Raw genomic sequence first — 141,602 nt, forward strand, 5'->3', positions numbered from 1 at the left:
TGGGGCCTCAAGACCAGCTGTTGTGGGAAATGTGGCTTATCCCATGAACGATCGGCTTCCTGCAGAAAAATCAAGCTGCTCCCAAAACGTATACAAAGAAGTGGATCTGAGTAGTAAACAGAAGGAATAGCGGACACCATGATATGCCATTGCAGGTCCACCTTCATGACTGAAGAGCTTCTTGTTCCTAGGTGCTTTGAGTGTTGTTGGCTGACAGCCCTCAGTTATCAGTCCTCTAGGAATTGCCCTCACGTGATGGAGCTTCCTCGCCCGAGGTAACACCTTCCTCTCTGGGGCATGCATCCAGTGACTTGCTGAAGCCAGCATATAAAGGCCTGGTCCCCCCACCTCAATTCAGGACAACTCAAAAGGCCATCATCCCAGCTTCAGAACTCTGTGGGGTCAGGCCTTTGTGGAGATGACTTTGCACCCCACTTTCTCCCTCTGACCAGGACTGCTTCCTTCCCTTCCTCCATAGGTGTTGAACCAGAGAACACCCCCAGTACCACATCACATGCTAATCTTTATCTCACAGTCTGCTGCCCAGGGAACCCAACTCTGTCCTCAAGATCAATAAAGTCTGTCTGTCCAGAGAACTGGTATTGGGAGTCAGCTCATGGACTCTCTTTGCCTAGAAAGTGCTAGGGGCCCTGAATACTCCCCTCTCCAGATGTCTTTCTCTGGTATCCCTTAGCAGATGCCCTTGCCCTCTGACCCATCCTTCCTCGTGGCAGGTTCCTCATGCAGGCTCCAGGTCCTAGACTAGACATAATCTCTCCCAGTTTGGGGATCTGGCAGTTAGGAAGCACCAATTTATAGGTTTAGCAGCATTTGTAAAAATCACTTCTCAGGCATTCCCCAGAGAGTTAAATGGGCCCACTCTAAATTAATTAGGATTTGATGCCCATGCCTTGGTCCCTTTTCCCCAGTACTTGGAAAGTAAGTTGTCTAAGACTGATGCAAACCCTGGGTTCCAACGGTCAGGCTAAGAGGCAGCAGTAATTGCCTTCTCCTTGCTTCAAAATGGTATGTAACCCAAAGCTCTATTCATCTATTATTTAGAACGGAAAGTATTTACAACATTTATCCACTTATTCATCCATCCGTATGTGAGATCTTTTCATAGCAGGCAGTTTCCCCTAATTCACAACCTAAAAACAATTCAGGAAAACATGTGTTCTTGTCATCAAGGATACAGCTTGAGCTGCCAGGCTAAAGCACTTCAGGTCAAGTCTTCCAGAACCAGATCAAAATCCCTTCGACAAAAGAGACATCCCGGTCCTTAAACAAGAGATTAGTAACAGCCTAGGGCTGCTTTGACCATCTTCACCACCTTTGGGGAGAAATTACCTGAGCCCATGAGAAGAACGGAGAGAGAGAAATAGTGTCTTGACATCATCATTTGAATACTTGGATCCCGCCAAGTCACTGTTTCAGTTATGCAAACCAATAAATTCCATTTAATTAAGATAGTTCTGTGTTAAGAGTTCTGTATCTTGGAGCTGTAAGTATTCTGACAAAACCTTTGCTTTCCAGGCCCTCACGGGCTGGGTCCCTCCACCTTATTACTCTCCTCCTGTGGGTTATCACCACTTCAAAACACTGACTCATTGCTCCCCCCCCCCCAAAAGCCTGTCCCTTTCTTACCGTCACACCATTGATTACATTATTCTCATGAGAACCTGCCCATTCTTCAATGCCTGTATTAAGTCTCTCCTTCATGAAGCCTTCTGAGACCATTAGTCTCAAGGGGCATCAAACTGCTTTTGTCAGGTCTCTGCAGGTCTTGTAGATTTCCTCTTTCCTGACAGCTGGACTAGAAGGTCCTCAAGAACGAGGATTGTATGAATTCATATATTTGCATCTTTCACAAAGCACACTATGTTCATTTGGTGAGTGAACATTGCATAAGAAAGCAAGCCTCCCTGCCCCTAACTAAGTAATGTAAAAAAACAAGACATAAGGCCTGTGCAACCTAATAGTCTGTGTGTTCAAGTGAACATATGCACAAATTTCTCTCACCACTCTTACTAGAGCACAAGGAAGCAAACAGGTGGGAAAGCATGAATAAGGGACGGCCTTCCCTTTTGAAAACAAAACCCACCCACCACCCCAGTGTTATTCCACAAGGAACCTCTCTGCCAATAGTTGGGGCACCAGAAATCTGGGTGAGAGAACCCCAAGAGGAAGGTAACACCAAGGTGGAGGACCGAGTTACAGGGTCTTGTCAGACCTCGCCATTAAGGGAAGGTCCTTTACAAGGCTAGCTGCCATTTTTGCTACAGAGACTAAGAGAACTGGAAGCTTCCAAACAGGGCTGCCTGCAGGCCCAGTAACTCCAGCCCCATTCTCAGAGCCTTCCAAGCCCTTAAGTAAGATGGAACCACAGATGTCTCTTTGAAAGTTTTACATCACCAAACTCTCCAGAGACATGGTTGTCCAAAGGGCTGAGGGGCCTCTATGTCTTCTTGAACTCATGTTACAAAGCCCCTCACCATCCACTGTGTTTTTTTTTTTTCCCACTCAGCTGAGTGGGCAGACCAGGCCAACATAAATCCTTGAGCTTTAAGAAACCGCTGAAATCTCTCCTGAGGAAACTTCCCCTGCCCACAGCAGCAAAGCCAAGCATTTTCCCCAAAGTGAGGAACTGTTACATTAATTCTCAAAGTGGGCACCTAATAGAGTGCCTTCACTTTAGGTACACCATTCAAAGAGTCATTTTCTCCATTCCACGTGCCTCCCAAACGTAACTAAAATGCCACTCCCAGAAAAAAATGCAGGGGAGATTTCGGGCTATTTGGAAACAAGGGCCAAAAAGTTTTTTAGTTCCTTTATCTCCCCACAGAACCTTGTGACCTATGAGTTTAGTGGCTGATGGTGTAGACATCTGTGGGTGAGATGTCAGCTGAGGATTCTCTAGTTATTTTAAGAAAACTGCTCTTCCCCAAGACCCAACCACCTCTTCCTCTGTTCTCCAAGGTTCTCTCCTTGCTGCCCTTCACATCCTGCATCTTCTCATCTGTGAGCCCTTCTAAGCCCACACTGCTGACTCTGCCTCCATGCCATGAGATTGCTCTCTTCCCCTTCTGCAAGCTTCCAGGCCCCCACACCACTTCCCATTTCCCACACCCTCAGGCTCTGACAGTTAACAGGAGTTGGGCCTCCGTCACACTGTCACCAGTCATTAAAAGAAACCTGGATCCCTCCTGTCTCTTCTCAAAACCTTTCCAGGATTCCCCACTGCTTTTAGTGCCTTCAATGGGCCTCTCACCTTTCTAACCTCTTCTCTCACTACATCCGGGCCTCCAGTTGTGCTCCTGCTCGCCATTCCTTCAGTGGGAACTCCCCACACCCTACCTCCAAATTCTCACGGTAAGGCTGGTTCAAGCTGCCCTCCTCCGTGAAGCCTTTTGTAATCGCTCAAGTCATAACCAGCCTCCCCTCTTGACACAGCACTTTCCCCAGCTGTCCATTAGACCACTTACTTCACTGCCTGTTTGTGAACAAGACCATCTCCTGAACTAAGAATACAAAATTCTTGGAGACGGGGGCCACTGGTCATCTTGTTTCTTCTCATGGTGCCTAAGGGCGCCTCGTATACAACACAGGCCATTTGTAAAGATCTGAAATGAAATGAGACAGAGCACATCCTAGCTCTCAGGAAAGATGTGTATTCTTCCAAAGGGGGAAAAAAAAAAAAGAACAGGCTGTTCCTCAAAGGGAGCCCTAAACCCTTCTGCCATGATATACATTTGGCCTAGTGTGTCGGCTGAACGAAGGGAAGATGGGTGGCCACGTGAGGCGTGGACACTAAAGGCAGGATCCTTCTACAAGTTACACTCCTGGAACTGTCTCCACTCGCATGCCTCTCCCTGTAAGTAAGTAATCATTCCCTGTGGTTTCAAAAGGAAGTGCAGCAACTTCTCCAAGTCCTAGCTCTAAAGAAGTCTATTCCTTTCCGCATCACGGCTGGGGTTCAGAAGCAGCTTTCTCTTCTGCAGCTAACCAGCAGCTGCAGAGAAGAGCTCAGGGTCTGAAGACAGGGACCGGGCTGGAGGTGTCTATTGCTCCTACCCTTGGGACCCTGGTGTGGAAGGTCTCAGGATTGGGGGAGGGTCTTAGGGGTGAAAATGCCTTGCATGGAGTAAGCACATGCAAGTCCCTTCTTTTCTTTTTATTTGATTACACACTTCATCGATTTCTCCTGCTTCTCTAAGAGGAAGGGAACAAACCAAATCAGGGAAACTGCAACAGAAAAATGACAGGGAGCCACTGGCATTTACATTCTTATTTGTAGTTTGTTTTGTTTTGCTTTTTAATTTTTTTTTTTCTAGAAAAAAAAAAAAAAAACACAACCAGGGGGATATATATGACAAACTATCAGTGTCAGGATGGCAGGGAAAAAGAGAAAGGCCAGAGGTATGGGGAACTAATAAAAAGTGGGTTCCAAATCACATGGAACGGTCCACAGGGTCATGTCTGGGTCCTCATGAGATGACTGGTCACTTTGGCATGCGTGTTTGGTGCCCGGTCTCTTGGTCTGCCTGCTTGGACACCCACGGTCTGAGAGAGCTGGCCACACCCTGGAGATCTGCCAAAGGCAAACTCGGACTTTACAGACAGACGTAAGACTTAATTTAGCTCCTTGGCTTTGTGCTCAGGTATCATACTGCGGTCTTTCTTGCCGAAAAGTCTGGAAGAGTGTGAGAGTCACCATGGGACACACGTTGGCACCACAGTGAACTCCAGGCAGCCGCTCACTCGTGCACAGACATGGTCTTCACCTCCCACACAGGCATCTGTCCAGATGTCCCCAGGACGACAGGCTGAAGAAGGACGAGACACAAGACAGTCCCTTTCTAGCCCCAACTCAACAGTGGTGTCCATTCTCCGGTCTTGTTTGGTCTGTTGCCCGTGAAAGGAAATTGGGATCCAATCTGCTTTTCAGCTCGGCATTGGACACTGATTCCAAAGAAGCCCGGCCATCTGGATCCACGCTGAAGATCTCTCACGTTTCTCCCACTTGTGCCCCAGATCTCAGGGCAGAGTTTCCAGCCAGACCCAAAGCTATGTGTGGCAAACAGGATAGCCAGAGTGATGGCTGGGCAAGGAAGAGCCAGCGGCACACTCCTAGACCAGACAGAGTACATTCGAGAAGAGAAGAGGGGCATGCAGCAAGCCGTTGCCCCAAGTCACAGTCCAGGGGACACACTGAGCCTGAAGGACACAGCCAGGTCCGTTAGTCTGACAGGGTGGTGTTGACACCTCACGCGATGGGACCCCACTGGTGGCGGTTCCTATGTGGAGAGTGGCGGGTTTCCTGCCCTACTGTGGCCCCTGTTCCTGCACGGAGGCCAGGTTACATCTCAGTGCCACAGTCCTGAGGAGCACCACGCTGGCCGGCCAGCCAGGCCACAGTCCTCAGCCCCTCGGGGGCTGCCAGGGCTCTGGGTTCCACAGGAAGGGCCCAGGGAGCCGGGTCACTGCAGGGGAGGGAGCAAGGGAAGAGGCTGCATTCTGCTGGGAGAGGTTCAGGGAGGAACTACCTGGGAGGAGTGGTGGCCCCAAACACTGCGGAGCCGAAAGGAATGGGATACGTGTCTGAAAAAACGACAAGTCTGGTCGCTAGTTTAAAAACAATATTGTTGCTGTTGGTTGGTTTTGCTTGATCCTTCTAAAACCACTCACGTTTTAAAAGGTGAAGGGGCTAGGGAGATTTGGCCCCCCTCACTCTGATCCTTTATGGGCACCAGGGGGGCCTCAGTCCCACGCCAGCTGCTGCTCTCTTTGCCTGGGCTCCAGTCACCCAAGCAAGGGCAGGGCGGGGAGAGCACTGGCTCTGCTTCCCGACAGCAATTCCTTCTTCCCATAAAACCAGAACACACGTAATGGGAAGTCCAAAGACTAAAGTGCAGAGAATTCCGTGGAGTGGACGGCCTGGTACTGGGGCCCTCCAAGAAGGAATGGGGGGGTGGGGTCAGTCCAGGGTTACAACTGTGGGACAAACACGGACTGTTATGAAGTTAGCCTGCAGGGCATAGCCCCCTTTCCCTTTGCACCTGCTGACACTTCTATCTGGGACTGTCCACTGTCAGCAGCATCCCAAGGAAAGTCCCAGTTTCGAAGATACGGCCCATGAAGGGAGAAAAGTCGTATGACCATCCCTGGTTGGTAATGACTAGTGACCGCGAAGGGACAGGAAGGTGACAAAAGGGGAAACAGTGCATTATATAAAATCTGCGAATCCCAGGTTTCGAGAGCAGGGATACATGAACAACCTTAAAGGCAGAGTCTCTCCTGGGAAGGTTTGGTGAAATGGTCAGGATCCTACCAGTGAGGCCTGCTGGGGACAGGAGCTCCTCTGGGGGTGAGAAGCGCCGCAGAGTGGGGAGGGGCTGCTGTGGCAGAAAGCCCTCGGCCGGCATTAGGGTGTGTAGGCCGGGGGCGGCTGGAATTGGTTGATAACCTCATACTCTGCTGGGTAGGGCTCGTTCTCCTCCATCTCGGAGAGCAGCTCTAGGGCCTGCTCCTCCTCCTCTGTGGGGTAGTGGCGCAGGAGGTTGGCTGCTGTGGCCAGGATCGAGGCTCCACCGGCTCCTGCCACCAGGTAGAAACTAACAGCAAAGGTGACATAGACCTGGGAGCCATGGTACTTCTTATGTTGCTGCTGCTGGGCCAGGATGAGTTCAGAAGCCCAGTAGGAAAAGCCGATGACGGTGGCACACTGCAGGACTGGGGGACAGAGCGACAGCATGGGAATTAGTAGGCACCCTGCAGCCAGGATGCTCAAAGAACCAACTGCAGCCTCTCCGCCCAAACCTCATTCTCAGAGAACCTGCCCGGCTCCAGACACTGCCATGGGGAGCTCTCTTGGCCAGGAAAATTCTCAGGCTGGGGCTGGGCCCAGATGCCCGACCCCTTCTTGGCCAGTCAGAGTCTCTGCGTCTCAAGAATTTGGAATTGGGATATCAGGCTGCTATAAGTCACTGTGTGTTTGAAAGGGATAGACCAGCTCATGCAGTTTGGGGGTGGAATCGGCACCACCACAAGTCAAATCAACACAGCAGCCCAGTCATGAGGGAGGACAGAGGCTGCACCTAATAGAGAAAGGTGGCATGCAGGGAAGCAGGAAGAGGAGAATGCGATGAGACCAGGTACTCCAGGGGAGATACAGTGAGACAACCCGGTTTCCTTCCCTGCTTGTGCCAGGCCCCGTGAACCCCAGCTGAGCTCCGACTCCAGTTCTTAGAGAGCACAGAGATTTCTTGTGGAATACGAACAATATTCCCTCTCCACAGCTGGGCCGAGTGGCTTTGTGGCCCTGGCAGGCATAAATGCGAACGAAAGAAACAAGCTGCTATTACAACTCCATGCTTTGTGAAAGGCTAAAGCTGAAATAAGAATCTGGAATGGTGTCTGTTCACAGAAGCCCCTAGGACCCCAACTGCAACTCCAGACGGGGTGCCTCCGCCCTGTGGCAGTTCCTTCCCCACCGTGAGCAGGCCCAAGCGTACCTGTAAGGATGTGGGCGAAGGCATAGCGACGGGTGATCTTCAGGGCTGGATGCTTGGGCCCAAAGACATCTAGGAGGAACGCAGAGAGACTACACAGGATGCCCAGGAAGCAGAAGGCGGCGATGACCCGCAGGAGCAGTACTGTCTGGGGATTCATGCAGAAGTCTGTAGGGGAAGAACCAGATCTTCAGGGCCCCAAGCAACACCCTGGTGCAGAAAGCCTCCCGCTGGGAGGCGTTTGTCCCCCTCTACCACAGTCCTGGGGAACCAGGGGAGTACTGGACCGAGCAGTCTTGGCTCCTGCTCCAGCTGGCCTCCACAGGAGATGGAACAGCAGACAGGAACCCTGGTCACTGCTCCCATGAGCCTCAGGTCCTTCTTCCCTTTCCAACAAAATCAGCCTGAGTGAAGGGCTCCACTTCCTCGTGCTTGCCACCCTCTGCTAACCATTTGTAAAGACCTTGACGATTAGCCTGACATGGTAACCCACTCTGCTAAAAGCGTGCTTTGGGCTGGCAGGAAAAGCCCACTGACTTCTGAGCTGAGACGGCCAAAGAGGCTAAGGCCAGAGGCCGATTAATGTTGATTGTCTATCTAGCCACTCATTCATTCCCTTGTTCAAAAAGAAGTTGAAGCAGTTTAGGAAAACAGAGAATTAAAAGAGTGCTAAATAAACCAGGAAAGATGGCAGACTAGTATGTCACATTTATTTTTGCTCCCTCCTTGCACGCTACTAAAACAAAAGAAAAAAATTTAAGGTATAAACCCACACAAAGAGGAAAGGGGCAAAACAAAATTCTGGAAATTAAAAGGAGTTAGAACTACTCAGAATGGACTTAACGCACTAGGTAAGCCCAAGTAGCCCACTAGATAAGCTTTTCCCAGATGGGGGAAAAGCTAAGAAGCAATTCGTTTATGCCACAAAAGCCTAACAGACTCAGAAACTGACAGCCCCTGACACCTTCTAAAATGAGGGCAAAGCCATTGAGGGGTGCATGCTCTACCCAAACGAGGGAGTGAACCAAGAAAAAGGAAGATGCTGAAATAAGAGCCCCAACACTCAGAGTCCCCAGGGTCATGGAGAAGGGAGGTCCCAGGATGACAACCATCACCAGACACAAACAGCAAAGTTCTAGGACTTTAGAAACTTCTTTAAAAAAAAAAAAATCATCGGGGCGCCTGGGTGGCTCAGTCGGTTAAGCGTCCGACTTCGGCTCAGGTCATGATCTCGCGGTCTGTGGGTTCGAGCCCCACGTCGGGCTCTGTGCTGACAGCCCGGAGCCTGGAGCCTGTTTCAGATTCTGTGTCTCCCTCGCTCTGACCCTCCCCTGTTCATGCTCTGTCTCTCTCTGTCTCAAAAATAAATAAACGTTAAAAAAAAAATTAAAAAAAATCATCTAGACAACACTTCCATTTTATATCTATGCAAACTACTAGAGCTCCCAGAATCACATAGAATAAAGGCCCATCCAAGAAGAAACCATTTTAGGCTTTGGTAGAAAGAAATGGGCCTTCACTAACTCTCCCCCTTCTATTCTAACCATGGGCAAATTCTTCTTTCATTTAGGCCATGGGTCACCAACTGATTTAGGGCAATTTGGAAAGGGCCGGCAGGACTTAGACTATAGGCTTCTTTCCTGAGTCTTGATCTGAGGCTGACGCTGACAGGCTGTGGGATGATGGTCATCAATCTAGTTCACATGAAAATCGCAAGGGTGCTGGCTGAGAGCATGTTCCCAGGCCCCAGAGATTCTGAGCTCTCAGCCTGAAGCAGGGCCTAGGGATCTGGATTTTAGCAAGCAGCCCAGGTAATTCCCAGGCAGGTGGGCCAGGCCTTACATTCCAAGAAACACTGACCCCAGACCTATGACGGAAAGTGGACTGCTGAAGAATAGTCCAGGAACCTGGAGAGACGACCTGAACCCCACAAGACGGGCTCAAACCAACAGACACTGGCATCACTGGATCTTGGGCAGAGGGTCTGGCCTCCCACCCCGAAGAACCAGACCAAGAGGCTCTGGGCCTTTGTGACAGCATGCATTCCCTGCCTCAGGCTCAGAATTCACCCGGCAGATGTTGGCTGAGCTCACACAGGACTCCTATGCCTCCATCTGGCTGCAGATCATTCATTAAGCTGCCCCAGAGCTTTCTGCCGCTCTCTTGTCAGCTGACCATCTGTTTTGGGTCCAATCATCCAGCCTGGGAAACCGTCTGCTGCTAAGAGGCTTGCCTATGAATGAGCTCTGCCAGCAACCAGGACCAGCCTTCGCTTAACCCAGCCCTGCATCGCCTAAGACAGCGCTATGGCCTGAAGGAGTCTAGAAACCCACAGGCCTCACTGAAAGAAAAGCTCCTGGAGGCAGGAGGCTGTCTCCTGCCTTTGCTTGAATATTGTTAAAAGCTCTCTGAGACAGTTCTTCTTGGGCTCCACATGGCACATAGCAGGGACGGGACAGGACGGGACAAAAGTGTTCTTCTAGTGCTTCCAAGAATAACCTGAGAGCGGCAGGGTGTAAGGGCTTACATCACACTCGGCGCTGCAGCAGGCTGTGTTCTGATTTCAGCAGCATTACTCAATGTGGCCAGACACTCTGAGTGGTGCTTTAATTGTGGTTCTTAAAAATCAACTAGGGGCACCTGGGTGGCTCGGTTGATTAAGCATCTGACTTCTGCTCAGGTCATGATCTCATGGTTCCTGTGTTTGAGCCCCACATGGGGCTCCACACGGAGAGTATGGAGCCTGCTTGGGGTTCTTTCTTTCTTTCTCTCTCTCTCTCTCTCTCTCTCTCTCTCTCTCTCTCTCTCTCTCTCTCTCTCTCTCTCTCTCTCTCCCCCCCCCCCCCACTTGCACTTTCTATCAAAATAAATAAATAAATAAACAAACCAAATTTCGGAGTGCCTGGGTGGCTCAGTTGGTTGAACATCTGACTCTTGATCTAGGCTCAGGTCAAGGTCTTGAGGTTTCTGAGTTCAGGCCCCACATCAGGCTCTGTGCGAAAAGCACTGAGCCTGCCTGAGATTCTGTCTCCCTCTCTCTCTGCCCCTCCCCTACTCACACACATGCACGCACATGTGCACGCGTGCTCTCTCTCTCTCAAAAATAAACTTAAAAAAAAAATCAACTAAATTTTAACAATTAGTTTTAACTGAAAAAAAGTAATACATCAGTGCTTCAGACACTTTCTTTGGCTGCATAGGGAGTACAGGATGTCCGTTTTATTACCATCCTTAAAAATGTACATTTATTATATATACTCCTATATGTCTTATGTTTCATAATACACTTATTTCAATAATAACGAAGACTTGCACATGATAAAAAGCTTCAGAGAGGACGTCCCTCCCCTTCCAAATGCCCAACTGCCCCACCCAAGAGACAAATATTATTGGTGGTTTCTTGTGTACCCCTCCAGGAGTAGCCTGTGTGCACAGATGGGTCATACATTATTTTAGTTGGGGCACCTGGCTGGCTTGATCAGTAGAGCATGTTACTCTTGATCTTGGGGTTGTGAATGCAAGCCCCACATTGGGTGTAGAGCCTACTTTAAAAAAAAAAAAAAAAAAGGTGCTACTTTAGGTAAGCCTCAGTCCACACTGGGGGATTCATCATACAGCTCAGATGAGGAATCGGAGGCTCCAGGAGGTCAAGGGACTTCCTCCAGGTCACACAGCACAGTTAAGACTCCAAACCCGCATCAGCCTCCCTTGCATCATGAGGCTTGGAATCACCAAGCACCAGACTTAGCCGTTTCATTCTTTCCTAATGGAAGTAATCAATCAAATCCTAAAGAGCGGTATTTGAACGAAGGGTCAAAAGTTAATACGAATGCTGTCAGAGCCATCCTCAGAGCCAGTGGCTGCTGAGCTCACTAACAGAACAGCTGGAAGCATGAAAGCTCTTCTAGGCAAGAAAGGTTTGGGTCATTGAGCCATGAGAAGTGGGAATTACTGGGCAAAACCTGCTCGGTGTGGTCTGGGCTTCTGCAGCCATCGGTCTGGCTCTTGAAAGCAGTGGGGACGCCAGAAAGGCACCGAATCCTAGACCGACCACAGACTCTGTGTTACCTTGAGCAAGTCACTTAACTGCCCTGCTCTCTCATCTAGCAAATGAAAGCAGTGACACCTGCTCCCTCTATGAAGGGGTGTGCTGAAAGAGTCAACTCACACCATGCCAGGAATGGGCCTGTACGGACTGCCACTGGCCCACTCTCTCGGCACTGGGGCTGTTATGGCTGGGCCACAGCTGTGTCATCCCCGGCGTGCCTTTCCTCCTTCCACTGGTACTTCCTCCTCTGCACATGTCAGCCAGTGTGGGCCAGGGAAAGAGCCGACTAAAGCCAGACTGAGAATCTGCCCACAAGAGTGATAATGTGGTAGAGAGAAAGAGCTTTTGACCCAAAATTCAAATGAGTTTTGTTTCAACATGACTGCCTGTGAGTAAACCCTCAGGCGTGGTGGGGAAGCGAAATATAAACTTCCCTTGTAGGGGCGCCTGGGTGGCTTAGTCGGTTGGGCGTCCGACTTTGGCTCAGGTCATGATCTCATGGTTTGTGGGTTCGAGCCCTGCGTTGGGCTCTGCTGACAGCTCAGAGCCTGGAGCCTGCTTTGGATTTGTGTATCTCCCTCGTTCTCTGCCCCTCCCCAGCTTGCACTCTGTGTGTGTCTCTCTCTCAAAAATAAATAAATAAAGAAGTAAATAAACATTAAAAAGTGTTTTAAAAAATAAAATAAACTTCCCTTGGAGTGATGTTTACAGATACCCCAGGAGTCTGCCTCATATCCCAAGAAGTCTTTCATCAGAGAGTCTCCGAGCACACAGAAAAGCCAGGCAGAGTTATTGCAGACATGCTTAGAACTCAGCTCAGACTCTCCCAGGGTGAGGATCTCAATGTCTGTTTCTCTCCTCCCCTGCCAGACATCAGTATGGCAGGAAGGGCAACGAATATCCACTCCCTTGAGGGTTGCTAAAGGGAAAAAAAAAAAAAAATCCCCAAATGTTATGTATGTATTATTTTTTTCTTTTATTTTTTAACGTTTATTTATTTTTGAGAGAGAGAGAGACAGAGCATGAACGGGGGAGGGGCAGAGAGAGAGGGAGACACAGAACCGGAAGCAGGCTCCAGGCTCTGAGCCATCAGCCCAGAGCCTGACGCGGGGCTCAAACTCACGGAACGTGAGATCATGACCTGAGCTGAAGTCAGACGCTTAACCGACTGCGCCACCCAGGCGCCCCAAGTATTATTTTATTTGTGGAGAGAAATGGCATATGGGGCAGGGTCCTAATTTTAAATTCAAACCAGTGGTACAGTCTACTACACTCTAGTAAGTCAGAGAACACATCCTCTTCTCCAGTTGTGTTTATTTTGGTAATTATTGCTGACTGTCCCCTCCAGTCACCAGGGAAGAAGGCAGCTGCTGTGTAATAGGATCCCAAGGAACTGACTTTGCCCAAGGTCACTGGTGAGTCACCGGGCTGGATTTGTTTTGAAGGCCCTGGCTCTTCCTGTCTACCTGCCCATTGCTCTCACCCCCTCCTCCTGCAGGCAGGAGGGTTAAAGTGGCTTCTGGACAGTTCCCTTCTTCTGTCTCATCCTCCATCCCTTCGCCCCTCACTGGAGTCCCAGCGAGTCAGAGGCACTTCCCCATTGCCCCAATCCTTCTCAGAGTTCATCTATCCCACCTGCACAGCTCACTGTGACTTTTTAGCTTCCAGACAGGCTTCTGACACAGGACTCCAACAGGGCCCTCTAGTGCCTGGCTGGGTATTACCACAGATACTAAAGGTTCTAGCTGAGCTGCCCCTGGGGACAGGCCCGGCAGGCATTGAAAGTGCCAGCTGCGTTAGTCACCACTCAGCAGGCACACTGGCCCTCCCTGGAAGGGCCTTGATCTTCGTGGCTTGTTGTCAACTGTGATTCATTGACTTCAAATCCCAAACTTCCTCATTCTCCAAAGATGCTTCCTGAAGCTGTGAGCTGCCCTTTGCTGGCCACGCTTGATAGCAGGGACTGGGGCTCAGAAGGAACAATTATCTGGGGCTCTGCTGCCTGGGGCCACTAGCAGTCTGAGCATATCTATGGACCTGGGCCCAGGGTGAAGAGCTGTGTGAGAAGCAGGCACCCCCTGGAGAGTGGAAGAATTCAGGACCAAATCTTTTGAGCCAGCCAGCATTTGCCAAAGCCTTCTGGGGCTCTGCAAGTGACAGCAAGAGGGTGAGTGGCTTTGCCTCAGGATCACCAACTTGAGCTGGAATGCTGAGGCCACGAGGGATAAGAAGCACAGCTTTGGCTGGGCTTGTGAGAAAAACTCTACTAGAATGGGGAGATAACAAGCCTTGGACAGCTCCAATAGAAGGAAAAAGAAACCTAGAGTGCGCAAAGTACGGTGCTATGAGTGGAGGTCCACCACCACCTGAGCCTGAGACCTTTGTGAAGTGAGGTTAGGACGTTAGGACAGTACTTACCAAAGAAAGATATTCGGAAGAAACTAAAGCCAGACATGGAGTGTGCTTAGCACAACGCCTGGGACTCAAGAAGGGGGGCTGAGAAACAGGAAGGCACTGCTCCAAAGCCTGCCGGCCCCATCTACTCCCCTTCACCTGCAAAGACCTGGGAGGGCCTGTTCTCCCTCTGGTAGCAACTATAGGCATCAGATCTGTGCCCCGCAGCTCTGCTCCCTCCTGAGATACGGAATATCCCAGGCTTTCATGCTAGGACGTGGGTTAGGCCCTAAGGATCAACATAATTGCACAGGAAAGCCCATGCCTAAAGGCCCACGGGGTACCAAAAACCCAACAGGTACAGAGAAAAGGAAGAAGAGAAGCCATCAGGGACCTCTTGATTCCTTGCCTTGTTCTCTGAGAGTTCATGAGGTACCACTGGCACCTTCCTTATTAATGGACGCCCACATGTTCCTAGCTTGCAATGGCCAACAAGGTGGCCACGGAAAAGTAGGTTGAAACTATCCATGGGGTAAGATCGCTAAATGCATGAGTAAATGTAATGTAAAGATTAAGGCAACATGCTTTATAAAAGACCAAATCTGGCTTGAAAACTACTTAGAAAGGGTAAATATATACGTCAACAAAAGAGAACCTGCATCAAGAATTTGTTTTTATTTTTTAAATGCCTTTGACAAGGATGCACACCAACGTGGAACACTCATGAGATCATTCTCTATGACACACAAGTAAAACAAAGGTGAAGAAACATAGGAGACAGCATCATTTTATACTGGACTCGACAGATGTCAGCAGGCTGAGCTCTGCCCCCAGTTGTGTGACCCTGGAGAGATCATTTCACTTCTCTCAGACACAGCTTGCTGGGCCTCTGAAATAAGGACATGGGACCAGAGTGCCTCTCCCTCCATCACACAGATTCTGTGAGCCTCTCCAGGAATGATTTGAAAGGGGGGAAGCACCACGAACTCTCTCCCAGTTTGCAGGGGACAGGTTACACTGGAACAGCAGATGATCAGTGGCAAAGATCTAGATGAAGTAATGGAAAGGCAGCAGCTGTGCTCCAAGGTAGGTAGTGTGCTGAGGGTAAAACCATCCAGGCTCTACTCAAGCTGGATGGCTTTTCTGCCACCAGCTACACGCCAGAGAAAAAGCTGCACGTCACGAGGCCTCCATCATGTGTATAACTTGGGTCTCAGTGAGCCCAACCAGCAAATTTCATCACGGTGAAATGTAGAAGTAAACAAGAAACCCCCATCCTGTTCTCTACAAAACTATCCTAAAACATCGAAAACTCCAGAGAGATTCAAAACAGCAAGAGAACTCTTAGAGAAAGACAACATTAGGCTCTAAGGATAGGGTTTTTCAGACTAGGCCTGCAGAAGTGGCATATAATCCAAAGCACAGGAGAGAATTTGACCTTTTCACTAAATCCCAGTGCCTGAATCCTTAAAGAGGCAACGTGGAGATAGCTAATGCTTCCGATACATAGGGAAGTAAACATCTGGAATGCATCACAGATGGGGGTGGCCCAGGGAGAAAATATGAAGACCTTCATAAACGGTTCAAAAGACCTTGGAGGTAATGAACTGTGCTGTTACTAAGGGCTTTTGGGGATTCTCTGACCATTTTGGGGGTAGAAGCCAGGCAAGTGCAATCCTGCTTCCCACCACACAGCCTTTACTTTCATTACTGGGAGACAGGGCTGGGCAGGATAACCTATGAGGCTCCCTGGGACAGCCCCCTCCCCCCCACACACCCACACCCACCTCCGGAAATTTTGGTCTCCCCTGTGCCCAAGTAAAGAGAACAGTCCCTTTCTCCTCTCCTGGCCACCGGGCTAGGAAGCATGATGAAGAACAAAGCAATCTTACTTCACTCGAGCCCACCCGCTTGTCAAGGTTCCAAGAGACAAATTCCGATTGTTTTACCGAGGGGGCAATGGAACTGACTTCTGGTTATCGAAAATGCCATAAACTCCCTTTTTCTCTAGCAAAAACCCAGTTATGATACAACTCTAAAATATCTATTGAAATCTGGCCACACTAAAAGTTCCTCTTCCTCCCTCCATCTGGCTGCCCCCAAAGAAACCTTCCTATATTCCGTAGGTTCCTCATAAAGGGGCAGCTAATTGTGATGCCTAGCACCCTTATCAGTTCTCGATATACAGCGCCCTTCCTTAGGCAGAATCCTAAAATAACAGCAGTCCAGATTAGCACGGCGTAAGAAGTAGGTGCCTGGCTGAATAACATCAGAATTAATGAGGGGCCAGACCCCAAACAGAGCCACCTGGTGGGCATGTACACCAGGCAAGAATGGGGGTGTTTTCTTAAAGCCAAGTGCCTGCCCCTGGCTATCTCTGCTCCAGCCCGCACCGCATTCTGTTCTCCACCAAGGAGGTCCCTATCGCTCAGAAAGAAGAGGGCCGGCGCGCAGCGCCCTCACCTTTCAGCAGGTCCGGGTGCACGTAGCCCAGCACGTCGGAGACCCCCAGCTCCTGACGAGAACAGGTGCCACCGTGGATGTGCAGCCAGGCAGGCTCCGCGAGGGCAGTGCACAGCGCCGTGATGGACAGGGCACCCGGCAGAGCCGAGGCCAGACTACGCTCCGGCTGCTTGGGCAGAGCGCTGCCTCCAGGGCTCCTCCGCCGGCGCCCGCCGGGCAGCCCTGCGCCTCCGGGGGCGTACATGCCCGGGGCCGCCCGCCGTCGCTCCGCGGTCGCTGCTGTTCGCCGCGGACCTCCGCAGGGCGCGCTGAGCCTGCCTGTCCCGGAGAGGAGAGCAAGGCACTGGGTTCACAGAAGGGGGGGCTGGCGCAGCGCCGTCAGGGCCCACACTCGAGAATAGGGGGTGGGACCTGGGGCCAACCATAGACAGGAGGGCTGCAGGGAGTCGGGGGGCGGGGACAGGGTCCCTGGAATGGGGCTGCGAAGGTGAGGAATAGGGACCCGGAGAGGGATGAGGGCCGGCCAGGTCTGGGCAGGCCAGAGTAGAGGCGCTAGTATCTGCTACTGATGAGAGAAAGATCCGGGGTCTCGGCCAGAGAGTGCCGAGGGGTAGAGGACCGGGCTGGGCCGCGGGGATCGGGGACCCGGGATCTGGAAACAGTCCTCTCGGGGTGCGACCTGTGGCCAGAAAGGAGCCTCCCCTACACCGACTCCTGTTCCTCACCGGTCAGCAGGCCTCAGGGACGGTATGGCGCCGCTCAGTTCTGTCAGGGGCTCCGCAGCTGCCGGGGGCCGAGCGATCTCAGGCCCCAAGCCCGCAACGCCCGGACCGACCCGGGCCCGATCCACTTCCGGCTTCCTCCACCTCTGCCTCCGCCTCCTCCGGCTCCCCGCCCCGTCCCCCGCGCGCGTCACAGCCCGGGCGCGCCGCCGGCTCCCTGCGCAGGGCCTCACGGGACTGGTAGTTCGAGACTGTCCCGCGGTGCTTTCCTCCTGGGGTGGGGGGAAATTGACTACAACTCCCAGAGGGCAGCACGGCCGCAGCAGCGGGCACTTCAGTTCCCAGGAAGACCCGGGCCTTCGGGCGGAAGTGGCGGGACCCGAAGGCCTTGGAAGGCCGGAGTGGGCGTCGCGGGGGTTTGCACCAACTGACTCGTAATCGGCGCTCCTGCATCTGCCCACCTCCTCCGCACCCTGCTCCGGGTCGTCATGAAGGACTCGCTGGTGCTGCTGGCCCGCGTCCCGGCACACCCGGACTCCCGCTGCTGGTTCTTGGCCTGGAACCCCGCGGGAACCTTGCTGGCGTCGTGCGGTGGTGACCGTAGAGTCCGCATCTGGGGAACAGAAGGTCTGTCCCGGCCTCGCTGCGCGACCCTTGCTGCCGTGGGTTCCGCGTGCGCGTAGTGTGGGTGCCGGGCTTAGGGAGTGCGCAGCCTTTGGGGCAATCCGACCCTGAATGGGGTTACAGGCTAAAGGGGAGGAGGGAGAGGCCGCCTTCAAGTTGGCCACTCTGGGAAAGACTTTTTGGGCAAAGGAGTCGGCAAGTATTGGAAGCAAAAACGTCAGTAGGCTGGAACTGTCGAGGGGATTGTGATAATTGCTGAGGCCGGAAAGGGAGAAGAGAAGGGTGGTAGGAATGTATCGTGCAGAGTAATTTGCGACACAGGGGTGAAGTTTAAATTTTATTCTGAGAGCATTTGGGAGCCATTGACAGTTTTAAATCAGGAAGGTGACTCCTCAGATTTGTTTTATAAGGATGCCTCCAAAGGAAGTAGAGGAAGTTACAGCTTTCTGAAAGCACGTTTTTAATATGCCTGTTGAGCCCAGCATGGCTCCCGCACTAGCCCCTATTATCTAACGGCATTGATAGTGCTTCTGCACGTTCTAGTGCACCCAGCTCCAGAGACTGACCTGTCCTCTGCTTTTAGGTGACAGCTGGATCTGCAAATCTGTCCTTTCCGAAGGCCACCAGCGCACTGTGCGGAAGGTGGCCTGGTCTCCCTGTGGCAATTACCTAGCCTCTGCCAGTTTCGATGCTACCACGTGCATTTGGAAAAAGAACCAGGATGACTTTGAGGTAACCAGGCTGGATGGGAGCAGGATTGTTGCCTTTTTGCTCCCTAGGGCTGTTTCGGGAACCTGAGCCAACCTGGACTAGCTGGGCTATACCCATGTGAAGAACCCCAGGGGTCTCAGCTGTTTGATTCTTGTCTCTCTTCCCTTTTCACAGTGTGTAACGACTCTGGAGGGCCATGAAAATGAGGTCAAGTCAGTGGCGTGGGCTCCTTCTGGCAACCTCCTTGCCACCTGCAGCCGAGATAAGAGTGTGTGGGTCTGGGAAGGTGAGTCTAGGTCCTTCCAGACGCAATTGCAAGCCAGTGAACAGACTCTATATCCCTGACAGGGTCAGCTGGCGGGCTCCTTTTTTTCTCCCCCTCCCACAGTTGATGAAGAAGATGAGTATGAATGTGTCAGTGTCCTCAACTCTCATACACAGGATGTCAAGCATGTGGTTTGGCACCCAAGCCAAGAGGTAAGTGTGAGGTGAGCTATCTCGTTGGGAAGAAATTTTGGTGTGGAGTGTTATGCCCAGCCTTCCTTTCCTCTTCAGCCTCAACCTGGCTTTTATGGGGGATCTCTATCTGTGGCTAAAAGTATTTTTAATCCCTTTATAGAGACAGATCCCTGGGACTGTCCTAGCTGGGAGAGATCTTGGAAATAGGCACTTCCTGAGCCACAGAGACAAGTGCTGTGTTCCCTCTCTCCCCCACACCCCCAGCTGTTAGCCTCTGCCAGCTATGATGACACAGTGAAGCTCTACCGGGAGGAGGAGGATGATTGGGTATGCTACGCCACCCTTGAAGGCCATGAATCCACGGTGTGGAGCTTAGCCTTTGACCCCAGTGGCCAGCGCCTGGCGTCTTGCAGTGATGACCGTACTGTGCGTATCTGGCGCCAGTATCTACCAAACAACGAGCAAGGTGAGGGGCCAGAGAGCTAAAGGAGACTCCTCTTTCGTGCGGTTTATAGTCTACTAAGGGTCTGAGACATATAGATGAGTCACAGCAAATTGGGGTAGAAAGGGCATGTGCCACGAGAGGGCTCCCAAGTGAGTACTGGCAGAATCAGGGAAGACTGTGGAAGAGGAGCCATTTCATCTGAATTTGAAAGTGTACAGGATTTTAACACGAGGAATTTAGCATGAGAATTCTGGGTGAATACAGAACAACATGAGCAAAGGCATTGAAGGCGTAAAAGCCTAGATTTATGTCAGGAACCCTGATTCCTTTAGTTGGAGGATAGGGTGTAAAGGATTCTGGGAGAAATAAGGCGGGTTGGGTGGCTGGTTGGTGGCCTTAAAAGACAGGCCAACTAGTCAGACATAGTCCGTAGCAAAAAGTTTTTAAAAAACAGGACATTTCCTTCTCAGCATTCTGGAAAAACCCCTGTCTGGCCACAGTATGTAAGGCAGATCAGTAAGGATGGGGACAGAGGAACGAAAATGAGGTCACAGATTGAAGGTGGGGGTAAGGGAGGGCAGACAGGATCTCCTCCCCTGAGATGCCCGGGACACAGACATGTCTTAGGCTCAAGAGAAGTCTGTTGTGCAGGGGTGGCATGCAGCGGCTCTGACCCCAGCTGGAAATGTATCTGCACTTTGTCAGGCTTCCACTCCAGGACCATTTACGACGTTGCTTGGTAAGACCTCCATCCCCACATCCGCCCATTTGGAGAGATTTTAGAGAAGTCAAGACCCCGTGCGTCTCTCTACCACCTTTGAGAGTACATGGAAATGGAGAGCAGCCACTTTCATTTATTCAAATCGGGCAGACCATCTAGCTCAGAGCTGGCTGGCCTGAGGTTCACAGGAGCGGGGAACAGACTTACAGACCCAGGCCTATACCTATGTTAACATCTAGGCTGTGAGGGCAGCACCAGCCTTGTGGTAGGGGTGGGTATGGGGGGTGGTCACGGCATCATACCATCCAGAAATATTTATTCTTGATATTGGGACTCATGGCTGGGGTTTTTATGGTTGGTAACACTGACTCTACCCTTATGGAGTCTAGAAAAGCCATACCATTCATCTAGGAGAGTCCGTCAGAGGGAAGTTCTGGCCGTAACTATCTGTAGGAAAAAATCCTAAGCAATGAAAATAGTTGATGAGCATCTAAGCTTTATTTATATTAGCAAACGTTTGGGAATAACGAAAGTGACCTTAAATAAAGTATGGTGAAGTTCAGTGGCCTAGTACTGTTCAAAAAAAATGGTTAAGAATAGCTCACGACAAGGGAAACTGCTTAGGCTAAGTGAAGAAAATGCAGCTCAGAATTGTGGAGTTTTGGGGTTGACCGGGGAAACCCAACCTAGATGGCAGCACTTGAATTCAGGGGGGACAGATTTGTGGCTGTGGTTAGTTAGGGAAGCTTTTCAATAATAGGCGTTTACCTGAGGCCTGCAGTTCGGGAAGAGCTGGCCAAGGACTGTAGAACCAATCTCTTGTGCCTAATTTGCCAGGGTGGGGATGGAGGAGCCACTTGCATACTCGCTGATGCACATGTTCCTCCCAGGTGTCAGCTGACAGGGGCCCTGGCCACAGCCTGTGGGGATGATGCCATCCGTGTGTTTGAGGAGGATCCCAGCTCAGATCCACAGCAGCCCACCTTCTCCCTGACAGCCCACTTGCCTCAGGCCCACTCCCAGGATGTCAATTGTGTGGCCTGGAACCCTAAGGAGCAGGGGCTCCTGGCCTCCTGCAGTGACGACGGGGAGGTGGCCTTCTGGAAGTATCAGCGACCAGAAGGCATCTGAGCTACCTTGACCTTGGAGAGCTACCTTGACCTTGGACAGAATCATGGCTTCCCAAAAAATGCCATAAGACTTTCCCAGCCCCAAGAGGACCTAGAAAAGCATCCTTGACCTTCGCTTAACTTGGCTCTCTTCCATTCACACTTGGGTAGAAGTACAGAGTCACAGAACTGCTCACTCTCCCCATCCTTTGACATGGGACCCTTGGTAAAGAGCTACAGAACATCCGGTGCATTGTGGTCATGCCACAGATCTTGCTTGCTTGAGGGCAGTGTTAAGTTTTGGGGGATGAATATAGTATTTATAATCACCTTATCTCTATGTAGAAAGGATGCCTCTTAGGCCTTTCAGAAATTGGAAGCTTTGTAGAAATAGGTCGAGTCCCAAGTCCAATTTTATAAGGACATTCACAATTTAAAAGAATTCCATGGTGAGTCCTTTTTTGAAATTGGGCCTGCCTTCCTGATTTCTGGATAATCCTTACAGATAAGATGTTCAAATCAAGGTTGAAGGAAACTTTTTAACGTAGGCTGGTTTAGAGTAAGATACACTTCTGCTTTCCCTTAGAAACCCTCGTGTATCTTCTGTGCCATATGCTGTGGTGGCAACTGAAAATGCTGAAAAATAAATGAAGACATGAACACTAAAAGTTATTATTGGCTAGGCTGTACATTCTCAGTGGGGCTAAAAATTAGTTTCTGAAAATTTTAGCCAAAAAAATCTAAGAGACCGTTTGTGACCCTCTAAAGGGCCACCAGTTATTAAATTTTCATGGTGGGGGCAAGTAGGAAAAAGATGGCTAATGAGGCTCATTAGAGGCATAATGAAAAAAGGTAGAGAATCACTCCATAGGCAATCAGTTCTTCAGTGTCACCCAAGTTGTCTTCTGCAAGTCACTTCCAAATGGGTTTTGACTTGAGGACCATCCTCAGAGCTACAGCCTTCGCCTGATTTTTTACACGATGAAAATTACGACCTTAGACTTTGAAAACACACCTGAGGCAACACCTAGCACAATAGCTCTCAGAGTGTGGTCCCAAGAGCCTTTCAGGAGATCTGAGAGGTCAGCTGTTGGCACCTTGGCAGGAATCAAGGCAGTGGCAGCCAACACCAGTGGTCATGGTCTTCAGCCGCCTTGCTCTCCTGGTAAAAAAAATACTGGTAACCTCACTTAGAAATATCCTGGATAGAACCAATAAAAAGTTTGTTAAATCTTGACCCCTAAGAATGAGCTAATATTCTGACAGTGGAAAGCATGATAAAGCCATTCTGTACACTGAAGGCGGTCTCGACAAAAAGTTGTACAGTTGAGGTACAAGCTGATTTAGGTCTTCATGGCATACCATTTTTACTTCAACTAGCAAATTGTTATTTAGAACTGGCTATTTGGCAGACATCTGCTGGGAAACAGATGGAATGAGACTTTCACTTCAAGGGAAACTGACAGTGTTCCCAGTGAAAAAATAGAGCTCTCAAGCAAAAATTAGACTTGTATTGCCACCATGAACTTGACATCTTCCCAACACTTAAGACTTTTCTGATGAGATTGGTGGTACTAACAGATGTGATTTGTATGATGAAACGGGTCATTTGGAAGATTTGCCTAAATCCATGAACCAACATTTTTCAAATGAGTAAGGCGCGATGTCACGAAATCATTCGTGGGTAAGAGATTCATTCAAAGCGGGTTTTAACAATAGAGGACAAAAAGTTTATTACCGATGAGGTTTCAGATTCCACATTGCCTTTAAAAAACTATCACTTGCAGAGTCTCGCTGTAGTATCTAGTAGCCGATCGCCTGAAAGGCTTGAAAAGCCCCTCCCTTTTCTGACTTTATGTCTGTATAAAATCAGCTTTACGTCATTTCACTTCAACTCAAAACAATATACAAAATTGTAGTAACAGCTATGAGAATGTCTTCCATTAAACCAGACATTAAAGATCTGTAGGGGCGCCTCGGTGGCTGTCAGTTAAGCATCTGTCCAACTCTTGATTTTGGTTCAGATCATGATTTCACAGTTCGTGGGACTGAGCACCCCCCACAAACACTGCGCTTTGCACGGACACAGAGCCAGCTTGAGATTCCTTCTCTTCCTCTCTGTCCCTCTCCCACTTGCATTCTCTCAAAATAAAAAAAAATAAAAATAATTGTAGAAGTGTAAAATGCAGTCTTCTCCCTGGATTTGTTTTGGAAGGTATTTTTCATAAAAAATTATTTTTAAATGCATTAAATTTTGTTTTAATCTTTAGTAGTAAAAGGTCAATAGATGATAAAATTTCTTTGGGGTTCTTAATTTTTTGTAGTGTAAAAGGGGTCTTAAAGTCATATCTGAAAACTACTGGTTTAGAGAAACTGAAAATTATCTCTAATTTTATGCACATTTATTCCTAAAGAACGGAAGGCAAGAATTTAAAGAGGAAAATTTGTAAATCTAAGATCACAAAATTGCTTTACCAAGACTGGGCCCTACCCAGCTGGTGCATTTTAATCCCCTTTTTCTGCTACTGCCTCCTTAAGGGAGGGGAAACTGCAGATCGTGAGAGACTAACATTCAGTGTTAGTTCCCACAGTAGTGCTGATATCTGGGTAACAACTGAGGTAGTAGACAAGGGCATAAATCTGACCAAAGAGAAGCTATCTCACATTGATCCCTCCCTCACACTGACTAAAATGGCTGTGGGTGACAGCCCACCTAAGCAGTAGCCTTATCCTCTAGAGGTATTCATTATAAGCAAGTTCAATGGCTAAAAAAAAAAAAAAACATCTTTTTGGCCCAGGGCCTTAGGTAGACAAAAGAAACATTTCTTTGGAAACACTGCAAAGACAAGTGGTTTCTCCAAGTTATTTTATTAGAATGTTTGACAAAAGGAACTACACAGAACATGGCTAAAAATGCTGTACACAGTTTATGCTTGACAGTTACGGGACACCTGTAGACACTGGATCCCAAGTCTAGATGGCAAGGTAACAAGAGGGCAAAGTAGTGGAGGGGGGCCGGGACAGTACCTGCACTGACTGGCCAGACCTCACACGAACAGATCCGGTCCCCACAGGACTGTACATCTTCCCGATTCGGGTGCAACTCTTCTCTCCTCTTTGCAAGAGTCAAGTGCCTCTGGACTCAGTCTGAATCACTGTCTGTCTCCGCTTCTTTCACATCCACGCTGAATTTGTATTCCTGGTCACATCCCATGTAAGCGTCACTCATGAAATACAGAGTGTAGTTGTGGGCGCCAGTGGCTGGGGCCACAAAGTCAAGCTTCACCTACAGAGAGCAGAAGAAATCCAGGTGAGCATGAATGCAGTGGGGGAAGAATTCTCACCCTGACCCCAGCTCAGAACAAATGCCAGGGCCAGCACACACTCACCTTGGCCTTCTGCTGCAAGGTCAGCCTCTTGATGGAGATGAGGCTATTGGACTTGGCATCGCCGATCACCACCCACCAGCCCTCTTCACGTTTCTGCAGGGACCAAAAGCCAAGAATTTCGGCATGTAAAACTTGACGGCCATGAGACCATAGGAATGATTATAAAAGCAGGAAAAAAAAGCCCAGACAGAAAGCTTTCTAAAATTTCCTCAATTTGTTATAACTAAGATTTCAAAACTATCGAAAGGTATCTCAAATGAACTCCACTTTTAAGTAGCAAATGAACTCATTGTGGGTTCTGGTTCATTTCCTTATTTGTTCCAGAACGTCTTCTCCCATTCAGTCCTTGTCACTGAATCCAAGATTCCACTATTAGAGATCTAGCCTTTGTGGCCAGGCAGCTGAGTTCTCAGAGATCCTTTTTAAGTAAACACATATGCCAGATAAGCAAAACATGTTAACATGGAGATAAGCTGCCGACAGAGAGGATCCAAAGCAGGCCTTGCCTCTATCGAAAGCCTCTCTGCTGGCCATTCCTGTCAGAAAGCCCAGGTGTTCGTTTAAAGCACTTTCCCCAGAGCCTATTAAACAACTAGTTTGTAAAACAAAACATTACAACGTATCTGGTTTCTGCTTTCAGTCTTCAATTACTCTCTCATATAAGGAATCAGACTTTTTTTTCTGGTGGTAAAGAACCAAGTAACTGGAAGCAGAGTGGGGGGCAGTGAGAGAGGAGAGAGAAGAAACACGGACTGGAAAAACCCAAGTATCCCAGAGCCATTTAAAAACAAATGCATCTTAACAGTCATAGAGAATGACAATATTATAGAAGTGATGTCTTTAACAATGATCAGTCACCTACTAAATTGTTTTAAAGCAAAAAACAATCAACAAAACCACCCATGGCCCCAAGATTAATTCTCAGCTTTGTGTCTTGTCATGACTCTAAATTTCCCTTCCCCAGTGACAATGCACCCTTGAACTCTGTACTCTAGCCAATGGCTAAGGCCTCCAGAAGACACCTCATACCACTACTTAAAAACGGAGCTGGAGATTCCTTTTGACCATTTAAAAATCTTAGTTATATCAAACTGTCTTTCACAGGGACATTTCAAAAAGCTTTCTATTGGGTTTTTGTTTTTGTCCAGCTATGAAAACACACCTGTGGAAAGAGAGGTGCTATCACAGGGCCCGTGACCTCCTCCTCTCGCTCCAGCTGCACCAGCACCACAACTGGCCCGCCACTGTGGGAGAAGAGCAGGGCAGCACATCAGCAACGTGGCAGTGGGGTCAGAGCGCACTGTCATGTTGTGCCCAGCAGGGACCCTGGGGCAGGGCACCCGGCTGACCATGGCTCACCTGCGGATGCTGTCCTTATCCACCACTTCATAAGACAGCTCGATATTAGGGTAGCGGTTGCAGAAACGGGCCACGTCTGCGATCTGGCTGTCAGACAGCTGAAGCAACGCATTTCGTTCTTCATCTTCCATCTCCATGATGTCAAAAACACTCTCCACTCCCTGCAGTGCGTATTCAGAGGTCAGGGAAGGAGAACGCATACTAATGGCAAACGAAACCTGGCTCCAAATAACTGCTGGTTCAACTCCTATGCTATCAGATCATCTAAATACACGATTTCAGAAAGAACACAGCCCACAATTGTCCAATCGTCAGGCTCCCTACTACCTCAATACGTAACACCTTCAGGGGAACCAGAACTAGAACCCCCCCTGTACTGTGACTCCCCTCCCACAACCGCCACAAGTCCCCTCCTTCCCCTAGAAACTTGGCTCAGCCACCCAACAATCCGGGTCCAGACTCAGCTCACCTTGTCTGTACAACGTTTAATATGCTCTGAGGTGAAGTGTGGCAGCTGTTTCAGGTATGAGTCCTTGGACCACATGGCTTGGGTGACCATCTGGGCCAGCTCCATAGCTGCCAGAGCAGGGCTAAGCCACCCATTGCTGGAAAGGACATCCACACAGGCCTGGATGAGCCGGATTGCCTGAACCGAGACAGGAGTGCAGGACAAGGTAGGGTTGGAACCACCACTTCACAGGCCACCACTGGCCCCTCCACTCCACACCCGCACCCGCACTATACCTTGCTAAGAATTTCCTCAGTATCCGACTGCAGCTCGGCACTCAGCTGCATGCGGGACAGGTGAGCTTGCAGAAGCAGGTTGGTCTTGACATGTGGGTCATTGAACTTAGGATTATTCAGCTTATGGGGGACCTTCTGAGCCAACTGGAGAGTGGAAGAAAAATAGCTGGTGATGAACAGGTGACCCTGCCTGAGAACAGCTCTCAGGCCCAAAGTACCACCTGCCCCAAGCTCACAACCCTTCAAAACAGAAGTGTGGGTGATGTGTTAGGATCTTCCTGTGGTGACAAGGACAACATGTGCTCTGGGCACACAGGCCAAGTTTCAACTCTAAAGATGTCCTCCTGAATCCAAGATGCCCTCACCTGCCGCAGGAGGTTATCTTCATGGTGCCGGATGGGAATGTTCTCGTACTCGGCCGCATTGGAGATGATTTCAATAAGCCCTCGCACCTTGGTCTTGGCATTCAGGGACATGCTGAAGAGCTCTGACAGCCAAAGAGAAGGAGAAACGGGAGGAGTCAAACGCAGGTAGAAAAGGAGCAGGCAGGAGAGTTAACTGGGTTACTCCTCCCGACCCTATGATACATCCCTGGAATGTGCTTCCAGGGCACTGGAAGCCCTGTGCTCTCTCATCCCAGTGGGCTGCAGACCCCTGCATAAGGCTTCTTTAGCTTGGGCTCCCCAGACACAGCCCCTGCCGGCCCCTCACCAATGGTGGTGTAGTTGATGTAATAGTAAGCGGCGATCATGCCCAGGTTCAGAGGTGCCACATCCATTTCATCCTCAATGCTGATGCACTTGGACTGCTCTAAGTCACTCAGGGTCTGCTCCACAAGCTCGGACAAGTGGTCAGACAGGTGACGATGGGAGATCCCTGCAAAGGTGAGAGAGAAGTGGGGAGTCACAGGGAGACTGGCCGGCAAGGTCTGTAAGCCACAAAAGGATACCGTGCTCCAAAGTCCACTGACCCTGCAGGTTGTAATAATTGGGGTTCTGTGTCATGCGGCGGTACAGAAAGGTCCAGGTGAGGTAGTCCACAGCATCCTGCTTGTTCTCAATGGTCTTGGTGACAATCTCAGCATTGAAATGGTCATGCATACAGTGGTCCAGGTGGGACTCTACTGGCAAGGGCTCATATAAGAACTTTTTGAAGAAATCCTACAGGTTGGAAAAGGACAGACAGTAATACTCAATGACAACATGGTTACAATGAAGGGCCAAGGGCAAATCAACAGGGAACGGCCCTTGTGTGACAGACATAGCTAATACAATAATGGAAGAAGTCAGTTGTAGAGACAAGGTGAACTAGGTCTGGACCTGGAATGCTGGATGTGTGTGTCCGTTCCCACTGGCATCACTGGGTATTTTTATGGTGGGAACAGGGATACAGCAAGTCACACAGGCCTAACAGTACATGAGAAACCACCCAGAAGGTGAAAACCTTGACACATGGGAGTCCACAGCAGTAGCAAAAACAAAGGGCTACAAAATTCCACGTGGCTAAGAGGTTTATTACCAAAGCAATGTGGAAAATTAAAAAAAAAAAAACAAATAAAAAACAGAAGTTGACAGAAAAACTGTAAACAATGAAAGGCATCTATTAAAGAATCTACTCTGAGGCCCAGGATCTCAAGAGGGTGCACAAGGCCAGGACTGACCTTTTTGGAGCCCTGGCACATGATAACACAGCGCCCCTCATCATCCTGCAAAGGGCGGTTGGCATGGCCCACCATCTGAAGCACGTCGTAGATAGGGTAATCCACATACCTGGTGACAGAGAGAAGAAGGCAGGTAAAAGGTCCATCACCACAGAGGCCATACTCAGGAGGCTAAGACTACTTCAATGTCAAAGAATAAAATGTAAATATGGGACACAGTGGCAAATTACAGCAGACTTCTGTATTTACGGCTTCTTGTGCTCAGGTACTAGCTTCACTTGTTTAGAGATCATTACAGTTTTCAAGTTTAAGAGCTGGGACTCTGCTGCTCAGGGTCCTTGAACTAGAGCTACCAACCCATCGAGGGCCAAAAGCAAGTGACTCCCTGTTAAAGGATCAAATATGTAAGTCAAGCTCCCCAAAGAGGTGTATACTTCAAGAATTCTCAAGTCACCAGACTTAAATCCATACCTAGACGCAGTTTTAGGCATTAAAAATAAACCCATAAATAACAGTCACTTAAAAAAAAAGTCTACATTTTGAGAAAAAAATTAAGAGTTAAATCATTCAATTTTTTTCGGAGAAAAATGAATCCTTCTACATCTCGTCACCACAAAGGTATGTGACTTGGACCATATCACCTTCCCAGTCTATAAAATACACGAGTTAACTACCTAATCTCCAGCTCAAACTTCCTGGTTCTCTAACTTGCTGAAATGAGAGGAAGATCATAAAAGCAAATGTGAACCTAGGTCCTAAGACTAAAAAAACTCTCTGACACCTGGCTGTGGGGGAACCTCAGCTGACTGTTTAGTTCCCTAACACTTCTTTTTCGTAATAGCTAATTTCCAGATCTTCAGATGTCATGTTCATTTTAGGAGGAAGGTTCCCGTTAATGCACAGCACAGTTAGACTCACGCATGAATCTTGCCATTGTAGTACTGGGTGTCCATGATGATCACCAGGTGGGCGGCCACATTCATGCCCCAGCAGAGACTCCGGGAAGCTACCACCACCTGGATAGCCCCTGGATAGTAGAGAGAAGAAGACTGAGTGCAGGGCTCACTGGGAGCCTCCTTCTGTGCAGATAGGGACTTATCCTGTGGTAAGTTTCAGAACTCAGAGCAAAGTGTGCTGGGAAATGAGCCCTAATAATGGCTAAGGGTTAACACAGTACTAGAAAAGGGAGCTCTATGCTGCTGTTGCCCTGCTTGGGGGCCTATCCTAGAGGAAACAAGGTAATCTTGGAACCGAATCCGAAGCCCAGAGAAAGCCAGGCTTAGCCATCTGCCTGACACACTGGCCTTGTTGACTGGAAAATGCTAACACCAACTCATTAATAGGCTGGCTCAGTACACGGCAGCAAAACTGAGCTGAATGTACATCAAACCAAATAGATTCAAGGGCCAAAGAGTGCCAGTAAGTGGTTCTGGCAGGAGCAACTCCATTGCAGCTCCAACAAAGAATGTCAGAGTAACAATACTCTATGTGAAATGCCAGAGGTCAACAAGGGACAGTGGCACACAGGCCACCCAAGGGAGACTCTACCGTTTACTACATCTCTAAGGTCTAACAACCTTGGCGAATCTGGTATCCATAGAAAACCAGGTCTACTGGTCAAAGGTCTAGAAAACCAGGTTCTGAAGTAATACGACCGTATGTGCCTGTTTTCTCAGCTAGCCAGTAGGGATAATATCCTACCTATACCACAAGGTTACTGGGAAAATCAAATGAGATAATATGTAAAACAATCAGAAAAGTATTTTGAAGGTGGTTAAGTGTGCAGTAGGGAAGTATCACCCACATCCTAAAGTTTCGTTCCTACCACCTGTGACACTCCCAGATACAATCTCCCTCTAGGCCACAGCACTTTTTTTCACCTGAGCTGAAGAGCTGTTCTACCAGGCGTCGCTCCATGGGGCTGAGCCCCTCGTGCAGGTAGCCCACTCCATTTAACAGTGTTTCCTTAAGCGTGCTGTCACTTAGTTTCTCCAGGTATGGGATCAGATCCTTCTCCGTGCAGTGCAAAAACCTAGGCAGCACGGGCACTGATTTAGCTCAGAGCAGTTCCAATCCCCTGCAAGACCCTTCCAACTGTGCGGTTGCCCAGCCCCTGGCCCCAATGGGGCTAACCCCCACCCTCATAAACAGAACACTCTTCAGGATCAGCCAACCTCACTGACCCAACTTCCCCCCCTCCCCCGCCCCCGCCATCCCACCTCTGCCGCTGGATATCTGCTGCACATGTGGTGAGAATGTCAATTGCAGTGAGGCGGGTCTGCTTTCGAGACGGAACAAAAACAATGACAGGCTTCTTGGGAGAGTGTTTGGTGATAGCATGGTACACGGGCTTGGCCATGGAGAGCAGGCGAGTTTGTGTATGGCTAATGTTGAAGCCCTGGAGACCGAGGAAAACGAAAAGACAGAAGTTACAATACCTGGTACTTCAACAAGAGGCCACGCAGGAACTGGGAGAGCGGCCCTACCTGGATGTGCAGCTCCAATGGCACAGGGCGCACGTTAGGGTGGAAGTTGAAAGTCGAGGTGGCACTGCACCCCAGCCAGTGGGCCACATCCTTGGCATTCGAAAGCGAAGAGCTAAGTGCCACAATGCGAATGGGTCGCTCAATCTGGGAGGAGATGTAGCGCATCCGGGAGCAGATCACTTCTAAGACAGGCTGGGACAGAGGCGGGGAGTCACTAGGGGCCCAGGCTCTCTTTCCCTATCCTCCACCCTGACTTAGGCTTTCTGTCTAGTTCAACCACCTCAAAACCATCACCTAACTCTTCCTTCTAATTAAGCGCTCTCCAATCTTTGGTTCTACCTCCTCCATAGCAGCCAATCTTCACTAAACAATGCTATTTTCCAAGAGTACTACAAAAAAGGCTCACAACGTCCTTTTGGAATAGGGTGACAAGCAGAATCCTCCTGGGAGAAGCACCTAGTCTATTGCCTCAGACCCAAACCTAACTCCCCAAAGCTAAGGACACTCAGCCAATCGCAGCCCCTCCAGTGTGCAAGGTTAAGCCATACCCCATTCTCGCCCCCGATAAGGTGGACTTCATCCACCACGAAGAGGTTGATGTTTTGGACATTCTTGCGCTGCTTCCACCGCCGAGAAAGAATGTCCCACTTCTCAGGGGTGCTGATGATGATATTGCCCTTGCCCAGAAGCTTCAGGTCCGTGCTAGTCTCCCCCGTCAGGAGCACCACCTTCTTGTTGAGCCTGTCCTGGAACTTCTCATACCAGTCCATGTAAACCTGGCACGCAGGGAGAGGAAGGGCAGCAAACATCAGGCCATGACAGGCATCGTTTCATTTGTAATGAGAATTGCCTGAGAAGCCAAATAGAGAGACCTGATGGTCTGTAGATCTCAAGCTACCTTATAATCCCACACTGACCTTTAAGAGTATTTTTCTTTAGGACACAAACTGGGGACATGAACAAAAGCAAAGTGTCTCGCCCCAATTAACCCTGCAAATTTCAAGGGCTTAGAAAATCTTGATCTGGACTCAGATAAAAATAGCTTCCGGGAAAATTCACACGTGACACAGCAGCACGCCACATACCTGCTCTGCCAGAGCCTCCATGGGAGTGATATAGACACAGCGTCCCTCTGAGTTCTGCAGCAGCATCCGCAGGATGGCAAATTCCGCACAGATGGTCTTGCCGCTGCCCGTGGGGGCCCCCACGAACACATTGTCATCACTGTTGTAGACGGTGTTGAACACTGGAAGCCAGCAGAGCAGCAGTGGGAACATCAAAGAGAAAAGACACTCAGACCACTCCTCAGAACAGAGGACACCCGGAGAAACTCAGCCAGTCGACTGCCAAGTGCCGACAACGAAGGGGGAGGCATTAGGGCCTCTAATTGCAGCCAGCCTACTACACTACACCTCTCCCCTCATGCTCTCCCTCTCACACACAAGCAACAGGCGAAGAGCCCAAGACCAAGAAGTCCAGTAGCAGGGAGATCTGCAAGATGGCAGAGAAAGTAGACCAAGTATCCGGTGCTTCTCTGCCAGTCTTCTCAGGGACCAGGATACGGAACAAAAAGGAACTGGCTACCATCATCTGGCTACCCTCCGACACTCTCCTTGAAAGAAGGTAAAGCCTCAGTCCTGGCATCAAGACTGGTTAAAGTCAGTTGGGGGGGCACCTGGGTTGTTCAGTCGGTTAAGTGTCCAACTTCGGCTCAGGTCGTGATCTCACGGTTCGTGAGTTCAGGCCCCCGCATCAGGCTCTGTGCTGACAGCTCAGAGCCTGGAGTCTGCTTCAGATTCTGTGTCTCCCTCTCTCTCTGTCCCTCCCCCGCTCACGCTGTCTCTTAAAAATAAACATTAAAAAAAAAAAAAGATTGGTTAAAGTCCAAGTTCTGTTTATTAAATGATTCAGTTGAGGTGCCTCTCTGCCTAGCTTCCTCATCTGTAAAGCAAGACACTAATAATAGTATCACAAGTAGTAAATCCCCCATAGGATCAGTGAGAGGAATAAAAGAGAAAATAACCAGATGTACTCAGCCAAAGTACTTAGGAAACAGGACATGCCCTGTGAACATGCCTGTTATTTAAAACGACAGACAGGGGGCGCCTGGGTGGCTCAGTTGGTTAGGCGGCCGACTTCGGCTCAGGTCATGATCTCGCGGTCCGTGGGTTCGAGCCCCGCGTCGGGCTCTGTGCTGACAGCTCAGAGCCTGGAGCCTGTTTCGGATTCTGTGTCTCCCTCTCTCTGACCCTCCCCTGTTCATGCTCTGTCTCTCCCTGTCTCAAAAATAAATAAAATGTTAAAAAAAAAAATTAAAAAATAAATAAAATAAAAAAAAATAAAACGACAGACAGGGGAGTGCCTGGGTGGCTCAATCAGTTGAGCATTCATTCGACTCTGCTTTATCTCAGGTCATGATCTCTCAGTCTGTGGGTCCGAGCTCCGTGTCAGGGTCTGCGCTGACAGTGCAGAGCCTAGTTAGGACTCTCTCTCTCTCTCTCCCTCTCTGCCCCCCCCCACCCCCGTGTGCGCTCTCTCAAAATAAAAATAAACTTAAAATAATGCATTAAAAAAAAATGAAGGGAAAGGAGGCTTCAGTCAACACTGCACATGCTGCACACACGAGCAACAAGAGCACAGATCCAGCCTCCTGAGTCTGAGAAACAACAATGCATCATAATACGAGCTTGTTCTGACCCTCCTCAATGAGCCAGGCAAATAAGCAAAGGAAATCTAAGAGTAACCAAGGACTAAGAAAGGAAAAAGTCCTAGTGTGCTCCAACAGTTGCCACTGATGAGCTCCCACACCTACCCGAGCGCCCTACGTCCCTTCTTGCCACTGAACATATCTGTCTCTACGGAACCTTTAAGGTCCTCCAGAGGAATGAACCGCGTGGGGATGGAAACACCTACCTTGGGTCTGGATGGGGTTGAAGAAAGGAAATTTATCCTGGTAAAGGCTCTCAAAAGCACTGTTTCTCAAAGCAGACACGGGCAAAGGCTGCAGGTCCAGAAGCTCGGTTGGAGGTGGGTACTTCTCCGGTAGGATCAGGTGCCGGAAGGAGACAGGCAGCTGGGTCTCACAAGCTGCCAGAACAGAAACGGGAGAGCTCATAAGCACTCCTCTCTTTACCTAATGACCCCTCAGAGCCCCTCCATGCACACTGAAAACCCCAAAGCAGCAGCAGATAGTATCACTCTGACCCCACGAAGTCCAGTCCAGCACAAAGTGAAAGACACTCTTGATTCCCCCAGAAGACCTGTCCCTATGGGACCATACAGAGACACACTCACAGAGCCAGCGGTCAGACACCACTCGGATGAAGTACTGAGGGGGCAGCGGTTCAAAGACAGGAACGAAAAACGTAATGAGGTGTTCATCCTGAGCATACTTGGCCTTGAGTAGAAAATACTCATGGTGGAGTATCACCTCACTGTCTACATCCTCCACCAGAATCCAGAATGCCTCTGACGAACCATGGACCTGTCAACACAAGCACAAGTAAAAGGAACACGAGCCAGTGTGGACTTGCACCTCCAATCCAGCTCTCCTCAGGGGCATTCGCGAGTAGTCCCTCCGCCAAGCAAAGCCTCACCTTTTCATCCCACTGGAAATCCGGCGTGATGGTCAGCTCCACTTTTAGGGTGGAGCGTGTGATAGGTTGCAGGTGCACCGACAACTCCAACTTGGGGAAGAGGTGGACGTACTTGTGGATGGTCTTCCCCATCTTCGGCATGCGGATAAGCTCCCCTAGAAGGACAGGAGGGTACGGGGGCTGCAGCCCAGCCTTCCAAGCAGAGCTGCAAACCGGGCCTTGTGGGCAAGTGGCAGAGTCCGCTCTGGTGGGCAGACTCCTCCTCCCTCCACTCTCAGTGCAGTCCAGAAGAGTCAAAGTCCCGGGACCAAGAGCTAGCCATGTTACTTCAGCAGAATAGGAGAAGTGAACACAGGACAGTAGGGCACCGGAGATGGAAAGCAAGAAGGCTTAGAAAGATTTCTAAGCAGTAAGGACAAGGAGGGTAGCTCCCCACATACCTATCTCATTATGATTCAGGTCATACAGACGCTCGAAGGGGAAGTTTTTCTTCTCAATCTTCTTCACTACCTCCTCAGGGAGTTTCCGGAACTGGCGCAGAGGACACATGGACTGCCACCTAGCCAGGAAGGAAACATTAACGGTCAGTCCCCTGTGAAACAAACTGCCTTTGTCATGGCTTTCAATTAGCTGTGACCACACAAAACAGTCATTAAAGGAAGGCATCTGGAACTGTACCAGCAGTGAGACTTGAAAGCCATCACTCATCACCACTCTCCTCCCACCCCCAGGCTCCACCTCAAAGGGCCCTCCCTCTTCTCAACTTTTAGCCAAGTTCAAGTCCCATTTCATGAGTGAGGACCAGAGATAAGAGCACTCCCAGGCTTCCCCACGACATCCTCAGCCTGGGGACCTTAACTCATGGTGACCAGCTCCCAGCCCAGTAGGTCCTTACATGCGCTTGTCAATCATCTTGCAGAGGTTCAGTGTCTTGTCTGTAAGCTGCGCCCAACCTCGATTCAGGACAATTTCAAAGATGGCACGCATCAACCTGCCAGCTGACTGGGAAAGATAAAGCATTCCCTCTGTTAAGTCCCCACCACCCCCAACCTAATGAAGCCACTCGACACATGGCTTAATTACCTCAAGCTCTGATGCAATCGGTCACACTTCTCAAAAATAAAGTCCTCTGTAATTACTCCCCCACCCTTTTTAAAGACTTTTTTAAAGTTTATTTATTTATTTTGAGAAAGAGGGAGAGCAGGGGAGGGGCAGAGAGAGAGAAAGAATCCCCATCTGTACTGTCAGCACAGAGCCCAACGCGGGGCTCAAACTCACGAATTCATGAGATCATGACCTAAGCCAAAATCAAGACTGAGATGCTTAACTGACTGGGCCACCCAGGCGCCCCTGCCTTTCCCCTTTTAGGTAGCTGATGTTTGCTGAATGCAGAATAGTTAGAAAAGGGCAGCTCGAGCTTACTGTACAACATCTTAACCTAATATCCATTGTGATTTTAAGGTTCGGCTCATTTAGCGCTCAGGGTTCTAGCAAAAGCAAGGATGCTAATGACTTGCCCTCAAAGGTAAAGACGAACTGTAGCTAATAGAACCTTTTGCCATTTCTGGATTTACAGATAAGCCTAGCCGTAGTGGAAAGTCACTCTCTGTAGGGAAGCAGACATTATGTCTTGTGGCTCTCCCTATGGAACCTGCCCAGCACTCTCTCTTAAGGCCCTACCTCTCCTCACGCTCCAGATCAGCGACACAGAGTGGCTATGCCGTATGCACATAATCAACAAGCCAACTAGAACAAAACTTGGCCTTCTCCCCTCCTCACTAGTGTCAGCCTGTTTTTTCCAAGACACACAATAGCACAAGGGACTGGAACTGTTTAGGCCTCTTCTCCTGGCAGCACAACTGCGCTCTCACCTGTGTGACATACACCATGTCTGCCATCAGCGCAAAGCCCTCCAATTTCAGCTGTGAGATGAAGGCTTGGAGAAGCACATTGATCTGGAAAAAAGCAAGGTCAGCAAGAAAATGGCCAGTCATTGATGGTGCAAGAAGGTGAATCACACTTCTGCTCTGAGATCCTTGGATCATGCCGAATCGGATCCACAGCTCCCGCTTTATAGGCATTAAATAACTGCTACTCCACATAAAGAACATGTGGAAAGGATGCAAAAACCAGGAAAACTGAGCAAGTCATCAAACACGAACGTAGATTCAAGGTTCACTTTTTACAAAACCATCCAATCCTTATGCCAAGCAGAGTGAGCTCACCTTTGCACTGGGTTCCTCAATGCTCTCCTTTACAGGGATGGGCACCCTCTCCAACAACTTCTGCAGCTCCAGCTTCTCCTCCTGCCACAAGAAGGGAACCGGTCAAGGAAAAGCCAGGTGACTAAGGAGAGAACCCATCCAGCGACTCAGCAGCGAGTACCAACCATCTGTCCCAACACGTTGTGTGGACTCACCTCTCTCACAGTGATGTTCTTGAACTCTGAAGACAACGAGAAGACTCTGAAAAGCTCAATTTCACTTAGGGTGGGCTTCAGCAGCTGGTTGTAGGTCTGTACTGTGTCATTGGTGATGTAGTAGTGGCTGGCTATACGGCCCAGTTCTGTCACCTATGAAGGGAGGAAGACTCAATCCAACGGCGATCGTTAACAAGTGGCAACCTCTCACTGTAGACAACAGGTGCCCACTGGAGGAACTCACAGCAACAAGAGTTTCTGGCCCAAGCACATGAAGAAAGATGGCACAACAAACTGACCTATGGTGAACTGATGCCCACACAGAAAAGACAGGTGATGATCTGCTTAGACTCAAGTGACAGAAAGCAGGCACCCTCAGGTTCTACTATACCATTTTAGAGGTTCCTAGATTCGAAGGGCACAGTCTAATCCCACCTGTTTTTCTACACAATGGGCAATTACACAGGCAGTGCTCAAATCAAGAAAACAATTTAAAAAATTGCCTGAGATCACCACTTTTACTGAGACCTGTGGCTCAATCCCTCAACCCACTCACCTGGAAGTTGCCTGTCTTCTTGTCATACTTGACCAGATTGTTCTTATCCAGCATCAAGGCAGCAGTATGAACCAGATCCAGTCGGCGCTGGTCCAGCAGGGGATCTCCCTTGAGGTCATCATGAGAGATGCCATAGAGGGTTGGGGATCGGAGCATTCGGATATACAGATAGGCATATCCAAGCCAGTTCACCGCATCCTACAAGAGAAAACCCGCTGGTCTGAGCATGGAGAAGTTATGTCCAAATGAAAAGCTCCCAGAGATCACTTAGAAATTAATTCCAAGGATGCCTGAGTGACTCAGTCGGCTAAGTGTCTGACTCTTGATTTTGGCTCAGGTCATGATCTTACTACAGTTTGTGGGAAGGAGCCCCAAGTTGGGCTCCACACTGTCTCCACGCAGTGCAGATTCTCTCTCTCCCTCTCTCTCGGCCCCTCCCCTGCTCGCATGCACATACTCTCTCTCAAAATATTTTTTAAAAAAAGAGAGAAATTAATTCCCAACTAGAAGAATGTATGTTGTCTTCTGAAGGTTTCTAGTATCTTATTAGAACGACAGAGTTCTTTCTGAGATCTTGGTAACAAGGGGAATTGTCAGCCACAGAGTTGACAAGCTTCAGAGAGACTGCTTACATTGAAGATGTGGGGCACAGGGTTGGAAACCCCTACACGCTGGTGGTCCACAACACCACAATGGAGACCATCCCACCCTGGTATCTTGGCTTCTCTGGAGAAGGCAAGACGCGTGACGGGCAGAGCCCTTCCCTACCTTGGCATTCTGGACATTCCCCAGCACGATTTCCGCATTGAGCATGTCAGGCAACTTTGATACCATCTGGCTCTCGATAGGAAGTTGCTGATTGAGGAGGGACAGGTAGTACTGTAGCTCCCCATGAGACGTGATGAGTATGCCTTCGCCCTTGGTGTCATACTGGGGTCTTCCAGCACGTCCCAGCATCTAGGTCAGAAACAGGTTGCAAACCTTTTAAGAGAGTTATGGCCACAGAGCCTACGGTTTTGTTCCCAGACTTCTACTTTACAGAACCCCACCTTCCATCTGCCACCTTTTTGGCCTCTTGGCATAAATTTTATACACAGGATACCTTTCCCCACTGAAAATAACCTCAAAGGCTCTATACCTGCAGAATGTCCAGTGCCCCCAGTTCTGTCCAACGCCCCTTCTCTGGACTGTACACCTGGGTGCCTTTGATGATGACTGTATGTGCGGGGAGATTCACACCCCAAGCCAGAGTTGCTGTGGAAACTAAAACCTATAGAAGCAAAGCCAAGGTAATAAAGAAAAGACGTTACCACCACAGGGTTAGTATCCCCAAGTTCTCTTAGAAACTGGCCTTAGAGCTTCTAGCAGGACTGAGGTGGGTCCCACACTTGTCAAGGTAACACTGGAATAAAGAGGAAAGGAGTCCCTTGGTTCCTCGTCTATTCAATAATTAACATTCCACAGTTCTTGAGATACTTAAGAGGTAAAACTGTAGACTAATATTAATCAACTTAAAGTTACCAGACAATTAACAATACACCCTGAGAGAACATATGAGGTCCTAACCTTACAAGGCCCTGCTTGGTGACATCTGGAGTCACTGACACGCTTCCTTTGTTATGCTTCTCAAACGCTTTCCTAAAATCACCCATCTTCCCTGATGCAGTAGGTGAAGAGCTGGGAGAGGTGCCCAAAGTTCTATCTACCGTACCTCCCACAACCCTCTAACCTGGTTTACCATAAGGTACTGGGTGCAAACATGGCATCTGACACCTGAGGTCTTCTGATGCCTACACTTTGCCCGTGCTCACCTGAATGTGTTTATCAGCAAAAAGATCCTCTACAAGTGTCCGGTCAACTCTGGTCATGCCTGCATGATGAATAGCAAAGCCATATGGCAGAAGATCCTTCAGCTCCAGGTTCTGTGGAACAGAAAAAAAACAGGTGAGGAGGTGAGCCTCGCTGTGGGAACTCCACAGAGACTAAGTAGATCTCTTCCCGCGAGACCCTGCCCCTTACCTATTCCACAGAACCAGACCCAGACAATCAACCTTCACCTGTGTGAAACAACAGCACCACGATGCAGTCGAGGACTGTCTGGACAACCTCGGATTGAACCAGTTACCAGGTAGGAAACAAGAGAACCGGGCCTGTCTCTCCTCACCTTGCACTGCTCAGCTTCCGTCCGAAGGACTTCTGTGGAGGCTGAGCCCTCTCTCAGAAACAGACCCAGAGTGTCCTTCTCTAGGCACATGTCCCGGATGGCCCTGGCCGTCTTCCCAGTCTCCTTCCGGGAGTGGACAAACACCAGCACCTAAGGAGAAACCACAGTTTGCCACAGTCAAGAGACGCAGCTACCACTGTCACTCCTCTGGCCCCATGGCGCCAGCACCAGGAAGCAGAGGCTACACTGTTATGAGGCCAGAAACCCGAGAAGAGCAATGGCAGGAAGGTATACTGATTCAGAAGCGCCTAAGACCCTGTGTGAATAAAGTACAAAGTACAGTGGCAGGGTCCTGTAGCTGGGAAACTAAGCTAACTCTTAGCATCCTATCTTTAAAACCACATTTAAGTAGAATATATATGCAAATTCAGAACTCCCAGTAATAAATCTGTGTTCAGGCACCTGACAGGATTCTAAGTCACCTGAAGAATGTGCCTGCAAAGTAACAGCTCATATACTGTATTAAATGATTGGCACTAGTCTTTGTAAAAGGACTTAGGAAGTCTCAGTATATACTAGTACCATTTGGTAGGAAATAAAGTCCTCCAAGTATTTAGTGCCGAGAAAAGATTTGTCTTGGGGCACCTAAGTGGCTTAGTCGGTTAAGCATCCAACTCAGTTTCATTTCAGCTTGGGTCATGAACTCAATTTTGTGAGTTCAAGCCCCATACTGGCAGCGCAGAGCCAGCTTGGGATCCTTTCTCTCTCCACTCTCTTAAAATAAATACACTTAAAAAGAAAGAAAAGATTGGTCTCTTCATCTAGATTCATAGGCTTTTTTTAACAGATAAAAAAATATACACACCCTGCCACTTTCCCTTGGTTTTTGTCTTGGTTAACATGACCAAATGGTGTTTAATTAAAAAAATATGTATTTTCTAGTAAAATGTCCTCTTTCACTAGTTTTTAGTTTTCAACTTTATTTTCACTGTAAGCCAGCCAAATCTTTTATGGAAGGACCCTTGATAATGTAGAGAGACAGACTGATTATCCACACCTGGGGATTTCTTTTTTGGGAGTTTTTAAATTACAAATTCAAGGGGCGCCTGGGTGGCGCAGTCGGTTAAGCGTCCGACTTCAGCCAGGTCACGATCTCGCGGTCCGTGAGTTCGAGCCCCGCGTCGGGCTCTGGGCTGATGGCTCAGAGCCTGGAGCCTGTTTCCAATTCTGTGTCTCCCTCTCTCTCTGCCCCTCCCCCGTTCATGCTGTCTCTCTCTGTCCCAAAAATAAATAAACGTTGGAAAAAAAAAAAAAAATTAAAAAAAAAAAATTACAAATTCAATTTCCTTAATGGCTATGAAACTATTCAGGTTATCTTCTTCATCAAGGCTGAGTTTTGGTAGTTAGTAATTTTTGAGGAACAGGCCCCTTATTTTTTCTAGGTTGTCAGATGTACATGTAAAGTTATTCATAATAATCCTTTATTATCCTTTCAATGGCTACAGGTTCTATGTTAATATCCAATTTCATTCCTAATACTGGTGATTTGTCTTGTGTCTTTTCTCTTTATAGAAGTCAAAAATACAAAAGAACAGAGTTTAATAGGAAACCATAGATAGACCTGATTTTTTCCAGCATGTTCCATGATTTTCTCATAGACTATTTCATTCATGATCTGGAAACGCTTGATAGCTTTTTTCTCTGTGATACCCACATAAGTCTGTTCCAGAGGCACTGGGCGGAAGCTAGAAATTCAAATTAGATAAATGAGGTTTTTGGCACAAAATAGTGAGGAAACAGACAGTTGTTTTCGGTGGAAAGGACATTCTTTCCTGGATTCACACGACATCAAAACCCAAAATCCGTCTAATACCCAATCCAAAAGAGCTCCTTGAAAAAGGGGAAGGGCATCAGGAAGGTCACCCTAATCTTCTCCCAGTCTTTCTTGTACCTGTTGTCAAAGTAAAAGAGACCCTTGGCAGGATCTACACGCAGAAAGGTAGCCACATCTTCATAGTTGGGGAGGGTGGCACTAAGACCGATGAGTCGGACATCCTCTTGGGTCATCTCAATGTTTCGGATGGCCCTGGCCACCAAAGCTTCCAAGACAGGACCTCTGTCATCATGGAGAAGATGGATCTCATCCTAAGGAATGAGGGGGTGGCCAATTACCTCTAGGGCTAGAAAAATGTAGCCCTCTTTCCTAACAGACCTATCCTGTAGTACATACCTACCATGCCAAATAAAGAAGAAAAGGGATCCCAAGCAAGAGAAACCCAAAGGGTGAGACAATACTCACTACGAAATACCCCGGAAAATAACATGCTCTGACCACCAAGCTGCTTTGCTAGTTTACTGAAACCTAATGCTTTATGGCAAGAAAATCTGATACTTCAGGTAAATGAGTTCATTATAACTTCACTCAAAGATTAATTTCTTTACTAAAAATAAAGCTTCTGAGCAAACTTTATTTATATCAAATAAGGCTTCACCCCTGGGCAGTCATTCTTACTACTCTGTGCTTGCAAAAGATATGCATCAAATGATGAGTTCACATAGCCTAAGGCAGGGCTTCTTGAATGTCAGCATGTAGCAGAGAATCTTACTAAAATGTGGATTATGTTTCAGTAGATATGGGATGAGGTCAGGGACTGCACTTCTAACAAGACTTTGAGTAGCACTAGAGCAGGAAACAGAGCTGACCCTTGTACAGTGCAGGGGTTACAGATGCTCTACACAGTCGAGAATCCACTTACAACTTTTGACTCCCCCAGAACGTAACTACTGAGAGCCTACTGTTTACCAGAAGCCTTACCAATATCATAAACAGTTGATTAACACATATCTTGTACATGTTTTCTATACTGTATTATGATACTGTAAACTAAAGAAAATGTTATTAGAATCATAAAGAAAAAATACATTTATAGTCCAGTACTGTATTTACCGAAAAAAATCACCATAAAAGCAGACCTGCAGTTCAAGCCTGTGTTGTTCAAGAGCCAACTGTACTCAATTCTGTCACTAAAGCACAAAAGCAGCTGTAACAATATGTAAATAAATAGGTATGACTGTACTCTGATAAAACAAAATCCAGTAGCCAGACTGCCAAGCCCTGCTCTAGAATGCTGAAAATCAACATGTGAGGTCTCCTTTCTGCTTTCCCAGACAACTTAAAGAAACTACAACCAGACTCAAGGTCATTCTTCTCTGGGTGCTCTCCGTACATTTGGAACACAATATCCTGATTCCTTCCTCATTCCCCTTGAGAATGGATTATTTATTTATAAAGCCCTCCTGGGAGGAAGACACAATTAGTTTTGTCTGTTTACATTTATTCCAAAACATTTCAGACACAAAAAAACACATAAAGAACAACATGGCAAACACCATGCACCGCCTCAGAAATCTTTCACTTAGGGGCAGATTCTCATTTAATGGTAACAGCAATACTGACAACAGCTGTCATTATAAAGACTAGTGACTATAGGAAAGCACTGAAGAAACAGCGTTAAAATTCAGCAAACCCTCCTCGACCAGGCCTGGTCTCTACGTGCTCAAGTACTCCCTGCTCACCAGAATGATGAGCCGCACGAGCTGTGTGTAGGTGCGCTCCCCACCCTTGCGGGTTATGATGTCCCACTTCTCGGGGGTGCAGACGATGATCTGAGTGGCGCTGATCTCCTCCTTGCACAGCTGGTGGTCGCCAGTCAGTTCTGCAACAGTGATGCCATACGTCGCCAAGCGCTAGGTGGAGGAGAGGCATGTCAGGCAAGAATGCTTGAAGGGGGCCTTGCCACCACACTTCATCTGGGAAGTCTGAATGTAGGGTACTGGAAGGAGGTATCGACCCAACAGGGAAATATCATATGAACACAAACACATATTTCTAAAATAAACCCAAGTTTACACTCAGGCAAATGAAGCAAAGAATTTCTGGGATGTCTGCACAAAGAGGGGGAAATGGAAACTTGTAGACAACCGCTAGGTCTAATGTCAACCATATCCTAAGAGCATTTCATAAATTCTTCAGTAATGTAAATGATAACAGCAGAAAACTGACTCAGAGACAGTAACAGAAAGATGCTAAATCCTCGCAAAAGTCCAAGACAAGCCCAGGACACTCTTGCTTCAGAAATACTCGGACCCTGGGTCAAGCTCCACCTTGAAGTGGAAGAAAAATACCATACAAGACATTCCAGAGATGCCCCAGTACAAGCAGTGATGCACTAGACCTGTTCCCAGTACCTTTCTACCCCTTACCTTTCCGAAACTGCCCACCATCTCCTGCACCAGAGATCTCATAGGAGCAATGTAGATGATCTTGAAGTCATCCACGTTGATAGTGCCATCCATGTTAATGTGTTTTCCTATCTCTCGGAGCATACACATCAGGGCCACGTTGGTCTTACCCGCACCCTAAGACAGAGTCAAGGATGAGAAGGCCTGTTTACCTGTCCTCACTTCTACGGCAAAACAGACACCAGAGCACCTCCTAGGACATCTCTTCCATCAAAGAAAAAAGAACTGGCAGAGGATTTGGGTGAAGATGAACCATCTTGCCACCAAAAACATACACCACTTCCCACAGGAACAAAGCAGCCAGGGCAGTGCTTACAGTAGGGGCGCACAGCAGCAGATTCTCATCTGTTTCCAGAGCAGCACGGTAGAGTTTACTCTGGATCCGATTCAGTGTTTTGAAGCCCTCAAATCCAGCCTGGGCATACTTCGGCAGCTTCTCCACTGGAAGCAGTTGCTAGAAGGAAGAAATGCCATGCATGTCACACACTGGCAGCACCCTTGAGCAGGCTGTTTTTGCGGGATGGCCAGGATTGTATTTCCTGGCGCCCTCCCTGAATAACTCTGCACTGAAGGCCAGATGAGAAATTCAATATTGTCCCCTGGACTCAAAATCAAAACGGGAAACTCTGAAGCAACTTCCATTTCTGGGACAAACTATCTATGACACAAGGCCACATTTTGGCCAATGGGTTGAAATCCCAACTGGAAGGGAGATGAACTGAGCAGAAAACTGAGAAAAATAATTCACTCACTTCTTCTGAACCAAAGGGCTTGGGCTTCAGAGCAGGCACATGCACCTCTTCATAGCCCTTGCGCTGGCGACGGAAGGACCCATCAGGAAGCTGACAACGTTTATTGGCCATGAAGTGGCTCCCCTGGGTAAAAACCAGGTCCTCCAAGTCCAGAACCTGACGCGGAGCCAGTGCCTGGGAAGATGGGGGTAAAAAAATAAAACAAAAAAAAAAAACACACAGTGAACAAGGTAAACAACTAAGTTTTCCATCCGGCATAGCCTTAGAAATGACCCGATACTTACCTCTCCACCCTGGTCCAGATCCATGGTTTCCAAGTCTGTGTCCATTCGGGACTGTCGTACTCGCTCTCTCCGAGACCTTTCCTCCTGTGACGGGGAAAGATATAAAGTAACAATTATTCACCATCGTAGGTTCTGGTCCCTTCCAACCCCTGCCTAGCGAAGCCGGACTCACAGGTGCTGACCAGTAAGTCTCCAAACAGAAAGATGGCCCTTTATGTTCAGACATTTGCCACAGGGACCACCAGAATGATGAAAGCAAACAGCTTTAAAGGGACAATGCACAGCGCAGGGATTTCAAAAGTAGACATTCAGCAATTCAGCATCAAGGGCTATCCCTAAAGGTAGAAGCGTGGGTTCTGTGTTCAGCCAACACATGTGTTCTGTCCCAGCATTTTCAGTAGATACCATGATTTATTGTGTAAACAAAGAGTGAACCGTCCATGGTGCTGGTGAAGACCACGGGAAGTCAACAGTCTCTTGACCACACCAATGTCAATGTGTAGATTTTAATCTATGCCAGTGACAAACCTCAAAGAATTCAGAGGAATTACTTCTTCAATTCCCTTTTCTAATAGGAATTCAGCTCTACGCTACCATCTTCTAAATGAGGTCTCCTTTCCAAATCAAACAGTCTAGCTCCGGAATCAGACAGATAAACCAACCCAGCCCTTACCCGGATCAGATCCTCCTTCTCGGTCTCATGGAGCTGGTAGAGGAACTTGGAGAGCTCTGGATCAGCTTCCATCTTTCCCATGATCCTTTCCTTTTCCGCTTCACTCTGTGCACTGGCCAGTAAGGTGCAGTATAAAACTGCCAACAGCAAAAGGAAGAAAGGGAAGGTGAGAAGAAGGGGGTAAGGTAAAATCAACCTTCAACCTTGGGGGAGAAAGCAAACTAAATGAAAGAAGCACTGAAGCTATGAAAATTAACAAAGCCTCCATCACACATGCACACACACCACGTATATGCTCCAGAAGAGACCACTATATACTCACTCATCATCCTGTGCTGTCGCAACACTTTAATAAAATCAAAAGTGTTGAAACCAAGGAGCAGAACCAGCTGGTTCTCACATTCCCGATCATCACTGGCCGTCTGCAGAGAGAAGGTAACACCATGATTAAGGACGCAGCCATCTGCCTCCATCCACCGTCCCATCTGCTAAGATACATACAATGAACACAAAACAACATCTTGGCTGTACCTTCAAAATCTCCAACACTTCATCTGCCTTCTTCTGTGACACAATGGCATCATCATAGAAGCGACTGAGCTGCCGCTGTAGCCAAAACGCATCAATATCCCGAGGATGCAAATCCTTCTTCTTAGAACTCATCAGTTCCCCCGATGCTACAAGCTACAAAAGTAACCAGGCACTTAGCTCACACCATGTCTGTCTGCACCAACGGCTTTCTCATCATCCTACAACAAAGTTCTACCTGCCACCCATAGCCTACGATCCTTTGAGGACTTTCCAGAAGGAAAAAAAACTCTGCTACATTGAGCTCAGGAGCATACCAAACTAAGATTTCATCAACACATGCCTTTGGAAAGGAGAATGAGTGACTGAAGTCTTAAGAAAATCAAGACACTGCATGTTTATTACGGTTCCTATAAAAGGGTAGCTTGGTAAGTAATATATAACAGGACCTACATATGACAAACAAATGCTACACCCAGAAATCCCCTGACCTTGCAGCAATAGGCAAAAACAAACCGTACTTACATTAGCTGAAAGGGTGCAGCGCACCACGGCCTCATCCCCTTCCATGTCATCATCAGATGCCTCTTCTCGAACTTCCCCATACACATCTTCATCACCTTCCTACAGAAACAGCCCAACCCCAACTCATGATTTGGAAGTGACTCTGGCATCACCACAGAACTTCTCCCCTCAATCACTTAAAATTGGATCCATGGTTAGAGCAATGGTTGGGGGAGGGGGGAAGTAACCAGTAGCTTACTGGAGCCAGGGTCAGTCTTACTCCACAGTACATTTAATTGAATGACCTCATTACTCTTAAGCCCACTTGGCATGGATTCATTGGATGCTTCTACTCTCTCTTCTGCTTCTCCTCTTAGTTTACTAAACTCCCTTAAATTTATTTTTTGCAAGAGAGAGAGGCAGAGAGAGGAAAAAAGGGAATCCCAAGCAGGCTCCACACCACCAGTGAGAAGCCCAATGCAGGGCTCAAACTCACGAACCATGAGATCATGACCTGAGCCAAAGTCGGACGCTTAACTGACTGAGCCACCCAGGCGCCCCAAGAAATTCTGATTAGGTGGTAAATCTCAGTGGCTGCTGCAATTGTTACTTTAACAAACATGTACAAAATATGCCTGTGCTCTTGGGCAAAAGTGCATTCTTTTAAAACTGGCACAGGAGCACCAGGGTGGCTCAGTTGGTTGGGCGTCCAACTTCAGCTCAGGTCATGATCTCACAGCTCATGGATTCAGGCCCCATGTCAAGCTCTGTGCTGAGGCTCGAAGTCTGGAGCCTGCTTCAGATTCTGTGTCTCCCTCTTTCTCTGCCCCCCACCCCCATTCGTCTCTCTCTCTCTCTTAAAAATAAATAAGCATTAAAAAAAAATTTTTTTTTAAATGGCAGGACACAATACTGAAAATTGGAAAATTATCACAATAAATTAAAATGCATTAAAACATGGTGATGTATGCCCTCAATGGAGGTGCATGCTGTACTTTTTGCCTTTTTGCTGATCCACGTAATTTATTTTAAATTATTATATGTTTAGGGGCACCTGGGTGGCTCAGTCAGTTGAGTGTCCGATTTTGGCTCAGGTCATGATCTCACAGTTTGTGAGTTCGAGCCCCGCGTCAGGCTCTGTGCCGACAGCTCAGAGCCTGGAGCCTGCTTCGGATTCTGTGTCTCCCTCTCTCTCTCTCTGCCCCTCTCCCATTCACACCGTTTCTCTCTCTCAAAAATAAACAGGGGCGCCTGGGTGGCTCAGTCGGTTAAGCGTCCGACTTCGGTTCAGGTCATGATCTCGCAGTTTGTGAGTTGAGCCCCACATCAGACTCTGTGCTGACAGCTCAGAGCCTGGAGCCTGCTTCCGATTCTGTGTCTCCCTCTCTCTCTGCCCCTCCCCTGCTCATGCTCTGTCTCTGTCTCAAAAATAAATAAAACGTTAAAAATATTTTATAAAACAAAAATTAAAAATTAAAAAACAAATTATTATATGCTTACATTTGTAAGTTCAAGTTTGCTTTATAAATCCCTAAAGACAACCGCAGCAAATTCTTAGCAACATAATATTTATGCCTGAGTTAAGACACCCATAAAACAAACACCATAAAATTTATCTGGCTTCAGTTAGGAAGCTTCTTTACGCCAGAAGTGGTCCCCTCACCTTAACAATTTCAAAAAATAAAAACAGACTGCATCCATTTGCTTTGTCACTCACCTCCTCATCAGACTCAAACTGAACATTCACACCATACGTCTCATCAATGTTGTCATCTGCAATGGTAAGAAGAAAAAGGATAGTGAATTAGTGTAATGAGGCACTTTGGAGCTAATTCCTCCCCAACTGCCTTACTTGCCTGCCCTCAGCGTAGATCTATAGTCTCAGGACCCACAGACTAAGACACTTAATGTAAGACAGCCATCCACATTGCCACCTCTGAGGCCTTCTCCAACCTGCCAGTTCTGGATACGGCCCTGCATCGCCTGCTCAACCACCCGAACGTGCCACTCCTGCCCCCACACAGGCTCTGCCCAAGTTTTCCCCCAGGTTCTATACAAAAGGATCTTAAGAGTAAGAAATGGCTGCTGTATCTAGGGATTCTGATTCACCAATCACAACTCTTCAAACATCACAACTCTTCAAACACCAAAGAGGTTATGAGAACTCACTGACATATGCAGAGGTTTTAATGACTAAGGCTAGAAAATCAAGTTTAGAAGTCAAAAACAATCATTTAATAAGATAAGGACATAAAGAACTCAGTTACCCATATTCTGGATTTCCTTGTCTCCACCGTAGTCTGTGATCTTTTTGCCCAAGTTCACTAGCACATGGTATCTGGTATCATCTGTCTGACCCAACAGCAGGTCAATCTCCTTTCTCCTTTCCTTGTCCCGAAGCTTTTCATTCTTTAGAACAGCTAGAACTTCATCAGCTGCCCCACAAAGGATATCACGTGGCTAGAGGCAAAAAAAAAAAATTTAGAACAAGATCTAGAACATCACCGACCAGCTTCATGTGACAACAGGATGTGAACAGCCATGCCTCTTTAAACCTTGCCTACCAGATTCTGACTACTTTCATCACTACTGATAAAAAATGCCACAACCGAAGGAAGACCCATCTGTTTTTAAAAAGATTAGGTAGGTGGTCTTAAGAAGTAGGACCCAGATTCCACAAGTCTGGCACATTTCTACAGGTGGCAGAGGCGCTCCTCAATGCTCCTCTAGCCCACCAAACTTTTGGTAATTCTTTATCCTCACCAGAGCCTCTGAGATGCATAAAGACCCTTAAACTAATCACACATATATAATGCTCAAGAGCACAAATTTCAGATATAGAATATCCGGGCTCCTATGGTGGCCCTGCAAAAATACTACCTCTATCACGTAGGAAAATTACTTAACTATTCTTTGCCTCGTATCTCTCGCCTGTAAAATGAAAAATAAATATTAACAGGGCCTAGTCATAGAGCTGATGTCATAGAGGACTGAAAAAGAGAAAACACGTAAAGTGCTATTCCACACAAAGCCAAGTGCTCAGTAAGTATTAGCCACTTCCACAAACTGCTATCGTCCACAAAGAAAAATCCACAGTCAAGGTTCTTCTGATACTTCCCAGTTGCAATTCTCTCCCTCTCCAAAAACATGGTTTCACCCTCTGGCTTCCTCACCTGGTCCCCAAGGGCAGCTTGGATGAAGCTGAGTAGCACCTCATAGGTCTCCCGGGTCTCTTTAGTCTTGGGCTTATAGATGATGCCCACCATCTCATCGATGCCCTCTGAGAGCAGAGTATAGCCCTTCATCTTGTTAATGTCATGTCGGTCCTCATCACGCTTTCTTCGCCTAATGAACACATGATATTGAAGAGGTAGAATCTCCCCACAAAGACAAAACTAAATCAAGCCTATCCTCCTCTCCTCAGCTTCATAGCACACAGGTAATGTTTAAAAATATGAATCTATACCTCAGCAAATGATTCCCACTTGGCTATGTTTATGCGGAAAAAGTAACAAGAAGGGAATCCTGTTATTCTCTCACTAAACACACTAAATGTTGCAATGAGACAGCCTCCTCACTCACTTGAAAAAGGACAACCCTTTTTGGGCTGTTGGCATAACACTACAATCGAATTTCAACTTGCCACACCTCAGACACATTTTCTTTTTCTGGCCAGAGAAACTGAGGATCCAAAGGAATCTACTACCATTAATTCTCAACAAATTATAACAAATCTGTAAAGGAAGCCATACTCTGCAAGGTAAAGAAACCATGATGTATTATTCACTTCAAATGTAAATAATCAAGGGGTGCCTGGCTGGCTCAGTCGGTAGAGAGTACGCAACTCATGATCATGGAGTTGTGGGTTAGAGCCCCATGTTGGGTGTAAAGATTACTTAAAAATAAAATATTTTTTTTTATTTTTATTTTTTTATTTTTTTAAAGAGAGCAAGAGAGCACGCATGAGCAGGGGAGGGACAGAGAGAGAATCCCAAGCAGACTCCATGCCATCAGCATGGAGCCCAATGCGGGGCTCAAACTCACGAAACCTTGAGGTCATGACCTGAGCCGAAATCAAGAGTCAGAGGCTTAACTGACTGAGCCACCCAAGCACCCCAAAAATTAAATCTTAAAACAAACAAACAAACATAACTAATCAAAACTGGGCCTCTGAATTACTGAGGTTTCATCATTGAAGAGGAAAAAGAGACAGAGATGATCAGAGATTTCAAAACACAAGGATGAGGGGCACCTGGGCAGCTCAGTCGGTTGGGCGTTTGATTTTAGCTCAGGTCATGATCTTCCGGTTTGTGAGTTCAAGCCTTGTGTCTGGCTCTGTGCTGACAGCTCAGAGCCTGGAACCTGCCTCGGATTCTGTGTCTCCCTCTCTCTCTCTGTCCCTTACCTGCTCACACTTTGTCTCTCTCTCTCTCCCTCTCTCTCAAAAATAAAAAAATAAACAAAAAAAACATAAAGATGAGGTAAAGTTCAATGATTTTTAAGTTTTGAAATATATCCCCCAGGGTGCCCAGGTGACTCAGTGGGTTAATCACCCGACTATGGCTCAGGCCATGATCTCGCAGTTTGTGAGTTTGAGCCCCACGTCGGGCTTTATGCTATCAGTGGACAGCCCACTTCAGATCCTGTCTCCCATTCTCTCTGCTCTTCCCCCGCTTGCGCACACACATGCACATGCTCTCTCTCTCTCTATATATATATATATATATCCCCTCAAAAGTTAAAAACAAAAAACAAAAACACACACAACAAAACCCAAAACGAAACAAAAAACCTTTCTTTTTTTTTTTTTTTTAATTTTTTTTTTTTTTCAACGTTTATTTATTTTTGGGACAGAGAGAGACAGAGCATGAACGGGGGAGGGGCAGAGAGAGAGGGAGACACAGAATCGGAAACAGGCTCCAGGCTCTGAGCCATCAGCCCAGAGCCCGACGCGGGGCTCGAACTCACGGACCGCGAGATCGTGACCTGGCTGAAGTCGGACGCTTAACCGACTGCGCCACCCAGGCGCCCCAAAAAACCTGTCTTTCTTACTATGGATGCTTGAGCGTTAATCTATAACAACAAAAGTAGGAAGTGGTCAACAGCAAAAGAAAGAAGTAAGGGTGGAAAGTTCATAATGGAAGAAAAGGAGTTACTGAGACAGAGAATAGCAAGGGTCCTGAAAATATCGTGGAGAAAATTAAGATCCCTCTATGGACCAGAAACACATACGTTAGAAAAAGATGTAAAAGTTTTCTCACTTCAGGTATGCTTATTGAGGACAAAGACCCTGTTAAGTCTCACGTTCCATTTTTACCTTCACTAAGTTGTTTGAATGCCCCCATGTCTCATCTTGCACCAAACATTTCAGCAAAAAAGTTGGTCAAATGCTCAAGCAAAGATGGACTCTGGATCTGAAGAGAAATCATTTTCTCCCTGGTACTCACTTGGCTCTTCTTTCCTCCTGCATCTGTGGTTTTGTCCGTTGAGCTTTATCTCCCATCCGGGTGCCCTCCAGCTTCCCAACCAGGGACAGCACCTCTCCTGTGGGTTCATCCCGGCGGGTCCGGTCAATGAGAGAGCGGTCAGCTTGGAGGACAAGATTCGAGTTCTGAAAACATCAAAATACTATCAAAGCTCTGCCACCAGTAAGGCCACTTGTTGTATCACAGGAATACAATTGTGATGATATCAAAATTAGTAAGAACTGGAGCAACTGAGTGCCGACACGCACAGCGGGAATAAGAGGTTTTCCTTAAGATGAAAGAGCGCCATGTGACTGCGGGGGAGGAAAGAGCGATCAAATCAGTGGAACGACCCTTGTGCCTAGCACTGCCCGTAATAATCCACCTCTGGGAAAAGCGTTGGGTTCGCTGGGTGGGGGAAATAAACGGGGGCGGGTATAGCGCTGAGGGGACAGGGAACAAACACTCCTAGCGGAATTCTTAGCCCATAACACCCGCCCCAGACCCTAGTGGGGCTATTCGTGTCATCCTGTACCCCCCACCTCAGCCCGGGTCTGATTTCCTCTCCGCTTTCATGGTTCAACTGCAGGCCTTCTGACTTGCCTCCCGCTCCCCACTGGGCTCCCTAGCCCGGGCCCTCCCCCGAGCCCACACGCACCGCCTTGTACTCATATTGCAGGCTACGGGCGGTCACATCCGCCATGGCCGCGGCTGCCGGGGGGTCTCAGTGCTCAGCTCCCCTCACCGCACTTCACGAAACGCCGTCGCTCTCCTCTCCCGCCCGGCCCCAGCGACGCAGGACTGACGCACAGGACAGGCACGGAGACGGGCTCCTTTCCGCTTCCGGGTTGCGCGCCGGAAGTATGGGTGGGCGTGTCTACGGACAGAGTGTGTCACTTACCCGCGCGGCCTTCTGGGCGTGGCCGGCGCAATCGGGGCGGCGAATCCCGGAACCCCTAGGCTCCGGTTCCAGCCACCCCTTGGGACTTAAGACCCCCCCACCCACCCACCCACCGTAGGCTTCCCGCCTCGGGCTGCGGCCTTCGGCCTCCTCACATCACCGCGAAACGTACGCCTGCCTAACCCAAGAACTTTTCTACTCACTTCTTCCTGGCTCTGGCCACTCTCTTGTAAGCTGTACTGGCAAGAAGGGCCTAATTAGCTCCTTTTCCGGTTGAGGAAACTGAAGCACCCAACGATCGGTTTAAGAGTGTGTGTGTGTGGCGTCTGGGTGGCTCAGTCGGTTAAGAGTCTGACTTCTGCTGTGGTCATGATCTCACAGCTCGTGAGTTCAAGCCCCGCGTCGGGCTCTGTGCTGACAGCTCAGAGCCTGGAGCCTGCCTCACATTCTGCGTCTCCCTCTCTGCTCCTCCCCTACTCACGCTCTGTCACTCAATAATAAACGTTAAAAAAAATTGTGCGCGCGCGCGTGTGAATTACTGGTATCTTCCCTTTTGGGTTTCAGTTATGTTTTTAACGATTGGAAGAATTGTCCCCCACCCATCCCACCTAAAACCCATGCTTACCTACAAGACCCTCCTTCTGGATCTGCTGGGGCCTTCTATTTGCTCCTAAATGCTTGTCTCATTCTTTTGCAGAGCCCAAGGAACATTGTGAAGGTAGCTGCCCTTTTGGTAGGAACAGCTCCTTGAAGTCAGTGACTTAATTCCTTCCTCAAGGGCAAAGCTCCAGGGCCAGGAGGCACTCCTGCCTTCCTACCCACAATGAACCAGTTCTCGCCTGTGGAATGGCAACTAATAACTGAATGGTTATCTCACTTAGAGTCTGTTTGCTTTTGAAAGAGAAATGAAAGGGAAGATGGGTATTAAGCAAAAGGCATTCATCCTCTATAGCAGTCTCCTGGGCCAAATTTGCCCTGCAGGGGTATTTTGTTTGGCTCTTTGTTGGCTCCTTACTTAAAAATTGGGATAGTTCATGAAAAATCTGGGTTTTTAACATCTATGGAGAAATCAGAATACTGGCCACATGAGACCCACATTCCTACATGGCCTGCATGCCCAGTGCTAGTCAGCAACTTGCTGTCCTTAGAGGATACGCATGCCCCCCGCCCCCCTGCTCTGCATGTAGCTTGCAGCCCTGCCCACGTTTTTGTTTGTCTAACTTCCAGGGGACAGTCAAGTCCTTGCTGCAGCTCTGCTCCTCAGTGGCATTGTGACTTTGAGGTAGCTACCTGGTCTGTCTGGGTGAGCCTCATTTTGTCATCCTTAAAATTGAGGCAATTAAACTTTCCTCATATGAGTGTTGTGATTAAATCAGGTAGTGTGTTTCAAAGCACCAGTGAATGTATCAAGGTGAGGGCTTACTGAAGGTTATTTAAATCTGAATTCTGAAGACTGACTTGTTCTATGGCCATCCTGTGGGTCACCCACCTGACACAAAAGAAGCTGCTATTTCAAGGATTCTGCTTTGCATTTTTTAAGTTTTTATTTATTTTGAGAGACAGAGTGAGCAGGGGAGAGGCAGAGAGAGAGAAGGAGAGAGAGAATCCCAAGCAGGTTCCACACCATCCTCAAGAAGCCTGATGCGGGGCTTGAACTCATGAACCATGAGATCATGACCTGAGCCAAAACCAAGAGTTAGACGCTTAACAGACTGAGCCACACAGGTGCCCCTCAGTGAAGGTGTCTGTCTGTTTGTTTGTTTGTTTTAACATTTATTTGAGTGTGGGGGGGGGGGCGGGGAGGGGCAGAGAGAAAGACACAGAATCTGAAGCAAACTCCAGGCTCTGAGTTGTCAGCACAGAGCCCAACGCAGGGCTCAAACTCACCTACTGCAAGATCATGACCTGAGCCGAAGTCAGACAATCAACCAATTGAGCCACCCAGGCACCCCTCAGTGAAGGTGTTTTTTAAAAAAAAAAATTTAACAGGATTATCCCCAGAAAGCTGAAGGACCCAGGAGCACCCTGACATGCACAGACCCTTGTGGGGGATGTTCGTTACCAAATTGGGCTCAGCTTTAACTGTCTTCCAGTCTATATGTGCCCCACTGTGCTGCCTCTCTGCAGAGATTCAGAATTCACTACTCCCTAGCGCCAGGCCTGGACATGGGGTTACCCAGGCTCCTGGGCCCTGCATTTCTGTACCTTAAGATCTGTTACTTCATTTAGTTAACCTCTCAAATATTACAAGTGCGCTAAACTTTGTGAGCACTTTTAGGGACTCAGAGAAAAATGATGCACTTAGAACCTTTGAGAAGTTACATAGTCTTGCAGGACAAATGAAATGTACCGGTAACTGCAATTAAAAAGCCTAGTGTAAGGTACCAGAAAAGGAAAAATCCATTTGCCCCCATACCTCCTCACCTTTCCCCCCCTTAACTAAAGCCCCCTCAACACTGCCTCTTGGCAGACAGTCTCTCCTTTGCTCTCCTGCCCACTGCTCCCTTGCAGTGTATCCAATCAACTTCCATCTCAGAAGAAAAAAAGAAAAAAGAAAAAAAAAAAAAGCTGACTGCAGTCAGTGTCACAAGGGGGCGTTGTGAGAAATCAGAGAAGTCCCTTCTGATTGGAGAGAATGAGCAAGAATTTGCAGCTGTAAAGGACGGCTAGGATTTCAGTAGCGGCAGGGAGTGGGGGAGATTTCAAGGGCATACAGAAGCAGCAAAAGTAGGAAGGTAGGAAGACAGGGACATATTCTAGGAACTGTTAAGAACAATTCAGATGAATGAAGTCCAAATGTGAGGAATGAAACAGTGTAATAATTTGGATAGATATAATTCAGAATCTCTTGAAAAAATAATGCCATTGTAAAGAGCTTTCTCTTTATTCTTGGAGACGATAGGAAGCCATACAGATTTCCGGTTTGGGAGGGTTATGTTTGTTTTTGCATCTGTATAGCAGGTGTTTGATTAGAGAGACTAACATTTAGATTAAGCAAAAAAAAAAAAAAAAAAAAAAGCAAAAAAACCCCTACCGTGTATCATGTGGTAAGCACTTATAAAGTGCCACTTTAGCATACGTGGTCTCATTTAATCCCCATACAGCCCTATTAGATATATTTATTTCCCCCATTTTACCAATGAAGAAATCGAGGCCCAGGGAAGATAACTGACTTACCTGGCCTCACCTGCCTCAAAGCCAGCCTGTCTCATTCCAGACCCTCTGCACAGGGGCTTCCTCACAGAGCTGGGTATGAGGAAGGTCATTCTCACAGTACTAGGCAATGTGTAGGTGGGAGAGTGGGATGTAGGGGAGACCAGAGACAGGGAGTAGAGCTGAGAGGCCATTGAAGAAGGCAGAGCAAGAGGTTAGGTGTGCCTGATGGGGGTTCCACCAGCAGGGGTAATGAAATGTTAGAAATGCGAGTGAAATTCAAAGGCACTTGGTGATTGTCTTTGGTGTATCCAGGAGGCTGTTAGGTTGCCTGAACTCTTGGGCTGGGAAAGAGGAGTGCTGGGTTGCCCAAAAGCTCCTGGTAACTTGCGTATTAGGTAGTGAAATGCCTCCTGACCCAAGATTGAACATTCACATTATAGGGTTTGAGTGAGGCTAAATTAAACGACTCCAGTAAACACAGTGTCCTATGTGGAGAAGGGATTCAGTAAATCCCATGTGCCTAGAACAGTAACCCAGCAACACACACTTTTGAACTACTCCATTCATTCACTTCTTCATTCAGCAAAATTTTATTGTGTCCTATGTGCCATTCACCACGCTAGGTTCCAGGGCTGTATCAGCAACAAGACAGATATTATATGCAGATGCACGTAAGATTTAACCATGTAGTGACATAATTTATTTTCTAATTAATTTATCTGGTGTATGTTTCTCAACAGGATCAGCTGCCTTTCCAGGTCTTCACCTTAGGAAGCAATGCCCTCGCATTAACCAAGAGGCAGTTTGATGTGGTGATTAAAAGCATGGACTCTTGTGTCAGACTGCTGGGGTTCAAATCCCAGCATCCCCCCTTACCAGCTGTGCAATCTTAGGCATCACTTGTGGAACAGAGATCGTCTTACCTACCGTAGGCTTGCTGGGCACCTAGAACTCCACCAGGAAGTAGAAAGGATCAAGTGTCCAACACAGCTGCATTTCTCAAAAGCATTTATGAAGTACTTTGTGTTTGGAGGGAGTTTGTGACTTGAACACTGGCGAATGGTCTCATTTTTTTGTCATATCCTTGCTTTACTATAAATGGTCTTACCTGATGGCCCTGCCACACAGCAAACTTGGTTCCGAATGACTGTCGGCTCTTTCCTAGACTCTAGCCCCCCCACAAAGAAGATAACAGTTTGCCAGGATCAGGTGCATCCAGTAGCACGGTTGTAGGTTGGGTGGCTGTGCCAGAATGTTCTGTGTTTGGGGCCACATTGTCAGGCCAAGCGTGTGACCTCACCAGGTGACTTATTTGCAGGGCTTCCTGAGAACTAATGTGATGCGCAGGTTGCTTGTTCAGAAATGAAATGATGTCCTAACTATATATAAACATAGGCAGTCGTCATATGTCAAGGCGTGGCTCATACTGGTTCTGTGATGGATCCATTCCTAACAAGGCGGCTGGTGGCCTGCAGTTTTGAGGACTGGCTTCTGCCACAGATGGAGGACAGACTCGTGTAGCAACGCTGACTCTCCTGCTTGTACTGGGCAGTACCTCGGCTAGGCTTTCCCTTCCCTACCATCCCATTCCCTCCAATTCCCATTGCAGAGCAGAAGTTTCTTTTAAAAGAAAGCACGGGGAGGCCTGGCTGGCTCAGTCAGAAGAGCATGCAGCTCTTGATCTCAGGGTTGTGAATCCAAGCCCCATGCTGGGTGTAGAGATTACTTACATAAACTTAAAAATGAATGAATGAGGGGCGCCTGGGTGGCGCAGTCGGTTAAGCGTCTGACTTCAGCCAGGTCACGATCTCGTGGTCCATGAGTTCGAGCCCCGCGTCAGGCTCTGGGCTGATGGCTCAGAGCCTGGAGCCTGTTTCCGATTCTGTGTCTCCCTCTCTCTCTGCCCCTCCCCCGTTCATGCTCTGTCTCTCTCTGTCCCAAAAATAAAATAAAAAAAGTTGAAAAAAAAATTAAAAAAAAAATGAATGAATGAAAAAAAAATGAATGAATGAATGAATGGGAGGGATAAAGGGAGACACAGAACATACCTGCACTGCATGTTGCTGCATTCTTGCCCATCTTCCTCTCTGGGCCCTGATTTTCTTTCATCTTGGCAGCTCTAAGTCCGTGCCCATTCATCTCTCCAAGCCCCGGACTGCTGGTTGGGACAAAAGCCAGATCCCAAGCCCCAGTCACTTTTTCCTGAAGCACCGTGGCCTTCAGCACGGACGCAGTACTTGCCAGGCGCTTGTGACTGGGCCCAGGATGAGGAGGATCGCCAAGTGCAAGCTCTTCCCAGGGACAGACACCAGCAGCGGAGGGCAGGCTGAGTGAAGAAGGCTTGGAATGCTGATTCCTGCCAGAGATCCATGTGCCGAGGAGATGGGCAACGAAAGCATACCAGTGTGCCCCATCACACTGGTACCTCAGAAGCCGCTTGGGGCTCCTCTCCACATGCCCCTCTCCCCCTCTCTCCACCAGAGGTAACCCCTTCCCTGACTTTTATATTAGCCATTCTCTTGCTTTTCTTCGTAGTCTTACTAGTTACGTAGGATCTCTCAACAATGTATTGCTCAGTTTTAAGAAAATGAGCAGCAAACACCATACCCCACTGTGCAAAGAAAGGGCAATCTGGTCCCAGTATATGGAGGCATCAGAAGGTCAAAGCAGAATGTCTGCATCAGAGGCTGGCCTTGACTCTCCTGAGCATCTATGGGGCCACGCCAGGCAGTGAGTGGGCAAGGCCACAAAGGAGGCCTAGAAGCACGGGGTTCAGGGCACTTGGGCACCTAGCAGGGTCTTGGTGTGGACCAGTACAGCTTCTTGGAAAGGGGTACATGTGAGGGTTGTTCTGTTGTCTTTTAAACATCGCATGACCCATGGGGCGCCTGGGTGGCTCCGTCGGTTGGGCTCAGGTCATGATCTCACCATTCGTGAGTTCGAGTCCCGCGTCGGGCTCTGTGCTGACAGCTCAGAGCCTGGAGCCCGCTTCGGGTTCTGTGTCTCCCTCTCTCTCTGCTCCTCCCCTGCTCATTCTCTGTCTCTCTGGCTCAAAAAAAAAAAAAATAAATAAATTATAAAAAAAAAAAAAAAGATTTTCTCTGTTCTTTCTGGGCCCCCAAATTGTCATATGTGGGACCTACCTGGCGACCCTCCTAAGTCCTCTCCATTCTTTTCCAGCTGTTGACATTTTTACTCCAATTTGGGGACATTGCTTCTGTTTTATCCTTCAGTCTCAGTAGCACCTGCCACACCGCACACCCCTCACTCCACATCCCTGTGTCCCTTGTCAGCCTGGAACACCTGTGGCAGGTCTCAACCCTTCAAGGCAGACGGCCGCCACCTCTTCCTCAAGGCCTCCCTGGGCTTCACCTTCAGGGTCAGTTGAACATTTACCAGTATCTCACCGAAATAGGTGAACAAATATAAATAAAGCCTATTTCAAAGAGAAGCATGAAGGAAGGATTCTAGAATCCTTAGAGATGAGACCTACCCTGTGCCAGGTCTGAGGTAATCATCCTGATGAAGTCTGGGGGTGACAGTGGGGTGATCCGGAGCCGACGGCCAAGAAAGAATTCTCGAAGACATACTTGGTGCAAAGAGGTGACTTTATTAAAGCACAGGGACAGGACCTATGGGCAGGAAGAGCTGCATGGGGTTGTGACGGATAACTCATTATATACCCTCAGGTTGGGAGGGGGTCAGGGATAGAGTAAGTCTCTAAGGTATTTGGGAAGCAAGGTTTCCAGGACCTTGAGGGGCTCGCTGTTGCTAGGGAAACACCATTTATTACCTTTTAGTAAAACCTCAGGCATAAGACCCTTCAGATGTATATGGGGGGGCCATAAGCTTGGAGTATGATTGCCAGCATATATCTTGAGATGAAGGAAGTAGACTTAACAGGATCCTCAAGGTTGGGATAATGTTAAGCCAAGGTTCTCTTTTGCCCCTAGCATAGTGTCATCATCGAGGCAGCTGAGTTCCTAGAGAAGGTCACTCTGCTGGTCCTAAGGACTTGTCAATGGGCTACAGGCAGTAAGGGAATTTAATTTTACATTTGCCTTAGTTTCCCACATCATCATGGCAAGCACTTAAACCCCTTTCCTTTGTTCTTGGGTAACCAGGCGTGTCCGAGGACTATCACACACATTCCACCTGTGATGGGGGTGCTGTTAGCTTGTATTTTGCCCTCAGCCTGCCCCCCACGCTCCCTCATCAATCCCTCAGCTCCAACCCACCCTCTATTCTGTGCCACTCTGCAAGCTCCATTTCTGCTTTGCGAGCCACTCCCAGCCAGGTTATGCCAACGGGAGGCACTTGAACGAGACTGCAGGGCTGGAGAAAAAAGGACTCGCTCCTTCCTGTCCGCTTCCTGATCCTGTGACCATCACCCAGCGGTGCTTCGTCATGTCAGTAGCGACCCACCGATCTTCCAGCACCCAGCACCAGCTTCGCCATGTCCCCCTTAGACACCATCGTTAGCTGGGCAGCACCCTTCCTCAGGGGCCAGTTTCTGCTCTGCAGAGCCCTCTTCGAAGTTTTCCTTTGGTCCTTTTGTCTTCCCAGCCCTGGGGCCGCTGGTTGCTTCTAGCAGTTGCTACTTTAAATTTTTTTTTTTTTCAACGTTTATTTATTTTTGGGACAGAGAGAGACAGAGCATGAACGGGGGAGGGGCAGAGAGAGAGGGAGACACAGAATCGGAAACAGGCTCCAGGCTCTGAGCCATCAGCCCAGAGCCCGACGCGGGGCTCGAACTCACGGAGCGCGAGATCGTGACCTGGCTGAAGTCGGACGCTTAACCGACTGCGCCACCCAGGCGCCCCTAGCAGTTGCTACTTTAGATGCCCTATATACCTAGCAAACAGTTCTTTATAGTAAGTTCTTTATTCATGTTCTAGGTTTCTGTCTCCTGACTAGATCCTGTTACAACTCCCATCTTTATTTTACAGAAACTATATTTTACAGGAGGTGACTGCAACCCAGAGGGACACTTTTAAGGCAATATCCTGAATTCAGTGTTCCTATTCATCTGTAAGAAGAGGGGATGGTTTCCCAAACGGGGCTTCCATTTTGGCAAAGGAGTAGTTCTCGCGTATTTTTGCCCAGGACACCCCCACTGGTGAGGCTGAGCATTTCAGCCTCGGTGGCTTCATCTGTCTTTTCCACACTGGCTGCATTTCCTCCTGCCACAGGGGGACTCTCCTCCATTGTTTTTGTGTCCTGATCGCACCTTCAGCAGGAAGAGGGAGGGCATTCTGATGCCTTAGTGTTTCCTTCCAGGGAATGGCCTCCTCCTCCTCCTCTGATTCTGCAGGATTTTTAATTCCTAAGGAACTGTGACCAGGTCTCACTTTGGAAAACCCAGTTGTAAATGAACTCCACTCATCCTTATCCAGGAAAAACAATCTCTAATGTTAGGGAAACGATTTCTGTTATGAAAAAGTACTCTGCACTCGGACTCAGAAGATCTGGAACAGCTTGCTCCCAGAGCCTCCTGACAAGCAGGGAAAATTGGGAAACCGTTCTATTTCCTTCCTGGGGAAGTAAAAAAAAAAAAATATCTTGTTTAGCAGAGCTCCAGAAGGAAACTTTCCGTTCAGGCATCCCCAAAGGACAGAGGAAGTTTATCTTCATTGGAAATGCGACCACCACCCCACCCCCCACCGCAGCTCCTCGTAGTCTGAATTATTATTGCAGAGAGGGTGCAAGGACATCATAAGCAAGAAGAGACACTTAATCCAGAATGAACAGTGTTGAGATATCAACCCACTGAGAGAGGTACTACGTGGCCTATGACAGAGACACAAATGCAGCACTGTCCCATTTAACCTGACAAAGGTTTTTTTTCCCTCTGATTTGAGACTTTGTGCATATGGAAATCTTACAAAGGTATGCAAATGAAATCGCCTTTTCCTTCAGATTTTTTTTTTTTTTTTTAGAGGCCCTATGAGTGAGGAAGGGGCAAGGAGAGAGGGAGACACAGAATCCAAAGCATCTCCAGGCTCCGAGCTGCCAGCACAGAGCCCAATGTGGGGCTTGAACCCACGAACCGCAAGATCATGACCTGAGCCAAAGTAGGACGCTGAGCCACCCAGGCACCCCATGTCATAAATCATTTTTATCAAAAAGAATAAAATGTGATGAACTCAGCACTGTTGGAAGAATCCGAGGCAGCTTGGTGACTGGAGCCCAGAGGAGCACTTTGCTTCTCTAGTCAGCTATGAGCAGTGCATGTGGTACACCTGATGTGCAGATGAACAAACACAGGCTCTTCCTTGCTTTACTGAACAGAATCATCCCTGGGAAACAGGACTAGAGAGGAGTGTACGGGCTTGGCTGGTTGCACTCCCAGAAGTAAGAGCAGAGCAGGAGAGGCAGCGCTCACCTGGCAGGGGAAAGGCGTGGGGGGCTTCAGCCCCAGCAGGACAGGGATCCTCACTCAGCATCACCGCCTTTTCCTCTAACGCATGTTCACAAGTCTACCCTCTCAATGTGGCAGAACAGGTAACATTTTTTGGACACGATTTGGGAAGCACGTTCTGGGGTGTGTTTTGTGTGGTTTTTGGCTTAGAAATAAGTTCTTTATTATCAAGAGCTATTGCCAATCAAATACCTCACTGAATAGAGATCCAAGATCTCTATTTACCCAGTGAGTGGTGACAGGGTGCTCTGATAGACGGAGGACCTGCCAAGGAGAGAATTACTTGGATCAATGTCTACAGGCAGAGCCTGTGATCTGAGCAGCAGATAGTACCAGTGGCTAAGAACAGACTCTAAGAAGCACATTAGTTCAAGATCAGTCTCTGACAGCTGTCTGCCCTTAGGCAGGTTCCTTTACCTTCAAGTACCTATTTCTCCTCTGTAAGATGTGAGTGATGAAACTATGTTCCTCACAGAGATGCTAAGAAGGCTGAGTGAAGTAATCCACAGGAGGTAGCCGCTTAACAAAGGTTAGCAATTTTTACCACCATCACCCTCCAGCAGAATTCATAGGCCCAATGGACCCAATCTGGAAATCTGAACCTCCAGCCAGTGGTTTCTTTCTCCTCTACTGTTACAAGACCCATCTTCTCAGCCCTTAAGTGTTTCCTGCCTTTACTGACACACAGGTACCTCATCAAGCTAACAAGACTGCAACCCCCTTAAGGGAAAGCACCAGCTCTAAAACTTATCTAGAAGATAGTCAAATATTCTGTCAAGCATATGATTCAGAATGATTTTATTTAAGCAGACATAACATATATACAGTTGTGAGTGCACAGACGATGTATTTTATGGACATGGCTTAGACAGCTGTTTAAAGACAACCAGTGCCTACTGGGAAATAATTTTCTACAAAAGTGTGGAAAAAAACAAAGATCAACTGAGGAGGCAAAAACTAGACATGAATTCAAAACATGGATATAGGTTTTCATAATCAAGAACAGTGCCCTCACCATCTCCTCCCTGTGGTCACCACAGGGCAGGAAACTTTAATCAAAGAGCTTCAGGGTGCTGGTTCCCAGACCGTGAGGAAGAGAAGGGAAGAGCAACAGATAAAAAACCCGGCACTTTGGTAGTGGGCTACAGCCTTGCCACAGGCCTGCCGCACTTGCAGCACCCAGAGTGGGGACGTCCTGGTCACCGAAGAAGCGATGAGCCCCTTTCTGCCAACTCTTCTCGGGCAAACTCAATCCCCTTGCCTCACAAGAATGTCGGAAAGGTCCTCAGTTCCTTCCAGCTTTAGATTCTGAAGGAAGATCAAACACATGAACAGATTCTAATCAAGGTAACAGGGTGGTGACTACAAAGAATGAACTAAGTCCCATGATTGTAAGAAGATTATGTTATAGCAAATATCGTTTGCATAATAAAGCTAATTGCAAATCCTTGCCAACTGCAGGGGGAAAAAAGGCAAAAAGAAAGACTTCCTGGTGCTGGTTCCTGCAACAACCTCTCTCTGTAACGGGCCCAAGAGCTAAGCTATTTGCTCTGGAAGGAACGAAAAGTGGATGGGAAGCCATGTGTGGCCTTGTCCAGGCCCTCCCCCTCCCTGCCCCATAACCTCATCCCTGAGGACGGCCGTGACAGCCCCCTCGCTCCATCTGCTCAGGCCTTTCCCTACCTCTCAGCTCTTCCCCCACCTAACACCCCCACTCTCCCACCCCATGAATTCCCCACCAATCCCAGGCACTTGTTTCCTTTAGGACCAAACAATTGCCAGAGGCCTGTCTTGCCTAAGCTCACCATAAGCATACCTCCCCTCACTTGGCACTGGAGGCAGGCACGATGTGCTGGCACTCAGCAACCACACCACCCTTTCTGGTGCACCTTTCTGTACTGCTAACGATGGAAAGCTGAAATCATACCCCCCTGAAGTGTGACTTCTACGACTCAGGTTCCAGAAGCGGTTCAGGTTTGGCTAATCAGTCACACCATATTGGCACTCAGGCCCACAGAGGTAGAGGAGACCCAGCGTCCACCACTGCACCCCAAGCCCTGTCGCACTTCTCAGGGGAGCTCATTCCCAGAGTGGCTGATGAAGAGTCCAGATGGGAGTGAAAGACAGGGAGAAAGAAGGCCACAAGAGAGTCATGTTCTGGTATTAAGCGTTGTGAAATTTCTCTTGGTGGTTCTAAACTGAGTTACCACAGACCCCTGCAGACTATCATGGTAACTGACAGGGTCAATGTTACAGTCAAATCTTCTCAAACAGCCCAAAGCCAAGACCCAGCAATGGCCTCCCTCAGCGCTTAGCCCAAGGGTTTCTGGTCTGGTGCCATCTCCCCATCTTTTAAATGCTGAGCGCTCTGGGCCCCTAAAGACACACTCGATCACAGCACAACAATCCCGGCCCTGCTGTTGGGGGGAAGCAGCGCAGTGCTGGAGCCAGAGCATTATGTGCCTCAGTGAGGCCACAGAATCACCGATGCTTTTTAGCAGGGTTTCCTCGGCCCGGTCTATTTGGGAACCGAGTGTAGATCATACAGCCGCTCTCTCACAGGGAAGAGGCAGGCTTCTGCAGAGACACACAGCCCAGGGCACCACCGATTCTCAGACTGGTGCAATTGAGTGAAATCAGTAACATTCTTAATTTGGACTCAAGATGAGGGTTTCTGAGCTTTGGGGGCACCCTGTGCTTTAGGAGCCTGTGTGTGCTAGGAGAACACACCCAGTGGGAGAGTTCACCAGCACCTACGTCCGTAAAGATGGTGTGAGGTTCCAGGCCTCCCCCAGAACAGCTTTACAGTCACACTTCTGAATGTCAGACAGATGGATGGCTTGTGTGCCCTCCTCTTCAGATGGGGAATCCTCCTCAGAGCCATTTGTGGATTTCTTGTCAGGATGATAATATCTTTTTGGTTTTTTTTTTCCTCCTAGTTATTCTTTCTTCATGTAGTTTGCTTCTGACATTGGATAAGTTGGAACATGTCAAGAATCACACGGAGCCATTCTCACTGCCATCTCCCACAACCACGGATGGGGCTGTGTGTCCCCTAGCCTTGTCTTCAGGACTTCTGAACAGGGCACATGATCTCTCCAGTCAGCCACTGCTGCTTACTACCTTTCACCCAGCAGCCATGTGAGTTCAATGTTCCTGGGTCAACAATCAACCACGGTGGCTCTAATGTATAAGCTCTTCCCGTCAGAAGCTAAGCTGGGTTGCTCTGTTCACGCCTCAGTAGTGAACGCCCGGGCCCAACAGTCAGCACCGTAGGTGCACACGCGCAGCACCTGTCCTGGCTCACTGGCTCTTCCACATCTCTTCCCCGCCCAGCCTCAAAACTAGCTTCTGCCAAATGGACACTTTCTTCTTCCTCAGTGAGTTCATGAGCTTCGAAAGAGAAAAAGTGGTCCCTGACTCCCAGTGGGAGGTCCGCGTGGATAGGCTGAAGGCTATCCTACACGGGTCATCCTGCAAGGGAACCTCTCGCCCTCGGGCCCAGCAGTCGGTCCAAGCAAGCCCAGAGCTGCGAAACAGCCGATCATCACTGCGTCATTTTAATTACGAGGCCAGAGGTCAGGCACTGGCACACAGGAAATCCTGGGTGCTTCTGCAGCACCCCATTTTTGCTGGCATTCCAGTGCAATCTTATCAGTCCTCTCAAACCACTCTTCAGTGTTCAGACAGGCGCCACACTCTCGGCTCTGGGGCAGGGTTCCGGTCTTGGAGGAGGTTAGAATCCACAGCTGTGGTGCACGATAGCAGCGAGACATGCCCAGCCCTAGTGATGCTCTACTTCAAGAGCCAAAGTCTACGTGAGGGACCAGCTGCCTAAGGACACAAAAGAACACAAAGGGTACAAAGCCTCACGCAGTGCCACTTGTTGGGGCTTGTTGCTGGCTGCCTCACCGGGCTGCCTCCTGGGTAGCTGCCACCACACTCTTGGGAAGATGGGTCCCTGCCCGCTCTTCTGGTGACTGTGCCACAGCTGCTCAGTTCTACTGGCTGGCGTGGCACACTGCGGAGCCTGGCATTGTTGGTGGTGCAGCCCTGCTGGCCATGGCCTCCATGTCTCACTATCCTCTCCCTGCATCAATTTTCCTTTCATCCTCACCTGGCCCTCCGTCCTCCACCACATCTCCATGTGTCTTGACTTTGGCACCGGCAGGATTTGCCCTTTAAAGCCTCCGACACCCAAAAATACAAAAGCACTTTATGTTTTAAAGTTGGGAACTGACAGATCACAATTCAGCACCTAAAAATTTCCCCAGTTGGGTCCTCCTCATTATTTTCATTGCTAATCACACCCAGTGGCCTTTTTCTAAGTCACTTCTAAGTGCATGGTTAATCCTCTGGGTTGAAAGTACTGCATAAGTCACTGTATTTAAGATGTCCTATGAGGTTGCCCGTGAGAGATCTAATTAAGAGCTCAAACAGGTTGCGATGAACAAAGAATACTCCCACGCTTACCAGATTTACCTACCTTTTCATTGGCTAAATGTAGGAGACAGGCAAAGGCCAGAGGTATAGAGAGGTTCTGAGCCATGAGGGGAGGCAAGCTATAAAACAAAGAGGCAAGTATTTAGCTGGGTCACTGCAGTTCTAGGAACAAAGGCTCTTTCATCAAGTATGAATACACATGTCCAGTGAACAAACTAAGCAGAAACAAAGAAATATTTCAGATGCATTTTATAAGCAGGTTCTTCTAGTTTCTCATTTGGAAATAAAATATCACTTGTCCCATTCCAGCCAATGGTGCAGAAAAATGCCTTTTTAAAAATTGGTCTATATTAACTCATTTCACAATGCAAAGAAGACACAGAAAAACTGCCCCAAGTATTAAAAGAGCAGAGCGTGTGCAGAGGGTCTGTCAGCCCTGCGGTCACTGGCACGCACCTCTTCTGCAGGTCCTTTGTGAGCCCGCTGAGCATCTTCTCATCAGCCACCTTTCCCATGTCCCCTTCTTTTCCAGTTTCACTGTGGTTTGTCTAACAGAAGAAGGATATTGACAACTCCGATCTGTAGGACCAGTTCACTTTCAAGAAAGCAACATGAACCTAAAGATTGTATCTCCAAAAAGTCTACATCTGAATGAAACCACATTTTCTAAGTTACATCTTAAAGAAAAGGGACCCATAAGGGGACTCCATTCCTTAGCCCTGCACCAGGACACTGACTACCAAGTGATGGTAAATGTTGATGTCAATGTCAATGTAATCCCAGTAAAGGAAAAACTGCAAAAAGTCTTCTAGTTTTCTCTGAGGAAAAAAAATACAAACCAACAAAAGCCATGATCATTTATAGTTTCAACTGGCCTAACGCAGCCAAGGGCAGCACAGAATCCATAATCCATACGGCAAGCAGTTATCAAAGGATGTCATGTCTCGTATTTGTGTTACAATAATTCAGAATGTGTACATGGTGGGTGGGATGGGGAGGCAGGACAGGATGGGTGACAGTATACATAAAACAGTGATAGTTATCAGAAGTAGGTGTTCACTATACTATTCTCTCTCTACTAATATGTTTGAGTATTTTCGTGATAAAAGACTTTTTAAAAAAGAATAAATTCTTAGTTAACCATAATCCCTGGAGTAGAGGGTATTCTAAGTTGTTTAAATTCAAAGTTTGGGGTGCCCGAGTGGCGCAGTCAGTTGAGTGTCCAACTCAATTTTGGCTCAGGTCATGATCCCAGGGTTGTGGGATCAAGCCCCACATCGGGCTCTGTGCTGAGCATGGAGCCTGCTTAAGATATTCCCTCTCTCCCTCCCTCCCTCTCTCCTTCTCCCTCCTTCCCCACACCCCCCGTCCCTGGTCGCGTGTTGTCTCTCTAAAAATAAAATAAATCTTTAGGGGCATCTGGGTGGCTCAATCAGTTAAGCATCCGACTTTGGCTCAGGTCATGATCTCTGTGAGTTCCAGCCCCGCAGCAGGCTCTGTGCTGACAGTTCACAGCCTGGAGCCTGCTTCTGTGTGTGTGTCTCTCTCTGCCCCTTCCCAGCTTGTGCTCTGTCTCTCTCTTTCAAAAATAAATAAACGCTAAAAAAAACAAAAAAAACAAAAAAAACAAAAAAAAACAAAAAAAAAAACCTTTAAAAAATAAACAAATCTTCAAAATAAATATATAAATAAATAAACTCAAAGTTTACGTAGAACCCCTTTGTTACTTTTTTTTTTATTTTTAATTTTTTAAGATGTTTTATTATTTATTTTTGAGAGAGAGACAGAGACAGAGTGTGAGCGGGAGAGGGGCAGAGAAAGAGGGAGACACAGAACCCAAAGCAGGCTCCGGTCACTGAGCTGTCATCACAGAGCCTGACGCGGGGCTCAAACTCATAAGCTGTGAGATCATAACCCGAGCCAAAGTCGGACACTTAACCGACTGAGCTACCCAGGCACCCCACCCCTTTTCTACTTTGTAAAAAGCGCATTTCCCTTACATTTGCATCCTATTCAGATTTAGGCATACGATTGGAGCCTTAGCTGATATGTTGGACTACACAACTCAGGGTCCTCAGTCAAAGCATGATTTTCACTTCTCAGTCAACAGGAGAAGGTATAGGAGAACGGGTTGGGTTTGGAAAGCTCAGAACATTGCCTGAGCATTAGCGGTCCAATAGAGAGGATGGAAGGATTCTGGTTAACTGAGAGTTCCATTTAGTTGGAAAGAGTCAGTCAAGGTTTCACCTTGTTCTGAAGGAGAAAGAGACAATTTGACAAAATTGTTTTTTACTATTTTCCTACTTTGATTATATTTCCCAAATCAAGAAGTATTAGATCAAAGGGCTTAAACATTTTATGGCACCTGAGATGTTAGAATTTGCTTTCCAAAAGGGTCATTTATCAACTTAAATTGCACCAGCAGTGAGTAAGTGCTCCAAGCTTTTCCTCAACTCTGTACTGAAAAAATTGTTTAACTGCTAAAGTTGCTATTTTAAAAGAGCCTAAAATGCTTTCATCTGTATTTTTTGATTACCAGCAAGGCTGAATAATGTCACGTGCACTAGTTTACCATCTGCATCGCCTTTCGTGTGACTTGCATGTTCATATACTTGGTTCATTTCTCTTTCAGAGGTGTGAAGTTTCTTTGTATTTCTGAATGAATGCTTTCTGAATTCACGCCACTGATCTTAGAGCCTTAACCGTGAGCTATTCCCCTCCCACATGCCGGGCACCTAGACAGTAAGCAGAACATGTTACCTCCGCGTCTGCATGCTTGGAGAACTCTGTCAGCAACCTCCACATGCTTTGCTTCAACTTCTTCATGTCCATCTTTTTGGCAGTCTTGGCATAATGAATTTCAATTTTATTTACCTGCAATAGATATATAACCAAGTAAAACTAAGTAAATAAAAAAAAAAAAAACATTTACCATCAACCCATTGTAAAATCAAAAGTCTGGAGGTCAAATAAAGAATCTAGTTTGGTTTAATCCAAGGAGTTCTAGAACTTCCTTTGGATATACCAAAATAGAGTCCCTTCCTTTAACCTAATTTCTTGTTGATCAAGTATAATCTACATTAAGACTAACCTGGAATCCCAGTGTAAGAGACATAGGTCAATCAAATATATATGAAATCACCAAGCCTGTCACCTGGTATGGGACAGATGCTTAATGCATGATAATTTAATACAAATTGAATCTGGCCAAGATTTTCCAGAGACAAATAGCTAGCCTCACGCAATCAGCACAGAAACCGATTTTCCCTGCCTGCAGCCTTCATTCACATACTTTACCACTTTGCTCCTAGTTATATGGTTTATCACAATCTCTGGAGAGATGACTAGTTCTACACATTAATTAGCATCAGCTCATTCCCAACACAGCCCTACTTAAGAGACAGCCACTTAAAGAGCAACAACTTAAAATGGAGGGGGGGAAAAAAAAATCAAGCCCAGACCAATATGACTCTCATATAGGAGGCAAATTAAATGGATCTCAGGCAAACAATATAATTCTCGCTTTCACCTCTACCTTCTGAGGTTCAGCTACCAGATTCGACTCCCCATAAGTGGTGATGTCCAATCCTTGGACTTCAGGGATATCATCATTCTCTTGTGTTGTTTTAGGTGGATGGCAAGATGTAAGGTCAAAGGTCCCAACTGGTCCCACAAATAAATCATCCGACTCTTCATAATCACTGTCAGCAGCCTGGGCAAGAAAACAGTTCTTCAAGTTTGGCAGAAGCTGTCTGAGAGGCTTAGAAGTATCCTTGAAAAAGACTGTATTTACACATCAAGAGCAGAGCACCTGAGAGTTCATTGTGTGAGTCAAGCCTACGATGGACTTCTAGGTGCCTCTACTTATCTTCCTGTTATACATAAACCCTAAGAGGAAAGCTTCTGTTAACTAAGACCTCTAGAGCAAGTTAAAAGGAATTCAATAATCACAACTGCCAGTATCACCTTTGGCTTCAGGCCAACTTAAGATTTCATTTTATAGAAAGCATTCTTGAAACACTGGAGATCTGACCCACATCCCTCACCCAATGTGAGCACAAGAGTCGCCAGGGGTCTCCAGCTGGCCACAGGATTCCTGTCCGGGAGCCATGAAAAATTCATTCTTGGACCAAGGCCAGCAGGAATGGATCAGATCTCTGGGCTGGGACCCAGGACTTGTTTTTAGCAGTGATTCTTTTTTAGGGTGATTCTTAAACACCCGGAAAGTTTGAGAAGCACTCAAGAGGTCTGGATTTTCACTAAAATGTAACAACGCAATTCTCCACGTAAGATGGTAAGATGAACAAACTATTCTGCAGTCCTCGTCCCTCTCCCTACAGGGACACAGATGAGGCTTAATATTTTCCCCCTTTCTGTTATTTACATTTGCTATCTCATTAGTGGACTCACAATAGGAATACTGAGATTATTTAGCCTAAACCTAGATCTAAATTTGGGGAGTACCTTGTATAAGTTTGCAATGTAAGAACCAAAATCAGAGCTAGAAGCCTGGTCTCCTGAATCTACCCCATAGACTTTTTGCCTATCAGATCACACCATCTTCACATGTCTATGTGCTCTGTCTCCCTAGCCAAAATAATAGCTCCTCAGAGCAGGAAGAGTATTTTCCTTTGAAATCCCAAAATAGCCAAGATAAGTGCTTTGCACAGGCTAAAGATATTGACTGGTTTATTGGAGTATGATCATTCGCTTTCCGCATGTAGGACTGGCGGCAAAGCAGGCCAAGGTTTTGGCTGTTTCCTCAGCTTTGCTCATTCCCTGATGCCTGGGGCAGGGCAGGCAGCCACAAACTCCCCACCTGATTTAGAATTTCCTGCAGCTTTCCACCATATAGGAAAGAAGGCTCTTCCGCTTAGAAGAGAGGACAGAGCTCTTCTCTCCTTTACCTGTAATCCAGGGCAAAAGTTGGAGGTGTCGTTAGGGTTGTTGTAATCATAGTCTCCAATTTCTTCATAATGTTCAGTTCCTGCCCTCTGGCCTTGGGCCATCTTAAGTAACTAGAATGAAGGAAAGAATAACAGTAGAAAGCAATTTCTAGGAAAGCATCTCTAAACTAAGATGGACAATAACCTTAGTTCTTATGATCAATCTCCTAGAATTATAGAATTTTAGGGGTGCCTGGGTGGCTTAGCCAGTTAAGCGTCTGACTTCATCTCAGGTCATGATCTCACGGTTCGTGAGTTCGAGCCCCATGTCGGGCTCTGTGCTGATAGCCCAGAGCCTGGAACTTGCTTCAGATTCTGTGTCTCCCTCTCTCTCTGCCCCTTCCCTGCTCATACTCTGTCTCTCTCTGTCTCTCAACAATAAAAATGTAAAAAAAAAAAAAAAAAAAAAAAAATATATATATATATATATATATATTAAAAAAAAATGGAATTATAGAATTTTAGAGTTCTAAGGGCCCTGAAAAGTCATCTTAATCCTGACAACTTCAACTGCACAGCTCCGTTCTAGAGCAAGCCCTGGGGTAGCAGGGCTTGGAGACTCCATCCAACCCAAATAAACCAGAGAGCTGGTGTGCAATTAGGTCTGTGCACAACTTTATTGGAAAGGGTTTCTTCATTAAAAACAAAACTGCCTAAAGCTATCTGAAAAGAAGTCAACTTGGTTGCCGCTCGAGCAATTCTGAGAAAACCCATTCACAATTTTAATTCACAGGCAGCCTGTCTCATTTCTGGGACAATCATAAGAAGAAACATCCAGCTTTTTTCCCTGTTGTTACACACAGGGTCCTTGTTCTGCCTTCCAGAGCCTCAGAGAACAAGTCTGCCTCCTCCTTTGGGAATGCCTATGACCACAGCCCTTCAGATATTTGCTGATCGTTAGACCAGTGATTTTTGCCTGAGGGGTTTCTTTGGGGAGAAGGACATGAGGCTGAAGGTATGTAGTTTACAAAGCATACTGAATATTTTAATACAACTCTATATCCAAAAGCAGCCAAAAAAACCCTTCAATGTTTTTATAATACAAATCCAAAAATAATATTCAACAATAGGCATTTATTGTCCACTTTCTTCCACTGTTCCTCCTATAACACTATTTCTAAATCTCTCTCCATTTAGGATACTCTCCTCGAGGCACACTCTAAATTGTCCACAGTCTACAAAAAGTGTTTCAGGAAGGGAACATGACAGCGGTTGCTATTAGAATCCCCTTGCAAGATATTAAACTGGATGGGTGGTTGATCTGTATAGTCTCTAACCAAATAGTGCTTATTAATCCAGCATCTAATTTCCAGGGTTTCCAGAGCTTAACAGTCATTTTCCCAGTGTAACTCTGCTGGGAAGGTCAGGGATCTCCAGCTCCTGCTGCCTGGCTGCCCTACCACACATAGTGAATTTGTTCCTATGGACAATCAGAAGCAAAAGTTCTTTCTTCTATAAGAGACAATCATAAAACAAAAAACAAAAAACCACCCCCTGGAATGCAAGGTCTCAATGACTTTGTTCTACCACCTTAACATCTGAATATGCAAATTCCCACCGAAGGCCACAATCTTCAAATGTTCACAATAAGGGCTTGAGGGAAAAGGGGGTGGCTTGTGGCCACAGAGAGCAGCTCCAGGCTGGGCAAGGTTTGAGAAGTGTCCTACCATCCTGCTCTTCCGCCACAGGGTTCCACTTTCTGATCAGAACGAGGGGGCTAGCATCTTACCAATACTGACCATAGCCATACTTTCTTGTATCTCTTTCTGCAATTTTAAGAGTATTTCTATTAAGTAAACAGCATTGATTAAAAAGGAAAATAAATTACTGTTGGTTTACAAAAACACAATGTGAGATATCAGTGATTTGGGGGAGCTGTATACATATCATTACGGTCTTGTACAGAAAGAGGCAAAATAAGGAAGAAGAAACTGAAGACAGTTTGTGTATATGATGCCACAAGACTAGAACCACCAGGAATGCAAATGAACGGGGGTCTAGATAAATGAAACCTAGCTTGAACCACTGACTGGTTACCCTGGCAACAGTGACATGCGCTTGCTACCAGCATCACCAGAAGAACCACAGGCAGATGAAGCGAACGGCGACTAGGTACAGCACCAAGTGGTCTGGAGTGCTCATCTTAACAGAGGAGCCAGGAAGGTTGCGCAGCACTGGAGAACTCCCTGAGGCCTGCACAGTCAGACACTGGCACCTACATCACCCCTCATGTCACAGTCTACACCCCGTCCACACCCTGACCATGAGGAAGGCAACGTGGGCTGGGGACAGCATCTGCCTAGTGAATCCACCACCTCAACGAGAAAGTAGAGAATCAAGCAATAACTAACATCTTGTAAGAACCTCAACAAAAGATTGTTTATCGCCCTAGCATTTCAGCGTGTAGGGCTCAGTGTCCATCCGGAGGTCTAACCAACTGATGTATTTCAAATCTTTGGTGTGCATCTATCCCATAAGCTTTCCCTTTAGCTCTGCTATACCCACTGCATCTTCCAGTAACTGCCCTGGGCTAACACACATCTCTCCTCTCACTCTCTCCTTTTCCTTAAAGGCACTGTCCGACAGTCACACTACCCATCATCCGATACCTCTGATGCTATCAGCAGGTTAGACAACAGCAGCAGCCTGAACGAACCAAGGAACAGTCTTATCCTGGTCTTACCCTGGTTCCTGGTTTGAGATGCAGCTGGACAAGATTATCAGTCTCATAGAGGAAATCCGTAGGAAGAGTGGTAGCTCTCCAATTCTGATTCTCCAAAGTGGATTTGGTCAGAATAGTAGCAGCCTATTAAAAAAAAAAAAAAAAAAAAGTTTTTAGGCATCTTTAATAAGAATGTTCAAAACATATATATATATATTTTTTAAGGAGCTTGGAAAGGATTTGGGCAGCACTAGTCTACTGTCAGAATTCCCAGTTCCATGTGAAAGAGTGATTTTGCTAGACATTATTCATATTCTAAACCTGATTCTATCTGTCACTGAGTTCGGGGTTTTTTCTCAATTCCTCTAGAGACTGAGGGAGAATGAAACCATCTATTTACTCTAAAACTTATATTTGTAATTAATTGTTTAAAAAATCACATCTGTGGGGCATCTGGGTGGCTGTTGGTTAAGCGTCCAACTCTTGATTTTGGCTCAAGGCAGGATGTCGCCGTTTGTGAGTTTGAGTCCCGCATTGGGCTTCATGCTGACAGCACAGAGCCTGCTTGGGATTCTCTCTCTCTCTCTCTCTCTCTCTCTCTCTCTCTCTCTCTCTTTCTGCCCTTCTCTTGCTCACATACATTCGTGCTCGCTCTCTCTCTCTCTCAATAAATAAACTTAAAACAAAAATCATATCTAGGGGTGCCTGGATGGCTCAGTCGGTTGAGCGTCTGACTTCGGCTCAGGCCATGATCTCACAGCCCATGAGTTTGAGCCCTGCATTGGGCTCTGTGCTGACAGCTCGGAGCTGGAGCCGGCTTTGGATTCTGTGTCTCCCTCTCTCTCTGCCCCTAACCCACTCACATTCTGTTTCTGTCTCTCTCAAAATAAACAAATACTAAAAAAATAAAAAAAAATAAAAAATAAAAAATCACATCTGAAAAGAAAGAGTAAAAAGAGTAATTTAAGAAAGCACATATGCTAATAAATCTAGCACAAACCTTTGTTTTTCGAAAATATATGTCAAAGTCAATATCATCATCAAAGTCAATTTCAAAATCTTTCTTTGTATTCTTCTTTTTATTTTCTGATTTGGAGGCAGCATCATCTGCAGAAATGAACACAGACATCAATACCGTTCACCTCTGTGGACAATATTTACCCATTCTGCAAGATCCTTATCAATGGCAAAATACCATTTTTATCTGAACAACATAATGGCATTAGGAAAGGCAAACCACATACCTATTTCATCAACTGGTAATTTGTGGTCTTGCTAACAAAACACAATAAAAAATATGCTAATTAATCCCTTCCATTCAAAGATAGAATGCAAAACATATAATGCTGGCAAGCCCTTCAGAGTTCTAGAGTCCTGCCTTGTAAGCTTGTGATCATTCCCACATATGCTGGATGGTCACTGACACTATGTGTTCAAGTTCCATCTAGAAGTACATACGTTTGAGTCGGGGTCTAAAGCGCCAGTGATCCGGGCCAGCCCACATCGACATGGTACGGGGACTAAAATAGGAATATTCTCCAGGTTTCATGGACAGAAGGGGGCACATGGTCCTAATGTCTCCATCCCCAAGGGGAATCATTTCTTCCCTGTAACACACATGAAATCACATTTTTACATGTACAACCATGTACACGTCAATATATATAACACAATCACGCATTTACACGTAAAGCAGCATGTGAGGCAACTGAAGACTACCTACTCAGTTTTCACAGATGGGCAGGATTTCTAAGAGTTAGTTCAATATAAATACTTCATCATTAAAAATCCTTTAGTTTTTACTTAGTCAAAGTGCTTTTGCTTCTCTTAATTTTATAACAATATGATCATAGCTATACAAAGAGGTTTTAAAGTGCTTCATAAAATGCAAGTTTACCCACTTGAGAGACAAGAAAAGTGGCAGGGAGAAAGTTGGACTGCACAGTTAATAAAATGCCAGAGCTGGGGGTTGGACCCAATTCTGGACACAATTCTGAATCAGCTTCAAGATCTTTCCATATGGAAGATTTCCCACCACACAAGATGATAATCTCTCTCTCATTCTTTCTTCACCATCCTTCCAAAAGTGAGGGCTCCAATAACACTAGTGTAATGTCTACCAAAAGTGAAACAGATGTTATTCTAATTTGTCCCCCAAATGATCGGGGTGGGGGAGGGGCACTTGTAATCCGTTAAGCCATCTTAGCTTTATTCTTTGCTGTGTGTGAAGTCTAACTGGCCAGTCCAGCATGGCAGTTTTGGGTTGATTTTTCAACCTTTCTACAAGGTACTAGTATGTGCGAGGTAGCTTTCTCCTAAAGGCCCCTGACACATCAGAAAGTATGTTAGCGCTGCTATACTGCCCTCTAAAGGTAAAGGTAACAAGGAAACTTCAGGCACCAAGGGGTTTTTCATCCATACTGTGCGATCCATATACACACAAATCCTCTTTACATCAAACCTTATGGAATAAGGTTAAAAAGTTTTAACAGGGGACTTCACCTGTATCTACAGAATATTTATTTAAAAACTAGGAAACTGGATTTGTATAATTATTGTGCAATTAAAACTTAATTTTAAAAATAAGAATATGCTCAAAAAAATTCACATTTCCAGTCTGTAGAATGCCCATGTTACTGATAACAACTGTACTACACTGTGAGCTCCGGAGGGAGAAAGACGATGCCTTCAGTAGAATCTCTGCTCAATTCTCACAGATACTGTTCTGTTTTGGCAGTCATGCTGGGAATTTATTGGGAACTTATAGGCAAAGCTATAAAGAGCTTGGCCCCCATCCCCTGAGAATCTGTGGGCCAGGGCAGGGCTAAGGCCCTTGAGGCTTGAACTCTAGCCATTTTATCTTACGATACACAATACTATGTGGCAGGCACCCTACTGGTCCTAAGTCCCTGACTCAACAACCAACCTACTTCATGGTCTATCCAGTTTTCAAGGCCTACCCCCCACCCCCATCAAGCTTCTCTAATCCCCTCTGGGGGAACTACTTCCTTTACCTGCTCCCCCACCACAGGGCTCCTCCTTCAATTCAGCACCAGTTCAGCACATCACACTTTAACCTGCAGGGTAAAAGTCTCCTCCCAGTTGGCTTCTAGCGCATCACCCGGCACTTAGCAAAATGCTTCATTCTTACATGCGTGGAGCGGGCTGTGGTGGGCCCTGGACTGTAGACTAGGTTTGTAACCACAGCAAGCACCTGTACACAGAGAGACTGGCTAGAGCACACGTGGCCCACTGCTGCAGGAAGAGGGAATGCGCCCAAGATGCTGATGGACATACAACACTTCTGTCGGGCCCGGCCTCGTTAACAGATGATGTGCACAGTTGTCCAAGTGTTGCCATCCAGGGACCAATAACATGGGGCATCCTACAGAACACTGGAATTTATAATTCAGCACTGCCATAACCCACCTTGAGCTAGAGAAGCCCTTAAAGACCTTTTAGTCCAGTACAGTGTCATCATCACGGGTGCACAGCACAATCACCCAGGAAAAGTTTGGGAAATGTGACGAAGAGCCTGGCTTCAGGGACTCTCAGTGAAATGCTCTGGGGTGGAGCCCTACTCTCCAAAGTTCATTACATGCAGCCAGAATTGGCCAAAGGTGCTGAGTGATACCCAGCTCCATCCCATTATTTAACTTCTCTGAGCCTGTTCCCCCATCTGTGAAGTGGGGATAACAGGACTCAATGATAAGGTTGTTGTAAGGCTTAAGAAATGACATTTTCTGCACTACGTAAATTATGTGAGGTAATGCAGGTAAGGCGCCTGGCATGGGTCTGGCACAAAGCCAGAATAATATAGCACTCATGAGCTCAGACGTTATTATTATCTAGTCCAAACCCTTCATTTTATGGATGAGAACACAAGACCCTAAAAGGTGATGCCACTTGCCTCTGCCCCACATTTCACATCTATCAATGACAGAGTCAAGTCTGTGCAGTTCAAATATTTACTGAGCTCTCGGGAAAGAACAGCACCAGGCCAAGGATAGGGGTTCCAAGATGGACAAAACCTTAGGCTAGAACCTAAGCCCCCTGGCCCTAATGCACTCAGTAGGATGGACTCTACGATTTCATTCTGTTTGAAACTGGAGAGAAATGGAGACATTTATTCAAAATACCAAAATGGAAGTAACTAAAGCCCTTTGTTACCATCAATTCCTCAGATGCCAGGAAAAGTAACAGTTGTTCTCTGACATTTGAAAATGATATTAAAAGAGCTAATCCCACCAATCTGCCTACCATTTCTCACTTTGTAGAAGATAGGATGAGAACGGGGACAAGACTGCAAGTATAATAATAGTACAAATCAGGAGAAGAAAGGACGGTGCCAAAGGTCTTAGATGGTAGTTTTGCCTTGAGGTGCTAAATGTTTAGCCCATCACTATCTACTCCGATTTGAAGAGACATTATCAATCAAATCATTTCCCACATAAGCAGACAAATTATACGGGACAACTTCTAAGGTTTTACCCCATAGCAAACCAGCTTAGCTGTCCCCAGTCACAGGCACATAAAACTGCTGTAGGCACAGGGACTGTTCGTTTGTAGTCTTATGGAATCTCCCACACCCAAGCCTATTCATGACCTTTAGAGGCCCTTGGTACTACATGATTATGATGCTTCCAAACCATATTCAAAATTAAAACAATACTAATCTCTTCAGTACGTATAAAAAGGCCCAGAAAGCTCTGATTTTCTTCTATGCCTACTAGAGTAATAAAAAATTTAAATTACTACAGGCTAATTCCTCCTGCCCAATATGCTCAGTTTTATTTGCTTATTTAGTTTCCCCTGCTTTGCTTATCCCTGGTCTGCCTATCTGGTAACTGAACACTGCCCAGCCCCCCTTCTTTGCTTGACCCTGAAGAGGCAGGGGCCACTGGTTCTGTAAGCAGCACATAAGCCTGTTTGTGTCTATAACTGACATGCAGTGATGTAGCCAAAAGCCAGACTATGCATCATGTGTAGAAAGAAAGCACACTCTGTGCTACCAAAACACGTAACAAGAGCCACCACTGAAGTAGCTCCTGTATCCCGGGTACTTTTTTCCAGCACTTTACATATTTTCTATCCTTACAAACTCCCACAGTGTCAGTTTTATAACCACTAAGTTGCTGAGCCAAATTCACAGGCAGGTGTGATTCCGTGAGTCAGAACGGCTCAGCCTGTGTGGACTACATGGCCAGCACGCCAGCCTAGCCAGTCTCAGAGATGAAATTCGACTGTCTCAGCAGGGAAAGAACAAATGGAAAACTCCGCTGGGAACATCTGTGGCCCTGAGAGCCTTACGGGCAGCTATGAGTGTGGCAGGGTTCCTTCCAGCTCCTGAACTCAGCGTTGTCCCCAGCCATGCTGTGCTCAGGCTCGTCGTTCGCATCAAAGTCGTCCTCCATGGGCCCATCAGGAAAATCCCCGCAGTCATCCTCCTCTACCTCGGCGTTGATGTCAAACACCTGTTCGTTTTTCTTGAACTTGTCTACCAGGGCAGACACGGACTGGAGAGGACAAAGAGAGGGTTCTCTAGTACTCCCCATTCCCACGGCCACCCCAGCCACCGCTGGAGGAACAGACTCCTTTCTCATCCCAAAATTCGAGTTTCCAGCCTCTCCTCCCACCTCCCCAGAGCCAACGTTCTCACGATAGTAAAGCGCTGAGGAAGTTTATATTGTGCAGCACAGGATGAAGCTGTATTGTCATCAGGCACATTTTGTAAAACATGAAACAGGAATCTGTATCCATTAACTACATGTTTAGAGAAAACTGTTTTCCATGGAGACCATTTATTCTGGAAGTGGTAGTATGTAGGCTAAAGGGGGCCATACTAAAAATATACAGAGGAAAGCTCTACACATGACAATTTCTCAGGAAACTCTGTGCCAAGGGACTCAACCCTGAAGAGCAGGAAATTCCTCGAGCCTGACAGGAGCCTGAGACCAGAGGACTGGAATTAACCATGTTAGAGGGTAAAGCTAATTAAAAAAACGCACACCCAGGAATGACAGGGCTGCCTCACCCTCCATTCCTAGCTCCCAGGTTTTAGTCCTTACAGAAGTGCCAAGGGAAATATTTTCTATACTCTTGGCCAAATAAAAATGATGCCACAGTTTTGGTTCTCACTGGGCAGGACTTGTCTTGGGCCATCTCACTGAAACCATGAGCAGTTGGACAAATGCCCAGAGCCCTTATAAGTCTAAAAGTTGAACTCACCTCATTATGTGCCTCGCTGTCCCATTTAGTGAACTGGAACCCGGCCAGGGAAGGGCAGATCTGGCAATCTTCCACACACTGTTGCAAGGGCGCTGGAGAGAACAGAAGATGGCAAAGAGGGACGATGGCAAAGAATGTGGATGGAGCACACTCCTCCCTGCTCAGAACGACCAGAGCAGCACGATGGAGATGGGAGGCTCAGTTGCCTCTTGTTCTGTGGCAGAGGCTGGCTGGAGGCCAAGCTCCAGGTCACAGACTTCTGTCCAGGGAGAGGGTGGTGCTCCAAAGACATACCCACACTGGAAGCAGGCTCCACATTGGCATTCCAAGAATTACTGAAACATTAGGGCAAAAACCTGAAGCACAGACATTTGACTCTGAAATGGACTCTGTGCCCCTATGCTATAGCTGGGAAATCAAAAACCCTTCCAAAAAGTGTACCAACTGGGGGTACCTGGGTGGCTCAGTCAGTTGAGTGTCCGACTTCAGCACAGGCCATGACCTTGCAGCTCGGGAGTTTGAGCTCTACGTTGGGCTCTTTGCTGTCAGCACAGAGTCCACTTCCGATCTTCTGTCTCCCTCGCTCGCTCTGCCCCTCCCCTGCTTGTGCTCACTCTCTCTCTCTCTCAAAAAAAAAAAAAAAAAAGTGTACTAACTGCACAACCAATCATGCAATGCTACTTATTTTAGTCCCAAACTAAACTAGTTACCTCACAAGATTAAAGTCCCAGTTGGGAGCATAAACTTGGAAATAGATCATGAGCACAAAACAGCTGTACTTAGAAAACTTTAGATGAGAATCGGGGCGCCTGGGGGGCTCAGTCGGTTAAGTGTCTGACTCTTGATTTTGGCTCAGGTCATGATCTCACAGTTCATGAGATCAAGCCCTGCATTAGGCTCCATGCTGGGCGCGCAGCCTGCTTAAGTTTCTCTCCCTCTGCCCCTCCCCTGCTCACACATGTGCACGTGTGCACTCTCTAAGCAAAAAACAAAAAAAAGAAAAAAAACTTTATACAAGAATAGAAAGGATAAAAATGGGCACCGTAACATCTGTGTGGCCCTGGGGGCAGGGGGGTGGGGGGGGAGGACCAATTTCATGCAACACATAAAAAAGACTGCACACAAGTGTAGCTACTACATTCCCGCACTTGCCATCCCCCCACTCACAACTGTCACAATTTCTCAGATGATTCAGAGAGGTATGGACGGTAGGATGGGAGGGGGGATAAAACCCTTTCCAAGCCAGTATAAGGAGTTAACAAAAGGACAGGTCCATTCTCAGGCCACCACAGTGGAGTCTGAAAATAATTCACAATGCCCTCTTCTCCTCAGGATCCCCTAAATTGGTAACAAAAGAACAAGGCCTCCTTGGCTCACCAAAAGCCTATTTTAAAGCTCCTTTCCCAAGTCCAAACTGTGACAGGCCAGGCTTAGCCCAGGGCTCTAAAACGTGACTGTGCGAGCTGGCTGCTGACAGGGGCACACGAGGGATGCGACACATATAGACCAGGTGGGCATCAGCTACTTACCACTCTTAGACTCCATGCTGCAGAGAGGAAGAGAAATTAGTTTCTCCCAAAAGGATGCCCAATTTGGCATTCCAGAGGCACCTTCTGGTAATTTAGCCAAGCAACATAATGACAGGCTTATTACACTCCAGGGCTGTACGGAAACTTTTCTGATGACTGAAATGCTCTGGTGAGACGCACTATGTGTACTCACCCTTTAAATCTGTCATTTCTACCCAACCTAAATCTGGCAACTCCAGGGGTTCTTCTGTGGAGAGAGTCTGGACATCGGAAGGAAACAGCAGCTCACTTCTGTAGTCATGGCAGTGGAGGGTCGAGAGAAATACCCCCGCTGTGCTGCACTCATCGAATGAGGCTGCTGTCTTCTGAAACATGGGATCGATCTGAACGTAAAGACAGAGGGAACCGAAGAATTATGGAATGCAGCCAAAGCAAATATAAAATCTCATTCACTGGACCCTGCTTATACACAACTGCATATGCTGGATTGAAGTATCTCTGCACATGATCCAAACAGGTCGAGGGCTTTCTGATAGGTAGAATCTCATCCTAGCAGATACCAATTGAAAAGGAAGCCTGTGTGTGGTCAGATGAATAAATGCATAGTGCTCAAGTACACGGTAAATGGGAACAAGCTTCTACTGTGTCAATCTGTTTATAATCTACACAGACAGTATCCCTCTGCTGGTCTCTTTCCATAAGTCACTGTTTTCAAATAGCTGTCTCTAGTAGAATGCTATCACAACAAATTCTGTGGACTTAGAAAACCTGTATGAGGGATCTGTTCACAAGATCCCATTATTACTCTGAACAGAAATATTTTCACAGATTTGAAGGAACACACTAAGAGATTGAGGGGAAAGACAGGCAGTCAGCAGGACTAGATGGATGGGTAAAACATGGAAGAGGCTGTAAGAAGGCTCCCAAGGTTGGGATAAGGAGTAGGAGTGGCACGGCCACATGACACCAGTCCCAAAGGCAGAACAGGGCACAGAGCACGAGAACAAGGACAGAGTAAGGCACACGCACGTGTGGCAAGAGGTTAGAAGTCACCTGATTGTACAGGTGGCCCTGCGACAGGAAACAGGTTGGGTACTGGATTCACAGGTTTTATGTCTCAGGATGTAGCTACTACGGAGAGAAGAGGCCTCAGGTGGGATGACAGATGTGGCTCTCTGGCTCTTTCCTGGCCCCCTTAGCTCTGAGCCTGGCCCCACCAGAACCAAGACTCTCCTCTCGCCTTCCCAATAAACCTGTCTCACCATCCTCCTAGCCCGAGTATCACATATATCACCTCCACATTCTTCCTGTCTCCCTACCGCTCACCCAGTCACACAGCCTGGCAAGTTTTCCTCCCCGCACATCTCTACCATCTATCCCTTCCTTCTTCACCCCTATTGCCACCAATACAACCCATGCCTAAGTTAACCCTTCCCTTGGTCTTTCTCATTTCCCATTCCAAAAATACTAGTGTTGCTATTCCCATTCCCTTCCTAAAATGCTACCCAGACCATTGGCTTCCCACCTGGAGCTCCACACCCTTTGAGGTCCTGTGTGGGTAGTTAATGAAACTCAGCATTTCAAAGAGTCAATGCAGAAACTGTAAATGCTAAAATAAAACTGAAAAACACTAGTTTTCCTCACTTTTGTCTAGAATTACATCATGCTAGTGTAGGAACAATGGTCTTGACTAACATCTTTGAGTAATTTGAGGGGAAAATGAATTATTGCTAACTGCATAGTTTGGGTAGATAAAGCTTTTGTCTTTTATTTATGTATTTATTTATTTTTTAAGTAATCCCTACATCCACCATGGGGCTGAAACTCACAGCCCCAAGATCGAGAGTCACATGCTCTAAAGACTGAGATAGCCAGGTACCTTGGGTAGATCAACCTTTTGAAACAAGGGTCCACAGCAAGGAAAAGAGAGAGTAAAAAGAGACCTTGGTAGACAACAAACTGCATGGTAAAGCCTAGGTGGTTTCAGCTGTGTGAGTAAATACTAGACAAACTCTAGTTTGGCTCTAGACAAACTTATAAACCACCCAGCTGCCTAGCTGCCTAGAATCACCTTCCTGGCAATCTCCATCTGAAAATACCTACCTTTCCTTTAAGGCCCAGTTTCAAATTTCACCTCTTCCATCAATTCTGACCTCTACCCACTCTGATTTCCTATACTATGTGCCTTGAACTTCCTTTCATTGTATCTATTTGTGCTCTCCTGGTTTAAAGAACTGGAGCATAATCAGGTTGGAATCTCTCATGACAGCAAACATTTTGCACACAGAGAGTTGTGTCCAAAACAGATCAGCTCATACACAAATAAGAGTTCTCAACTGGTCTAGACACACCCACAGAACATTTGCTTTCTCATCTCCATGCCATCTCCAAGAGAATGTGGGTTCAAGAAACAGTTGAAACTTCAAATTTTAGGTTTGTGACAATCTCTCCCTCTTGTTTATCTTCCAAATTGGGCTTTGGGCCATTACGGCAGATTACAGAGCAAAAAAAATACTTTCTAGGATGGGGTACTTGGTGTTTCTTCAAGACTAATGATGGGGCTCCTGAGTGGCTCAGTCGGTTAGTCATCCAACTCAGCCTGGGTCATAATCCCACAGTTTGTGAGTTCGAGCCCCACATTGGGCTCTCTCCTCTCAGCACAGAACCAGCTTCACATTCTTTCTCTCTCCTCTCTTTGCCTGTCCCCACCCTCAAAATAAACTTTAAAAAAAAAAAAAAAACCCAACAACAAAAGACGAATGATTTCACTTGGCCTAGATGTAGCTGACCACCACAGGCTTAGAGGGAGCAGCACTGCTTGCTCTCTCATTCTCTTTAGAACAACGGGAAAGGGTAGTTAGTGCAAGCTTCCTCGGGCTCCCTGGAACTGGGTCTACCTGGTCAGAAAAAAAATGATTGGAAACAGAATTTTCTGTAAGAGCTGAAGTTGGATGTAAGAAGGGGGAAAATGGAGCACTGGGGAGGGGACAGGAAGGTGGGAAAGAATTATATGGCTTCTCTTCAGATGTATGCAACATATTACTATGGATAAAAAGCAGCTTGCTAGGAACAGATTCACTACCACAAAACCCATATGTGGATGGGACTAATATCACCTGTTCTTACAATTTAACAAAGTGAGATTCAGAGTCTTTTCCCAAACCACACAGCTAAGACAGTGGAACTAGGATCTGAACTTTACATCACCTGCCTAGAAATCTGGCACTACCCAAGGTCAATGCTAACACATCGATAAATACAACTCTCTCTCCCCAAAGCACCCGCCACCCTTGTTTTTCCCCCTCCCTCTTTGGCCTTGGCCTCAGTGGATCCACCTTCCTCAGGCCCCATCCTGCCAATTCATACACAGTCCTCACACTAGCACAGGCTAGAGCCTCCAGGCAAGTCCAGAGAAGAACTGCCCCACCACTCAGAATAAGACTGGCAAGGCTCCTCTCTCCTAGCCCCCTCATGCTCAGCCTCTACCACTACCATCTGCCATGAGGCCACCAGGACTAATTTCATTATTACCCTCTATTTAGTTTATTTATTAGTTACGTATAAAAGACCCAGGGCCCCCCAGGATTCTACATTTCCCAGGCTCTAAACCCTATACAGCTCTGACATCCCCTTTTTGGGCCCCACCCCCCTCTCTTAACAATTGATCATTTCTGCCAGGGCCCTCTAGACTCGGTCAGTCATCACCGAAATTCCCTACATTCCCCCACTTCTTTCTTCACCTACCAGCTGTAACTCATTCATTTTCAATGGGGGTGATATCATTCTAAAGGAAGTGAAAACTGGTTCTGGGAGAGGGTGGAAAAAAATCTCAGAAGTTATAATAACTTGTGGTTCTAAGCCTCAAACTTACCTGACAAAATCTTATTCCTTTATAATTCATTTCAGGGCAGGGGGTAGGAAGACAATATCTAAAAAGGCTCTGGAGGAGGAAGAGAATGACAAAACGCTGAGGGGCACTGCTCTAATGAAACCTGCTGTCTGCCCAAGGACACTGCTTCCCTGCAGGCTCACCAGTGCGGCTGCTTCCTCTTCCGCAGCTCTCCAACTGACCGCTGGCCTAGATGTGGGATAGGTGAAGTTCCTTGTTCCTCATCGCTGCTTCCAGATTACTCTCCTTCCCAAGTCCTAAAACCCTCAGCTTTGAACATAATATAAGGTCAGACCTCACCACCCTCTGCCCATATGTTTTTCAATCGCCTTCCAATCCCCAGGTCTACCCAATTCTTGGGAGATCTTAATATGCACTCTTGGCTCATTACTATTCTCCAATTTTACTGCTGTCATAGTTTTTGGTGGTTTCAATATCCATCTATCCATCCATCCAGCACTCTGGCCTCTCAGTTCCTTGATATCCTCTCCTTCAATGGTCTTGAGCTTCATCCTGAAAATCCCAGGACTTCCAGAGATCCCAGCATGAACCCCACACCTCCTGTCTTTTACTCCCTTTCTTCTTCTCTGAATTGAATCCTAACCATGACTGCAGCCTCTCTGTTGCTCAACTCTAAGTGCCCCTGACAGTCACCTCACATCTTTCCAGCCACCACCTTCTTGTCTCTAACACCAAGAAGTCTTTGACCCACCAGGCCCTACAACCACTGATCATACGGCTTTATGCTGTCCCTCTTTTCCCCACCAAAGTTCCATAAACACTGATCGTAACCACCCCCTCAAACATGATCTTCACTCCAGTGCTCCTTTCTAGCTGTGTCACATTGGTTCAGCTGAACACAATCCTGTATTAAATCCAGCTTTCTGCCCGCTTCACGCTCGCACCCACACAGCTAACCACTGTCGGAGAAACACACAAAGTCACGCTGACTGAACTTACTTTATATTCATCTGCCATGGCCTTCAAGTCAACCATGAGTATTGTCTGGCAAGCAAACTCTACTTCCCCGGTCCACTCGCTCACCCACCCTCCTACCTTTTTCTCTCCTCAAACCTTTACCTTTCCTCTTCCACACAGTCAGTTGATGGTCTGGCTTCCTATTTTCAATGGGGGGGGGGGGTGCTGGTGGGACACAACCAGAAGGGACGACCTGGAACGCTCCCACACGTGCACACTTGCATGCCATCTCTCACCAGCCATGGGTGCTCCTTAGCCAAATTCTGTCGACACTGTCCATTCCCTTCCCTTCTCACGAGCTCAAAGACTCTACTTGAGCAAGTCTCCTCCATTCTCCACTAGACTGTTCCCATCAACAAGTAAACATGCTGTTAATTCTCCCATTAAAAAAGCAAAAACCAAGAAAACCCTCTAGACCTTACTTTCTTCTCCACTTGCCACCCATTACTCTGTTCCAAATTATAGCAAAACTCTTCAAAAGAACAGCCTATAGTGTCTTCATTCCTCTCTTGCCATTTGTTTGCCCCCATTTATTAAGAAAAATTTCAAGCCTACAAGAATGTTGAAATAGTAATAAGAACCTCTGTGTAACTTTTATGTAGATTCCCCATTGGGTAACATTTTGCATATCTGCTTTCTCTCCTTGCCACCCCCACCGAACCTTTTCAGAAGTAGATATTGCGACACTTTACCTCTCTGCCAGTTATTAAGGTATTGCTTCTCAGACCCAAACCAACTTTGTATTGTCCGCTCTGTGATGCTAGCTCTAGGACCACATTTGGGCTTTGCCAGCAGCTCCCTGTTCGGCTCCACCAGTAGGGGACACTAGAGGGAGCTTGCAAGGCTACAAGAAGGGACTTGCTTCTTTCTGTAGGCTTCCTGTTGCTGTCACCCAGCAGGACTTCTTCACCCCAGATGCACTAGCTGAGTTCAATTTGCACTTTTACTCACACTCACAGAACCAGCCTCACTGTGTGCCCCTCACAGACACCAGCACCAACCAGAATGCCTTCCTCAGAGGTCTGGGTCCTGGGTCCCATGAGCCCCTCTTCCAAATTCAGGGACACTGAGCCAAGCAGCACCCCTTCCTTGGTCTGAGTTTCAGCTCCATAGGCCCTTCCTTCTCCAAGAATACCAGTGGCCCCAGGTTGCCACTTTGGTAGAGCTGATCACTCCCTCCTCCCTGACACTTTCTCATTTGGGTGCCACGCCGTCCTGGTCTTCCTCCTACCTACTGAATGTTTCTTCTTTGGCTCTTTGAATTCTTAAGATTGGGGTATCCCAGGGCTCAGTCCTTTTTCTACATATGCTCATTCTGGTGATCAATTCCAGTCTCTTGACCTTAACTGCCATTTACAAATGTCATGGAGGTAGGAGAATGTAATCTAGTCCACTGTTGGTGGCATAGTAGATTGGTACAACCCAATGGAAATTCTATGACTCAGAATTTTCTTACAGATACATCCTCAGAAGAGCACAAATATGTACAAGAATGTTCACTGAGACACTGTTTTTAATAGCAAAATTTTAAAAAAGTTTGTACCAACACCTTTGCTTTAAATTAACTATGCTAAAGATAAATGAAGCCTCTGGCTGCCTATAAGCAGATTCCTTAGGATTTGTCAGATCGTAAGGCTGTTTACAGCAAGGACTCTGGAGCGAGGCCACTTAGTTTCAAATCCCAGCTTGCTTACTAGCTGTATCATTTTGGGCAAGTTACTTAACGCCCTGTACCTCAAGCGAGGTAACACAGCTCAGCTCACAGGCTTTGGGCAGTACAGGGTGCCCAGTAAATGCACACTAAAAGTTAGCCATCATTATCTTTGCTGCATGTACTAGGAAAGAAAATTAATGGTATGATCAATTAGAGTCCTCGGTAATTTGCCATCTCTTTCGACTCAATCATTCTGAAATATTGTGGGGAAAGCAGGGACTTATACCTGTCAGTCTTCACTATAAAGCTAAGGGATGATAATGCAGATGCCACTTATATATTTTACTCCCTTGAGGCCTAAGCAAACGCATACCGGGCAGGCTTGGCTCTGCCGAGTTTCAGCCACTGAGGCTCTGAATTAGTCAGAGACCACACTGCACACAGTTCCTCACCTCACACTTCCGATCTGCTTCAGAGACATTGAGGTTGCTTATATTCTGTTCGATGGTTTTGCAGGAGTGTTTCTTCTTTGGCTTTTGAGCCTTTTTGGTTGTTCCTGTCTCAGTAGCACTTCCATCTGAAAGAAGAAATAAGACTAGGTACTGCAAGGATTGCTCTGGAGCACGTAACTTAACTAACTCATGTTCTTCAAACCTCTAAAGACCGATCATAATTGGAATGTGCCATTCTCTCAAAGCAACAGGCTCATCTAATCCGCAGCTTCAGGGACGCCTGGGTGGTTCAGTCAGTTAAGCATCTGACTTGGGCTCAGGTCATGATCTCGTGGCTCATGAGTTTGAGTCCCATGTCAGGCTCCATGCTGACAGCTCAGAGCCTGGAGCCCGCTTCGAATTCTGTCTCCCTCTCTCTCTACCCCTCCCCTGCTCATGCTCTGTCTCTCTCTCAAAAACTAATCCACAGCTTCGGGAGAAACCTTAAGTATTTGGCTTCTAATACAAGCCAATTTCTAAAGCCCCCCCAAATCAGAAGCTCCCCCACTTGGTGATGTTTACTCAATCTTGCCTAAATAAAAGCCAAAAGTTTTAATAAGGTTCTTCTCTTTTTTGAAGAAAAACAACTCTAGGGCTTAAGGATCTTCTCATATACAATTCTGAAAATGTTCATGTCTTCAGTCGAATGAGATTATTGATTTCCTACGACTTCATTCCAACATATTGCTTAAATCACTACCTGCTACACCCTTAAGAAAGCCCCTTAAATCCAGATCCGAACCCACATACCTGCATCATGGTTCTCTACCTCTGGAGATGGCGCATCTTTGCCCAGCCCCCCGAGGACTCTGTATACATCGGCATGGACAGCGTCCACCCGCACAGCGTAGATCTTGGTGCTGGCATCCAGAGTGCCAGCGGCCACCTAGTCAAACAAGCAGAGCTATACTCACTGGAGGCATAAAAAGGAACTGCTGAACAAGCAAAAAACACAGCAAGCTTTGTAAAATATTTACTTGCTCTTAAGAAAAAAATGACAAAGATTCCCCTAAGACTGACAGGGAATAAACAAAATATAACAGAAAGAGATCTCTATTTCATCAGTTTAGGAAAGAAAGTAAAGAAGCTAATAAAATGTCTTATACAAGGAAGGTTCTCATGTATTTACAGAATTCAAGTACAGGGTTCTGCTAAATATCAGAAAGAATCATCATTAATTCACATCCAAGAGAAGGTGAACATCCTTCTTACTTTAAAGTTGGTCGGTTCGGTGTCTTTCTGTTTAAGAATCTCTGACATGAAATCAATCAAGTGCAAACCAAAAGCATTCTTGGTAGTAATTTTCTGAAAACAGAAAAACGTAGAAAGGTTTGTTATTTATAGCCTAGGCTCGTGTAAATAATGCTACCCTCATAGAGGAAGCTACGCTTTTACAAAGTAACAGCCCACATCTCACCACAGGTATCAATTCCCACAAACACTTGATGACAGGGCTAAATCCATACACGTATCTCCCCATTCTCAAGGCCCAGAGGGTGACAGCACACTTCCTGAGTTTTCACTGTACGCAGCCCCTGTTCTAAGCACTGCACACAAAGGGACTCGGTCACCCTCAGAACAACTCTAGGAGGCAGGTACTAGTCACATTCTCATTTTACAGAGGACAATGCAGCAGAGTGCTTAGGCGACTTGCCGATACTATACAGCTTGTGAATGGCAGGGGCTGGATTCCAACAGAGGTTAGCTCTAGAACTCACACTATTAACCCCTAAGCAATGCTGCCTCTCTAGATACACTGCAGGTGGCAGGCAACCTTATCAAAAAGAGCATCAAAGGCCCATAAGAAACAGTAAAAGCATACAGAAAAATATTAGCATTAAGAAGAGTCGCTGGACAATGAAAGCACATAATTATCATCAATTGCGTGTTCTCCACAGAATCAAGGATAGATTTCCCTTGTGATCAAGTTGCAGTATCTTCACTGATAATCCAGCAGATACTCACATTTTTCTTTTTTTTTAATAATTTTTTTAAAATTTGTTTTGAGAAAGAGACAGCACAAGGGGGGGGAGGGGCAGAGAGAGAGAGAGAGAGAGAGAGAGAGAGGGGGAGGGAGAATCCCAAGCAGGCTCCGTGCTGCCAGAGCAGAGTCTGACATGGGGCTCGAACTCATGAACCAGCAAGATCATGACCTGAGCCGAAACCAAGAGCCGGACACTCAACCAACTAAGCCACCCAGGCGCCCCAGATACTCACATTTTCAGTGGATAGTTTGATACAGGTGGAGTAATGTTCTGTAATCTGTGTATTTGTAAATTTAGGAATCGTGGCTGAAACGTCAATATTCCTATACGAAAAACAAAAACAAAAAACTCTGGCAAGGATCCATGATACCCTAACTTTTCAAAATCTGGATCCAGAATCCCACATGGTATTGTGGAGATGCCAGACCCACGTAACCCACGTCAGAACAGCCACCCAATGGAGGCAGCCCAAATGCACTCACCTGCTCGATGGGGAGGCTAGCAAATGAGGCGAGTCTGCACTGAACTGCAGGTCCAGGACTCGGGAGCGCCTCCGCTGCAGTCGCTCCTTTTCGTCGTCATTCTGGGGAAAGTCTTCAAGGACGGGGGTGCCAGGAGTATTGAGAGGGGCCTTCCGAGGCAGGGGCATCGAGAACACCCGTTCTGAAGGTGAGGAGGTACTGTGGGGGTGCCCACGGATTTCTGAAGAAAAAGGTATTCATTGTGGCTGACGATGATGGAGCAAAACACTTGCTCAACAAACCTTCCACGGAACATTCCCTATTCTAAAGTGGGCTTGGGGCCTCTCCTGGGGTGGAAGTTCACTGCACATTTGCCACCAAGATCTTTTCCAACTCGAATATTCCATGGCTAGAACCTCTATAGTTTACGTTTTTCTTGGCGTGATGGCCTTCTGATACTTCCTTGACAAATTAATGAGGTCTGAAAGGAGGTCAAATTCGAGAAGGGCTGAGAATCAATCAGTGGATTTAACCACCTGGAGGTTTATTGGTGACCTCGACAATAGCCGTTTTCCTAGGGTAGCAGCGGGAGGAGAAAGTCAAACAGGCATAGATTCCAGGGAAGATAGGAGAAGAGAAACTGGGAGACAGTAAATGGAGACAAGGTTTTCAAGGACTTATGTTGTAATAAGGAAGGACTAAAATGGGAGGGAAGCAGTTGAAAGGGAAGTGAGGTTGAGAAATTAATTTTAAGGTGGGAAAACTCCAGCTTAGTAGAGAGAATGAAGCAAAGAAATGGTATTAGTTTCCTATTGCTGCTATTAACAAATTACTACAAACTTAGTGGTTTAAACCAATACAAACGTGGGGCGCCTGGGTGGCTCAGTCGGTTAAGCAGCCGACTTCGGCTCAGGTCATGATCTCACGGTCCGTGAGTTCGAGCCCCGCGTCAGGGTCTATGCTGACAGCTCAGAGCCTGAAGCCTGTTTCAGATTCTGTGTCTCCCTCTCTCTGACCCTCCCCCGTCCATGCTCTGTCTCTCTCTGTCTCAAAAATAAATAAACGTTAAAAAAAAAATACAAACGTATTCTCTTGCAGTCCTGGAGTCAGAGTCTAAAATCAAGGTGTTAGCAGGGCTGTGTTCTTTCTGGAGGCTTCAGGGAAGAATCTCCTTCCCTATCTTTTTCAACTTTTAGAGGCTGCCTACATTCGTCCCATCACTCCAACCTCTTGTTTCTGTCATCACATTGCCTTCTGACTGTGAACCTCCTGCATCCCTCTTATGAGGACCACTGAGATTGCACTGGGCCCATCCAGATTATCTGGGATAATCTCCCCATCTCAATACCCCTAACCTAATCATATCTGCAAAGTCCTTTTCAAATTATAATCTTGTATTAGTATACATACATATATATATATATATATGTATGTATTTAGTAGCCTCTACAACCAACATGGGGATCCAACTCACAGCCCCAAATTCAAGAGTTGTATGCTCTTCCAACTGAGCCAGGCAGGTGCCCCAGCAAAGTCCGTTTTACCACATAAGGATACCATATTCAAAGGTTCCGGGTATCTTTGGGGGGGGGGGCACTATTCACAGCGATCATGCAGAATAAAGGGTAAAAGTCACTGAACAATGCATTCAAGGAACAATGCATTCAAGGAAGTAAGAGCATTGCTTTTCCTTACAGAAAGCCCATCCACAGCAAGAGAAAGGAAGCCAGACAACACAGACAGAGATACAGGTAAGGGAGCAAGCACAACGGTGCATTTGTGGATGTTCCTTTTGGACTGTTTTAATTTTCTTAGTAAAATAAGAAGCACATAAAAACCAAAACGCAGTAGCTAAGGGTGAGGGCCAGGGAGGAGGTACTGGAGATTTCAGGAGAGAAAGGAAGGTATGGAATAGCCATCTAGGAGAAGGAGAGTGGATGAACAAGGGAATACAGCATGACTGCTGGGCAGCTTTAGGGTCCCCTTGAGACCATCAAGTGAGCAGGGGCAAGGGGGAGAGTAGGCAGAGTTGGAATTAATCAGGGTTGTGATTTTATGAAGAAAGTATACAGAGGCTGGAAGAGGGCAAAAGGCTAGAAGGGGTTAGAAGCGTATGAAACAGAGTGATTATACTGATTGACCAGGGAATGTAAGCTAACGAAGGAGGGGAACAAGGACATGAGAGACATGAGGGACAGACAATGAAAAGTAAAAAATATAGGGGCTCCTGGGTGACTCAGTCAGTTAAGTGTCCAACTTCAGCTCAGGTCATGATCTCATGGTTCGTGGGTTCGAGCCCCGCATCAGGCTCTGTGCTGCCAGCTCGGAGCCTGGAGCCTGCTTTGGATTCTGTGTCTCCCTCTCTCTCTCTCTCTCTCTCTCTGCCCCTCCCCTGCTCATGCTCTGTCTCTCTCTGTGTCAAAAAAAACAAAAACAAACAAAAAAAAACCAAACATTAAAAAAAAAAAAGTGATATACAATTAACACTAAGTGTTGCCCATGTAAGGGGAAGGGAACATAAGTGGCAAAGGGGGGGGGGGGCGCTAGGTGGCTCAGTCAGTTAAGCGTCCCACTCTTGATTTCAGCTCAGGTCATGATCTCACAGTTTCGCGAGTTACAGCCCTGAGTAAGGCTCTGTGCTGACAGCACAGAGACTGCTTGGGATTCTCCCTCTCTCTCTGCCCTTCCCCGGCTCACACTCTGTCTCTCCCAAAAGAAATAAACTTAAAAATAAAAACATTAATTGGGGCACCTGGGTAGGCTCAGTTGGTTAAAGTGTCTGACTTCAGCTCAGGTCATGATCTCAACTGTTCGTGAGTTCAAGCCCACATGGGGCTCTCTGCTGTCAGTGCGGAGCCCCTTCACATCCTCTCTCTCTCTCTCTCTCTCTCTCTCTCTCTCTCAAAAAAACATTAATTTTTTCAAAAGTGGTGCACAGGGATAAAAGGGAATAAATAAAATACAAGAAGAACTTCACATGTTCCCCTGATAGCTTCCCACAAGCTGAAGAGTATGTTTAACATTAACATGTTTAACATTATGTTTAACATTAACTCTGAGGTCAAAACAAAGGAAGAAAGGCAAGAAAAGGAAGGAGGCAAGAGACATATTTAGGGAATGAATCAAGAGGACTTGTTACTATCTGGATGAGGGCACTTCCAGAGAAGAAGGGGAGTTGGACCTTGAGACAAAAGACTTTAACAGAAATAGGGAAGCACTGAAGGAGGAACCTAAGAGGGAAACTCAAGATGGGGATCAGAGGCACGCTTCAATTCTTGGAATACTCCTCAGATTTCTCTCGTTCAGATGATTACTGAGCTCAAAGACACTTTCTACATCTACTTCCTTACCTCCCATTCGTTTTTCAAACCTCTATGTCTGGCTACCACCCCCACCACTTTATGAAAACTATCTTGTTACTATCACCTACAACTTCTGGCTACTCTTCAGGCTTCATCTCTCTGTAGGGTTTCAGCAGCATGTGAAACAGATGAAAACCCTTCAAGTGCTTCTTGAAACGCTCCTGGTTTCTATGTCACCGCTCTCTTCTGACGGTTTTTTAAGCTCCCCCTTCTCTATCTAGCTTCTAAATGCTGGTCCTGAGTGTCTTTTCTTACAGGGTCTTCCTAGCGTTCTCACCTGTTCCCATGGTTTTATGATCTATATGATGATGAGGTCCAAATTTGTTCCTGAGTCTGCGGGCCACTTCCCTGAGTAGCCCATATCACTCCCCGGAGTGTCCAACTCTTATCCCAATGTTTACTGACCCGTTCAAAAGTCTCTCACATGAGTCATTTACCACGTCCAAAACGTAACTCTAAATTTCCAAACCTTTTACCGAGACCTGCAAAGGCCCTGCCTACCTCAAGGGCCTCACTCACTGTTCAGGCACAATGTTGCTAGTCCTAGCGGAGGCCAGGCTCTTTCCTCCTGGCCCTTTTATCGCACCTGCTTCTTCTACCTAGAACCCGTTCCCCAGTCTCTGCTCTAAGACCTTCCTTGCATCCTCAAATGAAAGGGGCCCCTCCCCTTACCCTGCTATTCTCAATCACAGCACTCAGCCTCATGCGCAATTCTTTCGTTTAACTGGCTCCCCAACTAGAATACAAGCTCCAAGAGGTTGGGATCTTATCTGTTTTGTTCTTTACTGTATCTCTGCACCTGAAAGAGGGTTTGGCCCAAAGGGAGCGCTCAGCGCTTACTGAATGAATGCAAAAATACATGCACGCGTACGCGAAGCGTACGGCAGGCCCAGGAAAACCACCGTTTCAACGGAGAGACATCGCGCACGGCATAGAAGCCTACAGGAAAGGTCGCCCCACACCCAGCGACCGTACGGACGAGTGGGGATCGGCCCACGCGCTCCGGACGCCGACTGAAGCCGTGTCCTGATTGGCAGGGCACACCCCTCCCCCACTCTTCCTTCCCGCCTCTTCCTCTCGGCGCCTGCCTCTCCCTCCACCAGCAGAGCCCAAGACCAACAACTAGGCCGAGAGTATCCGCACCTCCCGCTCAGTCCGCCCGCCGACCCTGCCCGCCCGGAGCACCGCTTCACGCCAACCCCTTCCAGCGGCACCCCGCACCCGCTCAACCTCACCTGGGCAGGGAGGCCCCATCTCGCTCTCCCTGTCTGGAGCTGGTTTTAAATCGCGCGCCGAGACGCTTTAACGGCGTAACGGCCGCGGTGACGTTTACCGTGGGCGGGGCCAGAAGCGGGCCTGCGCAGGCCGCCTCATCCTCTGCCGGTAAAGGGGGTGTGCCGGGCTGTGCACTAGTGTGCTGCTTGGAATGGCTGGTTTCCTGCTCGGTTCCTGTGAGCGCACTGTAGAGGCTCCATGGACTCCCTGAAAGAGCATGAAAACTCCCTCTTTTCGAGCTTAGACGCGGAACTGGGCACTAGCCCACTAGCTGGGCTCCAGCGCGGAGCAGGACGGGGGAAGACAGTGCTTTCACGCAATTCACTTTGTAACGATGGGGGCAGATTACTAGGAAACAAGGTTAATTTCTCATAGTGACCTGTATGATGAGGGCAGCAAAACACTAAGGAGGTAGAAAGCGATGGATGGGGTATGGGACAGAGGTGAGAAGGAGCCAACAACACAATGGACAGATTGGGCAGGCGAAGGACAGGTGCGAAATGTATATACAGTTTTGAATGAAGGCCATCATTTTTACTCATATTCTTGTGAAAAGCTTAATGGATATCTACACCTCCCCCCCCCCCCCCCCCCCCCGCACACACACACTCCTACCCCTGCCACACTAAAGAAAAGGTTAAGGTCAGAAATGAGATGGGTATAATTGGCACCTATCCATTCTTCTTCTGATCCCAAGAATCGTATTATGGGAGGAAAGGCCAGGGCAATTTCCCCAAATATCTCTAGAATATCCCATAATTTCTTTTTTGTTTTTTATTTATTTTGAGAGAGAGAAAGAGAATCCCAAGCAGGATCTGCACTGTCAACACGGAGCCGGACCTGGGGCTTAATCCCATGGGCTCTGAGGTCATGACCTGAGCCAAAATCAAGAGCCTAACTGGCTGAGCCACTCAGGCACCACCCTGCCCCCATTATTTCTTACAACACACATCTGGCATTTTATGCAGTGTTTCCCCTCAAGGGTGTTATTGGTATTCAGGGTGAAACAATTCGTGACACGTGGGACTCTGTAGGACTGTTCAGCAACCTCCTCACCATTTGTCCGCTGAATGCCATCAGTGCCCCTCAGTCATTAAAAGTACTACCCTTTGTTGAAAACCTCTTCATAAGCCTATTTGCTTTTGCACAAATAGTGACCACCTTCAAATCTTTAGCGCAAGGCAGTGTGGAATAGAGAGAAGAACGCAGGTTTACAGTGTCTTTCAGCGAATGATTCTACCAGCCACCCAGGGACCCAAATCAGCACCCAGGAGCCATACTGGATGCCTTACTCTCTATACACAATCTGTTGTTGAACTCTTTTTACTTCCTAAAAAGCTCTTCAACTCTGCGTCTCTTTTTCATCCATATTACCTTCTTGCTGGTCTTCAGCAGCTCCACACCTGCTCGGACACCCTCCTCATTGCACCCAGGGTGGTTGTTGCTAAGTACCTGTTGCTAAGTACCGACCTGTCACTTCCCAAAGTCTCAAACCATTCAAAAGTTCCATTGCTCTGGGAACTTCTAAAGTGGTCTAGAAGGCCCTGCAGGGTCTGGTCCCTGCAGCCTCTCCAGCTTCATCTTGCACCTTGCCTCCGCTTACTTCCTGCCCTCCAGACACTTGGGCCTTCCATCAGACTCTCCCTCATCATGCCCATTCCCACAAGGCCTCTGCACATGCCATGTGCACATGTTCTCCACATAGGATCTCAACCCCATCTTCACCCAGTTGGCACCTGTCAAGTTTCAGCTCACATCACTTCCTCAGGGAAGCCTTCCTTGATACGCTCAAGTGTCCTTACTGGAAGTTTTAGTGGAACTTGTCACCTTTGAAATTTCACATCCGCTGGTGTGACTATTTCATGTCTATCTCCTCCACAGGTTGTCAGTTCCATGAGGATGAAGCCATTGTTTTCCCAGGGCCCGGTGCTAGCCCCGGACACAGCAAGTGCCTGAATATGTATTGAATGTGTGAAGTGGGAAGACAAGCTTAAATCCTCGGTTGGGCATGTGAACCTCTCTGGGCCTCATTTTCTTCTGTTTATAAAACATTGAAGATAATACCCCTTCACTGGACTGCTTGGGGCTCCCTGTGCTGGGAGGGAGAGCCAGCTCCACCCCCTGCAGGCGGGTCATTCACCTCCAGATCTGAATGCCGTCTTTGTTTCTCGAGGGGTTAGTTGGGTGGAGGGTGCCAAAAGATTGAATGATTTATCAGTGGTTTGAGTGGTATGCAAAACTCAATTGCTCTGCACACACCCCAAGTAGTGCCTCCCGCCCCCACTCCTGCTCTGCCAGAAAAGCAGTACTGGGGCCATTCCCCTTCCCCATTTCACTCCTTACCAAGATCTACTTCCCCAAAATGAATGGCAAAAACCTTTAGGTGAGGAACGATACTATTATCGGTTGGCGACCTGAACAATCTTTCGGCTTCAAATTGGCCCTGACCTTCCATCCTGCAGCTGGCTTGTATCATAATGTAGTTCATGATATAAACAAGTCACTGGGGCTCAACAGGCATGTAGTGCAAATGGCTTTACGTTCATTTTGGCCTCTGAGCAAATGCCTTTAATTTTTGTATGTGATACGAAACTCCTGACCTAAAGACTGGGCTAAGGACCAACAATTTCTGTCTTCTAGGATTTCTAAACAACATACCACCCTTTATCTTAATGTAGTGCTTTTAGCTTTTCAAAGCATGTTAACTCCTACATCTTGATATTCCCAAGACCATGCTAGAAGGTTGCTAGGACATGCACTTTCCTCTGGGCTCTGCCTTTTACTAGCTATGTGACCTTGGGGAAGTTGTGTACCATTTCTTTTTCTTTTTTTAATTTATTTTGAGAGAGACAGAGACAGCGCGAGTTGGGGAGGGACAGAGAGAGAATCCCAAGCAAGCTCCCCACTCTCAGCACAGAGCCCAACGCAGGGTTCAAACCCAGGAACTGTGAGACCATGATCTGAACTGAAACCAAGAGTCGGACGCTTAACCGACTGAGCCACCCAGGCGCCCCAGTGTGTACAATTTCTGTGCCTCAGTTTCCTCATAGGTAAAATGGAAGGGATAAAGCCCTCACTTCGTGGCGTTATAGTGTGAGGACTAAATGAGTTACCTCACTTAGAGGTAACTGAGCATTAAGAACAGTGCCTGGACCATTGGCAATGCTCAATGAACGTTAAGTATAACCATTACTAGAACTCCTGTTGTATCCTGGGTGCCGGCCAGGAATTGTTTTAGAATAAAGCTCAGCTTCCTAAATTATCTAGAGAAGTTTCCCCTTTCATTGTAAGAGTATTCCCAGAGCACAACAGCTCTGTTCTTTCCATTACTACTTGTTTTTTCTATACTCGTTCTTAACACCCTCTGCCCCACCCAAGCTTCGCTGACTGTTCCCTTTGTTGTCTTCTGTTCGCTCCTGTTTTCTTACCTCTTACTAGACTGGAAACCACAGAGCTCTAGAACATCATACTTTCAACTTGACAGATTTGTGCCTCCTACAGCTTCTGCATGTTGTTTGTAGTCTTTTAAATTGGCTGATATTTTGGTTTGGGCACCATGAAAATGAATAACATTCTGAATTATTCTTTCCTGGCTACTGGCCATGCCACTGGGAAACCTCAGGGCAGACTGGTTCAAGGTGCATTGAGAAATAGCAGGATGTACTGGATGAAGCTATCAGGAGAACATGAACATCTTGGGAACAGGCATGTGAGAATACTGGTCTTCTGTGTGTTATTATGTAGATTCCAACTGACACACAAAATAACTTCCTTTATTGATTCAGAACTAAAACATCAACAAATTGTTTTCTAAACAAAAAGAATATGGATGTTTCTAAAACATCAAAATCCCAACGAGCATGGAACCAACCATCACTGCATCTCAGCTTGAAAGCAGTACCTGGCAGGTGTCAGCAGATAACACGGGAGCACAGCCATGAATGTGTGGTAGGAGCCTCAAATATTGACTCGCATCAGCTTCTGGGACATAAATTTGTAATTTAATTTTGCCATGGGAGGGGTGTGGATACAGCACAAGCCCACAAGGCCAGCATCTAAACCCCCCTGTGACCGAGTTAAATGTGCGGCCAGGTTCTCCTCCCCAGATCTTCCTGGCATGCAGGGGAGGAACAGCATTGTTATTTCCAGAACAACCACACCCACAACTACAGTCACTTTTCTTAAGCCTCCTCATCAGGATCCCCAGGTTTTTGAAAGAAGGGAAAAATCCACCAATCGTATCTTCAGAATCACGACTTTGTTGGAGCTGGACTGCTCCACAGTCCCTTTCCTGTCCGACCCTGGCAACTGGCCTAGATTGTGATGATCCTGCTTTGCAAAACCGCAAACAGAGTTCAAAAAACTCCCTTTGTCATCTTTGAAAAGGGAATACAAAGGCATTAACAGACTGAGAAAAAGCACGGCTACACATGGGGGTTAAACCTTTTCATTTGACAAAACAAATGGCTCCCTTTACAAACACGAATTGTTCATCTCAGAGCCACCCGCCCCCCACCCCGCCAAAAAAAAAGACTGTCCTCTGTAAGGGTTTTATAACATTGGTTCCAGGCTTGAGAAGCTTGTTAGATGCTGGCTATGTCATTAATTTTAGTAAATACACTAAATTTACTAAATTTACACAATTATGAAATAGATCACCATTGACTTAATATTTGTGAATCAGTGCTAATGAATTCTTTGGCTAGTAGTGGGAGTTTCCTTTCAGATTCATAAAAACAGCTGTATTATATTCTACTTCATATATTATATGAAAATAGGGCTAAATTAAGAAAAAGGAAAACAAACATCTTGGTTATATCTTCAAATAGAGAAGGTCTGAAAAATTAGATCCTAACATACGAGCAATTGCCTTCACAGGTATTTAGGATAAAATGATGCGCTGTCAGCTTGGATGTGAATTTAACAGTTCAACCAGGAAACCAGGTTGCAAGGAATGTTGCTGGGAGTCATTCACAAAAAGGAATAAGCTGTGACGGAGGTATTCTCTGGTTCTCTTTCACTTCCAGTGTTGATACAAAACACAACTTCACAGGCCGCCTCTGGATTTCAACTCTAGCTGCAAGATCCTCCTATAACACCCGTTTCCCTGGGCCCTCTTTGGGTCATGCTAAAAGGCAGGAGAAGAAAACCTCAGAAGACACACTGTAGATCAGACCCTACAGGTTGGACCCCATCCTTATGAGCACTTCGGGTACCCCGTAAAGTGTCTTCATCTATCATAGCCCCCCCACTGGCAAGGTAAACATCACACATACCACTGACGTGTCCTGAAAAATAAACTCTTTGGCAGCCTGAGGAATCAGAAATACCTTCTCCCCTTTTTTAATGGCCTTTACATTAATGTGCCCCAGCCAATGGGGCACAGGGCAGCGTTTTCACTTGGGTCAGAAGGTTGTGGAATTCTTCCACTGCCTGTGAGTGTGCCATGGGGTTTAGCACTAGGTGTTGGAAGAGATTGACAGGCTCGGCATTCCGAAATGTCTTAGGGATCGGGATGGTCAGGGGCAGGAAGGTGTTACCGATGAGGAAATGATGGAGGGACCGTTGCTGGAGGCCACGGCCCAAGAACCAGAGGATGTCCTGGAGCCGCTGGGAGAGCATGCTGTGCTGCCAGTCTGTTAGGGGCAGCCGCAGCAACAGGTGCATGAGGGCCGTTTTGAAGTGGTAAGAGGTGAGGATAGGACGAGATGCTCCCTGGGGTAAGCTCTGAAGGTCCCGGAGACTTAAAATGATCTGGAGGCACTTGAGGTGGCAGGTGTTCTCCGGAGCAAAACGCCCTACCAGCTTCAGGAACAAGTGTTCACAGGCTGCAAAGGACTCAGGCCAGTCCACACTGGTGAGCTGTTCCTGGTCAGGAGCCTGACTCACCAAGTAGACCAACGTGTCTTCCCTTTGCACCCCCAGAACCAAGTGGATGGAGAGAAAGCGGCCTGAGCGGTAGTCCAGCCTGAGCTTGCAGGAGGTGGTAGACGGTGGGAGGCTGAGCTTAAAGTCATACTTGTGGGCCACAAGGGCCCAGGCATTGCCCATCATGTTCCGGAACCACTGTACTGTCTTGCACACGTCCAGGTGGGAGCCAGTGCAGAGAGCCACCTTGATGGTGCTGCTACACTTGCTTAGGAGAGCCGAGCGATCCCTGTGGTGGTGCACCAGGCACAGCACGTCCCCCAGAATCTTCTCACGCTTGCACACACATTCCGACTCCACCAGCACAGAGCCACAGCGGCGGCCTAGGGTCGGATCCCTCATCTCCAGCACAAACATAGTGCCCTGCGGAGGGACAATGGGCACCAGGATATCAAATTTCTGAGTCTCGTGAAGGGTTCCCCATTTCTCAAAGGCAGCCCCGATGCCCAGGCAGTCCTCCAGCTGTGGGTGAGCCTCCCGGCGGCTGAGCACCCGACAGGCCTCAATGAGGTCATCCACAAAGCTCTCTACGAATTCGCAGGTGCAGGACAGATCACGGGTGACATTCTGGACGTAGTGTTTGTAGAAGGATTCCAGGGCCTCCCTCGAGGGGAAGTCAGTAAGCCAGTTATAGGAGGTGACGGGCACAACACGGACTTCCTCCTCCTCCTCATCGCTGCTGGAATCAAAGGCCGGCTCATGCTGCATGTTCTGTCGCAGGAGCTCAAAGACGAGAAAAAGGCAGAAGAGGCCTGCATTCCACAGGTTTCCCAGCAGCCAGCCCAGTGGCCCCTCCTGGCCATCAGCCTGGAATGGCCACCCCATGTCTTGCTTCCCCAACACTAACTGGTCACTGGATGTGTCTCCTCTCCAGAAGTTCTCTGCCTTCTGCTTCTGCTCAGCTGCCCGCTTTCTCTCTTCAAACTCTAGCTCCAACTGGCGCATCTCCTCGCTCATCCGCTTCTCCAGCTGCCGACTTCTGGCTAGTGTGTCCAGGTCCATCCGGTCGCTGACCATCAAGGGGTGGTGAACAACATACATCACTGCCAGGAACAGAAGGCTTATCACAGCCATGGAGGCCTCTGCATCTGGAGAAGTTAGGAGGGTGGGAGTCAGTGGTGATCTTCGGGATTCATCTGCTCTCCAGTGCGTACTCCCCAGAGCCCTGGAACCCCAAATCCTGGAAGGTACTCAGGACAAACAGAAAGCTCACAGAACTGGGCATGGACAGAGCAAGGGTCTGCCCAGGAGGTGGTCTGGGAGAAATGGGATCAGCAAGATGTGCCACTCAGTCTTTCTGCTTTCCTTCCACATGGTGTGGGTGGTATTTAGGCTTCCAGAGTACGGGCCCAGGACTGTTTTCATTCCTGTGTAGAATAGGGAGGGGGACCCTTGTGGTAGGGTGGCCTCACCCGACTCATCAGTCCACCGTGGGCACCAGGAAGGCACCGTGCCCTGCTGATCCCAGAGGGCCTTCTACTGGCAGAAAGTCCTGATCTTCCTGGGCAACACCTTTCCTCTTGCCAGGCAGCCAACCCCAGGCCCCCAGCTGTAGCATCACACTTCTGTGACTTCACAATCCTCATTCTGCTCACCCTGTGTCATCAGACCACTCAGCCTCTCCTCCCTCGTGCCCAGTGGGGCAACTGCCAGTGGGCACCAGGGAGGTACAGTCCTGCCATCCTCCTCTCCACTGATTCCTGCTGTGCTCTCTCTCTGAGGTCCTAAGGCTTATTATGCTGTATGCCCCTTCTTCCATGGGCCAGACGCATAGGCAGGGAAGGCTCCACCTCTCAGCCCAGGAAAGTTCATGAAGAACCAGCTGCCCAAAGCCACTTGACAGTCAGCAGTCATCGGATCCTCTGCCTCCCCACCCACCACGAGGCCGGAAGCTTCTTGCATTCACCCCCACAAATTACTGGGCTTACCGAGATTACGAGATTACGAAGGACTATGCCGTGTGGGCGCTGAAGCCAGGTGGAGGGACTCTCCTCCCTTTGGAACTTGGCCTTGCTTAGTCTCACTGCCCGCTCCAGGAGCTCTGTTAAAATTTACAAGGTACGGGGCTGGGCTGTGGTTCAAAGCAGGGTGCCCCCTCCCATTCATAACTTCCCCAAACTCCACGCCCAGAGATCTCTATTCCCATCCGCCTACCCTTCTGGGGGTTTCTCCCAGGACTTGGGGCCAGGTTACTCACCGTCGGTGTTAGCGGGAACACGGTCTTAAAGAGACAGTGCGGCCTGACCGCCCCCGCCTTTTTCCCGGCGGGGTGGGAGCTCCGTGTGCCTCGCCGGGGCCGCCCGGGGGAGTAGCCCCACTCTCCTCTCCCGGGGAACGCACCATCTTGTCCGAGGGCCCGATTGCCAGTGCTCGGCCCGCCTGGGAGACCCCACCGCGCCGGGGGCCGCTCCGTGGGCGCGGGCCCCGCACCGCGGATCCCGCCGTCCAGGCTCCGCCCCTCCCAAGCTCCTCCTACCCCAACCCCACCGCCCAGCGCGCAGCGGGAGCGCCGCCCTGGGGCCCCGGTGGCCCTGATCGCGTACGCGCGCCTTCCGTCCGCCGCTCCGACTCCCGCGGGGTCGTGTGCAGAGCGGAGGGGTTGCGGTCTCGGACTCACAGCCGAGGGGCGCGCACGCCCCTGGGGGTGGTGCCAGGGGCAACTGCAGTGCCGGTTGCCGGCTTCACGCAGCTCGGTTCGCCGAGGATATACTTACTGGGAATTTGGAACGCACCGTACATGTACAGCGAAGAGGATCGTGGCATAAATAGGAATTGACGGGTGGGGGGGACAGTGCGCGTCATTCCCTCTTCGGGTTCGTCCTGCGCAAAACGGCACAGGAGCTGAGGTGTGTCGACAAGGTCCATAAGGTGCCTCTCTCACCCCCAGCCCACGCCCAGGCTCAGGTGTCTTTCCCCACCTCCTTTCTCCTATGGAGGTGGTTGTCATTAAAGGACCAGACAGAACGCAAAGACCTGGCTTGAGGCCTTACTTGTCACTCACTACGTAGGAGTAAGAATCCTAAACCTCCGGGGTAGCTCTGTTGATGAGGTGGCGTATAAAGGAAAACTTCATGAAGTGTGGAAACTGGACAAGATTTATAGTACACTAAGATATCCCAACAGATGGGATTTCCCAGAGAGGCTGAAGAACCCCCAGCCTTCCTGTCCTGCGTCAGCTAACCAAGGAGAAAAGGAAGTGATATCTTTCCATGCTTATTAACCAAAGTCCTTCTTCCGGAAGACAGTCAAGTTTCAGGCCTCCTTATCCAGTGGCAATGTAGAGGTGGCCCCAAACAACTTGGACAGTGCTTCCAAAAACACTTATTTCCCCGTGGAGGAGGAAAGACTGTCTTCTGGCTGACCATGACTGAAGTTCCAAAGTTAATTTTTATGAACTTGAGGGCTACTACCACTAAGCATTAGTGCTATCAGGCAGTGACAATGAAATTTTCTATTATTTTTTTTATGACAACGTTGGGATGAAAAAAATACATTTCAGGGTGTGTGAAACAATGGTGTTTAAAGCCACATGTTTAAAAATGTGTCATGATCAAATAAGGGTTTGTTTCAAAAGTGATTGTCATGTCAGAAGACATTTGCTCGTTCGTGCTCATGAAGTTGGTTGCTATAGCAGATAAACTCCAAGCTGGAGAAATATTCATCCATGTAAATATCACACTTAAAGCAGCAAGAAGCCCTCTAGCAGTGAACATTTCTTGGCCTGTTTTTGGTGATTTTTCTTCTTCAGCATAATGTGAAGTGATTGCTGGCTTAGTGGGATTAAAAGAAAATCGAGTCACTTGGACACCTTGGCATTGATGCTAATTGGTGATTGTACACAAATGACATGAGGAAACTGGCAGTGGCCACTCATTTTAACAGTTGAATTCCACTGTGGTGGGATTGACCCTTGTCAAGGAAGGAAACATGGTAGTTTCCCCCCCAAATAGTTTTATTTTTATCATTGGAAAATAAGACCTAGAACGTAAGTACCTTCATAACCTATGTACGATTCTGCCTCTTGGCCTGCAAAACCTAAAATGTGTTTGAGACTATTAGTGTTTTTGGGGGCACCTGGCTGGCTCAGTTGGAGAAGTATGTGACTCTCGATCTCAGGGTCATGAGTTCGAGCCCCACATTGGGTGCAGGGATAACTTAAATAAACAAAAGTAAAAATAAAGACTATTAGTGTTTTGGTGAGAAGAGTTGCTCAAAGAATGAGAATGTGGGTAGAAACATCAATAATCAATTTAGGGGCTCCTGGGTGGTTCAGTCAGTTAAGCGTCCAACTCGTGATCTCAGCTCAGGTCTTGATCCCAGGGTCATGAGTTTGAGCCCCGTGTTGGGCTCTGTGCTGGGCATGAAGCCTACTTTAAAAAAAAAGAAATCAATTTAAAAACAGGTCACATGATTCTGAGTGATTTTTCTTTGGCTTGACGAATCGGCAAATGTTACTAATACTGCTCAGTTATTGCTGTTTGTTGTTGTTGTTGTTTGTTTGTTTTTGAGAGAGAGAGAGAGAGAATCCCAGCAGGGGCAGTCCCAAGATGGGCAGAGAGAGAAGTGGGGCTTAGCTGAAACGGGGCTCATGTTTTACCTGAAGGCGGACTCGTGTTCACCAGATGCGGGGCTTGAACTCACAAACCATGAGACCATGACTTGAACGGAAGTCAGATGCTCAACAGCTGAGGCACCCAGGCACCTGAGTTGCTGCTGTTTATTCAGGAAGCCAATGCAGAGTTTGCAATTACTGAAGAATTAGACTTTATGAATAGTCTGCATGGGACAACCAGGAATATTTCTTAAAAAAATTTTTTTTTAATCCCTATTTATTTTTGAGAGAGAGAGAGGAGAGACAGAGTGCGACTGGGGGAGGAATGGAGAAAGAGGGAGACACAGGATCTGAAGCAGGCTCCAGGCTCTGAGCTGTCAGCGCAGAGCCTGATGCGGGGCTCAAACTCATGAACTGTGAGATCATGACCTGAGCTGAAGTTGGACGCTTAACCAACTGAGCCACCCAGGTGCCCCAAGAATATTTCAAAGCTGAGAAAACACTAATTCAGTACAACCTGACGTGGAATCTGTTAATATATGTTACAACCGATGGTAATAAAAAAACACGGAACAGAAAAAGGCTTAGATAGGCAAATTTACAAAGCTTGTGAAAATGTCAGGTGTTTGAAGCCTATGGTTATTCGTCATATTATTAATTGGCAGGTACTTTGTGGAAAATATTTGAATCTGTCATGTATTTGTGAACCACTAGTGTCAATGGTAAACTTTGTTCATTCTCATGGACTTAAAAATCATCAGTTCTGGGAAGTTCCATCAGAAATAGATACTGAGTATCTTGACTTGCCCTACCATCATTATCAGTTTACAATCTTTTCGAGCTTGGGGATGAGATTAAAATTTTTCTAAACAAGGGGCTCGTGGGTGGCTCAGTCGGCTTAAGCATCCGACTTTGGCTCAGGTCATGATCTCACAGTTGGTGGGTTCAAGCCCTGCATCAGGCTCCCCGCTGACAGTGCAGAGCCTGCTTAGGATTCTCTTTCTCCCTCTCTCTCTGCCTCTGCCCCTCCCCCACTCATGTTTTTTTTTTTTCTCTCTCTCTCTCTCAAAATAAACTTTAAAAAATGTAGAACACATTTTTTTCTAAACAAGAACTGCCCTCAGCTAGTCTTATCCAACACTGAACAACTTTGGAAATCAGCTTTTTGTTGTAGATTTGAGACTGTTTCTTAATGAAGTCAACATAAATTTACAAGTCAAAATGGCATTTACATATGAAATTTATTCTCGGACCAAATCATTTTAACAAACAGTCACAAGTAATACCAAGCTGCTTTTTACACTTCCAGTGCTGTCAAAAGATTAAACAAGAAGCAAGATGTCCATTCCTACCTAAATTTGTAGCAGATATATTTTCTGAGCTCAAACTACAGTTCCAGCAGAGTTAGTCAGACATCAGTGCAAGTGGAAAGAATACTTCTATATTTCAAAATCCATTTAACTTTGCAATTGAGGATCTTCCACACGATCTTCAATTAGAAGTCATTAATCTGGGGGGCACCTGGGTGGCTTAGTCGGTTAAGCTTCCAACTTCAGCTCAGGTCATGATCTCGCCATTCATGAGTTCAACCCCGCCTCCGGCTCTGTGCTGACAGCTCAGAGCCTGGAGCCTGCTTCAGATTCTGTGTCTCCCTCTCTCTCTGCTCTTCACCCACTCACATCACACACTGTCTCTCTCTCTCAAAAATAAGTAAACATTAAAAAAAAATTTTTTAAAGAAGTGATTAACTGGGGGGGTGCCTGGGTGGCTCGGTTGGTTAAGTGTCTGATTCTTGATCTTGGCTCAGGTCATGATCTCACAGTTCATGAGACTGAGCCCCGGATCCAGCTTTGCACTAACAGTGTGGAGACTGCTTGGGATTCTCACTCTCCCTCCTTCCCTCTTTCTCTCTTCCCTACCCCACTCATGCTCTCTCTCTCTCTCTCTCAAAATAAATAAACATTTAAGAAAAAGAATTGATTAATCTGTAGTGTAATGACATACTAAAAAGGCAAGTAAAAATCTAATATAAGAATGAATACTTTCAATTTAATATGAATACATTCATATTAATTCATAATATGAATATGTTTAATATGAATATGTTCAAATTAATATTTAATATGTTGTGGATTAATATATCAATTTTTGTTAGTAACTATTGAAAAACATTTTCTTTTTTTAAAAAAAATTTTTTTTTTCAACGTTTATTCATTTTTGGGACAGAGAGAGACAGAGCATGAATGGGGGAGGGGCAGAGAGAGAGGGAGACACAGGACCGGAAACAGGCTCCAGGCTCTGAGCCATCAGCCCAGAGCCCGACGCGGGGCTCGAACTCACGGACTGCGAGATCGTGACCTGGCTGAAGTCGGACGCTTAACCGACTGCGCCACCCAGGCGCCCCAAACACTAAAACATTTACTATCTAGATGGCCATTTACAGAAAAAGTCAAGTGTCCTTTACTCTTTTTTTTTTTAATGTTTATTGATTCATTTTGAGAGAGAGCGCGCGAGCAGAGTGCAAGCAGGGAAGGCGCAGAGAGGGAGAGAGAGAATCCCAAGCAGGCTCCATGCTGTCAGCACAGAGCCTAATATGGGGCTCAAACCCACTACCGTGAGATCATAACCTGAGCTGAAACCAAGAGTCGTATGCTCTACCGACTGAGTCACCCAGGTACCCCTGTCCTTTGCTTTTAAGTAGCAAAACGTGCACATTTCCCCAAAAATTCATTTTTAAAGTTTTGTCTTTTTGTAAAAATGACACATGTTCATTGTAAACATGCTATTCTATAGGAGGAATAGGAAAAGAAGCTACCCTTATCCCACACTACTCAGAGATAAGTGTTACAGATTTGGGGAGTACCTTCTAGGCACGATTTGTGCCAGTATTTCCAAAAATTTGCCCCTTGAAACACTAGTGGCTCAAGTTGACCCTCATCAAAAAGATTTGTATGATGTTTCTTAGTATCATTTTAAAAACTCATAAACACAAAACAAAATTGTGAAAAATTTGGAAAATACAGAACAGTTAAAAAAAAAACAACAACATTAAAATAAAATCACCCTGAGCCTGGGTGGGTCAGTCGGTTAAGCATCTGACTTTGGCTCAGGTCACGATCTCAAGGTCAGTGAGTTCCAGCCCTGCATCAGGCTCTGTGCTGACAGCTCAGAGCCTGGAGCCTGCTTCGGATTCTGTGTCTCCCTCTCTCTCTGCCCCATCCCCGCTTGTGCTCTGTCTCTCTCTGGCTCTCAAAAATGAATAAATGTTAAAAAAAAATTTTTTTTAATCACCCTTCATCCTTTGGTATCAGTTAGGATCCCCAGCAGGATTTGATTGCATACTTACGCTGGGTAATTGAGGGGGGTTTAATCAGGGAACAAGAGTTTCAGGGTTTGGGAAAAACTGCAAAGGATGATTATGGTTCCTGGAGCCAGTCCAACAGGGAGCCTCTCTCTGGGTAAGGGTGAGGAGGAGGGGGAGTGATTTGTTACCAAAACTTAAGAGGGTAACTATGTGGAGAGGATGTCTGATAAGAAAATGTGGTCTTCAGTTGAGAGGATGAAGTCAACCCTGTGGGGCACCACAGGAAGAGAGCTGAGTTCTCTCAAAACTCATTTCCTGCTGATGCCTCCCGTTGGCCAAAACCAATTGAACAAGGGAACAAGGGAGCCTTTTGATTCAATCCTTCTGGGTCAGTGCATGCCCTGGGGTCTGCAGGAGCAAAGAGAGAATATACGCAATGTCACAGTCAAAGGTACCCAAACCCAATGAGCACCAGTCTGTGAGCTCAAACTCAGAGGTGAAGCTGCCTTAGCTACATACAAACACATTGAATCCCACATTTAGATCCATTGCGCTGTTCTCTAAAAAGAAACAGAATTCCTTGGAGGGTGATGACACAACATGTCAAGACATCCAAAAAGTCAGGTGAGCCTATAACATCTTGCTGAGGTTAGAAAATGAGAAGCCCAGGGGCGCCTGGGTGGCTCAGTCGATTAAGTATCTGACTTTGGCTCAGATCATGATCTCACGGTTTGTGAGTTCAAGCCCCGCGTCGGGCTCTGTGCTGACAGCTCAGAGCCTGGAACCTGGTTCTGATTCTGTGTCTCCCTCTCTCTCTGTCCCTCCCCTGCTCATGCTCTGTCTCTGTCTCAGAAATAAATAAATATTAAAAAAAAAAAGAAAATGAGAAGCCCAGTCAGACCTGTCTCAGGTGATGTTAGAAAAGGTATGAAGAGGCCACACAGAGAGAACTCCCACTGCTAGTGTGAATGGCAGATGACACATGAAAAAATGTTAATTATTGGCATAACTTGAGCCATGGATCTGGGAAAATACTTTTTTTTTTCCAACGTTTATTTATTTTTGGGACAGAGAGAGACAGAGCATGAACGGGGGAGGGGCAGAGAGAGAGGGAGACACAGAATCGGAAACAGGCTCCAGGCTCCGAGCCATCAGCCCAGAGCCTGAGGCGGGGCTCGAACTCACGGACCGCGAGATCGTGACCTGGCTGAAGTCGGACACTTAACCGACTGCGCCACCCAGGTGCCCCGGGAAAATACTTTTTAAGTGATATAAAGTTTTTGGAAAAGATTGTTGTGATGCACCCATGTGTTTTCAATATTTTTACCAAAATTAAATCACTATATAAGTCTTAGACTCATGTTTTGGTCATTACACAATAAATTTATAAAAATTTAGGAAAATGCTGTATGTATAAAAAATAGAATGTGTAAGTCCACATTAAAGTGGGAAATAGACAAGGGGCGCCTGGGTGGCTCAGTCAGTTGAGCATCTGACTTTGGCCCAGGTCATGATCTCACGTTCATGGGTCTGAGCCCAGCAACGTGCTCTGTGCTGACAGCTCGGAGCCTAGAGCCTGCTTCAGATTCTGTGTCTCCCTCTCTCTGCCCTTCCCCTACTCATTCTCTGTCTCTCTTTCTCTCTCTTAAAAATAAACATTAAAAAAAAATTTTTTTTATAAAGTGGAAAATAGACCATTGTCTGGTAAGTGAACAAAAAAGCAGGTTACAAAAGCATGCTATGGTTTAATCCCTTGCGTGTGTATTACATGCCTAAGAAAAAGTTTCAAAGGGTGGATTCCAAAATAACTTACAGTGATCCTCTGAGGATGGAGAAATTGATTACAAGTGACTTTTACCTCTCTCTATGCCTTTTTTGAACTATATAACAACGAACAGGTAGTATTTTCACATTGTAAAAATACCGTTCAGACAGTGCCCAATTAATGAATGAATGGGATCTGTGCTCAAAGATCTAGCGTGTCTTAGTTGAATAGAACTCAACTTGCAGTTTCTAAAGAAGCAGGCGCTCCCACGCTGACGTGTTTAACCCAGGATCCCATTTGTGCTCCGGCGGCGTCCTCGTGGTTCCGGAGACCCGGCAAGGGGCTTCCTCCGCCCGGTCAATTCACTGGGCGCCACGAGCGCCCTCCCCCAAACCGGGACAGCGCCGCAGCCACTGTAACTGTCCCCGCAGCCGCCTAGGCGCAGCCATGCTCCCGCCGCCTTTCCGCCCTCTTCAGGCTCTCAGCCCCACCCCCTGCCCCATCCAATCCCCCGCGACACATCGGTTAGAGCGAGCGACTTTGGGGGTCACAATGACGCGCGCGCATGGTTGCCAGACACTGGAGAGCCTATGAACGAGGATCTGGGCCAGCGCTTCGCTCCATGTCACATGCAGATGGGTGATAAGCGGGTAGATGCCATAAATGGAAAGAAGGTATATTAGTTTCCTGGGGCTGCCACACATTTTTGGTGGCTTAATACAATAATACAGTAAAAAAAAAAATGATCCACTCTGGGGCACCTGGGTGGCTAAGTCGGTTACAACTTCGGCTCAGGTCATGATCTCACCGTTCCTGAGCCTGAGCCCCTCGCTGGGCTCAGCCCTGACAGCCAGCCGAGCCTGCTTGGGATTCTGCCTCCCTCTCTCCCTGCCCATCCCCTCTTGCTCTCACTCTTTTTCAAACATAAATGAACATCGGAAAAAAAAAATCCACTCACAGTTCTGGAGGCTAGAAGTCCAAACTGAAGGCACTGGCAGGGCCATGCTTCCTCTGAAGGGTCTAGAGAAGAAGCCTTCCTTGCCTCGGGGTTTCTTACTTTGTAGTGGGATCATTCTGATCTGCAACTCCATCTTCATATCTCCTTCTGTGTGCCCTTCTCTGTCTCCTACAAGGAGGCTGTCTTTGGATATAGGCACCAACCTAATGCAGTATGGTCTCATTTTTGTCTTTACCTTAATCACACCTGCAAAGACCCTATTTTCAAATAAGGTCTCATTCCTAGGTTCCGGGTGGACGTGAATCTTCTGGGCGGTGGGGACACTATTTAACTCAGTACAGACATGTACTATCTGTATAGGTCTACACAGATAGATGGATTAAAAGGCAGACCCTGGATGGGGGTGGTATGAGAGGCTGAATTGTGTCCCCCTAAAACTCTGTGTTGAAGACCTAACCCTCAGTATCTCAGAATGCAACTCTATTTGGAAATAGGATCTTTGCAGATCGACGATCATGTTAAGATGAGGTCATCAGGGTAGGTCCTAATCCAGTATGACTGGTGTCTTTATAAAAAGGGAACCACCTCACACCCTTAGGATGGCTACCATAAGAAGCAAGAGAGAGAGAGAGAGAGAGAGAGAGAGAGAGAATTACAAGTGTTGGTGAGGATGTGGAGAAACTGGAACCCCTCTACACTGTTGGCAAGAATGTAAAAGGGTGCGACCACCGTGGAAAACAATGGAAGTTCCTCAAAAAAATTAAAAATAGAACAACCAGATGATCCAGCAATTCCACTTCCGGGTCGGTACCCCAAAGAAGTGAAAGCAAGGTCTTGAAGGGATATTTGTATATCCATGTTCATTATAGCATTGTTCTCAATAGCCAAAGGGCAGAAGCAACGCATGTGTCCATTTGGAACAGTCATACAAAATTATCTTGACCCAGAGTGGAGGGCTGAGATCCATGGGCAAGCCCTGGCTCTGCCACCTGCTTGTTCTGTAACGTGGGCAAGTCACTTCCTGTCACTCTGGTCCTGGGCTCCTGATGTGTAAACACTGGGCCTGAATGGACCTCTTCCAGCTGGCATAGTTTTCATCTATTGAAAACAATGGCCCCAGTGTACCAGCCAGGCAAGAGCATGCCTTTCGTGCCTCAGACTCATTCAGCCTCAAGAACTGCGGGGGCCAGTTCCCCCAGGGTGGGTCGGGGACACTGATGTCAGATCTGTGATGTCAGCACCACACACTGGCTAAAAGGACCCATGCCCCCAGTCTCTCTCAAGTTGTAACCAAATGGTTGCCTGAAAAGACACCAGAGGCTCAGATGAGGGTCCCTTCTCTGCTTTCCTACATATGATGCAATCAACCTTGTGCCTGGCACCCACCAAGCAGGCCTTGCCCTCACCCCATCTGCCTCCCAGAGCACATGCGTTCCTCCTCACTCAGCCAACCCAGAGTCCCTGAGGCTCCTAGCTAGGCTGGAACTGGCCTCAATTTGGCCTCCCAGAGTATGGCCTCCTCCTGCTCTGTCTTCTCTTGTTCTCAAGGATGGCCCTGCTTGTCAGAGCCCTCCTCTCCCTGGTTCCCAATCTGCCATTCTGCCCTGGACTGTGGACTGATGCCTGACTTGGTCCTGAATGTTAACACATGGCATTTGCAAGGACATTCCCTTACACCTAGACACTAGCTAGATTCTAATTTCTCTCTACAAAAGGTATCTGCAAAAAAAATTTTTTTCCCATCTTGGGTTATTTCCTTGAAAAAAAAAATATATCTGGTTGGTGACATTTTCTCAGACTCTAAAATTGTAACACACATGTTATAGTAATTATATGAATCTTTATGGGACCACAGGAAGTGAATACTAAGGTTGGGCTGACCTGGCAAATCCAGGTGAATGGTCAACGGGACTATGATCTCAACAGTGGAATTCCTTGCTGATCCCCAAACCCTGGACTTTGCCCCATCCACTATTCACTTACTTCCCAAAAACTCCCTCTCCTGTCTTCTGGGTCTAAGTGTCTCCTCGGTGAGTGTCTCCCAGCACCCAGCCCTTGAAACAAGCAGGTGTCACGTTTTAGGGAATGAATCGATGGCTTTGGACAACCACTCTCCCCAATCCAGTCAGTGTCCCTTTCTTGTCTTTTTTATCCCATCAGACACTCCACTCCAGCGAGGCCTTTGGCTTCTGTCCTCAAAGTGCATTGTTATAGCACTCCTTGCTATGAAGGAGACACAAATTATCTGAGTTGGGAAAGAAGGAGGAGAGGGGGAAGAGGGACATAGAAAGGTTAGAGGCTAGGGTGAGTCCTGATGGAGGGGCCCATCATTGCTCTGCCTAAAACCCCCAGAGGGGGCCAAAGGGGAAAAAAATCATTTCCCCCCTACCCTTCTAAGTTCTCTGTGCGGGACCTTGTAATAAGATTAACAAGAGAAAGAATTACATAATTGCATTCACATGCATACTTCATGTATGCATTAGGAGACACCTAGGAAAAAATGAGTAACTCTCCAAGATGGCTTAGAACTCAGGCTTAGGGGCACCTGGGTGGCTCAGTCAGTTGAGCATCCAACTCTTAATTTCAGTTCGGGTCATGATCTTATAGTTCATGGGATCGAGCCCCACATCAGGCTCTGCAAGCTCTCTCTCTCTCACTCTCTGCTCCTCCCCCACTCACTCACTCTCTTAAAAATAAACATTAAAAAAAGAACAACAACTCAGGCTTAAATACCACTTATCAGACAAAAGAAAGAAGGGTGTGGGGGAGGCCAGTTATGAGAGATGACCAGGAAAAGTACAGAAAACAAGAGTGAGGTTTGTTCTGCATTTAAGTGCCTTCTTCATTAGTAAGAGTTTATTTTAATTAAAAGCAATTTTTAAAATTTTTATTCATTTTTGAGAGGGGAGAGGGGCAGAGAAAGGGGGGGGGGGACACAGAATCTGAAGCAGGCTCTGGGCTCCAAGCTGTCAGCACAGAGGCCAACGTGGGGCTCAAACCCATGAACCGTGAGATCATGACCTGAGCTGAAGTCGGTCACTTAACTGACTGAGCCACCCAGCCTCCTCAAAAGTATATTTTAAAGTCATTCTTCTCTTCCTGGTTCAGAGAGGGAGACGCCTTTATAAGTGGAGTTTTCTTTTATAAATATAGATTTCTCTTACAAAAGGGAAACTTCTACTCTATTTTCAGAGCTTCTCCTTTGCCTGCTACTTCTCAAAATTATCAGCTGAAAATTTTCCTAATGCCAAAGATATCCTAACGTATATTTTTGGGTGGTACTTTCTGGTCTTCTATGGAGTGAAGGGGATCCTGATAGTTTGAACATAAGAGAGCTGGAGAGGGGCTGCACAAGATCTCTGCTGTGTGTAAAGAGACCTGGGGACTGCTCCAGCAAGCTTCCACGGGCCCTCAAAGGAGTGGAAGTGGCAGAGGGCATGCAAAAAGGTAGACCTCTGGAGCCCAGAGCTGTACTCGGGAACTGCATGAGCCAGCAGATGGGAGCAGAGGGCCAAGGAGTGAGTTTCTTCCAAGAACTTGGGTGCAGCCTTGGAGAAAGGGGTTGTGGGAAGTATAATAAAAAAACAAAATCATCTTCCAACCCAGAACACCTCTCCACAAAGGTATTAGGACAAAAAAAAAAAAAACCACACCAGTTTTGTTATTAAATAAGCATTAAATCAGTGAAGGAAATCAGAATGTCACCCCAAAACATACTTTTAACATAAAAATTATGTCGAGCTGAAGGCAATTAAGAAGCAAAAAATGCAGTAAAATCTCTCTCTACACTTCCCCCTTTCTGACTAAAGGCAGGACATAAACTCTCCCCTTACTGAGGACAGACTTATCAGCCCAGAGACAGCACCACAGGAATCTGCAAGCACTCCTCACTTCATGAGTTTCCTCCTGCACATTTACCTTCCTTCAGTTTGCTGCCCTTGGAAGCTTAAAAATGCTTTCCTTTGGGGCGATTGGGTGGCTTAGCTGGTTAAGCATCTGACTCTTGATTTCAGCTCAAGTCATGATCTCACAGTTCATGAAATCAAGCCCCCATGTCAGGCTCTGCACTGACAGTGGAGATCCTGCTGGGTATTCTCTCTCTCTCTGCTTCTCTCTGTCTCTGAAAACAAAACAGAAACCTGCTTTCCTTTGTCCTGTCATTTCTCCACAAATTGATTGTTCTTTATTGAAGGTGCTTCATAAGCTAGAGTTCTAAGCCGCCACTTCGAGTTAACTCTTTGTGTAGGTTTCTTCAACTATACAAATTAAGAAATTTTTTGTTTTGTTAGGGTCCCATTTGAAAAATCCAAGATGGGTAGAAGTAAAATTTTGCCTGCCCTACCCCAGAATGTGTGCTACCTCCCTTGACGTTTGAATTTTTTTTTTAAAGTAGGCTCCATGCCCAGGGTAGGGCTTCAACTAGACAACTGCCCCGCACCCCCACCCCCCAATCAAGAATGCCAGTCAGGTGTCCCAATGTTTGCATTTCATAAAGATAGCTCCCAGGCCCCTGATGAAACATTCCTGAGCTGTGAGACTGGCCAGAGTGCTAGTGGCTTGGTCATTATAAAGATTTACGTACAGGGGTGCCTGGGTGGCTCATTCAGTTAAGTGTCCACCTTTGGCTCAGGTCATGATCTTGTGGTTCATGAGTTCAAGCCCAGCATCAGGCTCTCTGCTGTCAGCACAGAGCCCGCTTCAGATCCTCTGTCCCCCACCCCAACCCTGCTCTCTGCCCCTCCCCTGCTCATGCTCTTTCTCTCAAAAATAAACATTAAAAAAAAAAAAGATTTATGTACACTGAAGAGGACAGAGAAAGACATTCTGAAAAGAAAGGGAGTGGGAGAAGTCTCTCATCAACAAGGAGAATTAAGCCTCTTATTTGTAATTTGTGTCTGGCCTTATGGGGTCCTGACTGAGCCAACCGACACTTGCCTGGGCTTGTCCTGAATTGACCAGGGTAATTTCTGCCACACAATGGGATGGAAACTTAAGCCAGGAATTCAATGTAAGTGGAGACATTTTTGTAAAGTGGATTTTATTTTTGCACCTCTGAATTCCTGCTGTACACCATTTAAAGCATTTGAAGCTAAATGAGGTTTAATTCTCACAAAAGTACATGGCTTCTGACTGGGAAGAGGTATGGGAGCTACCTCTCAGGGAGATAAGTAGACACCTGCCTTCGCTCTGACACCTGGGCAGAGGACACGGCACAGCAAGTGGCAGTCACATTCCTGTCCCTGCAAACACCCGCCAGTCACACCTTGGGCAGGAGCCCTGCCTAATACCTTGGCTCCCACGGCTTCTTGGCTAAAGTCCAGGTGCCCACCCTGACTCAGGCCCCGGCGATGTATCCTAGTCCATCCTGACCCCTGGGCCACTCTGAGTTCCTTTTGGTTCCTTGAGAGCACCAGGCTGTTCCCTCTGGTGAAATCCTGCTTACCCACCAGGTGCAGCTGGAAGGACATGGCCTCTGGGGGCCTTCTGTGACTCTCCCAGGACTGGGTTAGGTGCCCCCATCATGTGCCATCCCTCCCATTACCCCCTGAGAGAAGCTCTTTCTGTCCATCTCTGCTGCCTAACAAAATAGGCACCAATTAGAGCTGAACGAATGGATGGTGGGCAGGTGGGTGGCCAGGGCCTCTCTCACCCAGGGCAGCCCACACCTGGTCGTCTCTCATGCCCAGTAGCGTGCAGTGAGGTCTACCTGATGAGCAGGAGGGGCTAGGCAGGGTCCGGGAGCTGATCTGTGTATGTTGCATCCAGCACACTCTGCTTGGCCTCCTGGGCCAGTGCATTCTGCTTCCTGCCTGTCAGATGCAGAGCTGCTTCTTGGCTCGTGGGGAAAAGGATGGATGGACAGACAAAAGGACAGAGGGACAAGTTGGGGGGTATGCATCAGGGCCACAACCTCCATCCCGGGGGCTCCCTGTATCTTTCCACTCTTCTTATCTGCCCTGGCAGGGATGGCCAGGCCAGGCCAGTGACCGGAAGGGTGACTAGGAGAGTGCTCGACTCACCCTGGGCCTATCCAGCATGACAGAGCCCAGAACCTGGGCACAATTAAAAAAAAATTTTTTTTTGTAACATTTATTCATTTTCGAGAGGCAGAGCACAAACGGGGGAGGGGCAGAGAGAGAGGGAGACACAGAATCGGAAGCAGGCTCCAGGCTCCGAGCTGTCAGCACACAGCCCGATGCAGGGCTCGAACCCACGGACTGTGGGATCGTGACCTGAGCCAAAGTCGGAGGCTCCACTGACTGAGCCACCCAGGCACCCCTGGGCACAATTTTAGAGCCACGGGGGAGAGGCAGGATGGCCTGTGGGAACCAAACACGGCACCTGGCCACACAGCCCTTAGAGCTATGTGTGCACACATGTGCACACATGCACTTGATAGGTCCGTGAGCGTGTACACCTGGTCCTTCCTCCCCCCCCACCCCCACCCCCCGTCTGCTCACACCTGGTGCCCATCTAAGTTTGTAGCTGGCGGCATGTATATCTGGGTCCAGCTATGTGTCTCCAAGCATGCGTGTGGACGGACACATGAGTCTGAGGGGCAGGAACCAGGCAGAGTCCCACTCTCAGGCCAGCCTGCGTAAGGGTAGATGTTTGCCTGACCCCAGCATGTCTCCATCTGCAACTGATCCTCACAGAGTACAGATAGCTCAGCTGTTGACGGTTACAGAAATGTCAGATCAGCTTTAGGCTGGGTTTTGAAGAGAGATATGGCCCTGGAAAGAGCCAAATTCAGTTTGCTTAATGGTAAACTGAAACACGAACAGGGTCCTCTAGGTAAAGACTGGACCATTAGGACCTGAGTCTTTGACAGAGGTCTCATGTGTTGTCAGCACCTGCACTCCCTCCATTAATTACTTGCGGAGACACTGTTGTATTAGGCAGGACTTACTGTAGGCAACTTGAGTTCGTGTCAGTAGGTGAAGGGGTACGTAAGGCAGGGCTTACTCCATTAATTTTGACTAAAATGGTCCCTTTTGGATAGAATTAGCACTCTATAGGGAAGGAGAAACTTCTCCTTTTACACTCTTAGTTCTGTACCCAAGTCCTGCAAATTAAACCAACAAAAGACAGATTAGTAGGAGAAAAGGTATATAAGTTTTATTGTATGTGCATGGGGGCTTCACAGAAAAGAAGTGAAAAACCCAAAGAAGCTGTTAGATTCTGGCACTTGATATACTATTTTAAAAAAGGGATAAGTTACGGAAAAGAGACAAGACAAAGGAAAGGGGGGATGGCTCCTAGGGGCTGTAAATTGTGGGGAGGTGACTAGGAAATAATTGTGGGCAGATCAGGGTTGTTTAGGAAGATCTGTTCTGCAGACTCCTCTCTGCAATCTCCAGTCTTGTTATGGGAGAGGGAACACTTTTACAAATGGAAATTTACGTTCTGTGTTTTGGCAGAAAGGGTTAGAACAGAGAGTTGTTTTTTTTTTTAATGTTTATTTATTTTTGAGACAGAGAGAGACAGAGCATGAGCAGGGAAGGGGCAGAGAGAGAGGGAGACACAGAATCTGAAGCAGGCTCCAGGCTCTGAGCTGTCAGCACAGAGCCCGATGCGGGGCTCGAACTCACGAACTGTGAGATCATGACCTGAGCTTAAGTCGGACGCTCAACCGACTGAGCCACCCAGGCACCCCTAGAGCAGAGAGTTCTACCCGTGTCCACTGTTTCTCAATTGCCTTCAGCTCTAAATAATCCTTATGCCAAACTGGCATATTTTGGGGTGGCATATTCTGGACCCCTTCAACCGCATTAGCTGAACAGAGCATCGCAAACCTACATACTTTTGGCACTTTGTCTTTACATGGTATAGAGAAGCTAAGTACATTCAGGTCTGTTAATAAGCATGAACAACTGTACTATAAGCAAACACGTTTCTGTTCATAAAATTTGCTAGTCTACTCATACAGAATGCTGGCATGTGACAGTTCACTACTGTCTACTATTTTCTCTGTAAAAGAAAGGCTACAAACAGTTAAAATCATAACTAGTATATATAGTTAAAACTACTAGAAATAATAAGGATGAAGAAGAACGACCGCGCATGAAGAGTATGCAAGAAAAGTAGGATATATTTATCGATAAGGAAAGGTATGAAGTATGAAGGATGTGTTTTTGTTCTGGGAAAAAGAGAGGTATTTTATTTTAAAAATAGAATGGTTGCTCCAGAATGAAAAGAGGAAAATGTAGAAAAATAGACAAACACTTGAATGAATATAGGAAAACTGTAAAAGGTTTGCAGAAAATAGACCTTATCTCATGTAGTCAAGCTGAATAAGACTTGAATGGATTTGTTTCAAGGTCTTAAAAAAAAAAAAGAGCCTTAACCACAAAAATACACTGGTGCAAATACATTTCGTTTTCTCTCTGTTAGAATGACGATGTTTCCTTAGAATATCATTCTGCTCTTAAGAGATTGTAAAAGCTTTCTTCTTAACCTTTTTTTTTTTTAATTTTTTTTTCAACGTTTACTTATTTTTGGGACAGAGAGAGACAGAGCATGAACGGGGGAGGGGCAGAGAGAGAGGGAGACACAGAATCGGAAACAGGCTCCAGGCTCCGAGCCATCAGCCCAGAGCCTGATGCGGGGCTCAAACTCCCGGACCGCGAGATCGTGACCTGGCTGAAGTCGGACGCTTAACCGACTGCGCCACCCAGGCGCCCCTCTTCTTAACCTTTTGAGTCATGTGCCTAGGACACCAAGATCTTAATCAGAATAATTTCAGGTGCTTTACGCTAACCTTTATCATATCTTTGACTATTTAACCAAGAAGAACCAAGACTTCTCACATTGAAAAGGGCTAATGTGTTTTACATTTTTGACAATTTCATCTTCCCCAAATCAAGTCCTAAATGAAGTTTGTTTGACCTCAGACTAACTTTGGAATTTCCTAGAGAGTTCCTGGAAAATCTCAAAGGCCCTGTTCTTTCACTTTGTAGACAAACAGATGTTCGAGTAATTAGGTTTCTTTGATTTGTTACATTGCATAAAAGGGCGTTGTCAAATGGAAGTTTTAACCTTCCTAGATTTGCTTGGGTAAATATTATTAATGTAAATATTTTGGAAATTGTATAACATTTACAAAAATTTGTCAATACCTTTGCTAACCATGGTATGGCCTAATATAATGCCATTAGTCCAAATCCTGGTTATTTTTGTTATGTGTCACAGATGCAATGGCATGTTCTTATCAAATGAACTCTCATGATCTTTAGAAGTCAACAGGTTCATTGAACGCCTAACCCAGGATCAAATGGAACAAGAATTGATTACATGGGGGGCACCTGGGTGGCTCAGTCGGTTAAGCATCTGACTCTTTTTTTTCCCTTAAGGTTATTTATTTATTTATTTATTTTGAGAGAGAAGAAAGGGAGAAGGGGAAGCCCAAGCAGGGCTCTGTGCTGTCAGGGCGGAGCCCGATCTCACGAGCTGTGAGATCATGACCTGAGCCGGATGCTTAACCATCTGAGCCACTCAGGTGCCCCAAACATTTGACTTTTGATCTCAGCTCAGGTCTTGATCTCAGGGTCATGAGTTCAAGCCCCAAACTGGGCTCCTCGCTGGGTGTGAAGGCTACTTAAAAAAAAAATAAATTGATTAAATGGAACTGAGTTAACAGATTAAAGGATGATTATGGCTATTTTTTAGAACACTGCTAATGCTTTGATGTTCTCTTTTCCAGACATAAGGAATCCCTTTCACTTAAACTGTCTATAACTTATACTAGTTAAGTAGATTATACTTTTGTGAGATAAAGCACTTACCTTTTCTCCCTCTCTGATCCCTTGAGAATTTGGAAACTCTTATTGAATATTCTTATTTCTATGGCAATATAATTACTTGAATAAGTTCAATAAGAACCTGTTCTTGTAACAGGAAATAATTGGTTAGATTTGGATAACATTAAATATCCAAGGTTTTGAGAGAATGTCATATTTCAGAATGATGCAGAGAATCAGATAGGTAGGACCATACGGTTCTAAGAAACCAGGTTTAACTTTATAGAGCCAATGCTTACAAGGTGTTCTGGGAAAAATCATCCTGATACCTGGCTTACAGGGTTCCCAGTCTTCAGGTGAGTAAGGAAGGTCACTTCTTGGCAGGCCCAGGAATCTTGGGTTATTTGGGGGATTTCAGAAGAGAGGGATTCATCCAAATAGGTACCACACGTGAATGCTTCTGGAGAATTCCTGATTTGGCTTCCTAGCCTTGAGAGAATTTTAAAAGCCTAATCTAAGACTTCCTTATAAAGAGTTCCATCAAAGTGAACTCAAAACGGCCCATATGGTCAATTACCATTCTTGCTGCACTTCTGTGAATAATCAGGCCAAATCCAGGTTTATTTGTAAACGAGAACCAAAAGCAGGTGACTGTAGAGAAAATTTTTGTTCCAACGGAAAACAAGAGCGCACCCTTGTGGGTTCCGTCTTGAGCATTTTGCCACTCCTTATCAAAACTTCAGTTCTTCTAAGTTTCCCCCAATATCTAGCTACAAGTCTCCAAACTAATGCTTCCAAATTTTCTCCCATTCCCCTGACTTGGCATCACTGAAAGCTAAACCTGCCTTCTTCCAGAAGCCTGCAAGCTAAAGGTGGGGAATTTGACATAAACGTCAAAGAAATCACCATCGTGCCTGCTGCTGAGAAACTTCACCAGATCACCCCGTACCATCGCCAAAGACATTCAAACTGAAGATCAGGGAATTTCTTGGATTGCCAGTCCTGTCCTCAAGCCCAACATCTGGAACATCTCAACACAGAAACTGGGTTTCCAGCCATTAACTTTTTTTCCTTTTATTTTATTTATTTTTTTTTATTTTTAAATTTTTTTTTCAATGTTTTTTATTTTATTTTTGGGACAGAGAGAGACAGAGCATGGACGGGGGAGGGGCAGAGAGAGAGGGAGACACAGAATCGGAAACAGGCTCCAGGCTCTGAGCCATCAGCCCAGAGCCTGATGCGGGGCTCGAACTCACGGACCGCGAGATCGTGACCTGGCTGAAGTCGGACGCCTAACCGACTGCGCCACCCAGGCGCCCCTCCTTTTATTTTTATAGAAATCCCTCTCAGTAAATGCCTGAATGCACACCCCATCCAGCACATACCCTCTACCCCTAACTCCAAATAGATGGTACAGCCGATCCTTAATGAGCAAAAGGCAACCAAGTGAGAACACGGACTTCTTTTCAGAGGAAAGAAGAATGTCACTCCTTTCCTTGGACGAGAGGGGGATTGATAAAGAGTCTCTCTCTGACCAAATTTGAATCAGCCCCCTCTGAGCTCTTTCCAACAAGGCCTTGACTTTTGGACTTCCGTGTTCATCTTTGCATTGTCTAATTTCATAAGCACTCTCCTAAGTCCGTTTAGCCAGAATCTCCAGCTTCCGTGTCTGGTCGATCTCAATAGCTGATCAGGTTTCTCAGCCTCCACCACCCCCAGATGATGTCTGATTATCTTGGCCTGCTGCCTTCAGCAAGAGTCCTGTTAGGTAGGTCAGCCAGGATCCCACCGACCCCTGCTGTTTCCTCTTAGTTATTTTCCATCCCCTGACCCCTACCCCGCTCCTTGGCTATAAATTCCCCCTTGCCCATGCTGCATTCAGAGTTGAATCCATTCCGCCTCCCCCAGTGCAAGACCCCATTACAGTGGTCCTGATACCCATTGCCCTGGTCCCCTCCCTTGAGTAAAGTTGGCCTTACTGTTCTTTAACAAGTGTCATGAAGAATCTTCTCTTTAGCACACTCCGCCTTCCCTCTGAGGGAGAGAGCCTAGCCCCTGTGGCTCTTCCTCCTCCATTCCTGGGAAGGACGTAGGTGCCCTTGCCTGAGGAATATGCTCCTGATCATCTCCTACTCAGGGTTCCCCTGTCTGCTATCTTATTCCCAGTGTGGGTCCCCAGGGCTCCTTCTAGAGACACGCCCAGTGTTTGGGCTCTGGCCCCACGACATTGTGTCTCTCTGTGCCCTGGCCACATTTCTTTAGGCCCTGGGCCCCTCAGTCGGCTGTCCCCACGTGCCACATGCAGCCCCTGCCAGAGGCTGCTGTCTAGCACTGGCTGAGAGCCTGGCAGGACTGAGCACGCCAGAGCCCAGGGGCTCAGAGACACTGGCCCGGCCTGACAGATGTCCATACTCTCAAGTCCTATCTCCTGTCCCTGAGTCCCTTCGGGCGGGTTAGAGCCGGCTGCTAGGTCCAGGTCATTGCTTGGTGTCTCCTGGGGCACTTGCCCTGGGGGCTTCTCCTATTTGCCCTGAGACTGCTTCCCTGGGAGTGGTCCCAGGCCTTCTGGAGGGTGAGAGTCATAGGTATGCCCTCCCCTCACTGACAGCAGTGAAGGCAGACCAGGGGCCATGTGTATACTTTTGTTGGTCATCCCGTCTGCCTGTGGGAGGGGCATGTAGGCAGGGAGACAGGCTCCCTGGGGCAGGTGAGGGGCATCTGACTTCACATCTCCTGGTCTTTGCCCTCAGGGACAAGTGGCCCGGAATGGGGATACGGTTGGCACTGCTCATAGAGTCTGACCAGGCCTGGGGCAGAAAGCGGGAGGCTCATGCTTGTGACCTTTCTCACCCTGCAGGGTTGATGGACACTGACCAACTGATCCCCACAGAAAGATCAGTGCCTCTGCAGCCTCTTGATGTTGCAGGACCACTCTGGGTACATCCTCATGACCTCAAGGCCATCAAGAGGCCCAGCTCACAGGGACAGATGGCCACCTCACCTACTGTAGGAAGCCGGAGGCCTGGCAGCCCACGACAGAATGGCTTCTGGCCTCTGTCTGCCAAGTGATGGCCGCCCAGGTCAAGCCCTGAGGTCAGCAAAGGGACACCAGGGCTGCCCTCCACACCACCCTCAGCAGGTTGGCCGACACTCTACAAAAGTCGCTGGCTTTCCCTCCCGCCCCGGCCGATGGGCTCAGTATTCACTTTCCTCCATCTTGGTGACCAAAGGCCCCCTACTGGCATCTTGTTCAAGAAATGTCCTAGCTTTTGAGATGCTCTGTTCCTGGTACAGGCGCACCCCAGATGTGCAGGGACACTCCAAGTTCCTTGTCTGGCTGGAAGGCTAAGGGAAAAAAACGGGAATCTGTTCTCTTTGGGGGACGTGCTTGTGGCCTCGGCACCTGCTGAGTGTTCAGAACTTTCCCTTTGTTACCCTTCATTAATCCTTCCCTCAGTCCTCCCCAGTGCCAGACAACAGCAAGGAAACCTATTCCAACTCTAAGCCAGAGGCCTTAAATTCCAATGCAGGGAAAACAGCTAAGCATTAGTGAATGTCACAGCCTCAGGGAATACACTTGGACCTCTTGTTTTCTCACTTTGGATAGACACAAGGATATCTTGCTCTCTTGGCCCTGGGCTCTTCCTTCATGTTGTGCAAGGACAGAAAGCATGGCCTCCCACTCCATGGCTGGCTCCTGGGAAGAACATCCAAGGTGTTTGCTCAGAGGCTGCAAACTAGCAACCCCCCAGATTCTGGCCCACGGGCATGGTTTAATAGGTCTGCACTAGCCCAAGCAGTAAATAAGTTTGCCATTAAAAAACTGGAAGGTTTCCCATATAAACCTGGATTTTCAGCTCTTAAAAAAAACCCCAAAAACTTGGCAACATTGGGCCTTGATTCTGGCAACAAGTGTGTGGAGCTGAGTCATGACTGCTCACTGTCTCCCCATGGTCCCCACCAAGCCTGGCTACCTACTTGGCATCACTGCCATCCTCGGATGCATCGCCCACCTGGTCCTTGTGGTATCTGAGTTTGCTGCGGCATCTGGGGCCCAGGTTGGGGCAACGGCATCCAAGGTCCTTGCGGAGGCATCCCCCTAGCGGGGGCTCTAGAGCCCCATGGCTGCTCGGTCAGGCGGCCCAGCACCGATGCCCGGCTCTGGCCACCAGGTGGCAGTGCAGCGCGTGGAAAGCATGCTGGCTTGCGGCACGAGACCAAGTGTTCTCCACCTCTGTCCCCGGCCAGGGGCTGTCCTGGTCAGGCCTAGGTTGCAGCTTCCCCTCAGGTGAGGAATCTATTGCTGGATTTTTAAAAAACAGCTCCGAGGTACTTAATATGCGACTCACTGCATATATTCAAATTGTACCATTTGCCAAATTTTGATACACATACACACCTGTGAAACTTCCTGCAATCACGATCCTAAACGCAGCCATTACTGCCCGAAGTTTCCTCCTGCTCCTCCTCATCCCTCACAGGCTCATTTGAATTTTCTAGAAATTTGGGTCTGTCTGCTTTCACTCACCATAGTTATTTTGAGATGCATCCACGTTGCTTTTATAATAGCCCATTGGATGTTACTGCAGTAACACTCTGACTTCCTACAGTAGGTGAGGTGGCCCTCTGTCACTGCCAGTGTTACTGCCTCCCGTGCATGGAGACACTGTCTTTGTCTACCTGGTCACTTGTTGGTGGGCTTTTTTATTCTCAGTGTGGGGCAATGACAAATCAACCTGCTATGAACATTCACGCGCAAGTCGTTGTGGGGGCACCTGCTCTCCTTCTCTCGAGTAGAGCCGGGAGCGGAACGGCACGGCCTTACGGTAGGTGTACATCTGACTTTTAAAGAAAACGCCAGGGGCGCCTGGGTGGCTCAGTCGGCTGAGCGTCCGACTTCGGCTCGGGTCACGATCTCGCGGTCCGTGAGTTCGAGCCCCGCGTCGGGCTCTGGGCTGACGGCTGGAGCCTGGAGCCTGCTTCCGATTCTGCGTCTCCCTCTCTCTCTGCCCCTCCCCTGTTCATGCTCTGTCTCTCTCTGTCTCAAAAATACATAAACATTAAAAAAATTTTTAAAAAAAAGAAAAAAAGAAAACGCCAAGCTGGTTCTGGTTCAAGGTGATGAGGTAAGGAAGATCCTGAACTCGTCTCCCATGGACACACTGAATCTACAGCTACACATGGAACAGTTTCCTCTGAAAGAAACCCCAATCTAGATGAGTAATTCCTATATATCAGAAGAATGAGGGACATGTGGCTTAGTCAGATAACTCTTGATATCAGGATTGTGAGTTCAAGCCCCACACTGGGTGTAGAGATTTTTTTTTTTTAATGTTTATTTCTTTTTTTTTTTTAAATTTTTTTTTTCAACGTTTATTTATTTTTGGGACAGAGAGAGACAGAGCATGAATGGGCGAGGGGCAGAGAGAGAGGGAGACACAGAATCGGAAACAGGCTCCAGGCTCTGAGCCATCAGCCCAGAGCCCGACGCGGGGCTCGAACTCACAGACCGCGAGATCGTGACCTGGCTGAAGTCGGACGCTTAACCGACTGCGCCACCCAGGCGCCCCTTTAATGTTTATTTCTTAGAGAGAGAGAGACAGAGTTTGAGAGGGGGAGGGAAGGGGGGAGTGGGGACACAGAATCGGAAGCAGGCTCCAGGCTCTGAGCTGTCAGCATAGAGCCTGATGCGGGGCTCAAACTCACAGACTGTGAGATCATGACCTGAGCTGAAGTCGGACGCTTAATGGACTGAGCCACCCAGGTGCCCCTAGAGATTACTTAAAAAAAATAAATAAATAAAATAAAATCTGTTTTAAAAAATGAGAAAAAACACTTATGGGTAGGAGACGCTGAAACATAGATCTCGCTATAAACCTCACCCCCCAGGGTGACAACCCATAAGCAGGAGGGAACTCTAAACCCATAGTTCCCTGAGGAGTGAAGGATTTGAGCCCAACATCTGGCACCCCAACTTATAAGACCTACACCTGAGAGATGAGCCTCCAAAACCATCTAGCTTTGAAAGCCAATGGGGTTTATGTCCCTGAGACCCACAAGGCCTTGGCAAACAAGCACCAGTTCTTGGGGTGGGGGGGGGATCGTGTGGACTCACCTGGCTGCCCTCGGGGCCAGCAGAGACACAGCCAACTGAAAAGCGACCAGTCTTTCTGTGAAAAAGGCCTCCAGCTTTGGCCCGAGGGGCAGGCATCTAACTTAACACACGTCTAGGGCCTACTGAATTAAGCCCCAAGATGGAGGCCAGCAGGGGTCATCTGTGTGGTCCGCCCTCTCCCTCACTCCAGGTCAGCAGGGTCTCCAGAAAAGGAGCTCGAACCCTAGTCTGGCACCCTGGTTTTCCCGGTTACCACCCTTGCCCGCCTATCTCTGGTGGCCAGCAGGGCTTGTGCTCCCAGGTCCCCCAGGGCCGTCACCAACCAACGGAGTAGGAGTTCTTACCCAGCCACGACCCGCAACACCAGGCAGGGAGGTACAGCCTGAGGCGTCCGTCCCCACATGAAAGAGGCCTATTAGCTTATCTTCACAGCTGCAGCCGAGGGGCAGGCTTTTAATTAAACACTCATCTAAGGGCCTCTGGTAATTTCTCTCCAGAAACCTCAGAGGGCAGGTGCTAGCTTTGTGCTCTCCCTCTGCCTCGCTCCGCTCCACACGTGGCCAGTGTCTCCCCAAAAGGAGCCTGGGAACAAATCTTCTGTCCCAGTTTTTGTGGCTGCTGCTCAGGAGACACCCTTTGATCCCCTGGCTCTGGTGGCCAGCACGGCTTCCATTCATGGGTCCCCTAAGACTATAACAAATGGTCTTCACCTGGGAATTTGAGACGATAGGAGCACCCCTGTGTTCATAGAAGCATTACTTACAATAGGCAAGACACAGAAACAACCTAAGTATCCATCAATGGATGAATGGATAGAGAAATGTGGTGTATGTCTACAATGGAATATTATTCAGCCATAAGAAAGAAAGAAATCCTGCCATCTGTGAGGACGTGGATGGAACTTGAGGGCATAATGCTAAGTGAACACGAGGCTGTGAGCACAGTACACACTCAAGGAATGAAATCAGAATCACAGAAAGCACACGCCTCCCTTGAGCCTCTGGGGAAAGTTCTTACGCAGTACCTGGGAGGCTCGTGAGTACCCCACTGATCCACGGGTGTTCCTGGTGACATCGCCAGGAGACAGGCCCTGGGCTGTCATGTTCTAGGAGGAGCTTGCTGAGGAGGAGTGCCACCATGAAAGGACCAACCGTCGTCCGACCCTGTGGTTAAGGCAGGGTGGCAGACGGAGCCCAGTGTAAGAAAGGAAAATGCCATCCCCTGTCTGCCTCTTACCCAGGGGCTCATACTTCTCCCTTAGACTGCTTTAGGACCTCTGCCTTGACTCCCACCAGGAGCTGAGGCATTGGCGGTGGCTGCTCACCAGGGACACCAAAGGAAGCCAAGAATGAGAGGAGATGGGGTTTCACTTCTGCCCAAGCCTCCTGCTCAGCTCCCTTGAGTGGCAAATGCACTCCTCCCGGGGGCAAGCACCCACCCTTGGAGGTACGCACTGAAATGCTGGTGGCTGTGGGAGAGAACAGTCTCTCTGTGAAGGAGAAGGCTGTGCTGCTATCTGCCAGCTTCCCCCCGCCCCTTAACTGCGCAGACAGGGTGCTGGTCACACACTTAGTTTACCCGGGGCAGGTTTCTACGTGCAGGTTTGTTGTGTCAGGGAGGACCCCAGAGGTTCCCGGTAACATTGCACATCTTTAGCTATTGGTGAATTTGGAACTGTGACAACAAACAGAAAAGGAAGTGACACTTTTTTTTAATGTTTATTTATTTTCGAGAGAGAGAGCGCGCGCACATGCACACACACACACACACACACACACACACACACACACACGAGCGGAGAAGAAGCAGAGAGAGAGGGAGACACAGAATCTGAAGCTGGCTCCAGGCTCTGAGCTGCTAACAGACTGAGCCATCCAGAGGCCCCGGAAGGAACACTTTCTTATCCACTTGATAAAATTATTTTTACTTAGATTTCAAAGCAGGTGAGGACATTATGAAAATAGACAATTAGAGGTCTCACTCACTTGTGGACATAGACAGTAAGTCCTAACAATAAGTCCTTGGATAAAAGATAATAATCTGTTATCCAAGATTCTGAAATCTAAAAAGCTCTGAAACCAAAAGATTTTCCGTAAGTCATTTGGAGGCAGAACCTGAAGTGAAGTCCTTATTTATCCCACTTAATATTCACAAGTTTGTGGCAGGAGTTTTATCATGTTTGATTACAAAGCCCTTTCCCTGGATTTGGTGGGAATATATGGTACATTCACTATTTTCCCTTTCTCAAATCCAAAAATTTCCAAATTCCAAAACACATCTTTACAAATTTTCAGAGTAGGAACTATGGGTCTATATTAGCAATCTGAATCTTATCTAGAAATCCTATGCAGAAAAACCTTGGTTTGTGAACATAATTCATCCTGGGAACATGCTTGTAATCCAAAGCAATTGTATATTAAAGCAAATTTCTTCCTAAGAAATAATGGCAGATGATTCATTCCACAACCCAAAAGTATTCATATAAAAATGATTATAATACCGCAATGTAATACAAAATAATACAGAAAATACAAAATATAAAGAAAAACAAACAAATTAACCTGCCACTTACCTTTGAAAGCTTTTGTGGCTGGGAGACAAAAGAGAGGAGGGTTTTCGTGTAGGACAACTTTCACTAACACTAACAGAATCACTGCTATCTCTTGGCTAATGGAATCTTTTTCCTCATGGGGGCCATTGTATACGCTTGCACGGATGTTGACGACAATACAGTATGAATACTCTCTTGTCATCTACTGTATTTAATGTGACTGGCAATAAGGCAGCAGAGGAAAGGGCCTATATCTGCAGGCGGCCTGACCTAGAATGAAGCATGGCATTGCTAAGCTTACTCTTGGATGGAAAAGCAAAGGACTGTCCATAGGTGCTTTGAAGTGACAAAAAATACACTGGTGCCAGCTGTGGGCACCTTCCAATGTTCTGAAAAATCACTGGTTTCTGCCAAACACCGTGGCCTGAGACCAAGCATCCAAGCATGGGAGACAATCATCCACAATCCTGCAGAGAGAGGCAGAGCGAGAGCGAGAGCGAGAGAGAGAGAGAGGGAAACCATTGGCTCAGTTGTGATCATATGATGTTCGACATTACATACTGCTTGTATTGCTAGACATCACTCATTTAACAGGTTAAAATTTGTTGGAAATGTTTGCTTGTCTTGCAGAACACTCGCTGACCAAGTTACTCGTAATCCAAGGTTTTACTGTAAATATATATTGCTATGTTCACCGTGTCCTGTGGAGGAGGCATTATCTCTACCCCCTTTAGGAGATGAGGAAATTGTGGTGCAAAGAAGTGAGGTTTTCACCTGTTTTGTCATCTGTGAAAAGGAGCTGCTGATAGGTCCTACTTTAGAATGTTGGTGTGAGTGGCAAATACGTAAGTTCCTGTGAAGTGCTTAGAGCCGCTAGTGGGCTGGGATTGATTTGAAGCATGCTTCTGCAACGCGCTTTTTCCGATCAACATTGTATTTTGGAGATCTGTCTGGGTGACGCTCATAGCCCTCGCTCATCCATTGTGTGAGCACTTTGATTTCAACCATTCTCCTGTTGATGGACACTGTGGTAGTTGGGTCCTTCCAGAAGCAGATGCCAAGAGACAATTACACATACAAGGCATTTATGGGGGGCGGGAGGGGGGTTACGTCCTGTGGAGGATAAAGGGGGACAAATGCAGAAAGAGGTGAGAGCGTTCAGATGTGATGCAGGCCTGACACCTGTGGAGGGAGAAGGGAAGGAAGGAAGGTTGGAGGGGAAGAGCTGGGTCTGTGGGACAGCCCCCAGGAAGACTGGCTGGGCTGATGAGGCAATCATTGAGCAAACAGCACCATCACAGGAACCTCCACGCTACAGGGGTGGGCCTACCCTGGAGCTCCACCATGTTAGTCAAAGGCCGGGAGCAGCCATGGGAAGCTGGGCTCTTGGTCCCTCACGGTCCCCATAGCAGAGGTCTGGGCAGGGCGTTTCTGTGGCAGCCATAGGCATTTGGGTCGTTTCACATTTATCCCAATGGGTTTTACCTATGGTGGTGACTGGGCCCACCCTGCTGAGGTGACTACATCCACTGGGTGCTGTCAGAATCAGATTTGTGGGCCTCATAAACTCACTGAGGTGAAAAGGCTAGCCTCAGGCCTCTCCAGGGTCAGTCCCCAATTCATCCCTCTAAGAGGACACACACTGTCTTGACATGTCCTTGTGGCTGGGAGAACACCTACTTGCTACACAGGTATGGGACCCTTGGGTCCCCTTCCTCACAAACATCAAAAAAGGATTCTACCTTAGGGTAACCCAAGGGTCTTTGTCCCCTTCCAGCCAAGGGTCGTGTCTTCTTCAGTGTCCATTTGGGGAAGGAAAAGGACAGTGTATTTTTTCCAGTATAGTATTTAGGTTCTTTCTTTTAGGAAGCTCGGGGCTCTTGGGGTAGTCCACCCCAGGACCACACACACTTTGAGGGGACAAGTGAAGAACTGAATGTATTTGATCCTCTTTTCGGCCAGCAGGACCCAGGAGGAGCACAGGGAGTGGGGAGAGGTCCTGGAGAGGAAGCCAGAAAGATGGTTTGGGCCCGGAAGGAAGATTGGTAAGCTGACCAATCTCCATCACTGTTTGTGTCCAAATTGACCCTTTGTCTTTGTTGGGAACTTTGGGGGGATGGGGAGGGGTGGTATCTCCCAGGTGATCTGTATTCGTGTCAAACCATAAATGACACAGCACGAGGCAGTGGCTGGGATCCAGGGGTTTGGGGTCTAGTCCTGACAACACTATGGACTGCTGAGTGGCCTTGGGCAAGTTGGACACAATGTCTAGGCCTCAGCTTTCCTAGCTGTAAAATGGAAATATTGCCATCTGCTGTGACCCACCTACTTCATGCAGACCAGAGGATCCCAGAGTCATCTAGGACTAGTCATCTAGTCACCTACCTCCTCCTCCTTCAAAGGAAGGCATGGGGGGGGGGAGTAGGACAGCTGGCAGACAGGACACTGATCTGGTGCAGGTCCACAGTGGGATGGACCCTCCCACTAGGCTCGGGAATTTTCCTCTGCCACCCTCCCCAGCCTTTGCTTGTGGACTTCTTCCAAGTGGAATTTCCTGAATAGCTTATCAGCAGGCAGGAGACCTCTGCACGCAGAGCAGGGGGTGGGGGATCCAGGGGGATTAAGTAGGCCGTGTGTGTGTGTGTGTGTGTGTGTGTGTGTGTGTGTGTTGGACAGGGGACACAATGGACCTGGTCCCTAGGGGAGGGCTTGTTATTCCCCAGACTGAAGTCACACATTCCTTATCTGGAGTCAGGAGCCTTATCTGGAAGTCACCTGAACAAGGGAATTTTTCTCCAGTCTCCAGGAAAGCCCCATTGAAGCCCCATCGCAGGTCCCTGCACCCAGCCCAAGCTGGCTTTATGTTTATCGCAAACATTGACAATCCTTGGTTTGCACTTTCACTTTCCTTTCACTCTACATATTATCCTCGTGATGATGATTCATTATATACTCACTCTCTTTGCTTTGATCCAGTAGCATCCTATCACTAAAAACTATAAATCTCGAACTTCCAGGAAAGTGAAACTTAGAAGCAGGCTGTTTCTCTCCTAAGTTTGTTTGTTTGTTTGTTTGTTTGTTTATAGAACTTGAGCAGGAGAGAGAAGAAGACGAAGAGAGAAAGAGAGTCCCAAGCAGACTCCAAGCTCAGTGTAAAGGCCAACGTGGGGCTTGATCCCGTGACCCTGGGATCGTGACCTGAGCCAAAATCAAGAGTCGGATGCTCAACCAACTGAGCCACCCAGGTACCCCTCTCCTAAGTACCTTATAAGCAGAGCATTTTTTGGCTGTGGTGGGACAGGCCCAGTGACCTGTGGCCTCTACAGATTAGCTTCCCCGGGGTCAGCTCGGGCAGCAAGGGCTGCCCTCAGCCACCCACGGCCATCGGAGCACTCCATGGTCAGTTCCAGCCACCTTCCCCTTCCGGCTCCCTCTGCTTTGGCCAGTGCGACCTCCTCATTGTTCCTCTGACACAGCCTGCACTTTTCCACCTTGCCGTGAGCTGTGCTCACTATGTGGACTACCTGAATTTCTCCTCCTGTCCCCAAATAGCCATTTGCCCTGTAAGTACAGTTCAAGTGTCATTTCCTCTTTGAAGCATTTCCTGCTCCCAGGGTAATATTGCCTTCTTCTTCTTCTCCCACTTGCACTTCATTATTCATCTGTTTTAGTGTCTATTTGGGTGTGGGTGGGGTGTTTTTTTTTTGGCATCACTTAAAGAAAATTTTTTTTTTTTTTTAATTTTTTTTTTCAACGTTTATTTATTTTTTGGGACAGAGAGAGACAGAGCATGAATTGGGGAGGGGCAGAGAGAGGGAGACACAGAATCGGAAACAGGTTCCAGGCTCTGAGCCATCAGCCAAGAGCCCGACGCGGGGCTCGAACTCACGGGCCGCGAGATCGTGACCCGGCTGAAGTCGGACGCTCAACCGACTGCGCCACCCAGGCGCCCCAAGAAAATTTTTTTTAATGTTTATTTTTTTTGAGAGACAGAGAGTAAGTGGACAGAGAGGGAGACACAGAATCCAAAGCAGGCTCCAGGCTCTGAGCAGTCACCCCAGAGCCCGACGTGGGGCTTGAATCATAAACTGTGAGATCATGACCCGAGCTGAAGTCGGACGCTTAACCGACTGAGCCACCCAGGTGCCCCAATTTTTTTTCAACATTTTTACGCTGAGGTATAATCCACATTCCATGCTATCCACACCTCTAAAGTGTGCAGCTCAGCTCAGTGGTTGTTAGTATATTCACAAAGGAGTGCGACCACCAGGACAATCAATTTTAGACCATTTTCCTCACCCCAAAAAGAAACCTTGTACCCCTTAGTTGTCACTCCCCATTCCTCCCTGTCCCCAGCCATGGCACCTGCTAATTTACCTTGTCTTTGTGGATTTGCCTATTCTGTCACACAATATGTGGCCTTTATGAGTGGCTTCCTGCTCTTAGTATGCTTTCAAGATTCATCATGTTGTAGCATGCATCAGCATTTTATCTCTCTTTTTTTTTAAGTTTTTTTATTTTGAGAGAGAGAGAGAACGCACAGGTGGGGTACAAGCAGAGAAAGAGGAGGAGAGACAATCCCAAGCAGGCTCTGCCTTTTCAGCCCAGAGCCCAACACAGGGCTTGAACCCACGAACCATGAGAACATAACCTGAGCCAAAGTTGGACGCTTAAGTGGAGGAGGCACCCAGGCGCCCCATCACTTCAGCCCTTTTTTATGGTGAAAGACAATCCCATTGTATAGATATACCACATTTTGTTTATCCATTCATCAGCTGATGGACATTTGGGTTGTTTTCCACTTTGGGGCTACTATGAATAATCCTGCTATCAACATTTGTATACAAGTTTTTGTGTGGACGTATGATTTCAATTCTCTAGGGTGTACACCTACGAGTGAAATTGCTGAGTCGTATAACTACGTTTAACTTTTTGAGGAACTACCTCAAAGATTATTTACCAAAGCAACTACTAAAAGATTATTTACCAAAGCAACTCTTTTTATTTTTTTAACTGATAGAGAAACTCATTCCCATTGTTAAAAAAAAAAAGCTTCATATTGCAGTTAAATTTAAATTTTTCTCAGTCAAGTTTCCACTACCCCACTCCTTTCCTCAGGGTTACCTCTCTTATCCTTCTAGATCCTTTACTATGCATTTACTAATACACACACACACTTGATATATTTTTACATACATTAAACTGACTATATGTCACATTCCGTATGTCAGAAGTATCATGATAACTTGTCCTTTGTAACCATGGTACAATGTTCCCCAAGTCGATAAACCCTAATTAATATAAGCTCACCCACACACTCCTCCATTTGCTTTAATCCAGTGACTTTCCATCTCACCAGTGTGAGTGATATTCTAGAATAAATAAAACTGGGGCAATAGGTTATGAATACTTTAAATTTCAGCAGACGATGTCACAAATTTTTTTGTTCAATCAATTTCCATTCTGTTGGCATTTTATTGCTGCCTTCATTTGCATTTCCCAGACCCTGGTGAACAAGATCGTCTATCTCATGTTCATTGGACGCTTGGATTGATTTCCCTGTATGTGACCTTAGGTACTTGCATGGAGAGCTATTTGTGATTTTCTTATAGATTGTAGGAGTGAATGCTGTCTATATTTGGATATCAATCCATTCTGTTATATATGCTGAAATACCCTATTTCCTGATGGTTAACTTGCCTTTCAGTTTTATTTATGGTATCTTTTGGCAAAGTAGCGCTTTTTAACAATCTGTATGTAATCAAACTTGCCAGTCTCCCCTTCATTGCCTTGGTTTTTTTGTATCTTGTTTTAAAAGGCCACCACTGCTCTGAGGTCAAATATTTTCCCATATTGTTCTTTAAAATACCTTGTGCGGGGCGCCTGGGTGGCGCAGTCGGTTAAGCGTCCGACTTCAGCCAGGTCACGATCTCGCGGTCCGTGAGTTCGAGCCCCGCGTCGGGCTCTGGGCTGATGGCTCAGAGCCTGGAGCCTGTTTCCGATTCTGTGTCTCCCTCTCTCTCTGCCCCTCCCCCGTTCATGCTCTGTCTCTCTCTGTCCCAAAAATAAATAAACGTTGAAAAAAAAAATTAAAAAAAAAATAAAATACCTTGTGCACATCAAATGTGGTAAACATGCACGAGCACATGACATGATGGCAAAAAAATCAAGCTACCAATTAAATAAAATAAATTATATCAAAAGACATATGTGAGACATTTGCTCAGCGAATGATATAAAAATAAATTACTTCAGATTTAAATATTGTCTATTAAATGGAAAAGTCATGTGCTGTGATTCTGCAAAGATATAAACTCCAAGGAAACACAAATTGCAGTAACGAATAAAGCCCATGATTTCAGTGGTTTGGCACAACGGAGGTTCCGTTTTCATCCACGTTACGGTCCAATGCTGTGATTCCTGGTTAGCTCGCCTTCTGTCTTATGTTTTGACTGTTCCCTAGAATCTCAAGTGTCCTCTGCACGCAAGAAGTACATTGGGGAAGACAGGAGCCTCAGATCAGATATAGCACCTACTGTGCTCTCTCACATTCCTTCGGTGAAGGTTCAGAATGTAGTCCCAGTCTGGGCAGCTGCTTCCCGGCAACAACCTTGTACTTGTACTTGCTTTGAGTCTTGCCAAAAACCCGTGGATTATGGGTCCAAGGGAGCTCGGTGCTCATGGACATCAGAGAAGCTCTATATGAATGGAGCAGCTGAGAATGACCACCAGGCATATTGTGCGTATCTCCTATGCTACTGCATGCTCCTTTGTGCTCTTAGACTTCACTGCGTTTGTATTCTTCCCTTTTTCTTCCTTTCTCATGTTCCAAGATTCCTTCTTCTATAATTACTGATTTTTCTGTTTGGGGAACTTCCTTTTGTCATTCCTTTAGGTTTGCTGGTAACGAATTCTCTTAGTTTTCCTTCATCTGAGAAGATCTTGATTTCCTCTTCATTCCTGAAGGATCATTTCTCTGGACATAAAATTCTGAACTGATAGTTTTTTTTTTCCCCTGCCCTTGAAAAATGTGACACTTCCTTGTGGCCCCCATGGTTTCTGATGAGAAATCTATTGTCATTACAATTGCTTTTCCCCTAAATGTAAGGTACTATTTTTACTGGCTGACATTAATACCATATAAATACTTGTTACATGGGAATGCAAACTGGTGCAGCCACTCTGGAAAACAGTAAGGAATTTCCTCAAAAAACTAAAAATAGAACTACCTTACAACCCAGCAATTGCACTACTAGGCATTTATCCACGGGATACAGGTGTGCTGTTTCTTTTTTTTTTTTTTTAACGTTTATTTATTTTTGAGACAGAGAGAGACACAGCATGAACGGGGGAGGGGCAGAGAGAGAGGGAGACACAGAATCGGAAGCAGGTTCCAGGCTCTGAGCCATCAGCCCAGAGCCCGACGTGGGGCTCGAACTCGCGGACCCCGAGATCGTGACCTGAGCTGAAGTCGGACACTTAACCGACTGAGCCACCCAGGCGCCCCAGGTGTGCTGTTTCTAAGGAACACATGCACCCCCACGTTTATAGCAGCACTATCGACAATAGCCAAAGTATGGAAAGAGCCCAAATGTCCATCGATGGATGAATGCATAAAGAAGATGTGGTACATAGATACAATGGAGTATTACTCGGCAATCAAAAAGAATGAAATCTTGCCATTTTGCAACTACATGGATGCAACTAGAGAATATTGTGCCAAGCGAAATTAATCAGTCAGAGAAGGACAAATATCATATGACTTCACTCATATAAGATACAAAACAGATGAACATAAGTGAAGGGAAGCAAAAATAATATAAAAACAGGGAACGGGACAAAATATAAGAGATTCTTAAATATAGAGAACAAACAGAGGGTTGCTGGAGGGGTTGTGGGACGGGGGGATGGGCTAAGGGGGGGTAAGGGGCATTAAGGAATCTACTCCTGAAATCATTGTTGCACTGTATGCTAACTTGGATGTAAATTTTTAAAAATAATTAATTAATTAATTAATTAATTAAAAAGAATTTCTATTTGGTTGGGTTTTTAAAATTTTTTTTATTACATTTATTTATTTTTGAGAGACAAAGTGAGACAGAGGGCGAGCGGGGGAGGGGCAGAGAGAGACGAGACACAGAATCTGGAACAGGCTCCAGGCTCTGAGCAAGCAGTCAGCACAGAGCCTGACGCGGGGTTCAAACCCATGAACGGTGAGATCATGACCTGAGCCGAAACCAGACACTTAACCGGCTGAGCCACCCAGGCGCCCATGGTTGTTTTTTATAATTTCTATCTCCTACTGAGGTTCTCTACCTGGTGAGACGCTGATAGCGCACTTTCCTTTAATTCTTTGGACAGTTTCCTTTAATACTTTGAACAGATTTATTGGGGCGCCTGGGTGGCGCAGTCGGTTAAGCGTCCGACTTCAGCTCAGGTCACGATCTCGCGGTCCGTGAGTTCGAGCCCCGCGTCGGGCTCTGGGCTGATGGCTCAGAGCCTGGAACCTGCTTCCGATTCTGTGTCTCCCTCTCTCTCTGCCCCTCCCCCGTTCATGCTCTGTCTCTCTCTGTCCCAAAAATAAATAAACGTTGAAAAAAAAAATTTGAACAGATTTATTTATTTATTTATTTATTTTTGAGACAGAGCATGAACGGGGGAGGGGCAGAGAGAGAGGGAGACACAGAATCAGAAGCAGGCTCCAGGCTCTGAGCCATCAGCCCAGAGCCCGACGCGGGGCTCGAACTCACGGACCGCGAGATCGTGACCTGAGCTGAAGTCGGACGCTTAACCGACTGCGCCACCCAGGCGCCCCTTTTTGAACAGATTTATAATAGCTCATGTGAGTCTCTGTCTAATACAGGTGGCCAACAGACACATGATAAGATGCTCAACATCACTCATCATAAGGGGAATGCAACTCAAACCTATCACGAGATATCACCTCACACCTGTCAGAATGGCTAAAATCAAAACCATAAGAAACAACAAGTGTTGGCAAGGATGTGGAGAAACAGGAACTCTTGTACAGTGTTGGAGGGGGGAGTGCAAACTGGCACAGCCACTGCCATTGTGGGGCAGTAATGAAGATTCCTCAAAAAATTAAAAAGAGAACTACAGGGGCGCCTGGGTGGCTCAGTCGGTTAAGCGGCCGACTTCAGCTCAGGTCACGATCTCGCGGTCCGTGAGTTCGAGCCCCGCGTCGGGCTCTGTGCTGACAGCTCAGAGCCTGGAGCCTGTTTCAGATTCTGTGTCTCCCTCTCTCTGACCCTCCCCCATTCATGGTCTGTCTCTCTCTCTGTCTCAAAAATAAATAAACATTAAAAAAAATTAAAAAAAAAAAAGAGAACTACACTACAATCCAGCAATCACACTACTGAATATTTAACCAAGGAATACAAAAACACTGAATTCAAAAGGATATAGGCAACCCTATGTTTATTGCAGCAATATTTATAATAGGCAAATTATGGAAGCAGCCCAAGTGTCCAATGATAGATGACCGGATAAAGAAGATGTGGTTTACATATACAATGGAATATTGTTCAGCCATAAAAAAGAATGAAGTCTTCCCATTTGCAATGACACAGATGCAGCTGGAGAGTATAATGCTGAGGGAAAAAAGTCAGGGAAAGACAAATACTATATGATTTCACTCATATGTGGAATTTAATCAACAAAGGAAAAACGAGGGTGAGAAAGACAAAGCGAGAAACAGACTCTTAACTACAGAGAACAAACAAACTGATTACCAGAGGAGAGGTGGGTAGGGGGATGGCTGAAACAGGCAAAGGGGTGAAGAGCACATTTATCATGATGAGCACTGAGTAATGTATAGAATTGGTGAATCACTATATTGTACACCTGAAACGAATATAACACTGTGTGTTAACTAAAAAAAAAAAAAAAAAAAAAAGACACAGAAAAATTAAACTAAGAAAAATAAATAAAATCTTTGTCTAGGAAGTTCAACATCTAGCCTTCTTCAGGGGCAGTTTCTAGTGACTGATTTTTTTTCTGTGTATGGGCCATACTTTCCTGTTTCTTTTCAGGTTATATATATATAGATAGAGAGAGAGAGATTTATTTTTCCTTTTGAAAACCAGATCCTCCTAGGGGCGCCTGGGTGGCTCAGTCGGTTAAGCGTCCGACTTCAGCTTGGGTCATGATCTCGCGGTCCGTGAGTTCGAGCCCCGCGTCGGGCTCTGTGTTGACAGCTC

The 141,602-nt window shown here is 47.2% G+C and overlaps 5 protein-coding genes across 8 annotated transcripts; 1 reads left to right on the forward strand and 4 right to left on the reverse strand.

The window, feature by feature from the left end:
* Positions 1-4,159: 4,159 nt before the first annotated feature.
* On the reverse strand, positions 4,160-17,289 carry TMEM127 (transmembrane protein 127). Its single transcript, XM_047067477.1, has 4 exons — positions 17,142-17,289; positions 16,417-16,734; positions 7,515-7,679; positions 4,160-6,732 (listed from the first exon to the last, which is right to left on the reverse strand). Exons 2-4 carry the CDS (start codon positions 16,658-16,660, stop codon positions 6,425-6,427), a joined length of 717 nt encoding a protein of 238 aa, XP_046923433.1. The 5' UTR covers positions 16,661-16,734; positions 17,142-17,289; the 3' UTR covers positions 4,160-6,424.
* Positions 17,290-17,478: 189 nt separating this feature from the next.
* On the forward strand, positions 17,479-22,885 carry CIAO1 (cytosolic iron-sulfur assembly component 1). The gene is made up of 7 exons (XM_047067609.1): positions 17,479-17,765; positions 18,346-18,494; positions 18,648-18,759; positions 18,862-18,950; positions 19,197-19,398; positions 20,029-20,116; positions 20,989-22,885. The coding sequence occupies exons 1-7, from the start codon at positions 17,627-17,629 to the stop codon at positions 21,227-21,229; spliced, it is 1,020 nt and encodes a 339-aa protein (XP_046923565.1). The 5' UTR covers positions 17,479-17,626; the 3' UTR covers positions 21,230-22,885.
* Positions 22,886-24,056: 1,171 nt separating this feature from the next.
* On the reverse strand, positions 24,057-52,896 carry SNRNP200 (small nuclear ribonucleoprotein U5 subunit 200). Its single transcript, XM_047067608.1, has 45 exons — positions 52,747-52,896; positions 52,071-52,234; positions 49,797-49,968; positions 48,891-49,083; positions 48,341-48,396; positions 46,645-46,743; positions 46,123-46,275; positions 45,914-46,013; positions 45,592-45,728; positions 44,919-45,002; positions 44,635-44,808; positions 44,199-44,336; positions 43,844-43,999; positions 43,157-43,327; positions 41,532-41,725; positions 41,202-41,325; positions 39,581-39,730; positions 39,228-39,338; positions 38,555-38,686; positions 38,185-38,373; positions 37,417-37,614; positions 36,861-37,013; positions 36,667-36,747; positions 36,313-36,396; positions 35,337-35,443; positions 34,882-35,000; positions 34,442-34,596; positions 34,140-34,329; positions 33,759-33,932; positions 31,931-32,091; positions 31,394-31,621; positions 30,846-31,037; positions 30,579-30,757; positions 30,240-30,391; positions 29,278-29,386; positions 28,360-28,468; positions 27,670-27,859; positions 27,411-27,575; positions 27,065-27,186; positions 26,700-26,843; positions 26,425-26,601; positions 25,956-26,116; positions 25,759-25,840; positions 24,597-24,689; positions 24,057-24,493 (listed from the first exon to the last, which is right to left on the reverse strand). The coding sequence occupies exons 1-45, from the start codon at positions 52,789-52,791 to the stop codon at positions 24,350-24,352; spliced, it is 6,411 nt and encodes a 2,136-aa protein (XP_046923564.1). The 5' UTR covers positions 52,792-52,896; the 3' UTR covers positions 24,057-24,349.
* Positions 52,897-63,347: 10,451 nt separating this feature from the next.
* On the reverse strand, positions 63,348-96,480 carry NCAPH (non-SMC condensin I complex subunit H). Of its 2 annotated transcripts, none has more exons than XM_047068863.1 (18): positions 96,430-96,480; positions 91,854-92,073; positions 91,604-91,694; positions 90,599-90,691; positions 90,137-90,272; positions 89,348-89,472; positions 82,568-82,757; positions 80,846-80,937; positions 79,928-80,133; positions 76,076-76,224; positions 75,618-75,724; positions 74,639-74,761; positions 71,917-72,027; positions 70,545-70,721; positions 69,770-69,883; positions 67,466-67,557; positions 67,053-67,128; positions 63,348-63,874 (listed from the first exon to the last, which is right to left on the reverse strand). In XM_047068863.1, exons 1-18 carry the CDS (start codon positions 96,446-96,448, stop codon positions 63,815-63,817), a joined length of 2,181 nt encoding a protein of 726 aa, XP_046924819.1. In that variant the 5' UTR covers positions 96,449-96,480; the 3' UTR covers positions 63,348-63,814. The 2 variants fall into 2 exon arrangements, with proteins under 2 accessions (XP_046924819.1, XP_046924818.1); XM_047068862.1 differs by having other exon boundaries at positions 70,539-70,721.
* A 3,741-nt stretch (positions 96,481-100,221) lies between these two features.
* On the reverse strand, positions 100,222-104,835 carry ITPRIPL1 (ITPRIP like 1). Of its 3 annotated transcripts, none has more exons than XM_047068864.1 (3): positions 104,595-104,835; positions 104,326-104,438; positions 100,222-103,485 (listed from the first exon to the last, which is right to left on the reverse strand). In XM_047068864.1, the coding sequence occupies exon 3, from the start codon at positions 103,469-103,471 to the stop codon at positions 101,828-101,830; it is 1,644 nt and encodes a 547-aa protein (XP_046924820.1). In that variant the 5' UTR covers positions 103,472-103,485; positions 104,326-104,438; positions 104,595-104,835; the 3' UTR covers positions 100,222-101,827. The 3 variants fall into 3 exon arrangements, with proteins under 3 accessions (XP_046924820.1, XP_046924821.1, XP_046924822.1); XM_047068865.1 differs by having other exon boundaries at positions 100,222-103,764; XM_047068866.1 differs by lacking the exon at positions 104,326-104,438.
* Positions 104,836-141,602: the final 36,767 nt, after the last annotated feature.

The sequence above is a fragment of the Lynx rufus genome, unplaced genomic scaffold (assembly GCF_022079265.1).
Source record: "Lynx rufus isolate CCGP_SWC_20201006 ecotype Redwood Valley unplaced genomic scaffold, mLynRuf1.p SCAF_8, whole genome shotgun sequence".
In the NCBI taxonomy this organism is placed as follows: domain Eukaryota; kingdom Metazoa; phylum Chordata; class Mammalia; order Carnivora; family Felidae; genus Lynx; species Lynx rufus.

Excerpts from the sequence above, each read along its gene's own strand:
- TMEM127 (XM_047067477.1), bottom strand. The coding sequence starts at position 16,660 with ATGTACGCCCCCGGAGGCGCAGGGCTGCCCGGCGGGCGCCGGCGGAGG. Across the intron at positions 7,680-16,416 it reads GCACCCGGACCTGCTGAAAG|ACTTCTGCATGAATCCCCAG; the intron begins GTGAGGGCGCTG and ends CTTCCCCTACAG. Across the intron at positions 6,733-7,514 it reads CTTCGCCCACATCCTTACAG|TCCTGCAGTGTGCCACCGTC; the intron begins GTACGCTTGGGC and ends TCTGTCCCCCAG.
- CIAO1 (XM_047067609.1), top strand. The coding sequence starts at position 17,627 with ATGAAGGACTCGCTGGTGCTGCTGGCCCGCGTCCCGGCACACCCGGAC. Across the intron at positions 18,495-18,647 it reads AGAACCAGGATGACTTTGAG|TGTGTAACGACTCTGGAGGG; the intron begins GTAACCAGGCTG and ends CCCTTTTCACAG. Across the intron at positions 18,760-18,861 it reads GAGTGTGTGGGTCTGGGAAG|TTGATGAAGAAGATGAGTAT; the intron begins GTGAGTCTAGGT and ends CCCCTCCCACAG.
- SNRNP200 (XM_047067608.1), bottom strand. The coding sequence starts at position 52,791 with ATGGCGGATGTGACCGCCCGTAGCCTGCAATATGAGTACAAGGCG. Across the intron at positions 46,276-46,644 it reads GCTGCACCCTTTCAGCTAAT|CTTGTAGCATCGGGGGAACT; the intron begins GTAAGTACGGTT and ends TTACTTTTGTAG. Across the intron at positions 34,597-34,881 it reads CCTGAATCATAATGAGATAG|GGGAGCTTATCCGCATGCCG; the intron begins GTATGTGGGGAG and ends CTGTCCTTCTAG.
- NCAPH (XM_047068862.1), bottom strand. Across the intron at positions 89,473-90,136 it reads GGTAGAGAACCATGATGCAG|ATGGAAGTGCTACTGAGACA; the intron begins GTATGTGGGTTC and ends TTCTTCTTTCAG. Across the intron at positions 67,129-67,465 it reads ACAAAGGACCTGCAGAAGAG|CTTGCCTCCCCTCATGGCTC; the intron begins GTGCGTGCCAGT and ends TTTGTTTTATAG.
- ITPRIPL1 (XM_047068866.1), bottom strand. The coding sequence starts at position 103,471 with ATGGCTGTGATAAGCCTTCTGTTCCTGGCAGTGATGTATGTTGTTCAC.